Here is a 144179-nt window from a genome sequence, read left to right as displayed (position 1 = left end):
CATACCTGTGTCTCAAGCAGTTGTTCTGAAAGAGAGGACAAGGCAAAAAGAGTAGCTTCTCTAATCTGACACAATTAATATGTACAGCACTGACTGTAGACCTTTGCATTTTCCTACTACATCAACTAACTTCCTCTTTAGACCAGAAAACTTTTCAGCCCTGGATGAAAACCAAAATCAGCTACACATTTAGGTCATGTTTGAATTAACAGCTTAACTATGCACTTGTAGCATAAGCGCTTTTATATCAACAATTTTTATAAAAAAATAATAAAATAAAGTAAATTTTTTTATATAAACAATAAGCTGTTTTCATAACCTATCTTGGAGAACTAATAAAAATAAGCTAGAAATAGTTTATGGACATGTCATAAGCAGTTTCTTTAAATTGTCTCAAACAGACTTATTATATACCAGAAAGACTATTTCCAGAAAAGACTCTTATTATAAGTCAGTCTATCCAAACATACTCTTATTATATACCAGAAAGACTATTTCCTTATATCAATGAATGGTTGCAAGTAGTAACTTCAATTAACTCATCAGAAATTGACAGAGATTCGGGATCACAACAGTTGCAATGGAAATTGGAATTATCATAATATGAGCCCCGTATAACCTGCAGCACACTAAACTAAACAAAGAACAGTTCTGCTGATATAACAAAATCCAATGAGTTCAAAATTTAACAGAGAACGAGTGCCTAAAATTGGATTGTTGCAAGACATTAAAACTTGCAAAACCTAAATCATCATCATATCATAATCAAAGACATAGAGGAACAAAAACCTAAATCATCATCATATCATAATCAAAGACATGGAGGAACAAAAACCCTAAATCTGATAGAAACAAAAAAAAAACACATAAATGATGTTAAATATGTTTTTTTTGGGGGGGTCTAGTTTTGTATACTTTTATAAAGTATAGCTTGTAACAAGAAAAAGAAACTTGATGAAGTTCAGTTCCAATCTACCAAAGTAGAGACACAATGCCACTAAAACTTTATATAACTCAATACTACAACCATAGTGATTAATAACTAATGAGAAATTATTTGAAATGAAGATCTCAGAAAAAGAACTATAGAATTGACAAGTTTACTTATTATTTTTGCACCTTGACATGAAACAGGGCAAACTAGATGTACCTGTACTGAACTTTACCTACCACAAAGCCAAAATCGTCAAGTTGCTTAATCACACAGATGTTGTTGCGACTAGTAAGAATCAAGATCAATCAATTTGAATATCGGTAGCATTAGGATTAGATGGATTTGTATTGAAAGGATTTCCGGTAACATTCTGACCAGCTCCGAATGTGAAGTCCGAAGGAGCTATGTTGGACGGTGCTCGGGCAAAAATTGAAGGAGATGTATTGGAGCCGAAGGCATGAAGTTGAGGTAGTTTGTTGATTTTTGGGAAGCCAAAGCTAATTGAAGATGGTCCTGCTGCAGGTCAGAAACCAGCAGAGAGTATCGAGTTGCCGACTGATCCGAATGGTAGGCACCTTCAGATAATTCAACGGAAGTTCTGCATTCCTTTAACCACTGATAACTCTGTGCAAGTCTCCATCCTCTAGACTTCATCAGGTAGCCGCTTAGCCGCTCACAACGGCTGGGGACCTACTCTTTCCTGACATGCAATGAACCAGAACACGCTCCTTATCCTTCATCAAATTGGAAAGTTTTGTCATCTGGGAGGCAGTGATAGGTAAATGAGTTTTTTAGAGATTTTGACAAGACTGGAGGATACGTGAAATCCCTTGAGTTTTGAACGTGCAGCGTTATCATAACTTCCCAAGTAAAGAAACTCCGGTAAGATCAAAGAAGGAAAAGCCTAACTTGTACAGAAGTTTTCTCCGATCCAACCGGAACCATATGACCACAAATCGAACACACTTCACCTTATTCATGTTTGTGATAGTGCTCACATACACCACAAGGATTTTCCCACTCTCTTATCCTCATTATCAAAACCAAACAACAATTTCAATCAGAACCAGATCATGAAACAACGCGTTTCAAACAAATCAAGAATAAAAATCAGATCTTTTTAGAATTTAAGAAAAACCCAGAACAAAAAAAAAAAAAACGATTCAAGAATTGCGTAGATGAAAAGATTCAATTTTTAGAAGATTAAAGAAAAGGGTTTTGTTTTGTTGGGTTTGCGTTGTGGTCCAAAGATTCCCGGTGCACCAAACATTTTAACAAAAGATAAAGAACACAAACCCTAAATCTGATTCAAAGAAAAACAGAAAAGGGGAGAAGAAGACAGAAATTCAAAACCTTAAATCATCATAATATAAGTAACGACAAATTAAAAAGAGAACAATACAAAATATGGAAAAATCATTGCGAAGAAAAAAGTTTCAATAGAGAGAGAACAAAAAACCTCATTGCATGAGATTATCGACAAAACCACAGAATTTATCGAAAGAAGTTGCGTCTTGATTCAAGAAGTTGTTATATCAAAGCGGAGAACGTCGTGTGAATAGAAGAGTGAGGTCCATCACTTGGGAAGAATGGTTGTGGTGAAAGCGAGTTTGGGTTTGAGAGAGAAAGAGAGAGAGAGTGAAGTGTTTAATCTGTAAAAAATGTAAGTGATTAAGGGCCTGTTGTTTAAGCTTTAAAAAAAATGATTTTTTCCAAAAAAATCTAGAGATTTTTCTATTTTCCGATTGTTTACAATCATAAAAAAAATATTTTTATCTTTTTTTTTTACTTGTAGTTATTAAAAAGTTATAGTGAAGACTTATTTTGTTCTGTCACAACTTTTTTATCATAGATTCAATCCTTAACGAATAAAAGATTTAAATTAATCTCTGACATTTTTATGCTAGAATAAATTGTCTCTGACATTTTTAAGGAACAAATTAATTCATAATTTATTCTAATAAAAAGACTAATTTGTCCCGTGAACATATAACTCAGTTGGTAGGACATTGCATTATATATGCAGGGGATCGGGGTTTTGAACCCCGATCATTCTACTTATCCACCTTAAGGGTGAAATTTCTAGTCACTGGGCTATTTGACAAAAAAAAACTAATTTATCATTGATTTAAAAATGTCGGAAACTAATTTAAATATTTTATTAATTAAAGACCAAGAATACAGAAAATTGTAGAGTACTAAAATAATTAAATAAATAGTCACATGTTTTTACCAATATACAGTTTTTTTAATTAAATTAACAAATGTTTTTTTGTAACAAAAAAAAAGTTAACGAATGTTTTCTAAAAATCACCTATGGTATGGCCAACCCACCAATTTTTGAATCATAAAAAAGAATTAGAGTCTTGAATCATTAAAAAAAAAAAAAAGAGAGAGACAAGTGGACATATACTGAAATTCTTGAGAAACTTCTAGACACTGTTGAAAAATCAGAAAGATAGACTTTAATCTTTAGGTTTAAGAAAGAAGTGGACATACCTCCCAGACCCTTATATATTTTGATTGTGAAGAAGCCATTTGTTGGCACAAAGGCATATTAGCAGCAGTTGCATTAGTCACAACCGGCTGCATGCCTGATTGTACTTGTTGTACTCAGCCTGCTCGAGATAATCTGCGGCCTAAAGTGAAACATAGATTGCATCATGATTACTTCTTAACTGAAAGTTCTAAAAGAAGAAAAGTATATATCAGGATCAATCAATTAAAATCAGGGCAAATTATACTCACTTTGGTTACTGCTCACAGGACAAAGAAAAAAGTGAAATACAACTATCTGACACGATTGGGGTATATTTTAGGGCTCGATCATACAACAAAGTCAGATTTTGTCCCCAATAGAATAATAAAAAAAGGAAGGAAAGAAGTTAGTAGGTGAGAGACCAAAAGGTACAAACTGAATAATCTAAATGCATACATTAGAGAGAAATATAGATGAGAGAATGGAAGTTGGTAAAGGCGGAATGAGCACAGATGGGTTGGTAAGTTTGAAGGACTTACTTTGCCGGTAAATCCTTTTATCAATTGTGGTGAGAGAACGGAAAGAATAGAATGTGCTAGGGATTGGGTAGAAACATCAGCAACAACAGTCTTCAAAGCAATGCTAGCAGCAGTGTCCCAATGTTGACCCAATGTTGATCCTTCCCGTTTAGTATTTTGTCACACAGTTGACTGCTCATTTCGACAACCATTGGCTCATTCATCTTCCTCACTAACGGAGCAAGGCTGCAATTTATAATAATAATAATAATAAAATAAAAAGAATTAAAACAACACTTAATCTGTTATGTGGAGTGATTCGATAATATAATATTGGTTGGTAAAAAGATATCGTACCATTTGACAGCAAGTCCGGACACATCACCAGCAGCATCGTCAAGTTGTTGTATGTTGATAATTTTCAATTTGAGTTCAAGATCAGGATCGGTCATAAAAGTGGGTTTGGTCAACTCATTAAGCAAATCAGAAATGGCCATTTTTGCAGCGGCGCTGTTGTTGTATGAGTAATTTGGAATGTTGTTAGTTAGTTAGGGAATATGAGAAGCAACAAACAGACAAATAAACAAACCAATTGAATTGAAAATAAGCATTCATACAAAAGACCTTGATTGGAGATTTATAAGCAATGCGTCATCATAATCATAAACCTAAAGCGAAGATTTATCAATTAATTTGTTTTAAATTATACGTCGGAGAATGGAATGTATCAGAGAAAGAGAGATAGAATCGTACCCCTAGGGTGAGAGTGGATCAGCGGAAGTCGCACTTCAATTAACTGTGACGGTATCCGCAACTGTCTCTCAATTGCTAAATCATCAAGAAACTCGAAATCTATGCGGCTGAATGAATCAGAATGAAGAAAGAGAGTATTGAAAAACTCTCTGCTCAGCCATTTCATCATTTCATTTTTATTTTATTTTTCAAAACCACCAAACCTCAATTAAAACAGTGCATAGAGATTTCAAAGAGTATTGAAAAACATAAACGCAATAACATCTGAATAATACCAAAAACAATTTAACGGTAAGATTTCTGGAACCCAGCACGAGTACCACGACCACCAAACTTCAGGCTTACAGCGTCTAGGATCAGCAACAAGAAGAGTACGATCATAACGAACAAGAATATCAGGGCTTCAAAATTGAGGTAGATGATTTGTCCTGAAAAGAAAAATAATGACAAAATATAGATCAATAGTAGAAACAACGTAAGAGTAAAGAAAATTTTAACTCGAGAATATTGCTTACATTTAATGCTTTTTAAATTCCAGGAATGAGTGACCCAATGTGGTCTGCAAGACAGGTGGGCAAGACAACGAGTTCTTTCAAAACTTGGTCTCACCGATAAGGCCAGGCAAAATAACAGATTTCCATAAATATAAATGAAAAGCATAAGAAAGGGTGCATAGTTGTGTTAAATACTTAATACCAAAATACTGGAGGTAATTCTTGCATTATAATATTTCAAGACACGGACAAAAATTAAGTCTGTTGTTAACTGTCCAAATACTCACTAAATCACTACGTTAATCAGCTACACAATCATTAGACTAGTGCAGAAACTTTTTCTAGTCTCTAGTTTTCAGGTTTGCATATTTATAATAAGCTGAGGATGCCATATTACCTGACACAGATTATAATTTTGTTGTAGTCCCAATCTTCAACCCATCTACACATAGCACATCCTGGATAGTTGTTATAAACTTTAAATTACCAATTTAAAAAGGTGATAACCTTTTACTACTTGTCACATGTTTTACAAACAAACCAACTAAGTTTTTATTTAGTTAATAACTATAACAGACAAAAACTATGATGATAAACAAAGCACAATATAGAAGAAAAAAATTACAGTAAAACACTATGAAGGAGTTTATGCTTACAAGTCAAGGCTTGGAAAATATATTCCATCCACACCATTGCAGAGAACAATGACCTTCTTTGAAAGTACTAGCTGCCCATTGTTTTTGTTCCATCTATACAAAAACCTCCAATATAGTCAAAAATACAAACTACAAGAAGCAAAACAAAATTATGTTTACTAATTGCTAGTGGTAAATATAGCAAAAAATGCATTAGAGAACTTATATAAATCCATATAGATCCGACGTAGGTTATCCAAAGTCAGAGAAATGCAACATGAAAATATTGACCAGCACAAATAAAATGCATCAAACACATGTGCACGGAGGTTCATTAAGAGAATTTTTTCTTTGTTACCCTACACATGGTTGCTTTTTAAGGGGGTTTCAATATCTGATTTGTAGAGATTGGACAAGATTGTGAAAATTTTAGTAACCCTGGCCCATATTTGTTTCAGTTTGTACAATCTGGAGGCTACCCTAATCCTCCCACTAATTGTACTCTTCCATAACCACGTCTATTAGAAGCGTAAGCTTTTTATGTGGAGGCCTGCCTATGAAAAGTTGTATATATCGAATGCACCAGCATAATTTCATTTTCTGTTAAATCAAGATAATGAATGTGTCATATGTTTTCACTTTTCAGTCTTTCTTATTTTTATGTAATTTACATAATTATGTAGGCATTCTACCAAATGAAAAATGAGCTAATGAAGCAATTAGCTAATCTGCAGAGTATCATTCATACATTTTATATAACCATCAATGAAATTAGTATAATAATGAGTTTTGAACAAATCAATCACCCATACAGATGTTTGTCCATAAATCTTTACTTTGATATAGTGCAGGATAAACAATCCACAGTAGCAACAATAAGTAGACAAGCAATATGTGAAGCCTGGAATAGAAACATAAAACACAAGAAAAACAAGAGAAAAAACATACTGAATTCTATAAACACAAATAACCAAACTTACTTAACTATTGATGTGATAACCAAGGATAGTGCAAGTAAATACCCATCCCAACTAGCTGAACCTGAAAGATGAAACATAAATGGAACCAATATTTTATGTTTATGTGCGAATTGGCAGATACTAAGCAAGAAAAAACATTCCCCCGAAAAAAAAAGGGGTGATGGATGGGACTATTACGGCTGTTACCATGTGTTGTTTGGCATAAGAAGTTATGTATCAAAGAAAGTGATATAATGGAGAAGAATTTCAAGTAAAAGAACAAATAAAGCTAGAGATGCAATAGAGAACATAAACTATTCCTTGTTTCAAAACCTTGCTGAAGAAACTTACTGAAGATGCATTGGTTTTCAATGATGATACGTTGACCTGAGGATATGGGAAATTTTGCCGGTGCAACTAAGGTTAGGGAGCATTTAACCTACACTAGGCAGAAAACACTACTGAAGAGGAACAGATCTTCAACTTTAGTAGTGGTGAAAGTGATGTTTGGAATTCCAAACTCCTGAACTATGTTTCTGATCCATCGTAGAACTTCCTGTAACATATTAGACACGAAAAAAGCTAAGTAATAGTTTAGAGGTCAGAGACTCTGAGTAGACATTATATCAAAACATGGTTTATAAGCAGGATGATGAAATGAATAAATTTTATATCCAAGAAAAGAAAACAGGTGGAAAGGGAAAAAGAAATAAATAAAGGAAAAAGCTAAACTGCACGACAAAAGCATTCGTCACAATAGCACGACTTAAATTTAGATTATAATTTGAATTATCTTTTGATTTTTATTTGATTCCTAATTACCAGTTTAGTTTCACACGTGTTTATTTATGAGAAATCCCATCACATGAGGTGGTGATTTTCCAAATCACTCTGTGATGTGTTGCCATTATCTAAGGCTGAATGAATATTGTAGAACAAGTCTAGGATATTATCACACTTCCTTGAATATTTATTTTATCTTGGTTTATGTTTTAAGTATTTTAAAAAATTATAAGCTATCTAGCACGCATTAATCACATGAGAATGAATCTGTCGTGCATAGTCGTGTGGAGAGCTTATCGTGCCATATAGCAACTCTCATAAATAAAATAACCTGTGTTGTTGATTTTACAGGTGGTGGTCTTGTTTTTCTTGCTTTAGTCTAGTTTTTTTTCTTCTGCTACTTGATTCTCCAGATACCGTACCTGTCAAAATTATTTCAGAGTTGATGAGTATACTGTGTATGAATATGAAGGTAAACAAAACAGTCACTTATTAGGAACCCTTAAACATTCGCATTTATACCTTTTCTTGAAAGATTTTACAATGGTATTCTCTCTCAGCAAGTCTGAGTTGCAAATTTTGCAGGCTATCATGTATCTTCTTTGTTTCCTTCTCGTCGTGTTTGGCCTTTTCTGCCTTTTATTATAACAAATTTACGGGTTTTCATTACCCTATAATATGCAATAACTTTTTCCTAGATCAATTGTTTCATTCAGATAAATAAATACATGCTCAAGGAGAATACCTATTGTGTAAATAAGGTATTGAAATTATTAAAAACATTAATAAGGCTGGCAGTAAGAACCAATACATACCAACATGAACAGCTGCTAAGCTCATTGGCAAAGGTGGAGCCAAACTCTATTTCCAGTCTTGAGCGATTCCCGCACATCTTCTGTTCCATGGACATGAGCTTCAACAAGTCCTGGGACTTCTTGTGTTCCTTATGCAGCTTGCTTTATCTACAATCTTAAGTTTGAAATTTGTTTTCCTCGTCGGTGATATTTATCAAGAAACAATACATCAAAATTTGAAGCATGTATATGGGTAGATACTAGGTAGGGGGAAAAACGGAGATTACATTAATAAGTTTAACAGCTATAGGAAAATTTAGTTCAAATGAAACTATGTGAGTCATACATTCAAATGAAACTAGAGACTAAAATAGTGCACATACATATGCACATTGAAAAGCTCCATATGGTTTTATCTTCTCAAGAACAACTGTCAGTGCTGGTCTATGAATGTCATAACAATCTTTTCAGTCTAAATAAACAAGCAATTTAATTAAACTTGGTATCACATGAATGTTGAGGAAACAAGGAACGAAAAACCGGCATTAAAACAAGTCTATGTCGCCTTGCAAACATCAGAGGATTTATCCTACAAAGGAGCCGTTACAAATTTATATCCAGGTAAACTATGCACCAGAACTGATTTGATAATGAAAGACAAGTGAGGACAAGATTGAGTAGCCAGAACATACTCCCATTGCAGAAGAGGCTGGCTTCAGCAGTTGAGCAGCTTCAGCAAAACTACATAACCCAGAAAGTTGCCTAGATAACCAATCAAAAAGATCTTTACGCCCTTCTGCACCAAGTTTAGAATCCACCAAAGCAATTGCAACATAAGGAACCTACAGTCACATCATGTTTAGGACAAAAGACAATAATAATAATAATAATAATAATAATAATAATAAAAATAATAATAACAACAACAACAACAATAACAATAATAATAATAATAATAATATGGAATTTTCTTAAAAATAAAGAAAGATTAATAATAATAAAATACAAAATCATGACAGACCATATTATCAAGATGAACAGCAGCAAAGCTAAGAGTCAAGAGTATTCAGTACACATACTCTCATGTGCTTCCTGTTGTCCCCAAGACATTTCAATATATCCGACAGAATGCCCTGCAATAAACCATTCAAAAAGTTAAACTTTTAAACAAGGAAATGCAACATTAACAACTGGAAAGAAAATCCAAAAGCCGAACACAATTCACTAACATTGCTTGACTTCTCAACAGCTTGACGCATTGCAGATTAAACATTACCAATTGTTGTCAAGGTAGTCATGACTAGGTTTTTGTTTCTATCATTGAACTGTCTCCTGAGAGCGCCAAATAAATCACCTGGTAATACAAGTCATCACTCGGCACAATTTAAAAGATCGACAAACATTATAATGAACAGGATAAAACCTAAAGAGTTAATAAAAAACAAAGCATGCAAGTCCACAAAGCAGAGGAAAATACAAATGTACAAAATACAAATGTTTTTATGACGTACCAGTTCCAATTGATTGAATGCACTTATTATTATTAGCTTCTTCCAGTATTTTGTTTACAGCATCAACAGACTCCATGCGAACCTACATTAAGGGAAAAAAACAGAGCACGGAATGTGATGCAACTAAAAACAAGTTAAAAATACAAAACAAAAGGTGGTCTAAAATATTTCAACCAAACCTTCCAATCAGAGCTTTCGAAACTCTTCAAGGGAGTCGGAGTAACCTTTCCACTAATATCTTCACGATGCAAGCTATCCAGCCCACCAGCCACAACGGATGAGGATGAATCTGATACCCTGACAGTTTTCTGGGCACTGTAGATGCTCCCTGAATTAAAACAAAAATAAATAAATATTACAACATTAGGAATCATGATACAACATAGAAGTTATACCACCAGGCACAACATACCTCAAATGGGTTCTTCTCATATTCTGTGTCAAGAGCACTCAGCAGTGCAGGCTTAACATCAGTAAGAAACCCTTTTATGTCTACTAGCGAAAAAACCCTTTTAGATCTAAAGAAATAGTGAGAGATAGAAATTTGAAAGTCAACACAAAGTCACCTGGAACAACAAATTTATGCAGAACACCCAAGAGTTTAATTGATGCATTTCTAGTAGCAGCTGCACTTGACTGCAGACCAATTTCTTTAACAAAATCAATTAAATCCTGCAAAAGAGGAATTGCATTAAAATTTAGAAAAAATTTTGCATATCAAAAAAATCTATAGTAGTAGTATTTAAATTTAATACATGCAATCACCACAGACAACATAGTTTATAAAAAATAAAAAAATAAAAACACACAGACAACATAACTTAATTACCAAAAAAATTGATAACAGACCTTAAGCTTTAAATGTGATACACCAAAATCCTCAACAGCAGAAACCATCCACAAAATTCCCTCACTACGAACCTTATGATTCTTATGCTCCTTCATGAATTTCTAGACCGACAATAAAGCTAACAGTTTTCAAAAAACTAGTTGTTTAAACATAAAAATAAGTAAAAGCAACATGCAATATAGCCATCTTATTTGTTACTGCAATAAATTCTGTAACATTTCAACATAAAAGAAACAGTTTACACTACAAAAAATAATAAGTAAGCACTTCTATATATATATATCTCAGTGCAAAATATAACTCAGATATTGAAAATGGAGATATAAATTTTAAGCATGTATATCAGCCCATAAGAATTAAGAAAACTGAAATCAATATCACATACCTGTGTCTCAAATAGTTGTTATAGTACTGACTTTAGAACTTAGAAAAGGTAAGTTCCATGAAATGATTGAAGCAAAAGCAAAAACTTTTTCTAATGTTACAAATTGGGACCATTGGGTGCATACCATGACAATATTAATACAGCATACGTTTCACGCGAAGGAAGGAGGGAATAAACATGACGAGGAAGGATAAGATAAGCTTGACAATCCTAGTTGAGGCATCCAGAAATTTGTGTGAAGACTCTGGGGCACTTTGGGAAAGAACGTTGGTAGACCCTCAAATATCTGAGGATTTTTCAATCTTTTTTTCTCAATTTTCGGTGGACTCCGAAACCCTATCTTGACAAGTTTATGCTTGCGGCTTGTCTTTATCAATTAGGTTTAGCGTTTTGCTAACCTAGCGCTTCCGTTCTGCGTCAAAGACCAATTGGATAACTTGATCAGAGTTGGCTAATGAACCAACCAAAATGTTTCTAATGGATATCCATGAAGTCTAGAGAGTTAAGTTCAGTTATATTTGTGATGCATACTAAATGCAATAATGTATTCCAATTTATCTATCCATAAGGATACAGAACAATATCCATCCAATCCATCCATTTGTTAACAAAAAAGGGCGGTGATGAATAAGTTAATGTAGGTTCCACACTGATGCAATTCTAGAAAAGTCGAAAATGGTAGTACATACAAGAATTAAAGTCATTATTATTATAACAGACATAAAACATAATCATGATGAACAAAGGACATAGGAACCTTTCAACCAATTTGAAATAAACCATCACCTTTAAAAATTTAAAATGACAAATACAATATTAAGGAAAGTTAAGAGACCAGAAATGCGGCTGCTATAAGTGGCATCCTCTCCATCAGCAATGAACTGGTTGGCATCCACAGACCAGGTATGTACCTAAAAGTATCCAGAATAAAAATAGTCAAGGATATTTGTCAGAAAAGAACTTTAAAGCACCATATGCAAAAACTAACATCTTGCATTCAATCACAAAATAATGAGTTAAAAATAATCATCAGGTACAACGCATTAAAGAAATGAAACTAAAACCCAGATTTATCAAACTAAAGTATAGACCCACCGCTGCAGTAGATGCACTTGCACGTGTATTTTGCACAGAAACTGAAAGACCATTATTAACTAATCAAATTACAAATAAAAATCAAACAAATATACAATCAATTGAATTAGGAAGCTTAGATAAGATTCATACCAGAAAAATTTAAGATAATTTCTCTAATATGGTTGTCAATGTCATTAACAATGATTTAAGATAATTTCTCTAATTTACAAATGTATCAGGTCAAGTTGATGTAATTGTATTTTAAATTTGTTTCCAATTCATGGTTTTAAGTCGCCAATTGTGGACACAGTATGACAGATTATGAGGTAAATACACATGAAAACTTACAGCCAATAAGGTTAAGAATGTAAGCCCTGCTTCAACATTTTGATGTGCCTGACCTATAATTTCCATCCATTTCCGCAGGAGGAAAAATTGTAAATCACATGCATTAATTGAGGTATCACTAGTATAATTGAGGTATCATAACGAACAAGAATATCAGGGCTTCAAAATTGAGGTAGATGATTTGTCCTGAAAAGAAAAATAATGTCAAAATATAGATCAATAGTAGAAACGACGTAAGAGTAAAGAAAATTTTAACTCAAGAATATGGCTTACATTTAATGCTTTTTCAATTCCAGGAATGAGTGACCCAATGAGGTCTGCAAGACAGGTGGACAAGACAATGAGTTCTTGCAAGTCATACATTCAAATGAAACTAGAGACTAAAATAGAGCACATACATAGGCACCTTGAAAAGCTCCATATGGTTTTATCTTCTCAAGAACAAGTGCCGGTGCTGGTCCATGAATGTCTTGACAATCTTTTCAGTCTAAAAAAACAAGCAATTTTATTATACTTGGTATCGCACGAATATTGAGGAAACAAGGAACGAAAAACCGGCATTTTTGTCACACATACCATGTCATGCTCACTAACTCTAAGTATCTCATTAATATAAGTCTTTGTGGCCTTGCGAACATCAGAGGATTTATCCTACAAAGGAGCCATTATAAATTTAAATCCAAGTAAACTATGCACCAGAACAGATTTGATAATGAAGGACAAGTGAGGACAGGATTGAGTAGCCAGAAAGTACTACCATTGCAGAAGAGGCTAGCTTCAGCAGTAGCAGCTTCAGCAGTAGCAGCTTCAGCAAAACTACTTTAACCCAGAAAGTTGCCTAGATAACCAATCAAAAAGATCTTTACGCCCTTCTGCACCAAGTTTAGAATCCACCAAAGCAATTGAAACATAAAGGAACCTTCAGTAACATCATGTTTAGGACAAAATACAAAAAGACAATAATAATAATAATATAATCATAATAATAATAATAATAATAATAATAATAATAATAATCATAATAACAATAACAATATGGAATTTTCTTAAAAATAAAGAAATATTAATAATAATAAAATACAAAATCATGACAGACCATTTTATCAAGATGAACAGCAGCAAAGCAAAGAGTCAAGAGTATTCAGTACACATACTCTCATGTGCTTCCTGTTGTCCCCAAAACATTTCAATATGCCCTGCAATAAACAATTCAAAAAGTTAAACTTTTAACAAGGAAATGCAACATTAACAACTGGAAAGAAAATACAAAAGCCGAACACAATTCACTAACTTTGCTTGACTTCTCAACAGCTTGACGCATTGCAGATGCAACATTACCAATTGTTGTCAAGGTAGCCATGACTTGGTTTTTGTTGCTATCATTGAGTCGTCCCCTGGGAGCGCCAAATAAATCACTTGGTAATACAAGTCATCACTCAGCACAATTTAAAAGATCGACAAAGCATGCAAGTCCACGAAGTTCCAGTTAATTGAATGCACTTATTATTATTAGCCTCTTCCAGTATTTTGTTTACAGCATCAACAGACTCCATACGACATTAAGGGGAAAAAGCAGAGCACGAAATGTGATGCAACTAAAAACAAGTTAAAAATACAAAACAAAAGGTGATCTAAAATATTTCAACCAAACCTTCCAATCAGGGCTTTCGAAACTCTTCAAGCGAGTCGGAGTAACCTTTCCACTAATATCTTCACGATGCAAGCTATCCAGCCCACCAGCCACCACGGATGAGGACGAATCTGATGCCCTGACAGTTTTCTGGGCATTGTAGATGCTCCCTGAATTAAAATAAAAATAAATAAATATTATAGCATTAGGAATCATGATACAACATAGAAGTTATATCACCAAACACAACATACCTCAAATAGGTTCTTCTCATATTCTGTGTCAAGAGCACTCAGCAATGCAGGCTTAACATCAGTAAGAAATAATGAGAGATAGAAATTTGAAAGTCAACACAAAGTCACGTGGAACAACAAATAGGACTTGCATTATAATTTAGAAAAATTTGCATATAAAAAAAATCTATAATGTGTCAAAAAAAAATCTATAATAGTAGTATTTAAATTTAATACATGGAATCACCTACAGACAACATAGTTTATCATAATAAGTAAGCACAAGCCTGGAGACTAAAATAGTGCACATTTCTTACAGACTAATTATACAGCCAAGCAATAACCAATCGGTGTTCTCAAATTTCGTTTTTGTTAAGAACATATGAAATGACTATAATTTTGAAATTTAAAATAAAGGAACTAAAAACTACAATGCTAATTAGATTAAGAAGAATTAAAACTCACTTCTTAGTAGGCTGGGTAGAGTTTTCCACTAGAAGATCTCTTATCTGGTCATTGTAAACCTCCAACATACTAACATGTAAGTCATACTTCATTACACCCTTTCTCTCTTCGGATATCCTAAACAATTCTTCAAGTGTTCGGTAATTAACTCCCCTCTCTTCTGGTGTCCATGGTAAATGTTTTACCGGTTCCAGTTTGCCCATAAGCAAATATACAAGACATTAAAACATCATCCTATACTGATGTAGCAATAGATTTATTTTGAGAAAAAACAACCTCTGCATCATTATAAAATAACACAAATTTGATCAGCTTCGAGAATGAAAATGAAATATTTACTGCAACGATATGAAAAGTTATAACTTCTAATATACCTTACCTTGGTTATTGAATGAAAAGGCCAAATTTCTCAGCGAGCATTTGAACCAAACAGTTATTTGTATTACAAAAAAGAAAGAAAAAAAAAAAAAAGTCAATTGTGTGGGGATAGGAAGAGTAAATTAGCGATTTCCATAGAGATATTTAACATTAACATATATGTTATCAGCCAATTTATCTATATGTGTGGAAGTTTGACTAGACCAGAAACACACACACACCAGAGAAAGATATTCCTAACCTGCCTTTACTGCTTCTTGCAACATTTCAAGTAGTATATGCAAGGTTTCATCTGATGCCTGGAAACCATATTAAGGTATGCAAGGTTTCATCTGATGCCTGGAAACCATATTAAGGTAACTACATAGCAACAATAGCAAAATATATTTGAAAAAGGGATTTATATTGTACAGTACATGATTAAGAAGATCCGTGAGGGATGAAAATAAACCGAATAACTGTGGTAGGACAATTTCTTACTTTTTTACAGGTGGAGGCCTGTCAGATTAAAAGTTAGAAGAAAGCTTGATGTACAAAGAATACAAATTGACACGTGTTTGCTTACACATTCATTGTAATTGCCTTTAGTGCAGCATCAAGAGAGTGCTCTAGTACTTTTTTTTTTTTTTTTGGTAAGCGAGTGCTCTAGTACTTCATTGCTTATCTGTAAATTAAGAGAATTTAAAGTTTGACAGAGAAGGAGTAACTATCTGAGAAAAGCAAATAGGACAGAAAATAGTTACCACAGAGGAGAATTTGGCAACTGAAGTAAAGATACAAGCATATAGAAAGGGGTATTGAAGAGAATCTGTCACAAAAAAAGAGGGAAAGTGAAATAAATACACACACGCGCATATGCATGCATGTATCATAAATGAAGCAAAACAGAAGCTTAACGAAGCATTTGAGAAATGACCTATTAGAAAGTCCTCGGCAACAATCTGTTCAATCATGTTCTTCAAGTTACTTGTCCGAAACCCTGACTCCTATATGAAGAACATAAAATATATATCAAGGTATAAATATATCTCAGTGCAAAATATAACCCAATTATTGAAAATGGAGATACAAATTTTAAGCATGTATATCACCCCATAAGAATTAAGAAAACTGAAATCAATATCACATACCTGTGTCTCAAGCAGTTGTTCTGAAAGAGAGGACAAGGCAAAAAGAGTAGCTTCTCTAATCTGACACAATTAATATGTACAGCACTGACTGTAGACCTTTGCATTTTCCTACTACATCAACTAACTTCCTCTTTAGACCAGAAAACTTTTCAGCCCTGGATGAAAACCAAAATCAGCTACACATTTAGGTCATGTTTGAATTAACAGCTTAACTATGCACTTGTAGCATAAGCGCTTTTATATCAACAATTTTTATAAAAAAATAATAAAATAAAGTAAATTTTTTTATATAAACAATAAGCTGTTTTCATAACCTATCTTGGAGAACTAATAAAAATAAGCTAGAAATAGTTTATGGACATGTCATAAGCAGTTTCTTTAAATTGTCTCAAACAGACTTATTATATACCAGAAAGACTATTTCCAGAAAAGACTCTTATTATAAGTCAGTCTATCCAAACATACTCTTATTATATACCAGAAAGACTATTTCCTTATATCAATGAATGGTTGCAAGTAGTAACTTCAATTAACTCATCAGAAATTGACAGAGATTCGGGATCACAACAGTTGCAATGGAAATTGGAATTATCATAATATGAGCCCCGTATAACCTGCAGCACACTAAACTAAACAAAGAACAGTTCTGCTGATATAACAAAATCCAATGAGTTCAAAATTTAACAGAGAACGAGTGCCTAAAATTGGATTGTTGCAAGACATTAAAACTTGCAAAACCTAAATCATCATCATATCATAATCAAAGACATAGAGGAACAAAAACCTAAATCATCATCATATCATAATCAAAGACATGGAGGAACAAAAACCCTAAATCTGATAGAAACAAAAAAAAAACACATAAATGATGTTAAATATGTTTTTTTTGGGGGGGTCTAGTTTTGTATACTTTTATAAAGTATAGCTTGTAACAAGAAAAAGAAACTTGATGAAGTTCAGTTCCAATCTACCAAAGTAGAGACACAATGCCACTAAAACTTTATATAACTCAATACTACAACCATAGTGATTAATAACTAATGAGAAATTATTTGAAATGAAGATCTCAGAAAAAGAACTATAGAATTGACAAGTTTACTTATTATTTTTGCACCTTGACATGAAACAGGGCAAACTAGATGTACCTGTACTGAACTTTACCTACCACAAAGCCAAAATCGTCAAGTTGCTTAATCACACAGATGTTGTTGCGACTAGTAAGAATCAAGATCAATCAATTTGAATATCGGTAGCATTAGGATTAGATGGATTTGTATTGAAAGGATTTCCGGTAACATTCTGACCAGCTCCGAATGTGAAGTCCGAAGGAGCTATGTTGGACGGTGCTCGGGCAAAAATTGAAGGAGATGTATTGGAGCCGAAGGCATGAAGTTGAGGTAGTTTGTTGATTTTTGGGAAGCCAAAGCTAATTGAAGATGGTCCTGCTGCAGGTCAGAAACCAGCAGAGAGTATCGAGTTGCCGACTGATCCGAATGGTAGGCACCTTCAGATAATTCAACGGAAGTTCTGCATTCCTTTAACCACTGATAACTCTGTGCAAGTCTCCATCCTCTAGACTTCATCAGGTAGCCGCTTAGCCGCTCACAACGGCTGGGGACCTACTCTTTCCTGACATGCAATGAACCAGAACACGCTCCTTATCCTTCATCAAATTGGAAAGTTTTGTCATCTGGGAGGCAGTGATAGGTAAATGAGTTTTTTAGAGATTTTGACAAGACTGGAGGATACGTGAAATCCCTTGAGTTTTGAACGTGCAGCGTTATCATAACTTCCCAAGTAAAGAAACTCCGGTAAGATCAAAGAAGGAAAAGCCTAACTTGTACAGAAGTTTTCTCCGATCCAACCGGAACCATATGACCACAAATCGAACACACTCCTTATCCTTCATCAAATTGGAAAGTTTTGTCATCTGGGAGGCAGTGATAGGTAAATGAGTTTTTTAGAGATTTTGACAAGACTGGAGGATACGTGAAATCCCTTGAGTTTTGAACGTGCAGCGTTATCATAACTTCCCAAGTAAAGAAACTCCGGTAAGATCAAAGAAGGAAAAGCCTAACTTGTACAGAAGTTTTCTCCGATCCAACCGGAACCATATGACCACAAATCGAACACACTTCACCTTATTCATGTTTGTGATAGTGCTCACATACACCACAAGGATTTTCCCACTCTCTTATCCTCATTATCAAAACCAAACAACAATTTCAATCAGAACCAGATCATGAAACAACGCGTTTCAAACAAATCAAGAATAAAAATCAGATCTTTTTAGAATTTAAGAAAAACCCAGAACAAAAAAAAAAAACGATTCAAGAATTGCGTAGATGAAAAGATTCAATTTTTAGAAGATTAAAGAAAAGGGTTTTGTTTTGTTGGGTTTGCGTTGTGGTCCAAAGATTCCCGGTGCACCAAACATTTTAACAAAAGATAAAGAACACAAACCCTAAATCTGATTCAAAGAAAAACAGAAAAGGGGAGAAGAAGACAGAAATTCAAAACCTTAAATCATCATAATATAAGTAACGACAAATTAAAAAGAGAACAATACAAAATATGGAAAAATCATTGCGAAGAAAAAAGTTTCAATAGAGAGAGAACAAAAAACCTCATTGCATGAGATTATCGACAAAACCACAGAATTTATCGAAAGAAGTTGCGTCTTGATTCAAGAAGTTGTTATATCAAAGCGGAGAACGTCGTGTGAATAGAAGAGTGAGGTCCATCACTTGGGAAGAATGGTTGTGGTGAAAGCGAGTTTGGGTTTGAGAGAGAAAGAGAGAGAGAGTGAAGTGTTTAATCTGTAAAAAATGTAGGTGATTAAGGGCCTGTTGTTTAAGCTTTAAAAAAAATGATTTTTTCCAAAAAAATCTAGAGATTTTTCTATTTTCCGATTGTTTACAATCATAAAAAAAATATTTTTATCTTTTTTTTTTACTTGTAGTTATTAAAAAGTTATAGTGAAGACTTATTTTGTTCTGTCACAACTTTTTTATCATAGATTCAATCCTTAACGAATAAAAGATTTAAATTAATCTCTGACATTTTTATGCTAGAATAAATTGTCTCTGACATTTTTAAGGAACAAATTAATTCATAATTTATTCTAATAAAAAGACTAATTTGTCCCGTGAACATATAACTCAGTTGGTAGGACATTGCATTATATATGCAGGGGATCGGGGTTTCGAACCCCGATCATTCTACTTATCCACCTTAAGGGTGAAATTTCTAGTCACTGGGCTATTTGACAAAAAAAAAACTAATTTATCATTGATTTAAAAATGTCGGAAACTAATTTAAATATTTTATTAATTAAAGACCAAGAATTCAGAAAATTGTAGAGTACTAAAATAATTAAATAAATAGTCACATGTTTTTACCAATATACAGTTTTTTTAATTAAATTAACAAATGTTTTTTTGTAACAAAAAAAAAGTTAACGAATGTTTTCTAAAAATCACCTATGGTATGGCCAACCCACCAATTTTTGAATCATAAAAAAGAATTAGAGTCTTGAATCATTAAAAAAAAAAAAAAAAGAGAGAGAGACAAGTGGACATATACTGAAATTCTTGAGAAACTTCTAGACACTGTTGAAAAATCAGAAAGATAGACTTTAATCTTTAGGTTTAAGAAAGAAGTGGACATACCTCCCAGACCCTTATATATTTTGATTGTGAAGAAGCCATTTGTTGGCACAAAGGCATATTAGCAGCAGTTGCATTAGTCACAACCGGCTGCATGCCTGATTGTACTTGTTGTACTCAGCCTGCTCGAGATAATCTGCGGCCTAAAGTGAAACATAGATTGCATCATGATTACTTCTTAACTGAAAGTTCTAAAAGAAGAAAAGTATATATCAGGATCAATCAATTAAAATCAGGGCAAATTATACTCACTTTGGTTACTGCTCGCAGGACAAAGAAAAAAGTGAAATACAACTATCTGACACGATTGGGGTATAGTTTAGGGCTCGATCATACAACAAAGTCAGATTTTGTCCCCAATAGAATAATAAAAAAAGGAAGGAAAGAAGTTAGTAGGTGAGAGACCAAAAGGTACAAACTGAATAATCTAAATGCATACATTAGAGAGAAATATAGATGAGAGAATGGAAGTTGGTAAAGGCGGAATGAGCACAGATGGGTTGGTAAGTTTGAAGGACTTACTTTGCCGGTAAATCCTTTTATCAATTGTGGTGAGAGAACGGAAAGAATAGAATGTGCTAGGGATTGGGTAGAAACATCAGCAACAACAGTCTTCAAAGCAATGCTAGCAGCAGTGTCCCAATGTTGACCCAATGTTGATCCTTCCCGTTTAGTATTTTGTCACACAGTTGACTGCTCATTTCGACAACCATTGGCTCATTCATCTTCCTCACTAACGGAGCAAGGCTGCAATTTATAATAATAATAATAATAATAAAATAAAAAGAATTAAAACAACACTTAATCTGTTATGTGGAGTGATTCGATAATATAATATTGGTTGGTAAAAAGATATCGTACCATTTGACAGCAAGTCCGGACACATCACCAGCAGCATCGTCAAGTTGTTGTATGTTGATAATTTTCAATTTGAGTTCAAGATCAGGATCGGTCATAAAAGTGGGTTTGGTCAACTCATTAAGCAAATCAGAAATGGCCATTTTTGCAGCGGCGCTGTTGTTGTATGAGTAATTTGGAATGTTGTTAGTTAGTTAGGGAATATGAGAAGCAACAAACAGACAAATAAACAAACCAATTGAATTGAAAATAAGCATTCATACAAAAGACCTTGATTGGAGATTTATAAGCAATGCGTCATCATAATCATAAACCTAAAGCGAAGATTTATCAATTAATTTGTTTTAAATTATACGTCGGAGAATGGAATGTATCAGAGAAAGAGAGATAGAATCGTACCCCTAGGGTGAGAGTGGATCAGCGGAAGTCGCACTTCAATTAACTGTGACGGTATCCGCAACTGTCTCTCAATTGCTAAATCATCAAGAAACTCGAAATCTATGCGGCTGAATGAATCAGAATGAAGAAAGAGAGTATTGAAAAACTCTCTCTGCTCAGCCATTTCATCATTTCATTTTTATTTTATTTTTCAAAACCACCAAACCTCAATTAAAACAGTGCATAGAGATTTCAAAGAGTATTGAAAAACATAAACGCAATAACATCTGAATAATACCAAAAACAATTTAACGGTAAGATTTCTGGAACCCAGCACGAGTACCACGACCACCAAACTTCAGGCTTACAGCGTCTAGGATCAGCAACAAGAAGAGTACGATCATAACGAACAAGAATATCAGGGCTTCAAAATTGAGGTAGATGATTTGTCCTGAAAAGAAAAATAATGACAAAATATAGATCAATAGTAGAAACAACGTAAGAGTAAAGAAAATTTTAACTCGAGAATATTGCTTACATTTAATGCTTTTTAAATTCCAGGAATGAGTGACCCAATGTGGTCTGCAAGACAGGTGGGCAAGACAACGAGTTCTTTCAAAACTTGGTCTCACCGATAAGGCCAGGCAAAATAACAGATTTCCATAAATATAAATGAAAAGCATAAGAAAGGGTGCATAGTTGTGTTAAATACTTAATACCAAAATACTGGAGGTAATTCTTGCATTATAATATTTCAAGACACGGACAAAAATTAAGTCTGTTGTTAACTGTCCAAATACTCACTAAATCACTACGTTAATCAGCTACACAATCATTAGACTAGTGCAGAAACTTTTTCTAGTCTCTAGTTTTCAGGTTTGCATATTTATAATAAGCTGAGGATGCCATATTACCTGACACAGATTATAATTTTGTTGTAGTCCCAATCTTCAACCCATCTACACATAGCACATCCTGGATAGTTGTTATAAACTTTAAATTACCAATTTAAAAAGGTGATAACCTTTTACTACTTGTCACATGTTTTACAAACAAACCAACTAAGTTTTTATTTAGTTAATAACTATAACAGACAAAAACTATGATGATAAACAAAGCACAATATAGAAGGAAAAAATTACAGTAAAACACTATGAAGGAGTTTATGCTTACAAGTCAAGGCTTGGAAAATATATTCCATCCACACCATTGCAGAGAACAATGACCTTCTTTGAAAGTACTAGCTGCCCATTGTTTTTGTTCCATCTATACAAAAACCTCCAATATAGTCAAAAATACAAACTACAAGAAGCAAAACAAAATTATGTTTACTAATTGCTAGTGGTAAATATAGCAAAAAATGCATTAGAGAACTTATATAAATCCATATAGATCCGACGTAGGTTATCCAAAGTCAGAGAAATGCAACATGAAAATATTGACCAGCACAAATAAAATGCATCAAACACATGTGCACGGAGGTTCATTAAGAGAATTTTTTCTTTGTTACCCTACACATGGTTGCTTTTTAAGGGGGTTTCAATATCTGATTTGTAGAGATTGGACAAGATTGTGAAAATTTTAGTAACCCTGGCCCATATTTGTTTCAGTTTGTACAATCTGGAGGCTACCCTAATCCTCCCACTAATTGTACTCTTCCATAACCACGTCTATTAGAAGCGTAAGCTTTTTATGTGGAGGCCTGCCTATGAAAAGTTGTATATATCGAATGCACCAGCATAATTTCATTTTCTGTTAAATCAAGATAATGAATGTGTCATATGTTTTCACTTTTCAGTCTTTCTTATTTTTATGTAATTTACATAATTATGTAGGCATTCTACCAAATGAAAAATGAGCTAATGAAGCAATTAGCTAATCTGCAGAGTATCATTCATACATTTTATATAACCATCAATGAAATTAGTATAATAATGAGTTTTGAACAAATCAATCACCCATACAGATGTTTGTCCATAAATCTTTACTTTGATATAGTGCAGGATAAACAATCCACAGTAGCAACAATAAGTAGACAAGCAATATGTGAAGCCTGGAATAGAAACATAAAACACAAGAAAAACAAGAGAAAAAACATACTGAATTCTATAAACACAAATAACCAAACTTACTTAACTATTGATGTGATAACCAAGGATAGTGCAAGTAAATACCCATCCCAACTAGCTGAACCTGAAAGATGAAACATAAATGGAACCAATATTTTATGTTTATGTGCGAATTGGCAGATACTAAGCAAGAAAAAACATTCCCCCGAAAAAAAAAGGGGTGATGGATGGGACTATTACGGCTGTTACCATGTGTTGTTTGGCATAAGAAGTTATGTATCAAAGAAAGTGATATAATGGAGAAGAATTTCAAGTAAAAGAACAAATAAAGCTAGAGATGCAATAGAGAACATAAACTATTCCTTGTTTCAAAACCTTGCTGAAGAAACTTACTGAAGATGCATTGGTTTTCAATGATGATACGTTGACCTGAGGATATGGGAAATTTTGCCGGTGCAACTAAGGTTAGGGAGCATTTAACCTACACTAGGCAGAAAACACTACTGAAGAGGAACAGATCTTCAACTTTAGTAGTGGTGAAAGTGATGTTTGGAATTCCAAACTCCTGAACTATGTTTCTGATCCATCGTAGAACTTCCTGTAACATATTAGACACGAAAAAAGCTAAGTAATAGTTTAGAGGTCAGAGACTCTGAGTAGACATTATATCAAAACATGGTTTATAAGCAGGATGATGAAATGAATAAATTTTATATCCAAGAAAAGAAAACAGGTGGAAAGGGAAAAAGAAATAAATAAAGGAAAAAGCTAAACTGCACGACAAAAGCATTCGTCACAATAGCACGACTTAAATTTAGATTATAATTTGAATTATCTTTTGATTTTTATTTGATTCCTAATTACCAGTTTAGTTTCACACGTGTTTATTTATGAGAAATCCCATCACATGAGGTGGTGATTTTCCAAATCACTCTGTGATGTGTTGCCATTATCTAAGGCTGAATGAATATTGTAGAACAAGTCTAGGATATTATCACACTTCCTTGAATATTTATTTTATCTTGGTTTATGTTTTAAGTATTTTAAAAAATTATAAGCTATCTAGCACGCATTAATCACATGAGAATGAATCTGTCGTGCATAGTCGTGTGGAGAGCTTATCGTGCCATATAGCAACTCTCATAAATAAAATAACCTGTGTTGTTGATTTTACAGGTGGTGGTCTTGTTTTTCTTGCTTTAGTCTAGTTTTTTTTCTTCTGCTACTTGATTCTCCAGATACCGTACCTGTCAAAATTATTTCAGAGTTGATGAGTATACTGTGTATGAATATGAAGGTAAACAAAACAGTCACTTATTAGGAACCCTTAAACATTCGCATTTATACCTTTTCTTGAAAGATTTTACAATGGTATTCTCTCTCAGCAAGTCTGAGTTGCAAATTTTGCAGGCTATCATGTATCTTCTTTGTTTCCTTCTCGTCGTGTTTGGCCTTTTCTGCCTTTTATTATAACAAATTTACGGGTTTTCATTACCCTATAATATGCAATAACTTTTTCCTAGATCAATTGTTTCATTCAGATAAATAAATACATGCTCAAGGAGAATACCTATTGTGTAAATAAGGTATTGAAATTATTAAAAACATTAATAAGGCTGGCAGTAAGAACCAATACATACCAACATGAACAGCTGCTAAGCTCATTGGCAAAGGTGGAGCCAAACTCTATTTCCAGTCTTGAGCGATTCCCGCACATCTTCTGTTCCATGGACATGAGCTTCAACAAGTCCTGGGACTTCTTGTGTTCCTTATGCAGCTTGCTTTATCTACAATCTTAAGTTTGAAATTTGTTTTCCTCGTCGGTGATATTTATCAAGAAACAATACATCAAAATTTGAAGCATGTATATGGGTAGATACTAGGTAGGGGGAAAAACGGAGATTACATTAATAAGTTTAACAGCTATAGGAAAATTTAGTTCAAATGAAACTATGTGAGTCATACATTCAAATGAAACTAGAGACTAAAATAGTGCACATACATATGCACATTGAAAAGCTCCATATGGTTTTATCTTCTCAAGAACAACTGTCAGTGCTGGTCTATGAATGTCATAACAATCTTTTCAGTCTAAATAAACAAGCAATTTAATTAAACTTGGTATCACATGAATGTTGAGGAAACAAGGAACGAAAAACCGGCATTAAAACAAGTCTATGTCGCCTTGCAAACATCAGAGGATTTATCCTACAAAGGAGCCGTTACAAATTTATATCCAGGTAAACTATGCACCAGAACTGATTTGATAATGAAAGACAAGTGAGGACAAGATTGAGTAGCCAGAACATACTCCCATTGCAGAAGAGGCTGGCTTCAGCAGTTGAGCAGCTTCAGCAAAACTACATAACCCAGAAAGTTGCCTAGATAACCAATCAAAAAGATCTTTACGCCCTTCTGCACCAAGTTTAGAATCCACCAAAGCAATTGCAACATAAGGAACCTACAGTCACATCATGTTTAGGACAAAAGACAATAATAATAATAATAATAATAATAATAATAAAAATAATAATAACAACAACAACAACAATAACAATAATAATAATAATAATAATATGGAATTTTCTTAAAAATAAAGAAAGATTAATAATAATAAAATACAAAATCATGACAGACCATATTATCAAGATGAACAGCAGCAAAGCTAAGAGTCAAGAGTATTCAGTACACATACTCTCATGTGCTTCCTGTTGTCCCCAAGACATTTCAATATATCCGACAGAATGCCCTGCAATAAACCATTCAAAAAGTTAAACTTTTAAACAAGGAAATGCAACATTAACAACTGGAAAGAAAATCCAAAAGCCGAACACAATTCACTAACATTGCTTGACTTCTCAACAGCTTGACGCATTGCAGATTAAACATTACCAATTGTTGTCAAGGTAGTCATGACTAGGTTTTTGTTTCTATCATTGAACTGTCTCCTGAGAGCGCCAAATAAATCACCTGGTAATACAAGTCATCACTCGGCACAATTTAAAAGATCGACAAACATTATAATGAACAGGATAAAACCTAAAGAGTTAATAAAAAACAAAGCATGCAAGTCCACAAAGCAGAGGAAAATACAAATGTACAAAATACAAATGTTTTTATGACGTACCAGTTCCAATTGATTGAATGCACTTATTATTATTAGCTTCTTCCAGTATTTTGTTTACAGCATCAACAGACTCCATGCGAACCTACATTAAGGGAAAAAAACAGAGCACGGAATGTGATGCAACTAAAAACAAGTTAAAAATACAAAACAAAAGGTGGTCTAAAATATTTCAACCAAACCTTCCAATCAGAGCTTTCGAAACTCTTCAAGGGAGTCGGAGTAACCTTTCCACTAATATCTTCACGATGCAAGCTATCCAGCCCACCAGCCACAACGGATGAGGATGAATCTGATACCCTGACAGTTTTCTGGGCACTGTAGATGCTCCCTGAATTAAAACAAAAATAAATAAATATTACAACATTAGGAATCATGATACAACATAGAAGTTATACCACCAGGCACAACATACCTCAAATGGGTTCTTCTCATATTCTGTGTCAAGAGCACTCAGCAGTGCAGGCTTAACATCAGTAAGAAACCCTTTTATGTCTACTAGCGAAGAAACCCTTTTAGATCTAAAGAAATAGTGAGAGATAGAAATTTGAAAGTCAACACAAAGTCACCTGGAACAACAAATTTATGCAGAACACCCAAGAGTTTAATTGATGCATTTCTAGTAGCAGCTGCACTTGACTGCAGACCAATTTCTTTAACAAAATCAATTAAATCCTGCAAAAGAGGAATTGCATTAAAATTTAGAAAAAATTTTGCATATCAAAAAAATCTATAGTAGTAGTATTTAAATTTAATACATGCAATCACCAGACAACATAGTTTATAAAAAATAAAAAAATAAAAACACACAGACAACATAACTTAATTACCAAAAAAATTGATAACAGACCTTAAGCTTTAAATGTGATACACCAAAATCCTCAACAGCAGAAACCATCCACAAAATTCCCTCACTACGAACCTTATGATTCTTATGCTCCTTCATGAATTTCTAGACCGACAATAAAGCTAACAGTTTTCCAAAAACTAGTTGTTTAAACATAAAAATAAGTAAAAGCAACATGCAATATAGCCATCTTATTTGTTACTGCAATAAATTCTGTAACATTTCAACATAAAAGAAACAGTTTACACTACAAAAAATAATAAGTAAGCACTTCTATATATATATATATATATATATATATATATATATATATATATATATATATATATATATATATACACACATATATATATATGCCTTTCAATCCATTATCATAAATTTTTCATATACACAAGCATGGAGACTAAAAATAGTGCACATTTCTTACAGACTCATTATCCAGCCAACACAGATGCACGCACACACATGCACGCACACACATGCACGCACACACCAGAGAAAGATATTCCTAACCTGCCTTTACTGCTTCTTGCAACGTTTAAAGTACCATATGCAAGGTTTCATCTGATGCCTGGAAACCATATAAAGGTAAGTACACACTACAAAAAAAAAAGGTGCTAATATAATACAAGAAACTTGCGGCTATAACTACTATTTGACAACATCCGCAATTGGCAACACTGCAATTTATATAAAAACATAGTTTCATCAAGAACTAGATACAATAATTAGATACACACATATATACTAATATAATACAAGAAACAAGCTAAAAACAAGTTGATAAAAGTTTTATCAACAAACTGAAAGGCACCTGAGTAGGGTGAGTCATCCAAAAGCAATGTGCTTGACTCATTGTAATATCCATTAAATCCCTGTCCCAAATTTTCCTTAAATCCTTCAAAACAAGTGGTTTGTGCTTGTTTTCAAGAGTTTTGAAACTTGTTTCAGTATAATGTGACAGGTCCTGTCAAAAATATGTAGAATTAGATGAATCTCTAGACGAATGCTTTACAAAAGAGACCAATCATGCTAAAAAAGATGCAAGTATCAATCAATAAAGAATTAACATTCACTATCATGATAGTACAGAGAAATGGATTGAGAACGGTCGACGTTTCTTGCGGTAGTAATCTGCATAATGTGCTTTTATCAGTCTTAATGGAAAAACAACCAATTTTCATCTAATAAGACTAACATAACTTATAAACAAATGTGTCAGTTGCTATAGGACTGTATCAATAAGTAGCTTATATAATGTTATAAACAAATCCAATTCATAAAGTCATCAAAATCATATGAAACCACACAATGTTGATAAATCTCACACTACAAATCAATACCCCACTTCCAGCCGCATTTTCATATCACATACATAAATTAATAGCCCACTTTTCACCTATTATTACACTTAAAAGCAGAAGAGTAGAATAAAGTAAAATTTGCAACAACATTAAAGTAAAGTAGAATATGCACACAACTGCAGAAGAGTAGAATAAACAACAGTAGAATGTACAATGACATTAAAAAACAATAGAGGTTGCATTATAGATATTGCAAAGGAAGTACAGACCTCAACCATTAATCTCAATAGTTTGAGTAAGATCACCCAACACCTTTCACAACCAGTTCATTGCTATGTTGATCACTACAATTCAATACTTCTATTATCATTATCATATCCTCTCTCTTCCCATTAAAAAGCATGCAAGAATAGTATAACATCCCATGTCGAATATCTAGAATACGATATAGAATATACATATTGGTACTGGAATACATAAAAAATTACAATAGGATTCACCTACATACAAAGTTCTTAACACGAAAATAGTACTGATGTCTTAAGCTTACTACATAAATGTCACAAGTGTACTACAACATGCCTCAAATAAACTATTTTAAACATATATATTATATAGTTTTTCTCAACCTCTCTGCCTCCTCCTTACTTGTATCAACAAGTAGCAACCCTTTTTATTTTTTAATAGTTTTAATTTAAATACTTTTATAGTATTAATTCCAAAGTTTGACACTGCTAGGTGAATGAAAATTCAGTAGCCACCATGTTTCTTCATCTTTTTTTAACGAAATAAATATATTTATGCAGACACTTGCAATAGTGTCACCAATATATTTGATTTAAGAAAAATATTATCTAAAAAACAACTTAAAATGATAAAAAAAATTCCTCTTGAGAGGAAGATGAGGTCTTTGTGGGAATAAAAAGCAAAATTGATTATATAAAAATAAATGAATTATGCACATAAATCTTAAAATATAAAGAATTAATTTTTTTTTTCTAGAAACAAATAAACCTATTTAAATTGGACAATTTCAACTTTATATTATCATGTCATGTAACTGAAAAAATAAAATAAGCATAAAATGATGATGGATGAAATGACATTAATGTGAGTTTGAGAAACATACTCTAAGCATCTGAAAAAGAAGATCTACTCAATAGTTGTGAAAAAATTGAAACAGGTCACCTTCTTGTGTTTGTGATAGTGCCCACAAACACCACAATGATTTTCCCTCTCTCGTTTCCTCATTATCAAAACCAAACAACAATTTCAATCAGACCCAAATAGTGAAACAACACGTTTCAAACAAATCAAGAATAAAAATCAGATCTTTTTAGAATTTAACAAAAATCCAGAACAAAAAAAACGGTTTAAGAATTGGGTAGATGAAAAGATTCAATTTTTAGAAGATTAAAGAAAAGGGTTTTGTTTCGTTTTGTTGTGTTGGGTTTGCTTTGTGGTGCAAAGATTCACAGCTGGTGCACCAAACATATTTAACAAGAGATAAGAACACAAACCCAAAATCTGATTCAAAGAAAAGCAAAGCATAACAGAAAAGGGAGAAAACACAGAAATTCAAAACCCTAAATCATCATCATAATATAATTAACAACAAATTAAAAAGAGAACAACACAAAAATTGGAAAAATCATTGCAAAGAAGAAAGTTTCAATAGAGAGAGAACGAAAAACCTTATCGAAAGAGGTTGGGTCTTCTTTCAAGAAGTTGTTAACATCCAATCGTATAAGTTGAGTGAATAGAAGAGTGAATTCCATTGCTTAGAAAGAAGGGTTGTGGTGAAAAAATGGATTCCGAGACAGAAAGGTTGGAAAAGGCAACAGAAGAAAAGAGGTGAAACGGTTGAAAACAAAAATTTTCAAAGAGTTTGTTGTATTTTGTGAAAGTGTTGTGGTTTGTGATTTTTGAGAGAATTGGGGGTACGGGTGAATGGGTTTTATTGGGGGGTTTGGTGTTTTGGGAGAGAGTCTGAGAGTGAGAGTGAATTGTGTGTGAGAGTAGCGTTTGGGTTTGAACAGAAGAAAGTTTGGATTTTGTTTTGTTTTTGCCGTTTGAGTATTCAATACGGATGCTTCCAAGGACTAGTGAGGCATGTGGTCTATGATGGACAAAGATTTATAGCCATCAGATTAATAGCCATACATATATTCCCTTCGATCCTTATTACAAGAGAAGTTTTCCTTTTTAGATTCATGCTAAAACTAATGTATATGGACAATATTATAATCTAGATACATAAGTTTTATAATGAATTTAAAATGTTAAATTTCTCTTATAATGAAAGTATTCTATTAGAGCAAACTCACAACAAAATATTAGCTACTACTTTTATTTAAAATGTTAAATTTCTCTTAGAAAAAAAATATATAGTGAAAAATAGATATCATTATAAAGAATCTAGACTAGATAGAGAAACCGTAAAACTATAAAAAAGATATCAATCAATATATTATTAATATCCAAACCATCCATTTAAATTTTAAAGTTATTAATCAACGGTACTAATTGATTGATCAAATAGATCTAATTAAGATATCCATAAAACTTTGCATACAAGAAAGATCAGTGTATATATAAGTGAGGAAATATAACCTAGCTAGAAAAAAAATCATATATACAAGTCAGAGTTGTCAGTAGAAATATTATAAGTGTCAACTAACAAAAAGTCTACAATGGAATCACTACGATCAAAAGAGCTCTGAGCACCAATGATAGAGAGTTGAGGCTCTATCAAGCTACACTAAGCTAAACCTAGAAAAGCAATAAAGAAAACAAGTAAAATAAAAATAAAATCAATTCATTCATTTTCATTCATTGATTTGCTTTGTGTTCAACACACTATATTTATACTACTTCTAAATGGATAAAATCTTAGATGGGCCTAAAGGCCCAATTAACTAATAATTCAAATAAAGTCAAACTAATAATATAAATACTATTAATATCTAAATTATGAATAAACTACCATCTAATAATTATTTAATTTACTATTAATCTTCTATCAAGCTCTCTGGCGCATTCAAGGCCAAACGATTTTCCCTAATAGGAAAATGTGTTAAGAAGATAAAAGTGGTTTATTTTACTGTAATTGCCCAAAAGATTACAAAATCGGAAGAAGAAAGAGTTAGTGATCATGAAAGTACTCTATTAGAGCAAACTCACAACAAAAAATTAGCTACTACTTTTATTGAAGATCCTGAAGTGAAAAAAACTTTATCAAATTGGAAACAAATGAAAAGACAACGTGAAAGTGGAGGAGAAGTTGATCAACTCAAACAAATAAAGATACAACGTGAAAGTGAAGGAGAAATTGATCAACTCGAACAAATAAAGATACAACGTGAAAAAGATGTTGCTCGACTCAAACTTGAGCAAAGCAAACTTGAGCAAATTCGAAACACCACTCGTTTTAGTGAAAACGAAGATTCTATGTATGATTTTCATAAGCTCATCCGATGTTCTTTCACTTATTATTAGAGTTTGATAGGTTTGTATCAATTATGTTGATTGATGTTGGAATATTATCTTGTAAAACCTACTAATGTTGAATATCACAACAGCACTTTGTGAAACTAGTCTCATTATTTTCTCCATTTGATCTTCTTCCATTGATTTTTACCTCATCAAGTAGTTCCATGATGATTCCACTTGGTAATGCACGAGCCTCTCTTGACTGAACATTGACAGAGTGTAACTCGGCGACGGTTGGAGAAACATAAGTGATTTGACCAAACAGAGGTGTTGAAGAGTTTGGTGGTAGCAGTTTTTTTTTGTTCAGAAGCATCCATTTTTAAAGAGAAGGACAGGTGGCAAGTTGTAGTACATACGATTGATCAAACGTAGGACAATGGCCTAAAAGTCACCTGTCTTTAGGGGTGTGCATGGTCGGATAATTTGACAATTCAAACCATATCCAAACCAAAACCATTTAGGGGGGTGTATTGGATTGAGATTTCAAAAGACTATTTTGACAAAAAAAAAAATCTTGAAGATTTTAAAAGACTTTGTGAGATTATATTGATTTTGTGAGATTTTATAAGACTTTTTTGAAAGACTCTTTATAATCAAGATTTTAACACAAGAATCTGTGAGATTTTATGACATAGATTTTTGAGATTTCAAAATACTTTATGAATTTTTAAGATTTAAATGAGTCAATAAATTCCTTCTAAAAATATAATTAACCAATCAATAATTCCTTAAACGACCAAGGAATCAATAAAAAATAACATCAATGACTCATTAACCTTGTAAAAGAAATAAGCTTTGTAAACAATTTAACAGGTTGATGAAAAAAAAAAAAAAGGTTGCAGATTAAATCATTAGGGGGAACATATAGTAAGAACAATGAACAAGATTTCTAACTATAGTAACAATGAACGAGATTTTTGCATATATATAGAGATTTTTGCAAAGAACAATGAACAAGATTTTGGCATATACAGAGAGATTTTTGCTATGCTTGCGTGAACATATAGTAACAACAATGAACAAGATTTCAGACAGGTTATTATGCATAAATATATTCAAGCTTTGTGAAAGAACTTGATGGTACTCATGTCGGTGGAAAGAAAAGTCTTGTAAAATTATAAAAAGTCTTGGGGGTTTGGGTGAGATTCTTGGATGATTGTTTTATGTATATTTTGAACTAAAAAGTCTTCCAAAATCCATTATACAGTCAAATCTATCAAAATCCGTAGACTTTTGAATACCAATGGACATTTTATAAAGGGTGAGAAATCTCAATTGAATACTAACAGATTTTGTTGCCTTGAAAAAAAAATCTTAATTGTCTTAATTGAATACCACAAGATTTATTTAACTTTTGTAAAAGTCTTAATTGAATACCACAAGATTTTTTTATCATAAAAAAGTCTATTAAAATCCTATGAAATTCTAATCCAATACACCCCCTTTAATTGGATTTGGATTCGGATTCATAACCATAATCATATTTTATTATAAATCAGTTATAAAACTGGTTATAAATTTGGTTACGGATACATAACCAGTTTTTTTAACCAAACCAAATTTAAAAACGGTCATTTTTTAAATCCAATTTTTAAACGGTTATTTTTAAATTTAGGTAAAAAAAAACAAATCGGATCCACATACAATGACAAGCAGTGGCCCAAAAACTACACCAAGATCCGCTGCTATTCCACATAATATGATTATCTAAATTAAAACAAATTCAATCTTGTAGCTCGGCTATAAAAAAACCTCCTCTACTACTAGTCACCGGAAAAACTTGCATCCAAAACTCCTTAGCTAAAGGACAGTCCCTTAAGACATGCAATGTTGTTTCTTCTATGTCTCGACAATACGTACACATTGCACTACTTAAACCCATCACACTCTTGAGAGAATTTGTGAGCAGCTTATTATGTCCCTTAAGACTTTTTTTTTTTTTATATTGGAATTTAGTACCACTTGTACTGCCTACTTCATCCACATTTAAGCACAATTTTTTTTAAATGACATTTATGACGAGGAAGTATACTAATACAAGAAGAAAAAAGTTCTTCAAAAAATACAAGGAAGAAAAAAATCAAGACGAATGATAATAAGAATAATTTGGATTTAGTGATTTTGAAATTTTGATTATTGCTAAATAAAATTTGTTGACCACAAAAATGGTGAGACTTAACTTAGTTGAAAATTTGAAAGTATTTACTCAATATTCAATGCGAACAACTCATATGCATGTGAAGAAAAAGTCGGTTAAAATTATCTCTGTGAACTTAACTCAGTTGATAGTATATATACAGGTGTCGAAGTTTGAACTCTAGACACCCCACTTATTTACACCTAGAGGGTGAAGTTTCTAGATATTATGCTACCACATGCATATTTACTTATGTAACTTGTTCTTATTGATTATTGAAAAAATACCTTCAAATCTTCGAGGGGTAGAGTGGAGAAAACAAAAACAAAAAATTGCTAAGAAATTGAACGTTAGATAAGGATTCTCACCAAAATAACTCCTTTCACTATTTCATGTGTATAGAATTCTGGTTCCTTTTGTTGCAAGTCCAACATAACATCAATCAACGTCATATTTCTTTGATCATTGCTCCAATTTATTCGTTTCTCATCAAGTAGCTTTTGAAGGAAGCAATCCATTTTTTTCATCAAATTCACCATCTTTTTTTTCTTCCCTTGAAAATCAATCCATTTTAGTATAGAAAAAGAAATCATTCAAATTCCCATTTCCAAGAAGCTCTACATATTCATTCATTAAAATTTGAAACTCCTTTCCTTCTACTGCAACCGCGTCCTCACCATAGTATCATTTCCCCGATATCACTCTCAACATGATGTTAAAAGAAAGTTCTAATGTTTTTGTTTTGAGATCAACCTTTGACATTAATTGTCCTTTGCACCCTTCGAATATTTGCTTAACTAACAATTTCACTTCTTCCTCTCGAACATTGGTTAACATGGCAAGACAATTGGTGGAAAAAAGCTCTGTTGTTGTTAAGCGACGTAGTTTGCGCCAAAGTTCACCGTAGGAAGAATAACCTAACATCGTATTATTGTAATGGAGATATTTACCAGCAAGTGTTAGAGACGTACGATTTGCGAATGTAATGTCATTATTTGACAAACATTCTACCGCTGAAGGTGAAGAGACGACAAGGATGTTGTGTGTGCCCACGTGGAGGAAGAACACGTGGCCGTAGATTTTTGTAAGCCTGTTGAGACTACGATGTAAGGGTTGTTTGAAGAGATGAAGATGACCTATAATTGGTAAAGAAGGTGGGGAAGGAGGGAGGTTTTTGTGCTTGGCTTGTTTCTTTAGTGTGAATTTTAGAAGGATGAGAAAGTGGTGGTAGTTTATTTATGTCTTTTTTTCTAATTAACCCTCTCATAAATTTTAGAAGGATGTGAATTTTGTTTCTTCCATTTTGGTAGTCCAATATAGTGCTTGGAACTTTCTATTTAAAGTCATGAGAAAGTGGTGGTAGTTTATTTATGTCTTTTTTCTAATTAACCATCTCATAAATTGAGGGTATATATATGCTCTGTGCTGGCGTAGCATAATGTGACACTAATTAAATTCATCCACATGTATTTAAGTCAAACATAATTAATTTTTTACCATAAAGTAATTTTAACTACTTTGATTTTTAAATTAATTATATTTTAAGTATTATATCTATGAATTTACATTTTGATCCTAATTGCTTCTAATTTGTTTGCTTATTCTTCAAATTGTTTTACGGTCTCAAATAACTTTCTTCTTCGCATTAAAAAAAAAGCTTTCTTCTTATTTTCAAAAAACTTTCAATTCATCTTCGTTCTGATTTCACCTTCAGATTCGCTCTCTGATTTCACCTTCAAGCTTAAGAAGAAATCAGAGAGTGATTAAAACATACAACAGAATAAAAAATAAAATCAAGGTTACCTAGCCAATCCGATTTTGGAACAAACATAGCCGATGATGGACAAGTGATTCCGGAAGAGGTGAATGAGTGTTTGAAGGTTGGAGGAAGGGCAAGAAGAAGCGGCAATTGCAGGAGAGGAGAAACAGCGACGACGACAATTGCAGAAGAGAAGAAGCTGTCACGGTGAAGAAGAAGACCACGACGAAGAAGAAGTGTCTTGTTGAAGGAAGGATTACAAGTGAAGCGAAAAATTGGTAGCCAATGATAAGAATGGAGAAAGAAGCAGTGAAATTTTGGTGGTTGATCATAAAATTTGGTGGTTGAAGCTTGTTGTGATGAAAATTGATGGTAATTAAAGTGAAGCGTTTACACAAATAGCCTAAAATATAATTAAAGAAAAATAGTAACTTAAAATATAATTAATTGAAAATAAAAGTAGTTAAAATTACTTTGTGGTAAAATATTATTTATGTTTGACTTAGATACATGTGGATGAATTTCATTGGTGCCACATCAGCATAGGGCATATGCCCTCGATTTATGTGAGGGTAGAGAAATAGTCACCTTTATTTATATATAGATAAATAAATGAATAATTGGTTTTTTATACGAAAAAAATGGTTTTAATATGATTTTTTTTTGGACAAGATTGATGGGTTGACCTTAATACTTGATATTAATAGTTGGTTCTCTTGATTAATTTTTTTTTCTTTCACAAGCACTTTGTAAGACCCGTAATTCCACAGTACTTTTGTGTGAGGAAATAAATAATGGCTAAGAGGTTTTAGGGTTTTTGGTTAAGTATTTTAGTGAGTATCGTCGCAAAAATAGGATTTTTGCTGAAATGGAGTCTGTTTTGTGCTCGTGCGCTGGAAAGACACAGACTTTTGGGTTGTAATCCTCTTTTATGAATGAGAAGGTTTATGTAAATTCAGAATGACGAGTTTTGGATTATTCTCGCTTTTGGAAAAACGAGTGAGAATTTTACCCGCTGTTGTAAAATTTTACGGTTTCTGAATTCAGTAAAATTTTAGATGGAAGTTTTATATATCTGCGCGAGTTAGGATATGTCCTGAGAATAATTTTCAAGGGTGTGGAAGAAAATTACAGTCGCGGAAAAAGATTCGGCAATAAGTTTTGGAAATATTTTAAGACGGACTTCCGTTCCGTAAGTTTTCTGTTTTTACGAGTTTTGCTCGTCGCGGCGCGCGAGAGCTGTGGGGCGTGAGAGAAAATATCTAGATATTTGTTAAAGTGAAATGGAGGGCTAGGATTGGCCTAGAGAAGTTGCCTTTTGATCAAGTGGATATAATTGATCATGAGCTTATTACATAGGAGACTTTTGACACATTTTGTGGACTTAGAAAATATCACAAAACCTCTCCTCTTCTTTGTCTTGGCCGTGAGTGCCTTTTTCCATTCCCTAACTTCACCAAATTTTCCATTCTTCACCATTTGGTTCCATTTCAAGCTTGGAAGCTCTAAGGAAAAGTGTAGAGAATCACTTGCTTAAGGGCGCGCGAAAGTGTAGAATTGTTCGAAGTTGTTTGAAATTGGAAGCTTGCCGAGATGATGGTGTGCCACTTGAGGCCGTTGGTCGTGAGGATGGCGAGGACTTCGTGGATTATGCCGGAGAGTAGATGGTAGCTTTGGTTAGGCTACATTTTTGTTTAGGCTTAGGGCCTAGTTTCTTTTGGATGACTGTATAGTATACTCAGACATGTTTAGTGCCTTTTGGCCGTGCGATACATTCGGTTCACGAGTTCTGTTTTGTTTAGGTTTGTGAACTTGATGTATCCTTTTGGAATGTAAATTATTCAGGTGCACACTTTGCTTCTCGGAAGCCCGTGAAATACAATCTTTGATATTGTATATTGATTTCTGTTTGTATGGTTTAATGAATGAGCTTGTAAAGAGTTTCACGCGCACTCTGATAAATATTTTATTTAGCATGTTGTTTTTTTAAAAAAAATAATGCCCTCTTTTTGGTTTTAAAAATCGGGGTGTTACACAGTTTAATCTAGTTTGAGGGTCAGTTCTGACATCAAGTGATTCCAGCTCTCTCCTGATCGCAATTGCGGGGGATGGAACCGTGGTTCTCCCTACCAAGTTCAGTATCAATCACCACTGAACCAACTAACGATTGATTTTTCTTGATTGATCTTAATTGATCATTTTTATTACTCCCTCTGGTATTTTTTATAAGAAACATTTTAAAAAAATATACAAACTAAGGAAGCTAATTTTTATCATTAATAATTTTATTTAAAAATTAACCCTAGCGTAGCATGAAAAATATGTCTCTCGATCTAAGAATAATGCTAGCAACACACTCTTTAACAAACACACTCCAACACACTCTCTTTTATTGGTTGAAATTCACATGGGTCCCATAAAAAAATGTGGACCCATATAACTTTTATGGGACCCATATAAATTTTAACCAATAGAAGAGAGTGTGTTAGAGTGTGTTTGTTAAAGAGTGTGTTGCTAGCACTCCTCGTCTCTCTAATTAATGCACTAGCATTTGAATGAATTTTTTATTTTTATTTTTGGTTAAGTAGCCACTGAGCTAGAAAATCCACCTTAAAGATGAATAGAGTGTACGAGGTTCGAACTCTGCCTACTGCACATATATAGTGTGATGTCCCTGCCAACTGAACTAAACTCACAGAGACAATTATTTGATTTTATTTAATAAGGATACAAATTGAATTGTGTATTTCACAAAAAATAAATTTAAAGAGTGTTTCTTATAAAGATGGAGAAATAATTTTTTAGATTTATTTATAAAAAGAACTGCAAGAAGTAATTGATATACACAGTAGGGAAAAATCCATGTGTAGGTTTGCTATTACACCTGCCTTCTCTACTTCAGACCCCTGCCTTCTCTACCCTTAACAATCCCCATAATCTCCAGTCTGCGATTCCTACCCCTTAACTTCCCATCTTCTTCCTTACACCATGCTTCCCCTCTCCTACACCACTCTCATATCCCCCCAACTTTGGACCTAAAGATGTATTTAAAAAACAATCGTCGCAATTTTTATAGTACATTTGAAATTTGAATATATCAGCCTATTAAATCTTTTAAATTTATTATTTCAAAAAAAAATATCTTTTAAATTTATAATTAAATGAATATGTTTTGAATTCATTTTTTTCTTATTTTTTAGAAAGTTACAATAATAATAATGATTAAATATTATTTACCAAATCATTCAGCAAAATCTTTTTTTAAAAAATATGCATTACTCATAATAGTGAGAATTGATTATTTTTTATGAAAAAAAATAAAAAATCGCAATAATATTTATAAACAATTAAATTGTGTTTTTTTTTTTATGAAATAATTTTCTCTAAAATAGGGGTGTTCAAATAAAGACAGGGAACAAGTTTTTGCTTATGAAAAATTTAAATAACTAATATACATAGGGAATAAGTTGTTCTTGATGAAAAATTTAAGTAACTAATATATAAATTTTTTAATTATAAACAAAAATATTTCTTAATTGAATTTATCAATTTTACTATTTAGTAAATATTTATAATTCAAATAAACGAGCGATGAAAAGATACATGATATATATTTATCAACGATGCCTAAAATAACTACAAGTATGCACGATGTAATAGGAACCCATATTACTAATCCATCTGTTTCAAAATGATAGAAAAATAATTTTCGTTCATATTATCACAAATAATTTTACCTTACTCTATAACTATCATACACCAGATAAAAATCTTTGCAATGAAGAATAATTTTATAACAAGACTAATTTCGTACTATACAATATTCGTCCTACAATAAAAAAATATTGCAACAACGCTGCGACGCTGCGTACGCACAAATATTATACTAGTTAACTTTTAACTTCAAACACCCACATTCACAAATCACAAGTGTCTTTATGTCAACATTTCCTCTTCCTAAGGTTGACATTATATAGAAATTTAACGACAAACTTTTCATGTCCACTTTTATTTTAGTTTTTTATACATATTTTTTACTTAGTTACCCACACCACAAATTGTATAAAAAATACATAACTTACTATATATTGGACAAAGCCTTGATCATAATTTGGCGTGGCTTGCATAATGCAACCAATGGTTCAACTTTAGGCATTGTAAGCCCTATTCCATCACTCATATCAATTTTTTCATCACTTATTCTCTCCCACTCAAAAGCTTGAATCAAAGATCCTATTGCATGTCCCATAAAACGTTTTGCTAAAACAGAACCAGGACAAGATCTTCTTCCAATACCAAATGGAAGCATATTGTAAATTTCATCATTACCTAATTCACCTTCTTCAAATCTCTCTGGCACAAACCATGTTGGATTTACCCATAAGTTAGGGTCTCTATGTAGTGTCCATAGATTCACAAGAAGCATTGTCCCTTTTGGTATATTAAATCCACAAACAATACAATCATTGGAAGATTCATGTGGTATTAATAATGGAGCCACAGGGTATAAACGAAGTGTTTCCATGATTACTTTTTGCAAGTAGTTTAGTTTCATAGCATCTGATTCAGTCATAAGTTCATCTTGTTTCAAATAAGTGTCTATCTCAACCCTTACCTCATTCAATTTTTCTGGATGGTTTAGGAGAAGTGAGAGTGCCCATTCCATTGTTGTAGCTGAAGTCTCAGAGCCAGCTACAAGCATTACCTGCATATATTGTGTGAAATTTTAATTTAAATGTACCATTTTTGTTATATAAGAAATTGATGAATTTTAATGGGTCATGCTAACTAGTTGGGGACACTAGTTAAAGATACTAAAACAAGTAACTTTTGTGTTGAAAATAGTGTTCTTTACCCTTTTAAAAGGTCAATTACACAAGTTCCAAGATCATTTTACCCGAGGGAAACTAGTTAACATTTTTCAATTTTAATTTAGAAGAAGCATAATTAATTGATATTTTTACAATTATTAATTAAGGTACAAATAAAATCAACATGAGGTCATGTGATCTTAGCTCAGTTGGTAGAACATTGCGTTATATATGCAGCGGGACGGGATTCGAACCTCGGTCATCACACTTATCCACTTTATGGGTGAAATTTATAACCACTAGGCTACTTGACAAAAATAAAATAAAAATCAACATGGGTATTCCTAAATAATACTTCATTTGGTCATTTATATAAGAAGCACTTCACCTTTCTAAATTTATTCAATAATTAATGTATTTGTTATAAAATTATTCAATGAATCTGAGAAGATGAACGGTCTCTTATAAATAGTATCGGTGGAATATCTCATTTGAGAGGAGGAGCAAGGAGATGAGTGTTGTACATTGTTGGCCATGTTCTTTTACAAGTTGATCTGGCATCTTGACACTATATTGAAGGTTATTTGGTCAAAGAGATTTATCATTTTTTGACCAATATGATTAAGGTGGAACTAGTGACTTACAAAGAGATTATTTACAAAATTACAATAAATCTATTCTTTTGAAGGTCTATCTATTTTCGTAGAGATTTTATATATATTAACAGGTTGTCAATTAAGAACAATTTAGTTCGACGTGATGTTCTTAATGCAGGCTATAGTTGTGTTCAGGGGGTATGAAAAAGATGACAATTCTAGTTTGAATTTGATATTTTGGAGGAATTTGGTCTGCAATTCTTAAGTGGTTCAGTGGTTGGGAGTTTTTTGTGTCTTACCTATTAATGCTATGTCTCGTTCTCTCCAATTTTGTGGTTCTTAGTTCTTACTATTTAGAAAGAGATTTGTGAGGGTTTTCATTTGGTTTGGGCGGCACATGTGTTGAATTATGTGGAAGGAGAGAAGTAATAACATCTTTAATAACATGGTTTTGAAATTTGAATAATTAACAATTAATTCATTGAAGGAGCTAGTTTAAAAAGGAGCTAGGTTTTTTTTTTTTATTGACTAAAGGAGGTCTAGGTTTCTATCTATCTCAGCTTACTAACATTTCCCCTCCCTAAAGTTAATGTTTGGGGTGATTACTTCTCCGTAAGATCAAATTTTTTTGTCGGCGCTTCGTTTGTTGCCGTCGCTGTCGCTATTCACTTGTGATCCTTGAAGATCGCCGCGGTGACAAGTGAAGCCGCTGTGACAAGCGAAGTACCAGCGAAAAAATTTGATCTTACGAAAAAAGAAAAGATGAATCCGTAAGAAAAGATGAATAAGATTTGTGAAAAGTATTTTTTAGTAAATGATAAGAAAATGTGTAACCTAAAATATAATTAATGAAAAGTAGTAACCTAAAATATAATTATTTAAAAATTAAAGTAGTCAAAATTACTTTTTGATAAAAAAATTATTTATGTTTGACTTTGACATATATGACTGAATTTAATTGGTATCAACATATGACACCTACCTTCAATTTATGTGAGGGTTAAGATATAGCCGCATTGTAAATTTTGTGGTGGTCTAATCCTTCTTTACATGTGTTTAAATTATTCTTTTTTATTTTTTTAATGTAGTTTTTTGTTGGAATTTCTTCCTTGAGCTAGTGCTTTCTAATTTAATATATTTTGGCTTATTTTAGTTAAATATCTCAACTATATATTGAGCAAGACTCCGACACGAACACGACGACACGACACGGATACGGCGACATCGTTAATGTAAAAAATATAAGACATCGACACCGCTATATATTTATAAAACATATAAATTTAGAATCAAAATATATACATGTAAATCTAAGTTGAGCAAGTTATTTCTTAAAAAAAGTTTTAAAACAAGATATAATAATATTTTACCTTTTATTTATCCATCTACTATCGAAAGAACTAAAAATATTGATCAATAAAAGGTAAAATACATATTTTACCTTTTTCTTTACCTTTTTGACACATCTTTAACTCTTGTAGATATGTCTGTTATGTGTCTAAGGAGAGTATAAGTAAAGAAAAAACAAATTTTTGCGACACTTGTCCAACACGTGTTGTATGAGTGTCTTACAGGTGTCGGACGCCGACCGAAGGAGTGTCAAAGTAAAAGAAAAATTGACTTTTTTGGACATCGGTCTGCTATTCGGCACGTGTCGTAGGAGTGTCATACGAGTGTCGGACACCAACACGTTTCAGACATCGTGACACGCCTAATCATAAAGATGTCGGTACTTCATAAGATCATATACTTATAGCTATCATAGTAAGAAGAAGAAAAATTATAAGGAGGGGCTAAAGCTACCCCCTGAGAAAAGAGAAAAATATAACAAAACTAAGTCAAACGATTACAAAGGAGACACAGATCCGTTTAGGCTGCACCTAAACATGTATTTGTCCATTCTGGACCAAAATTTGTGACCATTAGATTAAACAAGTCAATAGACTTTATAATGCATTCACTATATTGTATCTTACTTTCATCCATCAGGTTTTTTGTTTATTTATTTTTGGCTTAATTAATAAAATGGTCCCTTAAAGATATTTTTGGTTTCAGATTGGTCCCTTAAAGAAAAAAGGTCCAAATAGGTCCTTAAAGAAAAAAAGATCCGAATAGGTCCCTTAAAGACATCTCCGTTAATCAGTTTGGTCCCTAAAAAGAGGTCTGAATAGGACCAAACTGATTAACGAATATGTCTTTAAGGAACCTATTCGGACCTTTTTTTCTCTTTAAGGAACCTATTCAGAATTTTTTTTCTTTAAGGACTAATATTAAACCAAAAATATCTTTAAGGGACCATTTTACTAATTAAGCCTTTATTTTTCTTTCTTTCTCTTTCCTGGGAGTGACAGAAAATAATAGACAACAAAATTCCTTTAGATGCAACAATGGAGTGTTTTACTTCTTTCTATTTTTTCAAAATTGAAGCTTTTTTTATTCTTTTTCTGGGTAAAAAATCTCATCTCATCAGATTTATTGTACATGAATTTGTTTTTTATTTTATTTTTTGTTGAAGCAAAGATGAAGAAGGGTCACTATAAGATCCACCTTAAATTAAAAGTTTGAATTTTACCATTAAACCTGTTAAACCAACTCATATATGCAAATTTGTCAAAGTGTGTAAATCACTAAATTGAAATCTTTTAGGTTTTCAAAATCCCCAATCTCCATCATTTTCAAAACCCATTTTAAGTGATGCTCTTATGAGTGGAAATAGTAGTAATTAGATCACATATTATGACTAGAAAGTTCATCTTAAAACTAACTCTCCAATTAGAAGTGTAGACTTCACTGAGAATGAATTTATATTCATAGGATTTGTGTTGTTGATGATGAAATTTTGTTGATTAGAGAGAAATGGGAAGAGGAGAGAATGATTGTGTGTGGATACACTACCATAAAATCTGTAAATCCTACTAAATTTATGGTTAAAAATTGATGAGTCAAAGATGAACCAATAGATGTATTGGTCCAGCCTATACCGATCCAGGAGACACAACTTATCATGTAAAAAACCATCCTAACAAAAAAAAGACAAAAAATCCCACCACATAGACTTTGCCACCGAGTGTCCATGATTCGCAAGTTAACCTATTCCACTTTCAAACTAAAATAAATTTTAAACTTTGACTATATTTGCTTTTGATAGCTACGTAGCACCAAATGTCAAAAACCACTACTTAATTTTATATAACTAGCTTAATTAAGTAACTTCAAATCCAAAATATTTTTTTTTCCATAAGCAGTATCCAACCTATTATACCGCTTAATCTGATTTTAGAGTCAGTTCTGACATTTTGTGGTTCCAGTTTTCTCTCGATCGAGTTGGATGAGATCGAACTGTGACCCTTTTTATCAAGTTCAGCGTCAATCATCGCTGGACAAACTAACAATTGGTCGAACCCAAAAAATTTCACTAAATTATTATTTAACGTGATTCTTTTTCTAATAAAATAACTGTGTGTTTTCGTAAAAGAAGAGCCCGTGTGTAATCGTGTTGCTGTCTCAGAGCTATTATTTATCATTTCAAAAGATACGATAATATCCTTTTTCCAGGTCAAATGAATGATATCATTTGCTACTAGTAATAGTCCATTTTTTTTTTGTCAACTAGTAATACTATTTTTTGTTGGCTTTCACAGAAAGTATTACTATATATTAATACTCCATTTGCTACTGTCCATCCTTTTCTATAAATAGTACTACCATTTATACTACATAGTTGCGATCAGAGAGTTCATCGATCTAACTTGATCTAAGGTTTAGAAGAGTTAAAGTGTAAAATAAATCAATGTATAAGTTCATTTTCTTATATTACTCATCTAATTTTCAGGGAAAGTGGATCATAATAATTTAGAATTAGGCGTAACATAAATAAGATTTAATAAAAAAAATTGATAGGACATCACATTATATATGCAGACCTGATGTTAGAACTTCGGAGTTCAAACACCCTACTTATTTACTTTTTAATGGTGGAATTTCTAGTCGTTAGACTATTTGACAAAAAAAAATGGTTAAAAGTTAGTTGTGAGTATATCAGATACATTTCTATTTATGTGACTTTTTTTTTTTGAAATAATCTATTTATGTGATTTGTTCTCATTATTATGAAATTGAACAGTAGATAAGGAATTAAGGATTCTCACCAAAATAACACCTTTCACTATTTCATGTGTATAGAATTCTGGCTCCTTTTGTTGCAAGTCCAACATAACATCAATCAACGTCATATTTCTTTGATCATTACTCCAATTTCTTCTTTTCTCATCAAGTAGCTTTTGAAGGAAACAATCCATTTTTCTCATCAACTTCACCATCTTCTTTTTCTTCCCTTGAAAATCAATCCATCTTAGTATAGGAAAAAAATCATTCAAATTCCCACTTCCAAGAAGCTCTACATATTCATTCATTAAAACTTGAAACTCCTTTCCTTCTAACGCAACCGCATTCTCACCATAGTATCGTTTCCCCGATATCACTCTCAACATGATGTTGAAAGAAAGTTCTAATGTTTTTGTTTTGAGATCAACCTTTGACATTAATTGTCCTTTGCACCCTTCAAATATTTGCTTAACTAACAATTTTACTTCTTCCTCTCGAACATTGGTCAACATGGCAAGACGATTGGTGGAGAAAAGCTCTGTTGTTGTTAAACGACGTAGTTTGCGCCAAAGTTCACCGTAGGAAGAAAAACCTAACGTCCTATAATTATAATTGAGATATTTACCAGCAAGTGTTAGAGACGTACGATTTGCGAATGTAATGTCATTATTTGACAAACATTCTTCTACCGCGGAAGGTGAAGAGACGACAAGGATGTTGCGTGTGCCCACGTGGAGGAATAACACGTGGCCGTAGATTTTTGTAAGCCTGCTGAGACTACGATGTAAGGGTTGTTTGATGAGATGAAGATGGCCTATAAATGGTAAAGAGGGTGGGGAAGGAGGGAGGTTTTTGAGCCTGACTTGTTTCTTTAGTGTGAATTTTAAAAGGATGAGAAACGTGAGGAGGAAAAGTGAAGTGGGTATCATCCATTTTGTTTCTTCCATTTTGGTAGTCCAGTAGTGCTTGGAACTTCCTATTTCAAGTTATGAGAAAGGTGACTACTTCTCTACCCTCACATAAATTGAGGGTATGTGCCCTATGCTGACATGACCAATCAAATTCAGCCATATATGTGTCCAAGTCAAATATAAATAATTTTTTACCAAAATATAATTTTGACTAATTTAATTTTCAAATAATTATACTTTAGGTTACTACTTTTCATTAATTATATTTTAGGTTACACATATTCTTATCATTTACTAAAAAACACTTTTAACAAATCTTATTCATCTTTTCTTACGTATTCATCTTTTCTTAAGATCAAATTTTTTCGTCGGCGCTTCGCTTGTCGCCGCCGCTTCACTTGTCGTTGTCGCTTCGATTTAATTCCTTGCAGGGATTTGTAATTGCTATTTGAATTGTTAAATTGACAAATAGTGATTAAAACATACAAGAGAATAAAAAATAAAATCAATGTTATCTAGATGAACCGATTCTGGAACAAACGTAGCCGAAACAAAATTCTGAAAAACAATTGTGAAGAGACTGATGATGGAGAAGTGATTCCGGAGCCTAAGGAAGCGGCGATCTTCAAGGATCACAAGTGAAGCAGCGATGACGACAAGTGAAGCAGCGGCGACAAGCGAAGCGCCGGCGAAAAAATTTGATCTTACGAAAAAAGAAAAGATGAATCCGTAAGAAAAGATGAATAATATTTTCGAAAAATATTTTTTTAGTAAATGATAAGAATATGTGTAAGCTAAAATATAATTAGTAAAAAGTAGTTACCTAAAATATAATTATTTGAAAATTAAAGTAGTCAAAATTATTTTTGGTAAAAAATTATTTGTGTTTGACTTGGACACATATGGCTGAATTTAATTGGTGTCATGTCAGCATAGGGCGTTTACCCTCCATTTATGTGAGGGTTAATTAGAAAAAACCTATGAGAAAATGGTGGTATAAGTTTATTTATTTATATATTGTATTGTATTTGATTGATTGATGAATTATTGATCTTAATTAATAGTTGGGTTGACCAACTTATATGGTTCTCTCATGGACACGTTTAATAACAACTAGCACGGGTAAAAAAATCTGTTCGTGCATTTATTGACTTATAAATAATATACTAGTATAACTTACCCGTGCTATCGCCCGGATAAATATTTTATGAAAAATATAGATCATTTTTTTTCACACATGAAATATATGGATTATTAAAATTTTAATATTGTGATTTTTTTAATTATTTGTAAAATTAATTTTATATTTAATGTAATAGTTTATTTAAATATGATAAAAGATCCAAATTTTGGAGATTTTAAGGAGAAATGGCATAATGGAGAGTGATACTCCACTCCCTGTTCCCAACTCACATGTTCATATATTTGTTCTTTTATTTTCATAAAAAAATGTCATTATGCAAAAACTAATCTAACGGTTAATATATTTGTTCTTAATCGTCCTCTCTCTCCTTTAGACATTTGTTTTCTTCAGGAGTATTTTATCTCATGTCCCCGTGTGAAAAAAATTCACTTTGAGAAGCAAAATGAGGCGATTTTAATTTTAATATTATTTATTTAAAAGTAATGAACAGTAGAATAGTTTATCATTTGGTTGACACAAAAAAAAATTATATAATTTTTTTAAGCATATCTCATTTGTTAATGTGCAAATTTTAAAAAATGTATCTATTTGTTTTTATTTTTATTTGTTTATTTTACAGTGATGTATGGAGAATAAAAATAAAGTAATACATGATATTATTGTTTTTAATTCTTTTTTTATATATATAAAATCATTGTTACTTTCCCTGCTTTCAATTGATATCATATTTTTTATATAATAAAATCTACAAATGTATGTCTCACCCCGTGTAAGTTATTTTTTGCTTAATACCTCCATGTAGTTTTTTTTTTTTTTTATCAATACCCCTGTATTTTAATATTTTGTTTGGTACACATCACTATGTATTTTTTTTTATTAGAAAAACACGTTAAGGTAAACCATAATTAATAGAATAATAAAATGAAATAGAAAAATAATCTATGAAGTCAATTACTTCATTCCTTTTATATTTCAGACAATGACACATTTTTCTCTACTTGATAAGTATGAAGTTTAAGAATATTTTTTTTTAAGCATATCAATTTCTCAATTCCACATTTTTCCAATTCATTCTATAGTATAGTCATTCGAGGAGTTTCTATTATTTTATCGGTGTATTTGTTAAATATCACATGAAAAATTAGACAAATAAAAAAATAATGAGTAAAAAAATAGAGTACAACATTTATTTATAAATAATAGTAAAAAAACATTTATAAGCATGATTTAGATCCAATAAAAAATAATATGAACAACAATTCTTTTTTAATAAGTAAACATATGATTAAAAAAAATTACAAAAAAATATAAATAAATACTTAAAACTCTAACATCAATTGATAATACTTAATCCTAATTTGAATAACAAACAATGTTGTTCTTCCGTATATGGACCTGCAAATAAAGAATTATAACTCAAAATTAGTACAATTTTCTGATTGTTGAATTAAACTTGAATATTTTATCCACTCCTCTGTTCCCAATCCAGATGTTATTTATCCCTCGTATTCATCTTCATCAGTCTCTGCAAGAATCCAAATAGTAAATAAAAGTTACAAAGATAGATGAATAATATTTTGGCTTCTTAAAAAGAAGTTTACAATTTCTACCAAAAAAAAAAGTTTACAAAATATTATTGACTTTAGAGAAGAAAATGATTTCTCTTTTTTATGTTGAATCCTCTTATTGTAGCCTAACACAAGTAAACAAAATACCTGCAAAGAAAAACAAATAAAAATTAGATTTCATTCCATTTGAGAGCAACAAAAATTATATTGAACAAATAAATAAGAAATAACCAACAATAGCAATAGATTTTTTACTTAAAAAAAAAAACCAACAATAGCAATAGATTTTTTATTTAAAAAAAAAAAACCAACAATAGCAATAGATAGAAAAAAAAGTAGTGATTCTGTCAAAAAAAAAAAAAGTAGTGATTCTGTCAAAAAAAAAAAAAAGAAGAGTAGTGAAGGTGAGAAGAGAAAATAGAGAAGGGGCGCTGAGACACTCAATGACCCTCACTCTTACATGTTGACCCGTATATATAGAAACTATAGTAGATTTTTGGTACTTAATTTTTGAAATTTCCATACATTTCAGCATTGATTTAATTTAATCAATATATATTCCAAAAATGAGTTGGTCAATAATCAAAAATTTCCATATGTAAAATTTCAATTGTATCAAAATATTAATATATAGACATTTGTTCATAAAACCTGATTGAGCAATTTCTATATTTATAATTGAGCACTAATGACTAAAGGAAAAAAAATAGAAGAATGACACATCAGCAAAATGAATTGAGAGATTGTCACGTGAGATTTTGATCGGTAAAAGAAATGAGAGGACGCCACCTAAGAAATTGAGCATGAGAGAGAAACTCTCAAACATATAATATATAGATAATAATAATATGTTAACATTATTTCTCTAAAAAATATATATTTGAAGTTTATATTGACGGTTGTTATTTTTTTTATTTTATTTTGTGTCTTTCAAGTGTGCTTAATAATATGAAATGAGTTTTTTTTCTAAAAAAATAAAATGAATTGGTAAAAAAAATAAATAATAAGAATTCATAATGATTGTAAAGAGAATTGGTAATGTTGTTAAAAAAAATTAAAACGTATTCGATTGTTTCATTTTGAATGATTATTTGTAAATTAGCATTAAATTTTGATTCAGAAAAACACTAAAGAAAAAATATTCCTTATATGAGTACCGCACATAAATTCTATTGAAGATGCTCTTTAAATTGCCATATAGAAAAAATGTTCTCAATTGTTGCCACATAGATTATGATGAATGAGAGGATGCCACATTGGATTAATAAAAATTAAAGTTCATAAGAAAGTGACACGTAGATTTGTTTCCTTGAGAAAAAACTCTTAAACATATAAATAATAGATTTTAATATTCCTTCAAAAAAAAATATTTTAATATATTTTACTTTAAATTGAAAAATAAAATAAAAATTAAAAAATTTGTCTAGTAGTCTAGAGGTCAGGGTTCGAACTCCGACCTCTTGAATATATAATGCAATATCCGTACCAACCAAACTAAGTTTACGCGACTGAAAAACTAAAATGTTAATTGCTAATGAAAGATAATTAATGACAACTACATAAATATTTATAATATTATATAATTTAATAATTAAAATAACACGCTGCGATAAAAACTAACTGTAAAATTAAAAATATAAGATTTATGACACTATACATAAATATTTCGTACTTTTGTTTTTATTTATTTAAGTGAATCATAGGCTAATTAAAATTTATGTATAGTGTCATAAATTTATGTTCATTTTTTTTTTTATCAAATTAAAAATATATCATATTGTTTTTTCTTTTTTTTTTAAGCAAGAGATGGGGTGCACAGGGATCACCCGCAAGAACATCCAAAAGTAGTAGTTGTTTCTATTATTCTCCACCAAAAGAATTATAAGTGTTTCGTTTATATACGACACTTTTGTTTTTGTAATCATTTATCGGTCTCTGTTCATCTTATGCAGAGACCTAATTATTAAAAAAAATAATATATTTTCCGTTCAATTTTTTTTTTTTATAAAGTTGATGGAAAATAATTTCTCTATGGGATATATCATATATGGAAGAGACTTTGAGGTTTCAAATAAAGGCTTTCAGGTGGATATGAATTACAAAAAAAGAATGTGTATCAATATATGAGTAGAAATATAAACAACAATATAAAAACAAAAAAAACAAAAAATTGATTCCCGTATTAATATTGCCTATGATACACTTAAATAAAAACAAAAGTAGTCCGTCGTAACCAGGGACGGAGGGAGGTACAAGGTTGTGTGGACACATGCCTGCACAACCTTTGGAGAAATTTTTTTTAATACTAATATTAGTATATTTTGATTGTTGATATATTAAATAATTAGTTCCAATTCACCTATTACTAATTGAAAATAGTTTCAATTTAGTCTATAACATACTCTTTAATATTTGAAAAAATCTATTTACTATCAATTTAGTCTACAACATACTCTTTAAAATGTTGGGGTTGATTGCAATGTAAGTCTCACATTGCTAATGAAAGAAGAAAAAAAAAAGGTCAAAGAAATTATATTGAAGAAGTCCCACATCGCTTAGAATGATGAAGCAATGGGGAAATCAAGGCTATATAATGGACTTAAGTTCTTTGTTTATAATTGCACCAATCACTAGCACTTTAAGCTTATGTCTGATTTTTTTTTTTGTTTTTCTCTTGTACTCTTTTATTAGAGTGTTGTGAGATGTAGTTAGGTATTTGCTTTGGAGAGTGTGGGTGTGTATTGGGGTCATGAGGTGTTTGAGAGTGAAGTCTATGTGTTGTAATAACTTTCACATAGTGATATTCTCTTGTTGTCGGTTTTGACAACGACCGTGGTTTTTTCTCCGGTTTTGGAGTTTCCACGTTATATTCTTGTGTTGTGCTTGCATTCTTTTATTTTTCTCTATGCCTGTTTTTCCCAACAACTAGTATCAGAGCTCTTGGTTTGATTCAGGAGTAGAGAGTCCGCTGTGAAGTTTAGGCTAGAGAAAACTAATGGAAGAATCACGTTTGGCTTGTGGGAAATCAAGTCAAGGATATGGTGATGCAATTTGGGTTACACAAGGTCAGCCTGGAGAGGCGGTGGTAATAATACTCATCAGTCTGGAGAGGCGGTGATAAGAATACTCTGGTTACGTCTGAAACAACAACTTATTATGATGCGGAGGTGCTAGTGGAAGTTGGGAATCAGTGGAGTGTTGAGTCATGGACTTTAGAAGCTCCTATCACATGTGTTTGAAGAAGAAATAATTTTGAATCCCTAGAGCTAGTTGAAGGTGGAGTTGTTCATGTCGGTGACAGAAAGCTTGTAAGGTTCAAGGTATGGGTGAGTTTCTTTTAACATAATGCGAGGTATTTTCATGAACTTTGATGCATAGATAGTAGGTAGATACTTGTTAGATAGTTCTACTATTATTGGTTATGCATCTGTTACTAGTGGTGATTCTCATGTTTTGGTTAAGTTGTGGATCTTCGGGTGGGTACTTGTTAGTGACATGAGTTTAGTTGGACTAGTGAAACAAGGTTTACTAGGTGATGTAACTAAACTGGAATTGTTGGAGCCTAACAATGGCCTGAGGTGGTTTCATAGATGTTTGAAGTTGTTCAAGTGACACATTGGCATCAGTTGACATGGATGCAAGGTGTGTGATGATAGCGTGCGAGCATTGGTTGACATTGATGCAAGGTACGCGGTTATCTCGATGGCTGATGAACTTCCGGAGAAAGCCAACATGCAAGTTGCACCATAAATTTTCAGCGAGGTTTCGAGATGAAAAATCTTGGGATGGTTTAGTTTCAAGTGAAGAAAATTCTTAGGATGGTTTAGTTCCAAGTGGAGTGTACTCTTTATGGTGGAGTATGATAATTTGATTTGTTGGTATAGACAATGAGAATTATGATTGTCGGTATAGACAATGAGAATTATGATTGTCGGTGAAGACAATGATTGTTGGTATAGACAATGGAGCGGAAGACAATGATTGTCGGTGTAGACAATGAAGATTGAAGACCATTACAATCAAGGTGGAGATTGTTAGGGTTGATTGCAATGTAAGTTCCACATTGCTAATGAAAGAAGAAAAAAAAAGGTCAAATAAATTATATTGAAGAAGTCCCACATCGCTTAGAATGATGAAGCAATGGGGAAATCAAGACTATATAATGGACTTAAGTTCTTTGTTTATAATTGCACCAGTCACTAGCACTTTAAGCTTATATCTGACTTTTTTTTGTTGTTTTTCTCTTGTACTATTTTATTAGAGTGTTGTGAGATGTAGTTAGGTATTTGCTTTGGAGAGTGTGGGTGTGTATTGGGGTCATGGGGTGTTTGAGAGTGAAGTCTATGTGTTGTAACAATTTTCACATAGTGATATTCTCTTGTTGTCTGTTTTGACAACGGCCGTGGTTTTTTCTCCGGTTTTGGAGTTTCCACGTTATATTATTGTGTTGTGCTTGCATTCTTTTATTTTTCTCTATGCCTGTTTTTCCCAACATAAAAGACAAATTTCAATAAAGTTTGAAAGAATGAGTAACCATTGTAGAATATTTGATAGTGAAGTCTATGTGTTGTAACAATTTTCACATAGTGATATTCTCTTGTTGTCGGTTTTGACAACGGCCGTGGTTTTTTCTCCGGTTTTGGAGTTTCCACGTTATATTTTTGTGTTGTGCTTGCATTCTTTTATTTTTCTCTATGCCTGTTTTTCCCAACATAAAAGACAAATATCAATAAAGTTTGAAAGAATGAGTAACCATTGTAGAATATTTGATAGTGTTTAATTTGGATTATTGGATATGATGCGAGATCTATATATATATATATATATATATATATATATATATATATATATATATATATATATATAGATATATAGTGCATGTGTATGATTTGAACATAGTTTTAATTTGGTAAAAAAATCTAATAATAAATAATGGATCAGATTTTTTTCTCAAAAGAAAGTAAAATTCATAAAACTCGTTACTTCTAATCCTTAAACACCTGATGAATATGAAATTATAAAATTGGATCCATCTATAAAAATATAATTTGACAGTATATATTTTATGCTACAAATTTAGGCATTTAATGCCCCCACTGTTAAAAGTTTCTGGCTCCGCCACTGACCGTAACATTAGCCTATGATTCACTTAAATAAATAAAAACAAAAGTACAAAATGAAATCAACTCAAAAGGGTACAAAAAATAACAAACATACTTATACACATCACCAACACAATCCAGCGGGCCACCGTACGAACCTAAAACTAAATTGTAAAAAAATAGTGATGCACGAACGAACACAAGCAAGAACTGGATACAAGTCCATATGAACTAAGATTTAGGAATGTAGTGAGTGTGACGACCAACATATAACAGAACCATAAGCCAACAACTCGCTATGACATTGGACAACAAGTTAACAAACTATATCTAGCCAAACAATTCAAGTCCACCGGCGTGATGAAGGCAACTAGAACCGGTGCACAACCATCCAAAACCACACCAACAATCAAAGAATTGTGAAGGGAGGAGGGAAACTGTAGGAAGAATGAATCTGAGCAGCTACAACAATATATAGCGTGGGCTAAAAAATGAAACCCAACCACTACCGTTTCATGCAGAAACTGAGCATGTTGAAATTCATAGAATTCATTTGTGTAATTCATATGTCCAAAGTGTTACTTGTTGTGTAAGTAACCAAAGTTTGTTGTAACTACTTGTTTAGGTGGCAAGCTAAGTTTGTTAGTTAGTTGAGCTAACAAACTTGAATAGTTAGTTAGAGTTAGTTTTGAGTTTGTTAGGGTTGGTTACAAGTTAGTTAGGACCTAAGTGAGTTACCAAAGTGTGGTAAACTAGTTTAAATACTATGTGTGCCTTATTAGTGTTTGTAACCATTTTTGTGCCCCTATATGGATGAATAAAAACTAACTTTTTCTCTATACTTCATCATCTTCTTCAACACACTATTATTCTCTTTTCATTCTTTTCATCCTTTTCATTCAATTGATCAAAACCTGCAAGCCAAGCAATTCTGCAATGTGCTCATAGGCAAGCCCTGTGCCATAGCAGCTGGTGTGTGTGAGTGTTCAATCTTGCAGTTCTGGTTCGTGTGTGTAGCTTCTGCTGTGCCAACAGAGCAAACACCTAGTAGAACTTTACATTACCCTTTTTTCTTCTACTTTTTACGGAAAAAAGTTAATTCAAAATATAAGTTTCTTTTAATTCAATTAAGGATCAAAATCAAATGACACTAACTACTTTGACACAAATTGTTGCACCTCTTAATAACGTTTTAACCGATATAATTAAATTTAATTATTAATTTATTTTCTTTTGAGTTACCATGATATTGATACGAAGTTAGGACACACAAGATAGGTTCTCTCCTCCCAACCGAATTTTCTCCATACGCATGAGTCAGGAATCAAATCCCTAACCACATACTTAAGGGGATCAAAATCCTTACCACTTGAACCAATTTATTATTTTTTTTTTACTAGATAAATGTATTCATTCATTCATTCAAATTATAATTATAATTATAGTATTCAATTAAATATAATTATAATTATAGTATTCAATAATTGAATGATTGACATGTACTCAATAAAATACAAGATACCATAGTGTTCACTTTTTTCTTTCACTAAACTCTGACCCGTGCGTTGCACGATTTTTGTGAAATGTCATATATATGATTAAAATTGTTATAATAAAAATTGCAAGTAAAATATAAATTTAAATATAGTGAAATTGAAAATAGTTAGTATAAATGGAACTACAAAAAATATTTAAAATCATTAGATAATTACTAAAATTATATGAAAAGATGCAAAAAAATCAGTCAACTATTTGAGATATAAACGAAGCCAGTTGATAGAGAAAACTAATCGTTCATATCATTCAAAATAAACGGTAATAATATCACACTAAAAATAAGTTATAGTGATATTCACAATGGAGAAATCCAAATTTGAGTATTTAAATGACTCTCACATGGACACATCACTAATTTATTATTTTTTAACTAGATGGACACCCGTGCGTCCGCACGGGAGTCGCGGCGTTGCCGCTCCTCACTTGGTAACATGAAATAATAATTTATTGGAAAGTAATTCAAAAGATAAAAAATAAATAAAAAATCAGAAAGGATATAATATTTAGTAAAAAAAATAGAAAAAGAACAATAGTAAAACCATCACAAAAAAATCTCAGATATCCGTATTAGTATAATATAAATTTTGTTCAAAAAAAAAATATAAATATAGATAATGGAGAAATCATGAAAAAAAATAGGATACCTTATTAATATATTAGTAAAAACATTGTCTTGTAAAAATAACCAAAAACTTATGTCTGTGTATTCAATATATGGGTATAAATATTGAAGTGGAAGAAATAGTCACAAGAAAGGGGGGTTTGAATTGTGACCCTTTTTAAAAATTAATCTTGCATTCTACAAAATTGATCTCAAGTGTATACTTGGATAAATGTTAGTGAATTATAGAACAGTTTGGTCTGAGAACGTTCTTTACTATAAAATAGATTGTTCTGAGAACGTTCTCTACTGCGTGAGGATTCAAATTAAATATAATGAAGTGCTTTGTGTGATGTGTGTTTACAGTAAATAAAAGAGGATAAGGAAGAGAAACAACACACAAACAATTATCCTGGTTCACCCCCTAATAGTATGGGCTACTCCAGTCCTCACGCTCCTGTGAGATTATCCACTATGAGATACTACCGATCTCAAATTACACTTCTTCCTTGATCTAGTCCAAGATCATAATCTTCCAAGCTTCACTCGCTTGATCTACCTAAGTCCTCCAGACTTTATAAGGTGTCACTCAATCAATAGTTACGTATTGACTTGAGCCAATCTTTTACAAATGATGATGGTTTGGGTCTTCAAGCTTTTACAAAAACTCAAACAATTGAGAAGCTTGTTACAATGGAAAAACTCTCAATTCACTCAAATGATATACTGATCCTAGTATTAAGATTATAGTGTTTGGAGTGAGAGAGATTTAAATAAAGAGACAAAGATGTAACCACTTAAAAATGGGTTATGTTGAAAAATGGTCTCTTGAGTTATTTGCTTTTAGAAACTCAAAGGTTAGTTTGAGAAGCAAATAAAAACACTCTAAACTCAGAAGTATGATGAGAATGTGGATCTTGAGTGTGAGTGATAAAAGAAGAGTTTCATGACTTGTAGACAAAAACAAGTGATTGATGATTTGTAGCTTCAACTCTTGCTCTTCAATGTTGCCAAAGCCTTCCTTTTATAGTTGAACCTTGAGTCTTCAGTTCCTTGGTCCCAAAGGAAGTTTTCCAACGGCTAGTAGCTTTAAAATGGACAGCTCATGCTGAATTGTTGAGTGGATAAGCTTAGACTGTTCTTTCTCAGAACGTTCTCTCTGCTGTTCTTCGTATTTTCAAACAAAAGAGCCATAATGACAGCTTGCAGTGAGTTGTAGATAGTTGTCCATTGCTTTTCCACCAAGTATAGCCGTTACAAATCATTTAAACACGTTTTGGCCAGCTGTAGATGAGTTTGCATCTTCAAATGTAAAGGACAGTCATTCTCAGCATCGTTCTCAGAGTGTTCTCCAGACTGGGTAATACATGACTTTGTTCTTTTGAAGCAGATTTGATGCATGACAGAAACCAGCTGTAATATGTAGAGGAAGCAGCTGTATTGTCCTTCTTGGAACTGTTCATGATGTACTTTCCATGTACATTCTTCTTGAACAAAATAAAACACATGGGAGAATGTTCATATAATATCCTTTTGAAAGTACATGACAACTAATAGTTGAAGATGTGTTGTCCCATTCTCATTGGTCTATGTAAACATTGTCTAAACACTCTTGATACACCTGATGAGATGTTGCCTTGAGAATTTATCATGTTGCACATGCTTGATCCTTAACTATGGCCAAAGGGGAAAGTCACTTTTCTCCCAAATATTCCTTGCCTTAATTGATTATAAACTGTTGTGATCTTGTGAGTTAAAACCAAGATAAAAGTGCTTCTTTGTCTTGAACAGAGTTGACTTAAAGAAATAAGTATTTTTGCTATGAAGCTTGTTCTTGGAGAGAATGAAGCATAAACTGTAGAATGTTCTCAGAGCATTCTTGAACCAGCATTCAAGTTTTCTTCAAGGAGTGAGACACGTGATCTTGATCAATTAACTTGAAATCTTGCTGCTGCAAAACTTCCCACAATTCCTCTTTGATGTTTTGCACACATGGTTGCTTGCTCATTGATGATCTTTAAGGTTCTTTAGTGGAGGCATGAGAGTACTCATCATTGAGAATGATTAAAACTTTTATTCCTTGTGCATAAGCTCCTTTGAAAAACTCATGACCATCATTCTCAAATGTTGTCATCTTGAGAAGCTTTGGTAAAATGATACTTTGAGTAGGTTATGAAGATCCTCAATGAATGCATCATTCCCATTAATATTAATTGTAGTAGTAAATCCTCAAAGCATATAACTCAAAAACTCATTGTAACCCTTGTCACATAAAATCAATATATTCTTGAGTAGCTTGTGATGCAGGTTTTTCCATCCTGATTCTTCAACTATGATCCTCAAATTCTTTCTTGATTATTCAATACTTGTTGTGATCCTTGAGTGATGAGGAAGACAATTATCCATGAAACTCACTTTCTTGCTTGATCCTTCGATGAATCTTTTTATGATTCAAAACAACAGTCTTTAAAAATCTTCATGAAGCTTGTGATACTACTGTTGTAATTATCTGATGATACTCCAATTCTTTCATTGTTTGAGTATATAAATGCACTTGTTGACGTGAGTAGCCTCTAGCTCGTCCACTTGATAATATCTATCTTTCAACAAAAACTCAAGTGCAAACATCAGTAGATCACCATTCATAAAACTTAACATTTATTCCATAAGGTTTGTTGTCATTAAAATACTAAAATGGATTTTGCCTCAACAATCTCCCCCTTTTTGATGATGACAAACCTTTTGAATAAATTTTATGTTTTATGGATGGAAATAATAATAAATGCAAGAATGTTCATAGATATACAATTAAGCTCCCCCTAAACACATGCAAGAGTTTAATTTATATCATTCTAATTAAACTCCCCCTAAATACATGCAAGAGGTTAATTCATAACATTCTTCATTAATTAGTTCCATCTAACAATTCTCTCCCATCATATATATCTCTCCCCCTTTTGTCATCTATCAAAAAGTATTGGGAAAAATATGAAATATGAAGTGCAATGATAGGAATCAAGAGAAGAAATGTATTGCATATACAAATCATGCAATTAAGAAGTTCATTCATATATCAAACATTAAAGCACAAATCATGTATGACGATCAATAATCATTCCATTCAATATAGCAATCATAACATGAATAATGATTAAATCACACTAAAACATTTGTAATCATTTGATTTTAAAAATTGATGCTAAACACTCAATTTTTAGAAAATGTGATTTTGACCTCAATGACAATGCAAGTCAAACATTCTCAAATTTAGAGAACTCCCCCTAAGTCTTATGAGATGGACATTCTTTTAAAACATGATCATTCTTAAAATAAGGAAATGATAGACAAGACTAAAATATCTTTTGAAAATCTTCCAATGATTTTTAAAACTAGAGAGAAAATTGCGCATATGAGGAAGCTGCGAAATCAGAGTTAATTGACATCTTGTCAAAAACAAATTCTCTCTTTTTTGAATATTCTCATAAAGAAGATGATTATGTTTCAAAGCAAAATATTCAAAGAATACTTCATTGTAAAAAAAATTTGATCACAATTCTATTTTGACAACTTAACACGCAAGTGTAGAAACAACACTTTTATGTTAATAAAAAGTCAAATATGAGTTCAAGAATACAATGTGCAAGAACTATTATTCTTAGACCAAATTCTAATTTTATGGAGAGTGGACACACAAATTATTCTCATGAAGACCAATCATATGTTCTCTTGTTAAAATCCTTCAAATAATAAATCCAACAAAAAATGGATATTAATTTAAAACCTTTGAAGGAGGATCTTTTACATAAGTCATAACAAAATCTCAATTTTTTTGAGAAGCCATGTTCAAAAAGTTCTACTTAATCATCAATTAAGCAAACTATAGGCTAATCAAGATGTGCAACAAAATTGGATTCATCCAAAGTTTTATATTGAGAAAAGTGCACATATAAAAGACTTATAGAAAAAATGTTTTTCATAAAAAAGTGCTATAAGTCAAGCTTATGGAAGACCAAAATATGACATATAATTGATTATCAGAATCATGAGTTTTTGTCATTTTTGTTCTAAATGTTTTGGTCTATCATGAAGAATAATTAAGAGACTAACTCCAAAAATTATTCATTGATCATCAAGGATAATTTTTCATTAAGTACATAACATAGCTTGCACATAAAAAATTGATTAGCACTGTAATCAATATACTTTTTAAAACATATGCCACAAGACCATAAAAAATTGAATTAAGACAAATGTTAATTCAATCGATTTTTGGCATGTTAAATTAAAACTTGATCATTGTGAAAATAGAAACAATATGACTTGATCAAATTAAACAACCCTTAACAATATTTTAATAGCAATATGAGTAGCATATTTGAAAAATAAATGCTTACAAGGGTGTAAAAAGATGATATTGCAAAAAAAAATGAAGTTCATGCATTTCACACTTAACATGATATTCTGAAAGAGATAATGTGTGTGCAAAAATCATGAAAAGTATATGAACAAAGAGTGCAAACCTTATTGCATTAAAGCTATTTGAAAGCACAAATATATGCAAGTCATGACAAAAAAAAATTGATGTACAATTTAAGCTTTAGAGTGATATACTTGAATTTCAGAAAGCATTCTAGATTTCAATATCATCCAATCAATCACATAATAACATTGCATAAAGATATTCAAACTTATTATAATGCAAATGTGATTAAATTTAAAATTTTGTGTACCTCTTTTAATGACTTCCTTCTCATGAGATTTTAATGATGAGAGCATCTTGAATTGTTTCATAATTCCACCATATGTTCATCATTATAGATAGAGGACACTTGATTGATGATGGAGGAGAAAAGATTTATCCTTTGATGTATTCTCCAATGTTGAGTAAATTCACCCTCTTAGATATTCTCTAAGAAAAATCATCCTGGTAGAGTAACTTTAGGTAATAGGGATGAAGAGGAAATCATGTTTAGAACAAATTACTCATAACTCAATGTTGTAATCAGAAACATTTGAATTTCATCATTTGATTTTCCTTGAGATCGTTCTTAGAACTTTATGATCCTTCAAGAATAAGATCCACATGCTTATTCATCTTTCATTTTCTTCGAAAGAAAATTTAGTTGTCATTCCATCAATGGTGATTTTAACAAATTACTTGAGAATTCAGAACTGAAAAAGGATTCTAGAGATCCTTGGGTAGAATTCATCAATGGTGAAAAGAGTGATTGATTAACCGGTTTGGTTGTGAGAGTAAAACCTTCAAATATCATTGCAGCAGTTTGAGAAGAGGTTAATCCAAGACCAATGTCAATGCTTGAACTAAAATTCAATGAGGTGACAAGATAACAAAAGTAGGACTGAGATTGGTTATCTTTAAGTAGAACTCATTTGCCTTTGGCACTTGTTGTCTTTGCAGAGAGAACCTTCTCAGATTGATCTGCGGGATGAAACACATAATTTAAGTAACTCGTCCAAGTTTTTTTCTTTTCCAAATTCCTATCTCCCTTTTTGTTCCCAACCTCAGTAGTAGAGTCCTCAAGATTAACAAACTCCTTTTTCATTTGATGAACATTTGAAGTCAAAGGTAGTGCAAAAGTTGACTGTTTTCTTCTTCTTGAAGTGAATCTTGTAGATATGAATAATCCTGGTGAAGATCATCCCATAAGGGAGAGTAACTTTCCTTGTTACAGACTCTGCTGCATTGATCGTATGTTGCAAGATGATGTGTGAGAGATTCAGCTTCAATCACTTAGTAAGGTGATACATGACAAACATGTCATTCTCCAAAACCTTTTCTTTGCTTCCTTTTCTAGGAAATACACAATGTTGACATATATTGTGAAACAACTTGAATTCCTTCTCGAGAGTTGATGAAGGAGATTCATTCATCTTAACACCAATTGCAAATTGAAAATCTCTACGATTAAATCATTTCTTCACAATTTCAAAGTGGTGTACCAATACCATTGTTCATTCTAATGGAGAATGTTATTGTTATATCAATGGAGCTTTTAAAGGTTCCATCTTGAGGATGATGGAAAGTTTACTCTCAACTCTTTGGATGTATTTTTAAAGATGATGTTCAAATAATTTCAATCTATTTGATCCATGATTTTTTTTTCGTTGTTGTTCATTAACATCAACACCACTATTATCTCTTCTCTTCATATCAAACTCATCAAAAGTAAAATGCATAAAGAGAGTATCCCAAAAATTATTTTCTATACTATGCTAAAAATAGTAATAACATCAAAAATATAAAATCATGATATGATTGAATTTTTATACTTTCAAAATGGCATGAAGTTTTTACTCAATATACAAACATGATTCAAAAACATAACATGTAATATCTATGGTTTCTTTCAAGAGTATTCAACATTTAAAAATATTCCAGCCATTAAAACAAATCTATTTTTGTTGAAATTCTTAAATCAAGAAAAATCAACTGAAATACCATTTTCTTTAAAGAAAGTTGTGAAAGAAAGTTTTTCATAATCTCCACATGATCACTACTTATAGAAAATGATTTTTGAGCTTCTAACAAATGAACCCTTTTTCAAAGAACTTTAAAAGGGTAAAAAGACACCACTTTTATGCTTTAAAAATAATGTCCAAGAGGATCATTGAATAAATCATCAAGAATAAAGAAGTCATAAGACTATTAGTTTTGACAAGAACAAATAAACCAATATGAAGTGGTTCAAGAGTTTTTTATTGGTTGAAATTGTATTTTTGAAAATAAGACAACTCTTGATACAATAAATATAAGTTTACAAATTATATCATTTTCACAACCAATTTTGAAAAATATCTTAACAGACCAAATTTGGATAAATTTGCAATAGTTGTCATATTTGATAAAACTCTTTTATGCCAAAAACATTTAAAATATGATATGGTCTAAAATTCATCTATGTATTAACATAAAGATTTTAAATGAAAAATCATGATCATGAGGATGAGTATGAAATAACTTCAGTTCCAATGTTACCAAATTAGAGAAGTTATGTGTTAAACCTTTAACATATCAATCATCCTTAATTTATGCAAAATCATTTTACTAATGATACAAATACCTTTGGTTTGATTTTTGTTAATGATTCCAAAGGTTGCAGATCACATTCATCCCTTTTTAAATATGAGGAAATATTGTCTTTCTCAAGTCATATTCCTTGAGTATCAATTTTCCAAGTCTTGAGGCTTTTTCTTGACTGCTTAAAGATGTTCCTGCAACACAAGTTAGTAATGATTTTGGTACCCATAGTGATCTGGGTCCTTGAAGGTTAGTGTCATTCCTCTTATAAGATTTCTTCTTATGATGATAAGTTGATCTCTTATAGGAAGTTTTGGAATAAGAATGCATTTTGAGAACCTTATGAGAATGTTCTTGTTTCTGATGAGAATGTTCTTTTCTTTTGAATTTTTTCTTAAAACAAAAGGATTCAATATGTCCATATTTGTAACAATATGAGCATTTGTATCTCTGTAATTTTTTATCTTTATGAGGAACAAAAAAATTCTCATAAGACTTTTGTTTTTGAAAATTTCCACAACCTAAATAAGTTTTGTCAAAAATTACTACTTGTGATTCCTTTATGTTTTGAAAAGTTTCTCTAGATTTTGTAGAACTTGTAATGTCGTTTTTCAATTCTAAAACATTTCCTTTCAAAACATCATTATCTTCATGATTCATATAGCATTCTGACATATGATTATTGATTTCTTCCTCGTTGAGAATCTTTGTTTGTTCAAACATTTCCAAATGAGAGTATTGCAATTTTTGAATCATTTTAAAATATTTATCATTTAAGATTTGCAATTTCTCATTTTCTTTCTCAATCTCAAATAGTCGATTTTCCATAATTGTATACTTTTGAGATATAATGTTTGAGCTTTTAAGAAGATTATCAAATCCAACTTCCATTACTTTACATGCAGGACAAGATTCAAAAGTTGTTACCTCTTTATCTACCATTGAACATGAGTTGGCTTTTTCTTCTATTTTTGAGCCATCAAAGTCATCTGTAGTTGCCATCGTAGATTTCATCTTTGAAGCAAGCTTTCTTTGCACTTTCTTGTTCTTAGGACATTTAGTTTTGGAATGTCCCTTCTTTTTGCATTTATGGCTCGAACTTTGATTTGCAGGTTTCGACATCACTTCCTTCCTGAATCTTTTCCTCTTACACTGTTAAGTGCTCAAACCTTAGAACCAGGCTCTGATGCCAATTGAAGTGGAAGAAATAGTCACAAGAAAGGGGGGGTTTGAATTGTGACCCTTTTTAAAAATTAATCCTGCATTCTACAAAATTGATCTCAAGTGTATACTTGGATAAATGTTAGTGAATTATAGAACAGTTTGGTCTGAGAACGTTCTTTACTATAAAATAGATTGTTCTGAGAACGTTCTCTACTGCGTGAGGATTCAAATTAAATATAATGAAGTGCTTTGTGTGATGTGTGTTTACAGTAAATAAAAGAGGATAAGGAAGAGAAACAACACACAAACAATTATCCTGGTTCACCCCCTAATAGTATGGGCTACTCCAGTCCTCACGCTCCTGTGAGATTATCCACTATGAGATACTACCGATCTCAAATTACACTTCTTCCTTGATCTAGTCCAAGATCATAATCTTCCAAGCTTCACTCGCTTGATCTACCTAAGTCCTCCAGACTTTATAAGGTGTCACTCAATCAATAGTTACGTATTGACTTGAGCCAATCTTTTACAAATGATGATGGTTTGGGTCTTCAAGCTTTTACAAAAACTCAAACAATTGAGAAGCTTGTTACAATGGAAAAACTCTCAATTCACTCAAATGATATACTGATCCTAGTATTAAGATTATAGTGTTTGGAGTGAGAGAGATTTAAATAAAGAGACAAAGATGTAACCACTTAAAAATGGGTTATGTTGAAAAATGGTCTCTTGAGTTATTTGCTTTTAGAAACTCAAAGGTTAGTTTGAGAAGCAAATAAAAACACTCTAAACTCAGAAGTATGATGAGAATGTGGATCTTGAGTGTGAGTGATAAAAGAAGAGTTTCATGACTTGTAGACAAAAACAAGTGATTGATGATTTGTAGCTTCAACTCTTGCTCTTCAATGTTGCCAAAGCCTTCCTTTTATAGTTGAACCTTGAGTCTTCAGTTCCTTGGTCCCAAAGGAAGTTTTCCAACGGCTAGTAGCTTTAAAATGGACAGCTCATGCTGAATTGTTGAGTGGATAAGCTTAGACTGTTCTTTCTCAGAACGTTCTCTCTGCTGTTCTTCGTATTTTCAAACAAAAGAGCCATAATGACAGCTTGCAGTGAGTTGTAGATAGTTGTCCATTGCTTTTCCACCAAGTATAGCCGTTACAAATCATTTAAACACGTTTTGGCCAGCTGTAGATGAGTTTGCATCTTCAAATGTAAAGGACAATCATTCTCAGCATCGTTCTCAGAGTGTTCTCCAGACTGGGTAATACATGACTTTGTTCTTTTGAAGCAGATTTGATGCATGACAGAAACCAGCTGTAATATGTAGAGGAAGCAGCTGTATTGTCCTTCTTGGAACTGTTCATGATGTACTTTCCATGTACATTCTTCTTGAACAAAATAAAACACATGGGAGAATGTTCATATAATATCCTTTTGAAAGTACATGACAACTAATAGTTGAAGATGTGTTGTCCCATTCTCATTGGTCTATGTAAACATTGTCTAAACACTCTTGATACACCTGATGAGATGTTGCCTTGAGAATTTATCATGTTGCACATGCTTGATCCTTAACTATGGCCAAAGGGGAAAGTCACTTTTCTCCCAAATATTCCTTGCCTTAATTGATCATAAACTGTTGTGATCTTGTGAGTTAAAACCAAGATAAAAGTGCTTCTTTGTCTTGAACAGAGTTGACTTAAAGAAATAAGTATTTTTGCTATGAAGCTTGTTCTTGGAGAGAATGAAGCATAAACTGTAGAATGTTCTCAGAGCATTCTTGAACCAGCATTCAAGATTTTCTTCAAGGAGTGAGACACGTGATCTTGATCAATTAACTTGAAATCTTGCTGCTGCAAAACTTCCCACAATTCCTCTTTGATGTTTTGCACACATGGTTGCTTGCTCATTGATGATCTTTAAGGTTCTTTAGTGGAGGCATGAGAGTACTCATCATTGAGAATGATTAAAACTTTTATTCCTTGTGCATAAGCTCCTTTGAAAAACTCATGACCATCATTCTCAAATGTTGTCATCTTGAGAAGCTTTGGTAAAATGATACTTTGAGTAGGTTATGAAGATCCTCAATGAATGCATCATTCCCATTAATATTAATTGTAGTAGTAAATCCTCAAAGCATATAACTCAAAAACTCATTGTAACCCTTGTCACATAAAATCAATATATTCTTGAGTAGCTTGTGATGCAGGTTTTTCCATCCTGATTCTTCAACTATGATCCTCAAATTCTTCCTTGATTATTCAATACTTGTTGTGATCCTTGAGTGATGAGGAAGACAATTATCCATGAAACTCACTTTCTTGCTTGATCCTTCGATGAATCTTTTTATGATTCAAAACAACAGTCTTTAAAAATCTTCATGAAGCTTGTGATACTACTGTTGTAATTATCTGATGATACTCCAATTCTTTCATTGTTTGAGTATATAAATGCACTTGTTGACGTGAGTAGCCTCTAGCTCGTCCACTTGATAATATCTATCTTTCAACAAAAACTCAAGTGCAAACATCAGTAGATCACCATTCATAAAACTTAACATTTATTCCATAAGGTTTGTTGTCATTAAAATACTAAAATGGATTTTGCCTCAACAAATATAGTCCCGTAAAAATTATTAGAAAATAGGCAACCTTATTAATATGTTAGTGAAAATATAGGTTTCACAAAAATCATCAAAATAATTAGGTCACCGTATTAAATATGAGTATAACCCGTAAAATTGTAAAATAAAAATAAAAATAGACAACATAAAAAATAAGTTTCCACATGTTAATATATGAGTATAAATATAGGTTCCGCATATATTATAAAAGAACGTGCAAGCTTATTAAAATGAGTAAAAAACATAGTTCCCACAAAAATTACACAAAACATTAGGTCATTGTATTAACATATGAGTATAAATATAGATCTCACAAAAAATAGTAAAAAACTGGAAACTTTATTAATAAGAGTAAAAACATATAGCCTTGCAGAAATCACACAAATGATTAGATTCTTGTGTTAATATATGAGTATAAATATATGTCATGTAGAAATTATGAAAGAATTGACAACCTTATTAATATATTAATAAAAAACATAGGTCCCGTAAAAATTAACAAAATAATTAGGTTCCTGTATTAATATATGATCTACTATAACCCGTAAAATTAAAAAAAAAAAGTTAAACAATTTTATTAAAATATGGTTAAAAATATAAATCTTGTAGAAATTAAAAACAAAAAAGGTTCTGGTATTAATATATGAGTATAAATATATGTGCTCCATAAATTATTAAAGAACAGGAAACCTTATTAATAAGAAGAAAAACATAGATCCCTCAGAATTCACACAAAAGATGATGTCCCCGTATTAATATATGAGTATAACTCGTAAAATTAATAAAAATATATACAACTTTATTAATATATGAGTAAAAATATAAGGCCCGTAGATATAACCAAAAAAATTATGTTCCCGTATTAATATGAATATAACCTGTAAATTATTAAAAAAAATAGACAACATGATATATTAGTAAAACACAAGTTCCGTGAGACTAAATATAAATTATGAATAATGTATTGGTCAATCTATTTCAAAAGAATGACCAATGTATTGATGACAAGTGGATTTTTTGTTCCGGTAAAATAAAAGGGTAATTTATTTCTCAAAAAATTAATTAGTCCTTATATCAACAACAAAATATCTTCCAAAAAAAAAAACTTCTAAATAAATGTCATTTATTTTTTAACTTTGTATTTAATTCTTTTTCTTTTAAACTAAAAGTATCATCCGCACAACCCTGCAGAGACCAATCCCCTCAAGATGACTGAGAATTCTTATTGTTTTAGTCTCAACATTTTTTCGGGAGTTTTTCAATTTTTCTCACACCATATTCTGATATTAAATTAATTAAATGTAGGACAAAACTTAGAAACAGTTCCATTTTTCTCCCACCATATTCTCATATTAAATATAGGACAAAACTTAGAAATAGTTCCATATGTACTATTGACACTGTCCACCAATTAAAATGCGACACCTGAATTAATTTATTCGTCATTAATAATTTATTAAACTCCGTCAGTTCACCATTATCTAAAAATCTAAAAGTGAAACTGGGTTTTTAATTTCCACCGTTGTTATCAACATTGATTGTATCATTGAAAGTGAAATCAACAACAACAACAGTATAAACATGGCAATAACCCCCAACCATGGAGAGACTTTGATGAAAGACCAACAAACTGAAATCGTTTGAGTCCTCCCATTGATGAATATATATATATATATATATATATATATATATATATATATATATATATATATATATATATATATATATATATATATATATATATATATCTGTGTGCGTGTGTGTGTGAAAAATAAACGGATGAATTGAAGAAAAGAGTAGTGGTGATCTCCATCGCTTTACTCTTCTCTTCCACTTGCTCGACGAAATTCGAATTGACAATGTGAATTTTATTAAAATTGAAATTAGTGATATGGAATAAATTAATCCACGTGTCATGTTTCAATTGGTCACAGTAAAAACCATTTCTTATATAGTAGATGTAATATCACATCACCAAATTGATGAATCTTTATGAGAGATTTATCAACCAACACTCCAACATCATGTTTCATGCAATGATCGTAATTAGCACGAATTTGTCCCAAATGAAACCCTTTAAAGAAACATGCAATATCTAGAAAGAGATTTTTCTGTTCTTCATCCAAACCATCAAAGCTAACTTTTAGTATATTTTGGATATCATCAGGAGGAATCCTTTTGTATTTATCTAATGTAGATTCCCATTCTGCTATAGGCGTTCCTGCCAAATTGGAACCTATGACATCTATAGCTAATGGAAGGCCAAAAGCATAACTAATTGCACGGTTCACAATATCATCATTAATTGAATCAACTTTCTTAGTTTTAAAAGCCACCTACTTAAACAATTCAAGAGATTCACCACGATTTAAGCCTTCTACTTCATATATTCTTTCAATCCCATGACATGTTAACAAATTTTTGTCTCGAGTGGTAATGATGACTCTGCTGTTACGACCAAACCAATCAAATCCTCCGGCCAAAAATTTTAGTTGCTTCAACTCGTCAACGTCATCGAGAATCAATAAGACCTTCTTTCGACGTAGCCGTTCACTTTCAATCTGATTGTTTTGTAAAGGAGTTGCTCTTGGAGATGTTCCAAACCATGTTTCGCTGAATTTTCTCTCACATTGTGCAGGAAACACAAACACTCAAATTGATGAGCAATAAAATTATAAACTGCTCGAGCAAGTGTTGATTTACCAATTCCTCCTGTTCCATGAATCCCAATCATGCAAACTTCATCATTACAAGCCTCATTCAGAAGTGAGTTCACGTTACTTACTCGAGACTTGAGTCCAACAGGGTAATCAACAACATGTAAAGGAGTTCGCTTCATCTTATTGGAAACAGCTTGAACTATATCTCCAATAAGCGTGTGTTCATATTCATTCATGTCTGATCTGAAAGGTATGAGTATATGCATCACAATCAATTCCATGTATTGGTAATAATAAAAAATATTGCAATTCCAAAATTGTTTCAAGATACATATCTTTATAGCACCAATTGTTAAACTTGGCAAATTATGTTATGCCTTTAATAAATGTGTAGAATATGCATTTAAAAATCTAAAATTATAACTTGGAATCAACCTTTGGTTAAAAAGTTTCAAATAAATGGATCTAAATATAAAATTTCATAAAAGTCTAAAATGATTTGATACTTTATAGGAATGAATGAAGAGGGGTACCCAATATTGAAATGGTAGCCAGCAATGTTAGCAGCTTGGTTAAGAGCTATCTTCCATCGACACAACCGCTCCATGTTTTTCTCGTTATTTTGGAACTTCTTTTCGTGCTCGGCAAGTGCTTTACCACAACTGCCTTTCTGATGCCGCACATCAGAAGGATCCACACTGTAGAAAGACCAACAAACTGAAATCGTTTGAGTCCTCCCATTGATGAATATATATATATATATATATATGTGTGTGTGTGTGTGCGTGCGTGCGTGTGTGTGTGTGTGTGTGTCTGTGAAAAATAAACGGATGAATTGAAGAAAAGAGTAGTGGTGATCTCCATCGCTTTACTCTTCTCTTCCACTTGCTCGACGAAATTCGAATTGACAATGTGAATTTTATTAAAATTGAAATTAGTGATATGGAATAAATTAATCCACGTGTCATGTTTCAATTGGTCACAGTAAAAACCATTTCTATGGTTGTACAAAAAAAAAAACAGTTTCTATTAAACTGTTTATAAGTTTTGTTCTTAAATATATTTAGTTGAATTAAAAATTAACTTAATTGAATATTGGCTTGAAGTCCATAAATGAAGTTGATATTAAAAAAATATATAAAAAAAATTCTAAAAAATATATGTAGACAAATATAAAATAAACGGACAAATATAACATTAATATTTTATTCTTTTTTAGGTAATTAGTATTGCTGACTTATTGATAAAAACTTTTCATACAAAACTTTTCAGAAAATAAAAAAACAGAAACATAAAATAAAAGGACAACTATTTTTGTTTTAAGTAAAAATTTTTAAAAAAATATGTGTAGACAAATATAGCATTAATATTTTATTTTTTTAGGTAATTTAAAAAATGGATTTGTAGATAAAAAGAAAAAAATGTGGGAGAAGAGGTAATTTAGATTTAATTTGGGTTACATACAAAAAATTGGATTTGTATATTGTAACACCCTAACCCATACTACCCTTAAAAACGTAATTTTAAAAAACTTTTCAACAAGTGTAAAGGCAGAGTGCCACGCGGTAATTAAAACACAAGCATACACACAGAGCATCATGAAATTTAACATGAAAAGCAACAGCGGATTCCAATCAAACCAAGCATGCATATATATACATATATATATACATAAGCCATATTCATCCCTAAGGATGTCACTTATACAAGAACTAGCATAACAAAAAGGTAACACCGATATACGATGAAATCCAAGCGTAATCCCCGACTCGATGTTACATTACCAGAGCATTCACTATTTACAAACTCTAGTCAAAAGCTAGTACTAAGAGGAGTAATCTATGCTAAGTCTCCTCACCAAAAGGTACTTCAACACCACGCTAGAACAGCAGTCTAAACGTCGGCACAATCCTCAGCCTGAATATCTGAACCCCCAAAGGTCCAGCAAATAACACAAAGCAGAGAGTTAGAAAACATAATCGCATATCATACGAGCATAAGAAAGACCTTACACTTTCGAACTACATCATACATATTCTAACTCACGCCAAAACATCGCACTAAACGATTATCATTTAATAAAGTTCAACACAATTCAACCAAATAATGTCACGTACCATTTATCAAATATATGCGCATTTACCCTAAGGTATCTAATGCCAATTAATTCACTGTCATGCCATCCCTAGACATAACTAAATGCATGTGGTACCAAGATGTCTCACCAACGGTGGACCAAGAACAGTTTTATATCATGCTGGATATGTCGGAACTTACCGAACCATCTTATCTCCCTTGGATAAGCCAAAACAGTTTTATATCCTGTTGGATAGCAGCTCTGGACTCATGGATTCATCTAATCCGATCCTCGGCTTCATTATGGACACATAATCCATTTTCGTTATTGGAACCCAAGTTTTCAATGTTCACATACTATCATGAATGCATGTATGCATACACATATCAACCATATGATATTCTCTAGCTCGAAGCTACACTTTTATGAATGCGGGAACACAATCCTAACACATTCACTTAACATTGCAAATTAATGCCAAAACATAACATTGCTCACTTTAAGCTACACTTATTGCATACACGTTTATCAATCATATAACGATTAACAATAAGCATTAACAGTATCAACATGTATCAACAATCATGTAAGGATACCCTTAAACCATGTTACAAGTGCCTAATCACACTTACAAACATCAACAAGAATTGCTGTCACAGAGGCCTTCGCTAAGCGAAGCCTTAGCGAGACATAGCGAACCACGTTCCAGGAAGTAACCTGCTCATGGCGAGCATTGGCGAGCTTCAACGAACTATTCGCTGAGCGAAGGCTTAGCGAGCCTACGCGAACCTCACCCGGAAGTCACCTGCTCATGGCGAGCATTGGCGAGCTTCAGCGAACCTGTTCGCTACAACGAACTCCTGGTCGCTTAGCGAACCACACCAGAACAGAATATCTGTTCTTGAGTTATCTAAGGCGGTTTAACCTCAAATCAACTCAAAAATTCATTCAAACATGTTATAAATTCATATAAACAGCCATTCCAAACATATATGGTATCAAGGAACATTAATCATCCCTTCCAAACATCCAAATACCTCTAACAATCAAAATCATGGCAATTACTTGAGTTTTAAGCAACTTTCATAAACTTTCCAAAAATGATCCAAACACATACATATTTTTCATGAAATCAAACTAGTGATTAACACATACAAAGTGATGATGAAGAACATCATACTCACATACAAAAGCTTAATCAAAATCTAAAAGAAATTGAGTGGGAGAGTTCGGGAACGGAGACATAGACAATCTCCCCTCTCCTTACCACTCAAGAATCATGAATTCTAATCTCTTACCTTAAGCAAAGATGATGATCCAAGCCTTCTCTTGCTCAAGCTTTCTCTTAGCCAAAACCCTAGCTCTTGCTCTATCTTGCTTCTACTCACTCAAACTCAAAGAAATGAATTTATGATACTATTCATATGTTTGACTTGCTACTTATACTACTTCTCATGTCATGAACCAAGCCCAAATGGCTTAGGCCCATGCCTCTCACGCCCCTTTAAGCCCAAAACAAGGTTCTCGCGCCTAATAACTTACGATCGGCTAAATAATTATTCGTCGCTCACTAAAATAATAAAAGCCAATTAATAAATAAAATAACATTTAATAAAATATACGAATACGAAAAATGGGTCGTTACAATCCTACCCCCCTTAAAAGAATTTCGCCCTCGAAATTACCTAGAAACAGATCGGGATAAGAATCTCTCATCTTGCTTTCCAACTCCCACGTCGCATTCTCACCAGCCGGTCCTCCCCACACGACTTTCACGGATGCAATCTCTTTGTTTCTCAACCTCTTCACTTCTCTCCCTTCGATTCTCAAAGGCACAGTCTCGATGGTCAAGTCATCCCTCACTTGAACATCGTCCGATTCAATTACGTGTGTCGGATCAGACACCTACTTGCGCAACTGTGATACATGAAAAACATCGTGCAAATTCGCCAATGATGGCGGTAATGCAATCCTATACGCAACTTTCCCAACTCGCTTCAAAATCTCAAACGGTCCAATAAACCTCGATGTCAACTTCCTTGACTTCAACGCACGTCCTACTCCAGTAGTCGATGTAACTCGTAGGAATACATGATCCCCTCCTTGGAATTCAATGTCCTTCCTCCTCTTATCATGATAACTCTTCTGTCGACTCTGAGACACTTTCATCTTCTCACGAATCATCCGAATCTTCTCTGTTGTCTCTTGTACAATCTCTGGTCCAAGAATTGCACCTTCTCCAGTTTCATACCAACACAGAGGTGTCCTACACCTTCTCCCATACAAAGCCTCAAACGGTGCCATTCCGATACTAGATTGGTAACTGTTGTTGTATGTAAACTCTACCAACGGCAAACAAGAATCCCAATTCACGTTTTGCTCCAAAACACAAGCCCTCAACAAATCCTCTAAGGATTGTATCGTCCTCTCCGACTGACCATCTGTCTGAGGATGATAAGCTGAACTCAACCTCAACTTCGTTCCTAAAGCTTCTTGCAAGCTTTCCCAAAATCTAGAAGTAAATCTCGGATCTCTATCCGAAATAATACTTGTTGGAATACCATGTAGCTTCACAATCTGCTCCACATAAATCTCGGCCAACTTAGGCACCAAAGTACCTTTCCTGATAGCAATGAAGTGAGCACACTTCGTCAAACGATCTACTACTACCCAAATCACCTCGTTACTTTTCTTGGTCTTTGGTAAACCTCCCACAAAATCCATTGCAATGCTATCCCATTTCCATTCGGGTATAAACATTGGTTGTAACAAACCAAACGGCTTCTGATGTTCAATCTTCGATTTCTGACAAGTTAAGCATGAATAAACAAATTCAGAAATTTGCCTCTTCATTCCCGGCCACCAAAACAACTTCCTCAAATCCTGATACATCTTGGTTACTCCAGGATGAATACTCAAACCACTTCTGTGACCTTCTTCCATGATCATTCTCTTCAATTCGGGTACATCCGGTACACAAACTCTTCCTTGAAATCTCATGACTCCACTTTCGTCAATCTTGATATTGGTCTCCTTGCCTTCATTGATGAGTACCATCTTCTCCATCAATTTCTTATCCGATTTCTGGCGTTCTTTAATATCTTCAAGAAAAGGATTCGTCAATCTCAACATTCCAAGCTTCACACTTGTAGAAGTAACCTCACACACAAGACTCAAGTCTCGGAATTCTTCAATCAATTCTAACTCTTTCACCATCAATGATGACATATGCAAAGTTTTCCTACTTAATGCATCGGCCACTACATTGGCTTTTCCAGGGTGATAACTCAATTCAAAATCGTAGTCCTTTAAGAATTCGAGCCATCTTCGTTGCCTCATATTCAACTCCTTCTGGTCGAATAAGTACTTCAAACTCTTGTGATCACTAAACACTTCAAACCTCGATCCATACAAGTAGTGTCTCCACACTTTCAAAGCAAACACCACTGCGGCTAACTCCAAATCATGCGTTGGATAGTTCCTCTCGTGAACCTTCAGTTGTCTTGAAGCATATGCTACCACATTACCCCCTTGCATAAGCACTCCACCAAGTCCTAACTTCGAAGCATCGCAATACACGACGAACGACTCTTTGGCATCAGGTAAAATCAACACGGGTGCAATAGTCAACCTTCTCTTGAGCTCTTGGAAACTCTTCTCACAAATACCATCCCAAACAAACGCTTGAGCTTTCCTCGTCAACTTGGTTAACGGTAAAGCCAACTTCGAAAAACCTTCGATGAATCTTCTATAATAACCGGCTAAACCAAGAAAACTTCTAATCTCTGAAACAGATTCCGGCGTTCCCCACTGTGACACAGCGTCAACCTTCGCAGGATCTACCGCGATTCCTCCACTTGAAATTATATGCCCTAGGAAACTCACCTCTTTCATCCAAAATTCACACTTCGACAACTTGGCATACAACTTCTTCTCCTTCAAGACTTGTAAAACAATCCTCAAGTGCTCCTCGTGCTCTTCCTCGGATTTTGAGTAAATCAAAATGTCGTCAATGAACACCACCACGAATCTATCCAAAAATGAATGGAAAATTCGGTTCATATACTCCATGAAAACTCCAGGTGCATTGGTCACACCAAACGGCATAACTGAATACTCGTAGTGCCCATACCTCGTCCTAAATGCAGTCTTAGGTATGTCTTCCGTCTTTACTCTAATCTGATGGTATCCAGATCTCAAATCTATCTTACTAAACACACAAGCTCCAACTAGTTGATCCATCAAGTCATCTATCCTTGGGAGTGGATATCTATTCTTGATCGTCACTTTGTTCAACTGACGATAGTCTATACATAATCTCATGCTTCCATCTTTCTTCTTCACAAGCAATACTGGCGCTCCCCATGGCGAAACACTCGGTCGAACAAACCTCTTCTCAAGCAGCTCTTCAAGTTGCTTCTTCAATTCATTCAACTCAGACGCTGACATTCGATACGGCGCCATCGATATCGGACTAGTTCCAGGTACTAGGTCGATAGAAAACTCTACCTCTCGCTTCGGAGGCACGTCAGATATATCATCCGGAAACACATCTGGGAATTCACAAATGATCGGTAACTCTTCTATCTTAACTCCTCCTTCGAGCTTCAATGATGCAAACATCATGAACATCTCGGCATGTTCTTTCAACGCTTCCGATACTTCCTTCCCGCTCATCAAATGCAAGTTCTCCTCCGGCTTCGGAAAAACAACGGCCTTCTTACGACAGTTGATATGAATTCGGTTGAAGATTAACCAATTCATACCAAAAATCACATCCATACCACTAAGTGGAATACACACTAAATCCATACCAAAGTGCCTACCAAAAATGGTTACGGGGCAGTTACGACATACTTGTCGGGTAATCACTGAACCATTAGCAGGAGTTTCTATTTCCATCCTACCCATCATATCCGTTAAAGGAATACTAAGACGCTTCGCACAATCCAAAGAAATAAAAGAATGCGTCGCTCCCGTATCTATAATCGCAATTAAAGGAGTGTCATAGATGAAACACGTACCTCTAATGAGATTGTCCTCAAGGCTAGCATCCTCTCCACTCAAAGCAAACACCTTGCCCATCACCTTCTTGGGCTTCTTACAAGTCGGACTCTTGTGGCCTTCTTCACCACAATTGAAACACACCACCCTTGTCCTACACACTTCAATCTTGTGGCCCAGCTTTCCACAATTCTTACACCTATCTCCTTTCTTAGGGCAATCATAAGACATATGACCCCTTTCTCCACAGTTGTAACAACTTCCATTCACCGGCTTCTTACCACCACTGGTATTCCCTTTACCGCGGTTGTCATAAGGTTTTCCGCGCTCTTGTCCTTTCCCTTTTCGGTCATTCGCAGCCTTGTAGTAGTTCACCTTAGCTCTACCATCTTCATCACAGATCCTACTCTTGTTCACAAGGGTCGCAAAATCCCTTATCTGTGAAAATCCAATCATATGCTTGATGTCTGGACGTAGACCACTTTCAAACTTCACACACTTGTCGTTCTCCGCTTCCATAGTGTTGTAATGCGGGCTAAACGCACACAAAGTCTCAAACTTGACGGCATAGTCAGCTACCGTCATATTTCCCTGTTTCAGTTCCATGAATTCCACCACTTTCTTGTTCTTCACATCCACAGGAAAATACTTAACCAAAAATTCTCTTTTAAACATTGCCCATGGTATAGCCATACCACCGGGTCCTAGCCTCAACTTGGCGTTCTTCCACCACACGTTCGCTTCCTCACGCAACACATATGTCCCAAGGGTTGTCTTCCCTTCCTCGGAACAATCCATTGCTTCAAAAATTATTTCAAGTTCCTCCAGCCACTTGTGAGCTCCATCCGGGTTGTAACCTCCGGTAAATGTTGGCGGTTTCTGTTTCATGAACCTTTCCAACCTCATCTCTACCTCTCTTCCAGGTTGGTGATCTCTAACCACAATGTTGGTGAGTGCGGCCAAAGCCTCCGCAATCTGAGCATTCGTTCTCGCAGCAGCCATGATTCCTGAACGAATCACAACTAGACGTTAGAAAGTACTAACAGTGTTCCCTACACATGCTCATACGGGGAAAAGAAAAGTCCTAATTGGTTCACACGAACCGACCTGCTCTGATACCACTATTGTAACACCCTAACCCATACTACCCTTAAAAACGTAATTTTAAAAAACTTTTCAACAAGTGTAAAGGCAGAGTGCCACGCGGTAATTAAAACACAAGCATACACACAGAGCATCATGAAATTTAACATGAAAAGCAACAGCGGATTCCAATCAAACCAAGCATGCATATATATACATATATATATACATAAGCCATATTCATCCCTAAGGATGTCACTTATACAAGAACTAGCATAACAAAAAGGTAACACCGATATACGATGAAATCCAAGCGTAATCCCCAACTCGATGTTACATTACCAGAGCATTCACTATTTACAAACTCTAGTCAAAAGCTAGTACTAAGAGGAGTAATCTATGCTAAGTCTCCTCACCAAAAGGTACTTCAACACCACGCTAGAACAGCAGTCTAAACGTCGGCACAATCCTCAGCCTGAATATCTGAACCCCCAAAGGTCCAGCAAATAACACAAAGCAGAGAGTTAGAAAACATAATCGCATATCATACGAGCATAAGAAAGACCTTACACTTTCGAACTACATCATACATATTCTAACTCACGCCAAAACATCGCACTAAACGATTATCATTTAATAAAGTTCAACACAATTCAACCAAATAATGTCACGTACCATTTATCAAATATATGCGCATTTACCCTAAGGTATCTAATGCCAATTAATTCACTGTCATGCCATCCCTAGACATAACTAAATGCATGTGGTACCAAGATGTCTCACCAACGGTGGACCAAGAACAGTTTTATATCATGCTGGATATGTCGGAACTTACCGAACCATCTTATCTCCCTTGGATAAGCCAAAACAGTTTTATATCCTGTTGGATAGCAGCTCTGGACTCATGGATTCATCTAATCCGATCCTCGGCTTCATTATGGACACATAATCCATTTTCGTTATTGGAACCCAAGTTTTCAATGTTCACATACTATCATGAATGCATGTATGCATACACATATCAACCATATGATATTCTCTAGCTCGAAGCTACACTTTTATGAATGCGGGAACACAATCCTAACACATTCACTTAACATTGCAAATTAATGCCAAAACATAACATTGCTCACTTTAAGCTACACTTATTGCATACACGTTTATCAATCATATAACGATTAACAATAAGCATTAACAGTATCAACATGTATCAACAATCATGTAAGGATACCCTTAAACCATGTTACAAGTGCCTAATCACACTTACAAACATCAACAAGAATTGCTGTCACAGAGGCCTTCGCTAAGCGAAGCCTTAGCGAGACATAGCGAACCACGTTCCAGGAAGTAACCTGCTCATGGCGAGCATTGGCGAGCTTCAACGAACTATTCGCTGAGCGAAGGCTTAGCGAGCCTACGCGAACCTCACCCGGAAGTCACCTGCTCATGGCGAGCATTGGCGAGCTTCAGCGAACCTGTTCGCTACAACGAACTCCTGGTCGCTTAGCGAACCACACCAGAACAGAATATCTGTTCTTGAGTTATCTAAGGCGGTTTAACCTCAAATCAACTCAAAAATTCATTCAAACATGTTATAAATTCATATAAACAGCCATTCCAAACATATATGGTATCAAGGAACATTAATCATCCCTTCCAAACATCCAAATACCTCTAACAATCAAAATCATGGCAATTACTTGAGTTTTAAGCAACTTTCATAAACTTTCCAAAAATGATCCAAACACATACATATTTTTCATGAAATCAAACTAGTGATTAACACATACAAAGTGATGATGAAGAACATCATACTCACATACAAAAGCTTAATCAAAATCTAAAAGAAATTGAGTGGGAGAGTTCGGGAACGGAGACATAGACAATCTCCCCTCTCCTTACCACTCAAGAATCATGAATTCTAATCTCTTACCTTAAGCAAAGATGATGATCCAAGCCTTCTCTTGCTCAAGCTTTCTCTTAGCCAAAACCCTAGCTCTTGCTCTATCTTGCTTCTACTCACTCAAACTCAAAGAAATGAATTTATGATACTATTCATATGTTTGACTTGCTACTTATACTACTTCTCATGTCATGAACCAAGCCCAAATGGCTTAGGCCCATGCCTCTCACGCCCCTTTAAGCCCAAAACAAGGTTCTCGCGCCTAATAACTTACGATCGGCTAAATAATTATTCGTCGCTCACTAAAATAATAAAAGCCAATTAATAAATAAAATAACATTTAATAAAATATACGAATACGAAAAATGGGTCGTTACATATATAAAAAGAAAAAAAAAAGAAATGTGTAATCTACCTATATTAAAAAAAACGTGGCAGATGGTCGATGCCCAATTAATAAATATGTATAGGATATATCGATGTCTAGTTAATAATTGATTTTTATTTAATAAATAAATTGAATTTGTATAAAGTGAGGTAATATGAATTTGGTTTACATACAAAAAATTGGATTTGTAGATAAAAAGAAAAAAAATTGTGGGAGTTTTTAGATAAAAAGAAGAAAAAAAAAAGTGGGAGATGTGACAAATAAATTCATATGTATAACAAATATAGTCGAGTTTTGTGGTTACAATTGGTCATTTAACTCATATTGATTATATGTTGGTTCCAAAAATATAACAAATTAATTCATATGACTTAGTGGTAAATTTAATAAGAAGTGTAACTAAAAGGTTAAGGGTTCGAATCTTACTGAGAAATTTTTTTAGCATTTTTCTACTAACTTTTTTTGATAAAGACAAAAAATAACCCTGAATTGATTATGTGTCAAAAAATGAAAAAGGGGCAAATTAGGAATTTCATTAGTATCTTCTTTTCTTATATAGTAGATAATAGTACTTAATAGCTACTCAACCCCTCCAACCTAGCACTTCTTAAAAAGTTTTAAAATGAGTTTCATCAATAACTACACATCATTACAATAACTTATCATTTTATTATCTATTTTATAATATAAATTGATTGAATGCTAAAATGACAAAATTAGTATCTACTATTTTTTTTATAATTCGAAAAAATAATTAAAACTCGAAATTTAATTTAAAAGAATATTGCCAAATTTTAAAAATTACATAATTAAAAAATAATTGAAAATAACATTATATAATTTTAAAAACAATTAATTTTGTTGATCATCATGCCCAAAATGTTGCGAAATATGCTCGACAAAATCATGTTGAAGTCGAAGATGAGCTCGCCTATTCAAAAATTGTGCTTTTGTGATGTACAATTTTTTTTTTTGTTTTTGTGTAAATATCCATTAATTCAAATTGAATATATATAAAATAAAGCGGGTCCCGTGAAAATAATATTTTAATGAAAAATAAAGTGGGTCCAAGATAATAGAGATGGTTTTTATTTTAGAAGTGGTACCTAATAGGTACTCAAATCGGTGGTACTCCAATGGTAGTACCTAATAAGTACCATAAATACCTAACAGGTACTACTCCATTGGAGATGATGTAATAACTTATAAGTTATAAGTTCATTTGATTAACAAAACTCAATTTGGTAACAATTTATCAAAAAGAACTTATAATTTATTTTACTAGCTTATAGCTTATTTTTCAAACGCTAATTCAAGTAGTTTATGAGATTATAGGTTATATTTTTCTTTCAATATTATCTCTATCATCTTACTTGAAAAAAATTGAATATTAATTAAATATTTTTTATGTCCTTGCATACTTATAAGCTAATTCAAGCGCTAATTAATTTTATCAAATACTACAAATTCAATCAGCTAACTTATTCGCTATAAGTTCACCCGCTATAAACTAACTTATTGGTTATCTTCTATTTTTTACCAAACAAAATTTATATCAATTTATCGTTGATAAAAAGTGATGGTTGTATTAGGAAATTTTGTTTTACAAATAAATTAATTATTGTGAAATAAATGGATAATTATTTTTTAAATCCACAATATACATGAATTAAATCCACAATATAGTAATTTCTTTTTCTTTTCTTTTCTGAAGATATTTATAGTAATTTTTTTAATTTATTTATAGTAGTAGTTATTTTTTTTTTTGTTTACAATAGTAGTAGTTATTTTGAGTGTGAACAAACCGCATTGTCCAAGATTCCGTCCAGGTTCGTGAGTCTCCTCCTCTATGAATTCACAATGTTTTCTAAAATAAATAAATAAATTATTATTTATGCTTTCCGGAAAGTCTCAAATTAAATTAGTTTGTTTTCCATCTTTATACATCAGAGTATTTTTTAAATTAATTAATTTGCAACATCAACAAACAACTCATTTAGTTTTTTCATTTTACTTAATTACTTAAAATATAAGTGAACTTGAATTTATAAATAGAGATACTTTTTACCTTATAAATTAATTTTGTCAGATTAAATTAAATCTAACTCACAATTCTATTAAGTTATCAACTATTAAATTCTATTAGGGTGTATTAAAAATCTGTTAAGTTATCAACTACTATTAAATTTTGGAAAATACTAAACTTTGGAAAATATAAACAGTGTCCCCGGAATACTTTTTAAGAAAATAAATATAGTAATATGATATTGAAGCTTGTATAGCCAATTATTCAAAAATCTAAAAAAAAATATTTTCAATTTAAAACTTTTTTTTCCTTAACCAATACTTCGGAATATCGGTTAGCATGATTCTTTAATTTTTACTAAATCACTTGAACATGCTTCTATGTCCATTTTTAAAAGCGAGAGAAGCATGTGGAAAAAATCTCACATTAAATTAAATATAACTTGAAAATCTGTTAATAAATTAAAATAATTCTCATCTTATATATTACTTTTGTAAAATTGAGTTAGTTTCGAACAAAAATTTTCTTTTTTTTATAAAAGAGGACCGGTCTCAAATAGAGATTCTAAAACATAGTGGTAAATAAAATTCCTTTTTTTTTGTTGATATATTATACTATTCCTCTTTTTTGTATAGACGAATATTTAATCTTAATAATGATATTCCTTTTTTGACTCACCAGTAACGCAAGGTAGAAAATTAATTTCAATGAACTTTATATAAAAAATCCAAAAAGCGTTTTCAAGCTTTAGCAGAAAACAAAAGGAAAGGAAGAGCGTGATGCGTGAGCGCGTACGTCAATAACCGAATATTAATATTACAGCACTCACTTTAATATGCTCCCGTGGTAGCCACGTGACTTCGCACCCACACGCACAACACAACAAACAAATCCAACTTTGCCTTCGCCCTTTCACTCAATCAATCTAACACTCCAATTTTCATTTCACTTCTATAAACTTTTTTTATATCAAAATTCACTACTATAAAGTTGCGTTGTGGTACCAATTCAATTGAATTTGATTATTATTATTAATACAGATAAAATTATTCGGTTGCAGAAAGCATCTATAGCACTCACTCACTGTGTTCGTTCATTTTCACTCTCAGACTCAGAACCAACGCAGCCAAAACCAAAACCAAAACCAAAACCCTCTTTCTCTCTACCTCATGACGACGTCGTTTTCATCAGCGGCGCTCAGAGACCCCAAACTTCAGATCCCTACCTACCACACCCTCAGCTCTTTATCCGCCGCCACTTCTCTCAATCGCAATGCTCTCTCCATCCCTTCCTCCACTCGCTCCTCCACTCTCATCATACGTGCTGTTTCCACGGTTCATATTCTCACTTTCCTTTTCGAATAGTCTATAATTACAATAATTTTATTTTTATTTTAAAAAAAATATTATTTGAATAATTAATATGTAATTACATGTTGGTAGCTAGAATTTGAATTTAGTTGAATTTATGGATTTTATTTTTGAATTATTTATTTGTAGCCTGCAAAGTCTGAAACTGCAACTGAACAAAAGAGGAGTAAAGTTGAGATATTCAAAGAACAAAGTAATTTCATAAGATATCCTTTAAATGAGGATATGTTAAATGATGCACCTAATTTAAGCGAAGCCGCGACACAATTGATTAAGTTTCATGGCAGTTATCAACAGTATAATAGAGATGAACGTGGTTCAAGGACTTATTCGTTTATGATACGAACTAAGAATCCTTGTGGTAAAGTTTCAAATCAACTTTACTTGACTATGGATGATCTTGCTGATCAATTTGGAATTGGGACACTTCGTTTGACTACTAGACAGACGTTTCAGCTTCATGGTGTTGTTAAGAAGGATCTTAAACATGTAATGGCTACTATTATTAGAAATATGGGATCGAGTCTCGGTGCTTGTGGGGATTTGAATAGAAATGTGCTTGCTCCTGCTGCTCCCATTTTCAGGAAAGATTATCTATTTGCTCAACAAACTGCGGAGAATATTGCTGCACTTTTGGCTCCTCAGTCTGGTTTTTACTATGATGTTTGGGTAGATGGGGAGAGAATTATGTCAGCGGAATCGCCTGAGGTAGTTCAGGCACGAAATGACAATTCTCACGGTACAAACTTCACTGATTCCCCTGAGCCCATTTATGGAACTCAGTTCTTGCCGAGGAAATTCAAAATTGCAGTTACAGTGCCGACTGATAACTCTGTCGATATTCTCACAAATGATATCGGTGTTGTTGTTGTTACTGATGATAATGGAGAGCCTCAAGGATTCAACTTATATGTAAGATTAGTTTAAATAACGGTTGGTTTATAGTCTTTTCTGTCATCAGTCTAACTGGGATTTTGTAATTATTTTTGCAGGTTGGTGGGGGGATGGGAAGAACGCATAGGATGGAATCCACTTTCCCCCGATTGGCTGAACCATTGGGTTACGTGCCAAAAGAGGATATTTTGTATGCAGTGAAAGCAATTGTTGTTACACAACGAGAAAATGGGAGAAGAGATGACCGCAAGTATAGTAGAATGAAATATCTGATCGACTCTTGGGGAATAGAGAAGTTCAGAAATGTAGTTGAGGAATATTATGGCAAGAAGTTTGAACCTTTCCGCAGCTTGCCGGAATGGGAATTCAAAAGTTATCTTGGATGGCATCAGCAGGTTGATTCTCTAGACAAGTGTATAATATATTAATATCAATGTATTTATGTTTTCTTGTAGGTAACTCTATTATTGTTTGTTGATGCATGCCATTCATAGTTGCCCGGACTTCCACATGTTGAGAAAGTTTTTGGATAGATAGACTTTTGACTTGTATGATGTCTTTTTCCTGAATTGTCTTTTTCCTGAATTTAATAGCCTGATATGATGAGAATGGATCTTCGTGCACGCCATCTCACCTGAAATGTGTACACTTATTTTGGTTCTGTTTTACCTGAAAAGGTATGATAGTCATAGCATAGAAACAGACAATATCTGGCTGAGTAGTTAAGTGAAGCTAATAGTTAGTTCTGATTTTTGGGTGCTTCTTAGATTTTGCTTACCCCACACTGTGTGACTATGCGAGAGAAATATAGCCATATCTCCTTTATATGCGGCTAAGTAAGGCGCTGGTATTTTATTCTTTGGTGTGATACTTTATTTGGCCAAACTATAGCTCCAGTCCTTATGTAATGTTGGCTAACTAGATTTTATCTTCCAGGGTGATGGCGGTTTGTACTGTGGGCTTCATGTGGACAATGGTCGTATTGGTGGAAAAATGAAAACAGCACTGAGGGAGGTTATTGAGAAGTATCATTTGAATGTTAGGTTAACTCCAAATCAGAACATTATATTGACTGATATTCGTGCTGCATGGAAACGCCCCATCACAACCATTCTTTCTCAGGCTGGTCTGCTGGTGAGATGTTCACAACTTAATTCTTACAGATTAATAGATTATATACCCTTGCCCTGATTGTTTATGTTAAGCTATACTATTTGTTAATAAAATGTTGAATTGAATCTACCTGTCCTTGCTCAGTTGACATTTGACATTGTTTGTTAATGTTAACTCTACAATGTGTCATTTAGAGGTCATAATTAGTAGTTTCATCCTTTCACACTATGTTGGGTTTAGAACACCTAAGAGTGTGTTTGGATGGGAGAATTTTTTGAGGTAAAGTAATGTTTTGAGGGAATTCAAATGATTTGAGATGAATTTCATTGTTTGGATGAAAATTTGAAGAATTTTCAAAATGATGGAAATTTATGAAGTATTTTGTTCAAGTTAAATTTAGAGAATTTCAAAATGACACCTAAAACCAAAGAATTTGAAATTTCTTCTTCTCTATAAACTTTTAAAAATTACTAATTGATCGTAAAATCTAAAATTAGTCGAAAAACCTAAAATCGACGATAAACGCTAAATCGGCCGAAAATTCAAAAAATCGGCAGAAATAACCTACAATCGGCCAAAAGCTTAAAAATCGAATATAAATTCTAAAATCGGCCGAAAACCCAAAAAATCGGCAGAAAAACCTAAAATCGGCCAAAATTCCAAAAATCGACTATAAGCCCTAATATCGGCTAAAAACCCAAAAAATCGGCCGAAAAACCAAAAATCGACCGAAAACCCAAAAAATTGGCCGAAAACCTAAAATCGCCGAAAATCCAAAAAATCGGCCGGCAACACGAAAAATCCGCAGAAAAACCTAAAATCGTCCAAAATTCCAAAAATCGACTATAAACCCTAAAATCGGCTGAAAACCTAAAAAATCGGCCGAAAAACCAAAAATCGACCGAAAACCCAAAAAATCGGCCGAAAACCTAAAATCGGGCGGCAACCCGAAAAATCGGCAGAAAAACCTAAAATCGGCAAAAATTCCAAAAATCGACTATAAACCCTAAAATCGGCCGAAAAACCAAAAATCGACCAAAAACCCAAAATCGGCAGAAAAACCTAAAATCGGCCAAAATAAAAAAATCGACTATAAACCCTAAAATCGGTCGGCAACCCGAAAAATCGGCAGAAAAACCTAAAATCGGCGAAAATTTTAAAAATCGACTATAAACCCTAAAATCGGCTGAAAACCCAAAAAATCGGCCGAAAAACCAAAAATCGACCGAAAACCCAAAAAATCGACCAAAAACCTAAAATCGGCCAAAATCCAAAAAATCAACTATAAACCTTAAAATCGGCCGGTAACCCGAAAAATCGGCAGAAAAACTTAAAATCGGCCAACATCCCAAAAATCAAATATAAACCCTAAAATCGGCCGAAATCCAAAAAATCGGCCGAAAAACCAAAAATCGACCGAGAACCCAAAATCGGCCAACATCCAAAAAATCGGCCGAAGAATCTAAAATCGTCCCTAAACCCAAAAAACTCGGCCGAAAACCTAAAATCGACCCAAAATCCTGAAATCGGCAATAAACCCCAAAATCGGCCGAAAAACCTAAAATTGACTATAAACCCATTTTTCGGCCGATATTAGGGTTTATAGTCGATTTTTTGGTTTTTCGGTCGATTTTTCGTTTTTTGGTCGATTTTAGGGTTTATAGTCGTTTTTTGGAATTTTGGCCGATTTTAGGTTTTTCTGCCGATTTTTCGGGTTGCCGCCCGATTTTAGGTTTTCGGCCGATTTTTTGGGTTGTCGGTCGATTTTTGGTTTTTCGGCCGATTTTTTGGGTTTTCAGCCGATTTTTGGAATTTTGGACGATTTTAAGTTTTTCTGCCGATTTTTCGGGTTGCCGGCCGATTTTAGGGTTTATAGTTGATTTTTTGGATTTTGGCTGATTTTAGGTTTTTCTGCCATTTTTTGGATTTTCGACGATTTTAGGTTTTCGGCCATTTTTTTGGGTTTTCGGTCGATTTTTGGTTTTTCCACCAATTTTTTGGATTTTCAGCCGATATTAGGGCTTATAGTCGATTTTTGGAATTTTGGCCGATTTTAGGTTTTTCTGCCGATTTGTTGGGTTTTCGGCCGATTTTAGTGTTTATAGTCGGTTTTAGGGCTTTTGGTCGATTTTAGGTTTTTCAGCCGATTTATGGTTTTTGATCGATTTTAGGTTTTTCCGCCGATTTTTTTCGGTTTTTCGGCCAATTTTTGGGTTTATGGTCGATTTTATTAAAATAAATAAAATTAAATGAAGGAAATTCAATTACATTATCCAAACAAAGAATTTTACAATTGATGGAATTTCAACACTTTATCCAAACACTGGAATTTAAAAATCAAGGGAATTCAATTGAATCAATTGAATTGCCTAGTATTTAAAATCCCTTGAATTTCTAGAATCCATCATCCAAACACACTCTAATTGTTACATGCCCACATTATATTGACTATTCCATTTTGTCAGGGATAGCCATTTGTATTTTTTAGGTGTTCATAAATCTTGTTAATTGCTGCTTTTGCGATGACCAATTTTTTATGGGGGATAATGGCGAATGTTTTCCACTCAATTTTGACTGATGCTTATTCATAAGGAATTATGGAAACCAATTTTAAGAGATAATCTAAGTTATACTATATTACTCCTAATACAATCAATATATTACGAGATGCTTTCATATATTCTAACACAAATTTACTTTATTATATTTGGTTGAACATTGGTTAATTTCTTGCCTTCATGCTAATGGTTTGTTTTATTTAGTTTTCTTTTCCCCTTCTATACTATTCCGGTTTTGCAGTGTATATTGTTTTATTTTTCATTATTAGGCCTATAATACCTTGTTTTGCTGTGAACAGCAACCAAAATATGTAGATCCCCTTAACGTAACGGCAATGGCATGCCCAGCTTTCCCATTATGTCCCCTGGCAATTACTGAAGCTGAGCGTGGGATACCAAGTATTCTTAAGCGTATTCGAGCCATGTTTGAGAAGGTATTGCTGCCTGATAAAAGTCTCGTATTGAAGTAAATGATACTATTGATATGATAGAGATCACTATTTATGAAACTTTCTAATTATCTCTTCTGATTTCAGGTTGGTCTGAAGTATAGCGAATCCATAGTTGTAAGGATAACTGGCTGCCCTAATGGTTGTGCTAGACCTTATATGGCTGAACTTGGTCTGGTTGGTGACGGCCCAAATAGCTATCAGGTTTGTTAATCACTGGTTCAACCCACTTACGCTTAGTAGAAAATTTTAAAAGTCCATCTTGACCACCTCTCTCTTTCTCCCTCCTCCCGATATAGGTTTGGCTTGGAGGCAGCAGTAACCAAACATCATTAGCTCGAACTTTCATGGACAAGGTGAAGCTTCATGACCTTGAAAAGGTTTTGGAGCCATTGTTTTATCATTGGAAGCAAAAGCGTCAATCTAAAGAATCATTTGGCAACTTCACATCCCGACTGGTAAATTGTGCCTTTTATACTTTTTGTTGCATCTTGGAGCCTTCTTTTTAACTTGCTTATTAATATTTAAAATGATTATTATGAATGTTAAAGTGAATGGTGTGTTTGTCCAAAATGACACCATTGTCTGTTTATAGGGATTTGAGAAGCTTAAAGAATTTATTGAGAAATGGGAAGGTCCAGTAGTACCACAAACAACACGCCACAACCTTAAGCTTTTTACCGATAAAGAGACATACGAAGCAATGGATGGGTTAGCTAAGCTTCAAAACAAGAATGCTCATCAGTTGGCCATCGAAGTTATCTGCAATTATGTTGCTTCCAACCAAAATGGAAAAGGTGAATCATATAATTGACTTGGCCAATGAAGATGTATTTGATGTTGCATTTTGGTTGACCGGGAATGGCGACTGAGCAAAACTCTCTCGGTGCTGTTACTGTATGGTAACTGTATGGTAACCCTGAGGATAGACTAAATTAATGTTTGGTTTTACTTGATTTTGTATAAAACAAGCTTTCAGCTAGAGTCTTTTGGTGCTTTATTTTCATTATGAGCTTTTCTGAAGACAAAAATAAGTCTCTATCTTTTGGGTTTACCACAACTTCATGTATTTCTTCAATTAGTCCTGTTTGGCAAAAATCTGTTGCTCAGTTTTGTTTTTGCTCTATAAAGTTAATCAATCAGGATTTACTAATTGTAATAATAATTAGTGATTAGCTACATATTATGGTGTATCTGGGAACCATACGATGTGTTGGGCCGGATTACAAGTATCTAATTTATCACGATCTACGTGCACTTGCTCTGTTTTTACTTTTTATGATGGTGATGATGATGATAAATTTTGCTCTTTAGGCCCCCTCAGGTTGGTCTCATATCTCCAAAAATCCAATTTTGCCCTTCACATGGGCATAGATCGGAATTTATATTTTGAACCGCGTGCTTTTATTAGGATACTATGAACTCAATCGTTACCAATATGCTCTATATTATGAACTTTTCTCTCCCGACCCCCCTCATTTCTTTTCTACCCCCCAAAAATCTAATTTTGCCCATTGCGGTTTGAAAAATTTTTGCTAACAAACTTCGGTTTTTACGAACCGAAGTTTTTAAACATGGAAAAAAAATTCGGTTTATATAAACCGAAATAACATATACCCCCCAAAAAGAAGAAAAATTTATGTGAAAATTCGTGTAGAACTACCCGTGGTAAATTTAGCATATCTCTCTGAATATAAGTCGTATGCTAATGATTTTTAATCCAGTGTAAAGAAGACAAAATTTAATACAATATTGACACCGGAATTGTTAAATTTCATTAAGTATAGTATGAGCAAATCTACCTACAAGTTTGAGAAAAGTTTCTGCAAAATGTTGTAGAGATACCTGTGGTAAATTTATCATAGATCTCTGAATATAAGTCGTATTCTAATTATTTTTAATCCAGTGTAAAGAAGACAAAATTTACTACAATATTGACACCGGAATTGTTAAATTTCATTAAGTATAGTATGATAAAATCTACTTGCAAGTTTGAGAAAAGTTTATGCCCTGTTTCTGTACCAGTACCCATTATTTGGTCAAACTGAACCAATTGGATAGTTAACCCTCAAAACAAAAATTATATTTGTATTCTTGACACCCTAAGCTTTCCAACGAGTGATCGTTTACTCAAATTGGACATCGTTTAGTATTTCAAATAAATTGTGGAAGTTGAGGGTCTCATGCATAATTTATGTAGGAAAGCTGGAAAAAAATTTGGAACACAATATTTCGGTTTATATAAACCGAAATTTTTTAGCATGACAAAAAAATTTGGTCCGTATAAACCGAAGTACCCCCAAGGGCAAAAACGAAAATTCAGGGGGTAGAAAAGAAATGAGGGGGGTCGAGAGAGAAGAGTTCCTATATCTATCTATATATTATATGTTTAGGAGTTTCTCTCTCTTGATCACTTTTCACATGTGACATCCTCTCATTTATCATAATCCATGTGGCAACTTGTGAGAACATATTTTCCTATGTGGCAACCTTTGAGAATATCTTCAATAAAAATAAAAATTATGTGTGGTACTCATATAAGAAGGAACTAGTATAACTTACCCGTGCTATCGCCCGGGTTAATGTTCTATGAAAAATATAGATCATTTTTTTTCACACATGAAAAATATGGATTATTAAAATTTTAATATTGTGATTTTTTTAATTATTTGTAAAATTAATTTTATATTTAATGTAATAGTTTATTTAAATATGATAAAGTATCCAAATTTTGGAGATTTTAAGGAGAAATGGCAGAATGGAGAGTGACACTCCACTCCGCGTTCCCAACTCACATGTTCATATATTTGTTCTTTTATTTTCATAAAAAAAGGGTCATTATGCAAAAACTAATCTAACGGTTAATATATTTGTTCTTAATTGTCATCTCTCTCCTTTAGACATTTGTTTTCTCCAGGAGTATTTTATCTCATGTCCCCGTGTGAAAAAATTTCACATTTGAGAAGCAAAATGGGGCGATTTTAATTTTAATATTATTTATTTAAAAGTAATGAACAGTAAAATTGTTTGTCATTTGCTTGACACAAAAAAAATTTATATAATTTTTTTAAGTGGACTGGGCAATGGGCTTAAGGAAATATCCAGTAAGCCCAATTAGAGTAAGAAGGATGATAGACCCAAATCAAGTAAACCCTAAATACCCAATAGGCGATAAGAAGCTAGGGCGTGACCCGCAACGACGACGCAACGCCAAGAGGGGTGGATTCTATATTATTATAAATATCTTCTCCTTCCCTGCGTCAACCGCTAGCTTAAGAAGGAAGAAATCAACTTCCCATAACTGCCATAGCTTGGAGACCAAGGTTACCATCCCTATTTTCACGCTGTATCACCGAAGAAGGTGTTGAGGACCGAATTTCTAGGAACCATAGCTTGGAGAAGAAGACTTAGCGGTCTATAAATAGCTTCACACTCTCATTTGTTAGAAGAGAACATTCTGACTTATAAAACTCCCAGGGTTGTTGGGATTGAACCAAGTGTAATCACATCATTTAATCAATAATACAACCCCCTTTGAGTTTTTACCAGAACATTTTGGCGCCCACCGTGGGGCTGCGGTAAAAACATTTGTCCCAGCCTACCACATCAAACTAGACAGAAATTAAACATCTCCACATGGCTGGAGAACACGGAAATAACGATAATTCTAGTGTCAGTACTTTGTAAGCCGCCGTCGTGGAAATACGGCGTTTGCAGATTCAGATTGCGGCCATTGAGGCCGAAAGAGCACATGAGAAAGAAAAAGCAAAGATGATTTTAGAAGAGGAGGAAGGAGAGAGCGTCATGGACGTACAGCCTTTGGCACAACACTTATGGGATACTTAAGTCTTAGAAGCAATAAAGGTTCCTCACCTTCCTACTTTTGACGGAAAAACGGACCCTCGGGAGCATTTGATGGCAATAGGAACACAAACTGCCATAATCAACGCTCCGGAACACCTAAAATGTAAATTACTAGCCGGCACCTTTAAAGACGTAGCCTTGCGCTGGTATATGAATCTTCCAAGAAATTCAATAGAAAGTTACGCTGATTTTCACAAAAAGTTCATCCACCAATTCGCTGGATCAAAACACGTGAAAGTCACGTCAACTAGTCTTTTTTCCATTCGCCAAAACCACAACGAATCGTTACGCAGCTTTCTCACCATATTCTGCGAGGCCACCATTAAGGTTTCGAATCCAAACCAAGAGATGTTCGTGGCGGCTTTCCACAACGGACTGAGAGCAGGGCATTTCAACGAATCCTTAGCCCAAAAACCAGCATCATCAATGCAGGAGGTAAACAAGAGAGCGGAGTGTTACATAAAGGGCGAAGAGAGCAACGCCGAGAAAAGGCAAAAAGATGCCAAGGAGAAAGAATATGTGAGCCGTACTACAAAAGCGCCAGATCACCAGCGACAAAAGGCTGGAGGCCATCAAGGAGACTCATGGCAAAGGCGCCATGGTAAGCCCTACCATCAACCATCAAGAAGAGAGTTCAGAAACCATCCCGCCAGTGGAGAATTTACGCCATTAAATACGTCAAAAGCTTACGTATTAGACGAAATTCTTGCGAGCGGGTTGGCAAACCTCCCCGCCAGGAGAACCACCAATATCCCCATGGGGCTCGACGACAACGCCTGGTGCTCCTATCACAGATGCAGAGGTCATTCTACGGAGAATTGTTTCCGCCTGAGAGATTTGATCGAGGAATTGATAAAAAGCGGCCACCTCCGGAAGTTCATTGAAGACGCCGCACATGGCCGAGTCGTCGTGCCCAAAATCCCTAGGAAAGAACCGCGGAATACTCCCGGGCCAGGTAAGGAACCTCCCAAAGGAAGGATCTCTGTGAATACAATAGCGGGGGGATTCTCAGGAGGAGGCGAGTCAAGCTCGGCGAGGAAGCGATATGTGCGCCGCGCAATCTCAGAGATATACCTCGTGAGACAACCGCAATCGCTCGCCATCCCAGATTTGGCATTCACAGCAAAAGATGGACTTAAGGTGGCACCTCACGATGATGACCCTTTGGTAATACAAGTCCAAATCCTGAACTGCGACGTAAAGAGAGTATTGATCGATTCAGGAAGCTCAGCAGATATTATGTACTGGGAGGCCTTTTAAGGCCATGCAATTAGCAGAGGAACAGTTGTAGCCATACGCCGGAACTTTGGTTGGATTTTCCGGGGAGCAGGTAGACGTGATGGGCTACGCCTCGTTACTCACTACCTTTGGAGAGGGGAATAACGCCAAGACTATCAAAGTACGATATCTGGTAGTCAAAACTCCATTCACCTCCTACAACATTATCATCGGAAGACCAGCTTTCAACACCTTGGGCGCGGTTATGTCCACCCTATAGCTAGCGATTAAATACCCCCTAGATAACGGAGAAGTAGGAACAGTTAGGGGCGATCAAATACTCGCCAAAAAGTGCTACGAGTCCAGTCTGAAGATAAGACATAAAAACTCCAACTCAAGTGTAGTATCTGGGGGGAGACAAGCCGCAGTTCCGGGTGGCATAAACATCATTGAGAATTCAGATATGGATCCCAGAGAAGAATTTCAAGATAGGAGAGTAAGCCCCATAGAAGACCTGAAGCAAGTGCAAATTGGCGAGCACCCACACCAGACAACCAGTTTAGGGACAACGTTATCTTACCAAGAGAGAGAGAAAATCATTAAAATCCTTAAAGATAACGCTGACCTATTTGCATGGAAGCCTTCAGACATGCCAGGAATAGATGAAGGGGTGATTACCCACAAGCTATCAATATCGCCCAACACTAAACCAATCTCTCAAAGAAAGAGAAAGGTAGGAGAAGAAAGGCGAGTTGCGATAGCAGAAGAAGTAGAGAAACTAAAAGAAGCTGGATTCATTGAGGAAATAAAATACCCTTCGTGGTTAGCAAATGTCGTCATGGTGAAAAAAGCCAACGGAAAATGGAGGATGTGCGTAGATTTTACGGATTTGAATAAGGCGTGTCCCAAGGACCCATATCCGTTACCCAACATTGATAGGTTGATAGACGGCGCCTCTGGATGCAAAATGCTAAGCTTCATGGACGCCTACTCCGGATATAATCAAATAAAGATGAATCCCGCAGACGCCCCCCACACAGCCTTCATGTCTAACACCTGTAATTACTTTTACAACGTTATGCCTTTTGGGCTGAAAAACGTGGGGGCGACATATCAAAGGCTGATGGACAGGGTATTTTCCGAACAAATAGGAAAGAACCTGGAAGTATACATTGATGACATGGTAGTGAAAACTTCCGAAGAGAACCAGCATGACGAGGATCTTTTAGACATCCTGAGATCGGTAAGAAAATACAACATGAGGTTAAACCCAGCAAAATGTTCTTTCGGAGTGCAAGCAGGAAAATTCCTAGGTTTCATGCTCACCAACAGAGGAATAGAGGCCAACCTTGAAAAATGTCTAGCCATCATAGACATGAGAAGCCCTACTTCCGTAAAAGAGGTTCAAAAGCTAACAGGTAGAATAGCGGCGTTGTCCAGGTTCCTATCATGCGCGGGCGAGAAAGGTTTTCATTTCTTCACATCTCTTAAGAAAAACGAAAGATTTTCATGGACGCCTGAATGCGAGGAGGCTTTCAAGCAACTAAAGGAATTCTTGGCATCTCCGCCCATCTTGACGCGCCCATTACCAGACAATACTCTTTACCTTTATCTTGCAGTTTCCGATAGAGGCTTAAGTTCAGCTTTAGTTCAAGAGGTAGAGGGCGAAGAGAAGCCCATATACTTTGTAAGTAGAACCCTTAGAGGAGCGGAGATAAGATATCAAAGGATTGAGAGGCTATCTTCGCGGTAGTTGTCACGGCCAGGAAGTTAAGACAATACTTTCAAAGCCACAAAGTAGTTGTTAGGACAGATTACCCTATTAAGAATGTCCTCAGAAAGCCAGACTTAGCGGGAAGGATGGTAGCATGGTCCGTCGAGTTGTCAGAATTTGACATCACCTTTTCTCACCTAGAGGGGCCATCAAGTCTCAAAGGTTGGCCAACTTTGTATTAGAAATGTCTACCCCACCAATAACTGAAAAAGCTTCGCCTTGGACCCTATCGGTTGACGGAGCCTCCAACATACGGGGAAGTGGAGCTGGAATAGTATTAGAGGGACCAGATGGCATTATGATAGAACAATCATTACGTTTCGCCTTTAAAGCTAGCAACAATCAAGCCGAATACGAAGCTTTGATAGCATGAATGAAGCTAGCGAAGGATATGGAAGTGAAGGATTTGAAAGCCATGAGTGATTCCCAACTGGTCACCAACCAAGTATCAGGAAAATTTCAAACGAAGGAGCTACAGTTAATCAAGTATGTGGAGGGGGTACAAAATCTAGCTAAATGCTTCAACTCTTTCGAATTAGTTTATGTTCCCCGCGAGCAAAACATGAGAGCAGATTTACTGTCAAAATTGGCGAGCACGAAAAAGCCAGGAAGTCATAGAACCGTTATCCAAGAAACCATCAAAACTCCCAGCATTAGCGGAGAGGATCTGATGATGGTGATAGAGGAGGAAGATTGGAGGTCACCCATAATCCGATACCTCCAAAAGGACGAACTCCCGAAAGAAAGGGAAAAGGCGTTCAAATTAAAGAAGATGGCGGCATGGTACTCCATGGTGGGGGATAAGCTATACAAAAGAGGATTCGCTTCCCCCCTCCTTCTGTGTGTTAGCAACGAAGAAGCAAAGCACATTATGTCTGAAGTACATGAGGGTTCGTGCGACAGCCATATTGGTTCAAGAGCTTTAGCAGGGAAGATATTAAGAGCAGATTTTTACTGGCCGGACATACATGATGATACCGCCATGTACGTAAGAAACTGCGATAAATGTCAGCGACATGCTAATTTACATCACGTACCAGGAGAGCCACTGAAGTCAGTGTTATCCCCATGGCCTTTTTTCATGTGGGGCGTGGACATCGTTGGTCCATTTCCAGTTGGTTACAAACAAGCGCGATGGATCATCGTCGCCGTGGATTATTTTACAAAGTGGATAGAAGCAGAGCTAGTATCCAGTATTTCGGCGGAACAGGTTAAAAAATTTTATTGGAAGAAAATCATTTGCAGATTCGGATTGCCCAAATATATTGTATCGGATAACGACACCCAGTTCGCCAGTGAAAGAGTCATAGAATTATGCCGAAGCAAGGGAATCCAAAATACCTTCATATCAGTGGAGCATCCTCAAGCTAACGGACAGGCGGAATCAGCAAATAAGGTTATACTAAGGGCATTGAAAAGGAGGCTAGCTAGCAAAGGCGAGGCCTGGGTAGCCCACATCTCGCTTATTCTTTGGTCGTATCACACTACCCCCCAATCATCAACAGGAGAAGCACCATTCACAATGGTCTATGGTTCAGACGCAATGATCCCTGTCGAGATAGATCCTCCTAGTTGGCGCAGAGAAACCATAACGCAAGAAGAAAACAATAGAGCCCTGGAAGAGAATCTAGACATGATTGAAGAGAAAAGGGAAAGAGCACATTTCAGGGAATTCACCATAAAGCAAAGAGCTGCTAGGCGTTATAATTCCAGAGTCAGACAAAGAAAGTTTCAAGAAGGCGATTTAGTTTTGAAAAGACCCATGGGAAAAGACAAAGGAGGAAAATTCGCTGCAAACTGGGAAGGTCCTTTTCGCGTGCAAGAAGCCTTTGAGGGATGAGCATATCGTTTAGAAACAATGGAAGGAAGGACTCTGCCCAGAACTTGGAATGTAGCAAACTTGAAGTTCTACTACAGTTAGCCATGGAGCGTCACACCATTGATGGAAGAGTGAAGTAAACTCTGTTTCTTTTCAGCACTATTTAAAATTCTGATGTACTAGAATCATTTCCATCAATAAATAAAAACAATGAGACACTCTTTTCTCCCGTGCAAACAAGAGTTTTTATTGAGGCTCATTGAATTTCAAAATATCAGGGGTTTTATTGTATGCATGTCTATTTTTACAATCAAAATATCTGAGCCAATAAAGGTCACACACACACACACACACCATATATATATATATATAAAAAAAAATGGTTATCTCGAAGTTGAGCTCTGAATCTTTATTAAAGATCAACTCAGATGTGAGCTCTGAACCATAAAAAGAAAAATGGTTATCTCGAAGTTGAGCTCTGAATCTTTATTAAAGATCAACTCAGATGTGAGCGCTGAACCATAAAAAGAAGAAAAATGGTTATCTCGAAGTTGAGCTCTGAATCTTTATTAAAGATCAACTCAGATGTGAGCTCTGAACCATAAAAAAGAAAAATGGTTATCTCGAAGTTGAGCTCCGAATCTTTATTAAAGATCAACTCAGATGTGAGCACTGAACCATAAAAAGAAGAAAAATGGTTATCTCGAAGTTGAGCTCTGAATCTTTATTAAAGATCAACTCAGATGTGAGCGCTGAACCATAAAAAGAAGAAAAATGGTTATCTCGAAGTTGAGCTCTGAATCTTTATTAAAGATCAACTCAGATGTGAGCGCTGAACCATAAAAAAAAAATGGTTATCTCGAAGTTGAGCTCTGAATCTTTATTAAAGATCAACTCAGATGTGAGCGCTAGACCATAAAAAGAAGAAAAATGGTTATCTCGAAGTTGAGCTCTGAATCTTTATTAAAGATCAACTCAGATGTGAGCGCTGAACCATAAAAAGAAGAAAAATGGTTATCTCGAAGTTGAGCTCTGAATCTTTATTAAAGATCAACTCAGATGTGAGCGCTGAACCATAAAAAAAAGAAAAAAAAGAAAAATGGTTATCTCGAAGTTGAGCTCTGAATCTTTATTAAAGATCAACTCAGATGTGAGCGCTGAACCATAAAAAGAAGAAAAATGGTTATCTCGAAGTTGAGCTCTGAATCTTTATTAAAGATCAACTCAGATGTGAGCGCTGAACCATAAAAAAAAAAAAAAAAAAAAAAAATGGTTATCTCGAAGTTGAGCTCTGAATCTTTATTAAAGATCAACTCATATGTGAGCGCTGAACCATAAAAAGAAGAAAAATGGTTATCTCGAAGTTGAGCTCTGAATCTTTATTAAAGATCAACTCAGATGTGAGCTCTGAACCATAAAATGTTAAAGGCGAGGAGGACACAACCAAATCGTTTGTAACGCCAGCAGAAACATTCTACATGCAGCGAAACAAGGCGACATATCATAGCGCCATATTAGTTACAATCGCCAAAAAGGCAACAGGTATAAAGTTATTCACAAATGATTCATAATTATGTTTAAAGTGTCAAAGACATCGCAGGTGCAAGAGTGAAAGTTTCAAAGGCAAGAATGATAGAAGGCGTTACCTCACAACGTAATATGAAACTCATCCGCAATATTATGAAGACAGGAAATCAAACAAGTAAAGAAATTAATAAAGACCCCATGAAGGGCAAGGTGTTCAAGCCACAAAAGGGCATACAGAAGTAATTACAAAAAGCCACAGAAGGGCATGATAAATCCATTACAACAAAAGAGGAAAAAGCACTCATTCATGGGGGACATAAGGGATGAGCTTCCCATCAACAATCCGGTTCATTGCATCAGCCTCGCCTAGGCGCCCAACATCTAAATCCGGGAAAAGCAGCTTGACCTGCTCAATAGCAAAGGAGAAACCTTCATCATACTGGTTGGCAGCGTAGAGCTGAAGCTCGGTGACATCATTCTCCAACCGGGTCTTCTCATCACCCAAGGTTCCCGCAGAAAATACCGCCTCATCCCTCTCCTTGGAAAGCTTAGAAATTTTCTCATCTTGAGCAGCAGCATTCTCCTTGAGCTTGGTCTCGGAGGCGGCATAGCTTTCCTTAACCTTAGCCAGTTTCTCCTCATATTCCTTCTTCAACATCTCCGCCTCTCTCTCCTGGCTCTCTTTCAACTTCTGAATGTCCTTCTCCAATTTGGTCTTGGTCTCAGAATATCTCTTCTCAATGTCAGCAAGGTGGTCGTCAACTGTTTTCACCTTTTGCTTCGCCTCCAGAACTTCCTGCTCCTGGCGATTTGATAGCAAGTAATTAAGAAGGGTACCCTTGACCTCATACTCCAGGGCTTTCTTTCTCAAGTCCTCCGTGGGAGTGTTGGTGAAGCGAGTCATATCGCCTACCATAGTCACCCCCCTTTCAATAAACTCAAAAGGGTCAAAAGAGCTCCAAGAGAGGGAAGCAGCTGCATTGGCGTCCTGGGAGGAAGGTTGAGAAGAACTAGAAGCCACACCTTTGTCTTTGGCAGCGCCCCCGGCAGGTTGGGGGGTATTCTTTGTTTTTTGCTTTTTGGTAGAAGGCGGGGCGACACCCTCGGTCTCCGCTACTCCAGCAGCAGGTTTCCCTGGGATGGCGACACTGATCCGCCCATCATGTTTCTTCTTACTTCGCCCCTCTTTCGTAACAGCTTCCTCCACTTGCAGCTGCTTCAAGGGGTCGTTTACAGCAACAACAGGATTGACTTTCTGCTGGCGAGCTTTAGCCAAAAATGTTAGCCTCTCCTCATTCGAGATAGTCCTCATTCTCTCTACAAAAACAAGAAAGGCAAAGAAAAACGAATTAGCAATAAGGCGAGATCAATATTAAACAAAAGAAGGAAATACAAATTCATTACTTACGTAAATACTCTTCCAAGGCGTCACTATTACCCTCATACTTAAGGATCTCAGCGGTATCCATGAGAACATAGGAATCAAGAAAGTTGACGGTATCTTGTTCGAAATCACTCAAGGTCTCAAATATGGTTCCCTTGATAAGTCTAGGGTTATCCGTCCAGTAAAAGGGAAACAGAGGATCGTCAACCTCGTCATACATCAAATCGGGGAATTTCTCATCACAACGAACCCGAAGGAAGGAGTCTTTAAAGTTCTTAAAATTAGAAGCATACAAACTGAGGAGACGACGGTTAGGTTGACTACTAATGGAAACTAAAGAGTGAGGCTTTAAGTTTTTTATCTGATAAAAGGAGAAGAAAACACCAATAGAGGGATCCAGGTTAAAACCTAAACACATCACCTCAAAGGCTTTTATGAAGGCCCAACTGTTAGGATGAAGCTGGGTAGGGGCGACATTGATAACTTTCAACATCTCCGCCTCAAAGGCAGTAAAGGGAAGCCAGATGTTAAGAGGTTGGATTACATTGGTATAAAGATAAAAATAAGCAGGCGGGGTGTCATTTCTAGTAGTTACAAACTCGTTCTCACTGACGGGTTCGGTTATAATTGATTCTTCATGAGAAGGGTCGGAAAGTTTGACGGTTTTCCTAAAGCTTCTCACCATTTCCATGCTGGTATACTTTGAGGAGACTTCCATGGTAACAGGAGTATAACCAGCAACAACCAAATCGCGGCAAGGGTTCTTCCGCTTTCCTGTGATAGAGGAAGGGGATATTATGACGCAATCACTGTCATTACTACTATCACTATCACTATCATCGTCACTATTACTACTTCCTACATCAAAACCCCACAATTCTGAGTAAAATCCTCGGCGGTTAAGTACGCCGTTAGCCCTAGTGTAATGGGCGCGAACTTGTCGCGCCCACTCAAGATAACCCGGGGAAGAAATAGGCACTTTCCCCTCATTGTCATCTAGTTCCCTCAAAATAACCATTCTATTTTCTAATCAGAGAGATTATTAGGGTTCGTACCTAGGGCAGGATCAAATTAGCGAAAAGGAGTAAGGTATAAAAGTAAAATACCTTAAGAAATTGATAAAGCTTGGAGCAAGAAACTGGAAGCGTCCTAACACGAAGCGTTGAACAAAGGCTTGCTGGAGAATTGGAGAAGGGTATGTGATAGGAAATACTGATTCGCGAGGAGAAATAAGTAAAGGGAAAAAGAAACAAAAATGCTACTTATAAAGGGGTAACCTTTTCGTCTGATTGAAGTCCAGAAGTTGAAGCAGGTAGTATCGCACGCGTCGTCGGATTATATACGTGTCAAAAGCGTGTATCTCGAGAGTAAATTTTGGAAGATTTATCGTCAAATAGTTATTGTCCTAAAGGCGAAGTTGGAGTCGCCAAACTACTACCTCGAAGTACACAACGCCTCTGAAATGACCACGCCAAAAATACGAACCTCGCCTTTTTAAGGCGTAACAAAAAGTTAAAAGGGAAACGCCCAAGAAGAAAAGATTCAAGATTAAGGGGAAAGTAAAACTCGGAAACAATAAATTCAGTCCTAGACTGAAATAGAAATCTTTATTAATTTCGAAAAGTAAAGTACAACAATGGAAAGCAAAGTTACAAAGGAAGATGAAAAGGCTAATCCTAGATCCTATCAATCGGATTCTGAATCCTTCTGTGCAGGCTCAGGAGTTGTCATCTTGGATTCCACGGTAATCCGGGATCCATCTTCTTCACCCGATGAAGAAGCACGAGAAGAAAACTCGGGAGGAACGTATGTCTCCAGAAACGAAGCATAATCCCTATCAGTGCTATCAGAATCAGAGGTATCAGAAGAAAGAATGATGACCTCCACTTCTTTGACCTCTTTAGACCTTCGGGAGCGAGTAGAGTTAGAGGTGGTTACCTCCACCCTTTTCTTCCTTCGCTGAGGTTGAGACTTCTCAGCAATGGGTGCTTTGGTATTTTTCCTTTCCATCGTAAGGATTCAGAACAAGTTGATAAGAATATGAGTTGAGCAGTTGATATTTATAGCCAATTATGCTTAACCCTAGCATCGTTATTAACGGTCGTAATTAATGCTTGGACGGCCTTAACCACTTTGGTTTGACTGCCTCGAAAAGCGTCATCTTTATTTTTCCAAGGAGTCAAAGTTTTGACCCATTTAAGCTAACGAAGATTGCATAAGAAGGGCGATACCAAGAAGAAATAAAGAGCAGCGCATAATGGAAAGGAAATGATTGAAATTCAAATTACTGCAAAGGAGTTCAAATTACAACAAAAGGGAATACAACGAAAGCAAAGATACGAACGGAAAACAATAAAAGTTTCAAAATACAGAAGCAAACTACAAACATAAGAAAGAAAGGCATAAAGGGAAAGGCGAGCAAGCAAAGACTTCATGGTATTGTAGAACTCCCCAATTCACCAGCATCGGCGACGACGATACGATGCATTTCCTCCAATGCCCGTTTCACCCTTTTCGCCTTCACCATGTTTTCTTCGATAGGCTTCAAATCTTCTCTCAGCTCGCCTTGTTTGTCCAAAAGGTCCACCAGAGAGTGACGCCTGGAAATCAGTTTAGTAACATCATCCCTAATTTCACCTTGAAGAGCCCTCTTTCTCTTCAACATCGGCTTCATTTCTTTGTTTAACATCGTCAAACGGTCATCCACTCTTCGCTCTTCATTAAAGCATATTCCCAGAATTTCCTCCTGCACGCCCATGGTTTCTTTCGTGATCTCTATCTGGCTATCAACAGCTTCAGTAACTTCGGAATGGCACTCCTTGACGTTTTCCACAACAATCACAAAGGAGGCACTATCTTTTAACTCCCTCTCCAGACGCAAAACACTATCGAGAAAGCGTTTCTCCTCCTTGGTCAACCTCCAGCAGTAGTCATTAAGTTCCTTGACGAATTCCAAAAATTCACCAAAATCCTCCATCAGGTCCTCCGTACTTATGGTCAGCATACGCCGGAGTCGCTTGATGACGGGAGAAGCGGGAGATTGACCACATTCAAAGGGAGGATTTTTGGGAGACATAATTTTGAAAAAGAAAAACTCTTAAAATCGAGCAGGTGGAAAGGATGAGTCGATCATGTCGTCGGATGCTTCATTTATAGATGAAAAATTTCATCGTGGCAGCAGTAAGTGGGGAGACGGTTGATGGATACTGCATAGGGATGTAGGAACATGCGTAAGGAAATGGAGACGTGACGAAAATTATTTCGCGCCAAAACACTGAAAGAAAAAATTCGAACCACATTCAAGCACTTCACTCCTATGGACTTCGTGCTTGGGGGGCTGTGGACTGGGCAATGAGCTTAAGGAAATATCCAGTAAGCCCAATTAGAGTAAGAAGGATGATAGGCCCAAATCAAGTAAACCCTAAATACCCAATAGGCGATAAGAAGCTAGGGCGTGACCCGCAACGACGACGCAACGCCAAGAGGGGTGGATTCTATATTATTATAAATATCTTCTCCTTCCCTGCGTCAACCGCTAGCTTAAGAAGGAAGAAATCAACTTCCCATAACTGCCATAGCTTGGAGACCAAGGTTACCATCCCTATTTTTACGCTGTATCACCGAAGAAGGTGTTGAGGACCGAATTTCTAGGAACCATAGCTTGGAGAAGAAGACTTAGCGGTCTATAAATAGCTTCACACTCTCATTTGTTAGAAGAGAACATTCTGACTTATAAAACTCCCAGGGTTGTTGGGATTGAACCAAGTGTAATCACATCATTTAATCAATAATACAACCCCCTTTGAGTTTTTACCAGAACATTAAGCATATCTCATTTGTTAATGTGCAAATTTTAAAAAATGTATCTATTTGTTTTTATTTTTATTTGTTTATTTTACAGTGATGTATGGAGAATAAAAATAAAGTAATACATGATATTATTGCTTTTAATTCAGTGTGGTACTCATATAAGAAGGAATGTTCTTTTATTTGGTGTTCTTCTCAATCAAAATTTAATGCTAATTCAAAAATAATTATTCAAAAGGAAACAATTGAATACATTTTAATTTTTTTTAACAACATTACCAATTCTCTTTAATTTATCTTTACAATCATTATGAATTATTATTATTATATATTTTTTTGACCAATCCATTTTTATAATCTATTTATTCACATTTGATTTTTTTCATAAAAATTATAATTCGAAATCTACTTTTAAATAAAAAAAAATAATGTTTATTTTTAATAATATTTAAATGATGTTGTAAATAACATAAAACGTATCCATTTCAAACAAATAAAATAAAATAAATTAATATAAGATTATCTATATCTATAACATTAATAAAGGGAAAACACTTCTTTTGGTGTAGGATTTTTTTAAAATACCATAAATACCCTTCCCTTAGTATTTTTTTTCACACCATAACTTCCAAAACCAACTTTTTATTTTTTAAACTTTTTTTAACTTCCAAAACCAACTCTTTTTAACTTCCAAACCATCCATTTATTCCATTCATTTTATTTACACATCTTCATTCTTCCTATTTTTCTTCAAGATTATTAAAAATGATATGTCTACGTGCCCACTATTCGAAGAGGTTAGGGCGATGTTGGCAAATGATGAAAGACATATATGCACATGAAAGTTAATGCAAAGAATGGTGAAATGTTTATCATATGTATATGTATATATGTATGGCAACGACAATTGTAAATTGTGTAAACTTGATTATTAAAAAAAAATTACACAAAGTATAACCACCACACCCACATTCGGCTATTCAAAAAGATAAAGGGGAAGAGGAATTGGTTATTTTGTAATGCTGTCATATCTATGAGAGAAATCTCACAATGATAGAAGAAATGTATGACTTCCAACTCTCATCATGACTAATTGCAAGGACTTTACTATTATTTTTTTTCTCACTCTCTCATTTCTTCTCTCTGTGTCTTCTTCTATCTTTGATTTCTCCATATTTGTCTCTCATTTCATTTATTTATTTTTTGTTAATTCAATTCCTTTAAATGGCTAACAAAAGAAATATTTACTTCCACAAGGGCATAGAAAATTTCATAATTGTAGACAGAAAAGATGTATGACATTATTTCTTTTTCTTTATGATATTGTTGTTCTAATTCAATCATTTTCTTCATTAGAGTAACTTTCAAATTTAAATCTTCCACCATACTATTTCTCAACTTTCATAGTTATATATGTCTATGAGTGGTGTTTATATTTATATCGGGTATACATTGAAATGGTGGGAAGAGAAATTGAAAATTATATTAAAATATAATTAGATATTTCAATTATAATGTAATCATTTCATTCATTTTTTTACTTTTAATTATAAAGAACTCATTATATTGAACTATTCATTTGTTTTTTTCAACGTTATTTTGTTTTTCTTACAATAACTTTTCTTTCTTTTGCAAAAAATAAAAATCAGTAGTGTTCTTTTTATTCAAATTCTTTTCATTGAATTTTGATTTGAATCTTGATGTAAACCGTATTTGGGATGACCTTTTTATTTACTTTAAATGTTTTGGTGTGAACAAATTTTTTTCTCCCGAATTTAAAGTTTGAGAGTTGAGTATGTGGTATCAAACTTTGAAATTTATATTAGATTACTATTGGTTAAGTTTTCATTTTTAATTTTCATGTTGAATTGATTGACATGTGTATATTTTTTTCTTTAGTCAAACTTGACAGAACGTTAATTTCTTTTGATATTATAAAAGGAAATTTCGAGACTAATGGTGCATGAAAAACAAAGGTAATTAAAGAGAAAAGTAATAATTAACTACCATAAAAGAGATGACTCAGGAGAGACAATTGAAGGATTAGAATGGAGACGACGGGTGGAGGCAACAAAAACAAAGATATAGACAAAGAGCGAGAGTGGGAGATAAAAAAGTAGTCTTCTATAATTATGTGAAAGATGTACATGTTTTTCTTTGTATTTTTCGATTGGTTTAATGAGTTTCTTATGTTGTCTTATTGTTTGTCTTTCTTTTAGTAATACTCAATTTTTAGTTACTTTTCCAAATTCAATAATTTTTTTTTTTGATTTTTTTTGTTGAGTAAATCTAATGTTCAAAAAGTATAATATTTCTTGATTTCATAAAGTTTATCATGCATAGGAGGAATTTTTTTAAGTTGTGTACGTGAAAGTTGATTACTTGATAAAATGTTAGCCCGTTTCCTTTTAAATATTTTAACAATCCACTTTGGAATAATTTATCAAATCAATACTATAGGTTGTTGTTTTCTTTAAATATAAGTTCAATAGGAAATTGCAGTCTCAAATCACTCACAATGAAGATGGTGAAGAAAATAATGGCGTGAACAAACAAATGTTATGAGTAGCCGTGAGCATATTTTAAATTAACATGTGAATTTTTTTATAGGGTCAAACAAGTGCATTTTCTTAGTAGTATATTATTTGTAATTTTTTGCCTTTATGGCGTGTTAAATCATTCCTTTATGTCATGGTTGGATGAAAAATATAAGATTATTCATCTCTTGAATTACCTCATGATTAAAGTTGTATATAAAAATATCAAGTCCTTACATTTTAGTGATGTTTTGTTAACTCTTGATTGAATTTATGTTCAACCTTCATGTTAAGCAGCATTGTCGATGACAAAAAAAAAGGAGTAAATGTGAACGTTTATTTTTGTAGGATGCAATTTTGTATCCAAAGTTTCATTCAAGTATGAATAATGTGAATGTTTGTCTTCACAAATTAATGTATGATCATGGGATCAACAAACATATATGTGGAGCAAGTGCTTTCTATTGGAGTATTTGGGAAAAAGAATAGAATTTTTGTTTTCTTTTCTCTTTCAATTTATGCTACAATGTTTATATTTTTCAAGTGGTTTAATAGCTTCTTCTTTGGTTTCTATTGCTAACATGCTTGTTTTTTAAGTTTTTTGTGTTACTTATGGTGCTGAATTTTTTTGTCTTATTTCTACTACAATGTGTGTATTTTTCAAATGATTTTTTTCCACACATAATAGTCAAATATATACACGTTAGCAGAATAAAAAATACGGATCACACAAACGGGCACGAAACATGCCCTTATAATAGTATAATATTAATTATAATATTAATAAGGCATAATCATATGGAGATAAGAAAAAACGAAAATAATTAATATGTGATTGAATGATACATTATTGTTCATTTGTGGCTTTCAATTTGTGTGATTTTGTTTCTAATTTCAAATTCAATTGTATAAATTGATGAGTATTAATCCACAATTACTTTTTTAGGTTTACAACATGCATAAAATAAGGGGGTAATTATTTTGATCTCTTGTATTTTTAGCTATAAATAGTGCTCTTGATTCTCACACATCTCACACCAATTTTGAATCACAGTTGAGTTTTTCAAAAGTTTCTTTAAATTCTATTTTTTTTCTCTCTTTGGGTCGTTGCCATTTTGTTGATAGTGCGTTTCTGAAGTTGTTGCAAAGTTATCAATATTAAGAACAGTTTCGTTATAATTTGTAATTTGCTTCATATTATTTTTAATTGTTATTGTAGTAAGTTTGTCATTTAATTTGTTGGTTTCAGAATCATGTAAAAGATTCATAATATTCCTTATTATGCTATCTATTAAGAAGTTCGCTAGATCAGTAGTAGATAAATATTCCTTATTTTTAAGCGAAAGATAATATATTGAGGAAGATCCTAATATGAACCGAACCTAAAGATAATATTCACTATTTTGAGTACATTTAAATAATATATTGAGGACACTTAGAGGCAAGAGTAATTCTCTTATTCATTAATTCTATAAAAAAAATGTCTCTAATTTATTTCAACAGAAAAAAAAAAGAATTTTGCCGTCAATTAGGGAAAAGCATGGATTTGTTCCTTAAAATTCAATCACACAGAGTATTAGAGTATTTCAATTATTTTATTCCTTAAATCCAAACCATGAATTATATCGGACTGAGTTTCACAGGGATATCTATCCATCAAATTAACAACTCATTCTAAAAAAAAAAACTATTCCAAAAAGACGTAGGTGTTCACCATTGTAGAATCTTAAAGTTTTAATAGAAATTATGCAAGAGAAACTTGAGAACTTAATTAGAAGAAATAGACTCAAAAACAACCACCGAATAAATACCTTGTGTCCTTAGATTAAATTAAAATGTAGGAATGTTTAATTTTTTTTGGAGATATCTATATATTATATATATGTTTGAGAGTTTTTTCCTGTGAAAAGTTTTCTACATGTCATTCTCTTAATTAGCCAAAATTTATTTAATCTACGTAACATCTTCTCAAACATCATTTGCTTACGTGTCGTTCTTAAGGTTCATGTTCATAATTTTGGTTGATTTTGATCTTATCCTCTTAATCTATTGTAATTATTATTTCCCAAATCAACATTTATTTCCTACATTTTAGAATCTTAAAGTAGGTGTTCACCATTGTAGAATCTTAAAGTTTTAATAGAAATTATGCAAGAGAAACTTGAGAACTTAATTAGAAGAAATAGACTCAAAAACAACCACCGAATAAATACCTTGTGTCCTTAGATTAAATTAAAATGTAGGAATGTTTAATTTTTTTTGGAGATATCTATATATTATATATATGTTTGAGAGTTTTTTCCTGTGGAAAGTTTTCTACATGTCATTCTCTTAATTAGCCAAAATTTATTTAATCTACGTAACATCTTCTCAAACATCATTTGCTTACGTGTCGTTCTTAAGGTTCATGTTCATAATTTTGGTTGATTTTGATCTTATCCTCTTAATCTATTGTAATTATTATTTCCCAAATCAACATTTATTTCCTACATTTTACTTGACCTTTCGCTAATTTGGAAATTCAATCATTTCTCATTTATTGTTTATAAATCGTATTTAACGCACCTATTAAAAATAAATTAAAAAGGAAATAACTCAAATTCAAATCACTAGTACAAATATGACATATTACACAAGTAGTTTACATCTGACGAGCATATGTCAGATGTAAAACGCTATATGGAGTAGTCTTTTCATCTGGTTTCAATATCCACAGAAGTGAAAAATATATAAACAAGACTTTTTACATCTGATTTCAATGTACCAGAAGCATAACTTAACGCGGTGACAATCTTGTAATTATGGTGAAAATTATATAAAATATATATATATATTTGGCCATATTTAGCCACAGATGTAAAAAGTCAGGTTAAATAAAAATAAAAAAAAATTTGGAACCAATAAGTGAATGAGGTAGATAGACTAAAAAAAAACGCAATCTGAATACAAAAAAATAAAACAAAACGCAATATCTCTCTCGACCCAAATCAACTCGCGATGAACAAACCCTCAGCGCCGTCCTCTACCGCCGACAACGATTGAACCCTCAGCAACCTAAAATCAACTCACCACCACCGCCTTATCTCAGTTGTCCTCTCTCTCTCTCACTCGTCAAATCGAAGCTTCTCACTTGAACCCTAACTCCAAATCGAATCTACAAGGGAAACGAATTGAAACTTCTCTCCGCTCTCACTATTGTCCTCCTTTCTCCGGCCTCTACTCTCACGAATCGAAGCTTGTCTTTCTCTTTCACTATTGTCAAACCTTCATCGATTCAGGTACTCTTCTTTCTTTTTTATTCCTTTTTAAATATTTTTTTTTCTTTCTGTATATTCATTAATTCTGGAATACTTGTAGAACTATTTCTAGTAATGTTGCTCTTTTACGGGATTCCTTCTTCTTCTTTTTTCTGCTTGTTTCTACTGTTTCTACTTGATTCCAGATTCAGTTAATTTACAAGTATGTGGAATTCAGTCCTGTCCTTCTAACTTTTGTAATTTTCTTTTTAGTTTATTAGTTTAGTAGCAATCTATATGAACTGTAATTGATGATGAGATATAGGAATGCTAGAGTGGATGAGATGGTTGCAAATTTACACCAAGAAAAACATGAGAAGATTTCACAAAAGATAAACTAAATTGCATTTTAGGTCTCTCAAATGTTCTAAGCAGTAAAATTTTCAGTTTTAGTTGAAAATTATGTCTTTGTATTTTATTGTTCAGTTTACTCACAAATGTTTATGACTTGGCAAACGGTTTATATACATAGCATGACACTTTACTGAGTTGAGATCTCAATGGACCTATAAGTGACTTTTAGTCTATTTAAAATAGCATGAAACTTTACTGAGTTGGGATCTCAATATGAAATAACACATTTAAATAAATTAAAAACATTAGTGGATCCATGAAGATTATTTTGTTAATTAGTAAAAACATGTATGTAAATTGCTGGTCACATCACTACTTTCTACAGGTAAATTGGATGCCAGAACAACATAAGGACCTAAACTTTCGATATAAATTGATCATTTTCATTACAGGATTTCATTACATGATACACTTACAATTAAGTTACTTTGTTTAATTATGTTAAGCATATGATTCACCTATGGGTAGTAGATTCTATATTCATTACAAATTGTGAATGAAAATGAACATAAATGCTCCTGGGTTCTATGTATTTGTTCCTATTTACTCTAGTCTTTAGAACATTGATAGAATAGTAGAATATCCTATTTTCTATTCTAACAGTTATTGTTTTTGGGGGGTGGGAGTCAGAAGTTCAGCCATGGAGTGGAGTTTGTTCTTTTGTTATCATTTAATGCGGGTGCCTTAGATAACCAAGTGGAACATGCATTGGTGTCTCTAGCAACGGTGATGCTGGAATCTCCTTCCTTGATTGTACAATGTACACAAGGTATGTTTTCAGTTTGACTAACACTTATTCAGATGTTGCCTTGTTAGCCATTTTGTTACTGGATCTTTTAGCATAATCAGTTGTCATATAATTCTAGTTTATATCAGAATAATCAGTTGTCATATAATTCTACCTATTCTCTTTATCTCAGTTTTCCATTTCTTGTTTTTCTTTTGTTTTGCCTGGAATGATTGTGAAAGTTACTGTGGCCTGTGGGTAATGGTTTCCCTTTGAATGTACTCTCTTGTTACTTTAATAATTGGCCAAATTATGTATATGTTGAACTAGTAAATTAAATTAGAAAACTGGTTAGTGGTAGTGGAGATTTTTGGTTCCTTTACTGCATTTCCCTTTATGCATAGTTGCAAATATTAGTATAATCGAGTTACATGTAACACATTTTGTTGGATCTGTTACTTGAAAAAGTGAGTTTCAAACGCTGTTTATATCAGTATTTCTTCCACTCATTTTATCAAATTGTTAGTTGTAGCATATCAATATTGAAATCAAATCCTGCAAACTCAAATCTTGCAAAGTTTTCATGCGGAAGTTTTATTTTGGTTGATTCTGCATCATGGTTCATTTTCATGTGATATGGTTTTTATTGTGATACAATAATCATATAACTTTGTTCTGGAAGTCATGTATCTTTGTCGTGTCTGCTTACTTTAACATGTTTCTTGTCCTTTACCATCTTTAGATATGCACAAACTACGCCTTGTCAACACCTGACCTGAAGCCAGAATGCAGGGTACTTCGCATTTTCAGACGCAAAAATAACGACTTTTGTGGATTCACTGTAATATATTTAAGTAAAAATTAACTGATTGAGCTGATGAAAATCAATTCTTGTCCTTTCACTTTCACATATCTAGTGCTATTGAGCTGATTGATTTTGGTAGTACTGCATTTGATAGTTGATTCATTTCAATAGAGTACAATAAATTTATGCAGTTATATCTATTAAATATATTTTGTTGACAATATGCAGCATAGCAAGGGATCAGAAAATATTTCAAACGGGGTTCATAACTAAGATGGCCAAGGAGCTATTTCAAGGGAGAGCATACATGCATTGGAGAAGCTTAGTCATCTAAACTAGGTTGGTTTAGTTGTGTTTCCCTATTAGTAGTTATTGGGCTTGATCTTAATAAATAAAATTCAATATATATGATCAAGAGCATGTGTTCCAATTTTCTAGTTCAATATATATGATCAAGAGTGTTGAAATTTGTGGTATTGCAATGCTTGTGTTTGTGTTTTATGTAATGCATATGTGTGTGTGTGTTTGAACAACTTTTTGTATGTTCTCTTCTATTTTTGAGCAGGTTATCGGAAGACCTAAGGTTGAGTTAATGTTTGAGGCTCAAAAGCTACCAACAGAAGAAGAAATAATAGAAGAGTTCACATATCCGTTGCTTAACTAAAAGTAATAGGTAACTTATTGCAAGAGTGATTGTTTATACTTCCAGTTACCATGACATTGTTCCTCTTTGTATATGTTCCTTAGTCGACTCTAAATAGTTTTAAATGAATTTTCATTTGGAATTTGTATGTTGCAGTCGAATTGGCTTCTAGTGGGTTTGTTTCTAATTTTGTATGCTTGTAGTAAATGTCTAAGGTTTGTAGAAGGAATAATTGTTTCTAAGTGAGTAAGATTTATACAAGATTTTATTTTTTTAGATTATTCCCTTGAAATTCTTTTATTAATGTGTTGATGGATTTATTTGGTCTTGATTGTTGGTGAACTTTAAGCTTGGTTATAGAAGGAAAACTTAATTAATGAACACATATGTTTTAAATGACTAATGTTATACAAGGATGCCTCGTATAATGGGTTCAGCTTCCAAAAAAAAAACGCAGGATTTAAAAAAAAAAATGAAGATTTCAAAAAAAAAAAAAAGGATTTTTTTTTTTAAAAAAAAGTGAAGATTTCACATCTGTGGAAAGTTTAGGAAGATGTGAAAAGATGTACATTTTACATCTGGCGTAAGTCAGATGTAAAAAGCATAAACTTACTACATCTTGTACATCTACATCTGACCGGGTTCAGATGTAAAATGGGGTTTTGGCCAGATGTAAAAAGTGTTTTCTGTACTAGTGAATATACATGGTGATTTATACCAAACAAAATATTACTACCTGGGGGTTTTTGATAAAAAAAAATAACCTACATGAAAGTATTAAGCAAAGAATATCTTTTTTTGTATATTCGAACATTTCACCGTGTTTATCTGTATATTCGTTCATTATATTTTTCGTATAGCAAAATAATTGTAAAATGTGCTAAAAGAAATTGAATTTATCAAAATAATAAATACATCTTGATTTACATAAAACATAAAATGTACAATAATATATTAAAAAAAATAAAAATAAAGTATGTTGACCTTCATCTACAAAATAATATAGAATTTAATTATTTAATTTTTTTTTATGATGTTATAACATGTGAGTTGGGAACGGGGAGTCGAGTATCACTATCACTCTCTATTCCGTCATTTCTCTCTTAAATATTCAAAATTCGTATCATTTGTCATATATCATATTTAAATAAATTATTACATTAAATATAACTTTTGGTTCAAAACATAACTTTTGAATTAAGGGCAAAATTGGATTTTTGAGGGACTAGAGAGCAACCTAGAAGGCCTAAAGAGTAAAATTCAACGATGGTTTAATTGATATAGTGAAGAAGTGGGTTTTAGGAAGTTATTTATTTATCTTTTTACGATAACATAAATTGAAACAAGAGTTTTGTTTATAAGCAAATTTTATTAATGGGAGTATAAGGGATATTCAAACTCTTATATTCAGGGATATCCATACTCAATACTATCATAGCAGAAACATCTATTCACTTTTGATGAAAGGGTTTGCAGAAGACCTATCAAATCATGTGCTTGAAAATCGAACAAAACTCAACGAAATAGACTCCTACTGATACAATTATAACAGGTACAACCAGATAATTCCATCACTAACACTCTAAACTCCTTACAAAGTAAGCAAAATGCCAAGGCACCCCGCTGTGTAATAAAGGCACATCACTGTGTAATAAAGTCACCCATTGCTACCTGCATGTCTGCGAAAATAAATACACCAGTCTACCACATCACCAATGAACTTATGAGGAAATAAATGGTAAAATGAATTTTTTTTTTTTACAATAGTAGTGGTTTTTTTTAGTAGTGATTGGGTTGGTATTTGGAAATGGCTACAATGCATCAATTTTTGGAATGAACCGGATATCCTTTCCGCCCAATTATAAAGATTAATATCTTGAATCGGGTAGAACCGTGAAACTTGACAAAATTCTTTCTCAAAAGAATTTAACTTTGCTACATTTTTCGAATTAGATTCAAATTCAAGACCTCTTATTAAATCGGAGGGGATCATTTACCCTCTTAAATAACTCAGACCTATCTTGAACAATATAAAACTTTTTTCTTTAAATTGGAAGAGAGATTTCTCTTGGTTTGTTTATTGTTTTGAAATTAAGAGAGAGATAGAGAGGAAGTTGAGAGTAGGAGAGAAATAAGAATTTTTCTCAACCCCACCGCCCGTGTTTCTTTTCTACCTCTATTTTTCCATTTTTGGCCTTGGTTAAAAATTTCGGAATGCATTTTCCAAATTATTTTTGCCTTGGAAAAAAATTTAGGAACATATTTTCTGAATTTTTTCCGAATTTGAACTAAAAAAACTTCGGAAAGCGCGTTCCGAAGTTTTCTTTTTTTTGGACTAACGTTCCGAAGTTTTTAACCAAGTGCAAAAATGGAAAAATGAGGGGTAGAAAAGAAACAAGAGGGTGAGAAGAGAAAAATTCAAGAAATAATTGAAGGATTGGATCCAAGCCCAATTAAATGACATCTTTTTTGCATTTTTTTTGTTTAGACTTGGAGCAAGTAAAAATAAAAGGGTCATGTTAACTTGTGCCCTAAGGGCACATGTTAAACTATCTAAAAATAGAAATATAGCATTTAATGATATAAAGAATTTAATGTTTAGATAATTGAATACATCACAAGTTCAATAAATGTTTTCCACATTTATCTTCTTAACATGTGCCCTTAAGGGCACAAGTTAACATTCTCCAAAATAAAATGGTTACGTGTTTCAACCTCCTCAAAGCATTGGTAAAATACAAAACTCAGTTGGGTCAGGAGGGGGGGAGCATGAGAGATCATCTATATTAAGCTAAGGTTTTATATGGTTTGAAGGAAAGAAAGTGGAAAAAAAAGAAAGTTATGAAAACCGATAGATAAATTTGGACTAGAGTTAGTCCAAGTTCATCCGTCGGTTTCCGTAATTTTCTTTCCTTCCACTTTCTTTCCACAAAACCAAACACACCCTAAGAGTTGAACATCATATCTTTACTCAAAATTTTAAGGCATTAGGTTTATAAGTTATTTCAACCAATTTTGTGTTTCAATATAATTACTACTTATTAAGTATTCAATGTCAACTTTTCTAAATAATATGCGACTTAACTCATCTCACACTTGTCACAAGTCACAACGATTCCTCCTAAAAGGAGAGAACAAAATATTGTTGATGAATGTCTCTAATAAGGCCTCTTTGTCATAGCTCAACTCTCATAGGTAATCTCCCATAAAACAATCTCTATTCAAACACATGCCCTTTTGAGGAAATAGAACTAGGACAATTTTTTTAAAGGGTTTTGCTATAATAAGTATCCTCGAGACTTTTTTTTAAGCATTTCATTTTTTCTTTAAAAAATATTCAAAATCTTAAAGAATGTCTCGTGGGCACTCGTTAGCATTTTTCATTTTCAAAATTACACTTGTTTTTTTTTACTATATAAATCACACTTGTTAATTAATTCAACATTAATTTGAGATTCGATTTGACAATTAAATTGTTGTCGTTGAGCTTTGTTCAATAACTAAATGAGCTAAACTTAACATACATATTAGTCTTTATAAATCCTTAATTCTTTATTTGAGTGACTTAAACCTTAGATAGCCCTCATTTGAGAAAGAAGAAGATATTGAATCAGACTGTCGTCTTACAAGTTTTAAAAGAAAAAGTTATTATATATACCCATAATTTTTTTACTAATAATATTTGAATTTTTAAAGAAAGATCATGTACATTTGTTTAAATATTATGATTTTTTTTATATAGGAGTATACCGTAGTTTTGTTATTGGCATTATATTGAATGATTGTGTTCATATAATAAATTGACTTGTCTTGGATATCTCAGATACTTCTATTGGGAAGATGTGTTATGCAACAAGGCAAATTTTCTGTAATAATACAATTATTCTATTTGGAAGGCTGCAATAAAAAATTCCAATTTGTGTGAAATTAAACTTCGTTTACCACAGTGGCATCTAACAACTTGTTCATCGGAAGAATACAACATTGTACAATTCGTAACGGTACAATTGTGGAACTTTTCAAAAGCCAAAAATAATTAAAATAGATTTTTTTACAATTAATTAAATAGTTAATTAGTATATAAATTAAACACATGGTCCCTTCTATCTTATTAACATATGCAGTATAATGGTTGCTGGGATTCTCTCATTTTTAAAGTAACTAATTTGTAGTAGTATTTTAAGGAGGTCAGCTTATACTATTGAGAGTTCCACCTTTGATGTGTTTGTAAAAGAGAGGTATTTTCATATTGCATCTTATTTAATCTAAGATTCTCTATGACATACTTTTCTATGGAAGCTTTAATAATATGTTATTGTGGAATAGGTTGTGTCCAAACTAATGTGATATCTCAAAGTTCTTAGGTTTAGTCTAGTGGTGAGGGATTTGAGTAGTACGTTATAGGTCCTGAGTTCGATCTCAGCTCATTGTAAAACAAAAAAAAAAGTGATATCTCAAAGTCTCATGTTCGATTCCATCTGGTGCCAATTTCGGTGAAAATACTCTGGTTTTAAATGGGCCCTTCACAAATGGGTGGTGTGATTGGTCCCCGAGGGCCGGATACCGAGTTTTAAAAATAAAAAAAATTCAATATGAACATAAATTTACGAGAGGTGATAATTTCCACATTCTAAATTGATTTTACAAGGATTGAGTTAATCTAACTCATATTGAAACAGAATTCAAAAGCATGCATATGAGAAAACAGCCAGTGGTAAAAACAAAACAACAGTGAGAAGCAGTTGAAATGGGAAGTGTAATTAAGCAAGCACCTGTGTTTTCGATACACGTTCCCATTCAGCCCCCCTTGGTGTGTAGTGTGTACTATATTTGTCCAGTTCTTACTTGCTCCAACCTCCAGCTATTTATGTCATACTTAAGCCTTGTTGGGTTTGGTTTCTTTGAAAATGTGATAACCAATCAATCACAACGGACACCACGAGTAGCCCAAGAGAATCTCCGTCCTATTGCTATTGAGATACGGAGTACATACATTGAATTGGATTGGGCACATTCAGCACCCATAACTGCACATGCAGTCAGTTAGATCAAAATTGTTCGATTAAGTGTTGATATTTAAAGTGTAAGTTGACTTCTACTGTTCTACACTATATAGAAAAGTGGATGTGGAACATTTTTTAAGTGAGAGAAGCCATGAACCTAATGTCTTAAAATTTTGAGTTAAGAGGTGGTGTCAAACTCACTTATGTAGTTGTTCATGGCTCAATGTGGCCATAATTAGGAACAAAACCCATGTATAAGTAGATGTAATCTCGATAGCTGCATATAACCTACAATGTTCCTATGAAGTATAACGCAGTTATGCATAAAAAAAAGTGAAAGGGAGTACAATATGTTCGCTTGTAGTAGTATTTTATTTCACCTTGATTTAATTACTTTAACTATAACTAGCTGGACACCCGTGCGTCCGCACGGGAGTCGCGGCGTTGCCGCTCCTCACTTGGTAACATGAAATAATAATTTATTGGAAAGTAATTCAAAAGATAAAAAATAAATAAAAAATCAGAAAGGATATAATATTTAGTAAAAAAAATAGAAAAAGAACAATAGTAAAACCATCACAAAAAAATCTCAGATATCCGTATTAGTATAATATAAATTTTGTTCAAAAAAAAAATATAAATATAGATAATGGAGAAATCATGAAAAAAAAATAGGCTACCTTATTAATATATTAGTAAAAACATTGTCTTGTAAAAATAACCAAAAACTTATGTCTGTGTATTCAATATATGAGTATAAATATAGTCCCGTAAAAATTATTAGAAAATAGGCAACCTTATTAATATGTTAGTGAAAATATAGGTTTCACAAAAATCATTAAAATAATTAGGTCACCGTATTAAATATGAGTATAACCCGTAAAATTGTAAAAAAAAAAAAAAAATAGACAACATAAAAAATAAGTTTCCATGTTAATATATGAGTATAAATATAGGTTCTGCATATATTATAAAAGAACGTGCAAGCTTATTAAAATGAGTAAAAAACATAGTTCCCACAAAAATTACACAAAACATTAGGTCATTGTATTAACATATGAGTATAAATATAGATCTCACAAAAAATAGTAAAAAACTGGAAACTTTATTAATAAGAGTAAAAACATATAGCCTTGCAGAAATCACACAAAAGATTAGATTCTTGTGTTAATATATGAGTATAAATATATGTCATGTAGAAATTATGAAAGAATTGACAACCTTATTAATATATTAATAAAAAACATAGGTCCCGTAAAAATTAACAAAATAATTAGGTTCCTGTATTAATATATGATCTACTATAACCCGTAAAATTAAAAAAAAAAAAGTTAAACAATTTTATTAAAATATGATTAAAAATATAAATCTTGTAGAAATTAAAAACAAAAAAGGTTCTGGTATTAATATATGAGTATAAATATATGTGCTCCATAAATTATTAAAGAACAGGAAACCTTATTAATAAGAAGGAAAACATAGATCCCTCAGAATTCACACAAAAGATGATGTCCCCGTATTAATATATGAGTATAACTCGTAAAATTAATAAAAATATATACAACTTTATTAATATATGAGTAAAAATATAAGGCCCGTAGATATAACCAAAAAAATTATGTTCCCGAATTAATATGAATATAACCTGTAAATTATTAAAAACAAATAGACAACATGATATATTAGTAAAACACAAGTTCCGTGAGACTAAATATAAATTATGAATAATGTATTGGTCAATCTATTTCAAAAGAATGACCAATGTATTGATGACAAGTGGATTTTTTGTTCCGGTAAAATAAAAGGGTAATTTATTTCTCAAAAAATTAATTAGTCCTTATATCAACAACAAAATATCTTCCAAAAAAAAAAACTTCTATATAAATGTCATTTATTTTTTAACTTTGTATTTAATTCTTTTTCTTTTAAACTAAAAGTATCATCCGCACAACCCTGCAGAGACCAATCCCCTCGAGATGACTGAGAATTCTTATTGTTTTAGTCTCAACATTTTTTCGGGAGTTTTTCAATTTTTCTCCCACCATATTCTGATATTAAATTAATTAAATGTAGGACAAAACTTAGAAACAGTTCCATTTTTCTCCCACCATATTCTCATATTAAATATACACTGTCCACCAATTAAAATGCGACACCTGAATTAATTTATTCGTCATTAATAATTTATTAAACTCCGTCAGTTCACCATTATATAAAAATCTAAAAGTGAAACTGGGTTTTTAATTTCCACCGTTGTTATCAACATTGATTGTATCATTGAAAGTGACCAACAAACTGAAATCGTTTGAGTCCTCCCATTGATGAATATATATATATATATATATATATATATATATATATATATATATATATATATATATATATATATATATATATATATATATATATATATATCTGTGTGTGTGTGTGTGCGTGTGTGTGCGTGCGTGCGTGCGTGTGTGTGTGTGTGTGTGTGTGTGTGAAAAATAAACAGATGAATTGAAGAAAAGAGCAGTGGTGATCTTCATCGCTTTACTCTTCTCTTCCACTTGCTCGACGAAATTCGAATTGACAATGTGAAAAGAAAAAAAAAGTGTAATCTACCTATATTAACAAAAACGTGGCAGATGGTCGATGCCCAGTTAATAAATATGTATAGGATATATCGATGCCCAGTTAATAAATATGTATAGGATATATCGATGCCCAGTTAATAATTGATTTTTATTTACTAAAAAATTGAATTTGTATAAAGTGAGGTATTTGAATTTGGGTTACATACAAAAAATTTGATTTTTAGATAAAAAGAAAAAAATTGTGGAAGAAGTAACAAATAAAGTCGAGTTTTGTGGTTACAATTGGTCATTTAACTCATATTGATTATATGTTGGTTCCAAAAATATAACAAATTAATTCATATGGCTTAGTGGTAAATTTAATAAGAAGTGTAACTAAAAGGTTAAGGGTTCGAATCGTACTGAGAAATTTTTTTAGCATTTTTCTACTAACTTTTTTTGATAAAGACAAAAAATAACCCTGAATTGATTATGTGTCAAAAAATGAAAAAGGGGCAAATTGAGAATTTCATTAGTATCTTCTTTTCTTATATAGTAGATAGTAGATGTAATATCACATCACCAAATTGATGAATCTTTATGAGAGATTTATCAACCAACACTCCAACATCATGTTTCATGCAATGATCGTAATTAGCACGAATTTGTCCCAAATGAAACCCTTTAAAGAAACATGCAATATCTAGAAAGAGATTTTTCTGTTCTTCATCCAAACCATCAAAGCTAACTTTTAGTATATTTTGGATATCATCAAGAGGAATCCTTTTGTATTTATCTAATGTAGATTCCCATTCTGCTATAGGCGTTCCTACCAAATTGGAACCTATGACATTTATAGCTAATGGAAGGCCAGAAGCATAACTAATTGCACGGTTGACAATATCATCATTAATTGAATCAACTTTCTTAGTTTTAAAAGCCACCTGCTTAAACAGTTCAAGAGATTCACCACGATTTAAGCCTTCTACTTCATATATTCTTTCAATCCCATGACATGTTAACAAACTTTTGTCTCGAGTGGTAATGATGACTCTGCTGTTACGACCAAACCAATCAAATCCTCCGGCCAAAAATTTTAGCTGCTTCAACTCATCAACGTCATCGAGAATCAATAAGACCTTCTTTCGACGTAGCCGTTCTTTAATGATTCCAATTCCTTCATTGACACCTCCTATCTTCACTTTCAATCTGATTGTTTTGTAAAGGAGTTGCTCTTGGAGATGTTCCAAACCATGTTTCGCTGAATTTTCTCTCACATTGTGCAGGAAACACAAACACTCAAATTGATCAGCAATAAAATTATAAACTGCTCGAGCAAGTGTTGATTTACCAATTCCTCCTGTTCCATGAATCCCAATCATGCAAACTTCATCATTACAAGCCTCATTCAGAAGTGAGTTCACGTTACTTACTCGAGACTTGAGTCCAACAGGGTAATCAACAACATGTAAAGGAGTTCGCTTCATCTTATTGGAAACAGCTTGAACTATATCTCCAATAAGCGTGTGTTCATATTCATTCATGTCTGATCTGAAAGGTATGAGTATATGCATCACAATCAATTCCATGTATTGGTAATAATAAAAAATATTGCAATTCCAAAATTGTTTCAAGATACATATCTTTATAGCACCAATTGTTAAACTTGGCAAATTAAGTTATGCCTTTAATAAATGTGTAGAATATGCATTTAAAAATCTAAAATTATAACTTGGAATCAACCTTTGGTTAAAAAGTTTCAAATAAATGGATCTAAATATAAAATTTCATAAAAGTCTAAAATGATTTGATACTTTATAGGAATGAATGAAGAGGGGTACCCAATATTGAAATGGTAGCAAGCAATGTTAGCAGCTTGGTTAAGAGCTATCTTCCATCGACACAACCGCTCCATGTTTTTCTCGTTATTTTGGAACTTCTTTTCGTGCTCGGCAAGTGCTTTACCACAACTGCCTTTCTGATGCCGCACATCAGAAGGATCCACACTGTAGAAAGACCAACAAACTGAAATCGTTTGAGTCCTCCCATTGATGAATATATATATATATATATATATATATATATATATATATATATATATATATATATATATATATATATATATATATATCTGTGTGTGTGTGTGCGTGCATGCGTGCGTGCGTGTGTGTGTGTGTGTGTGTGTGTGTGTGTGTGAAAAATAAACGGATGAATTGAAGAAAAGAGTAGTGGTGATCTCCATCGCTTTACTCTTCTCTTCCACTTGCTCGACGAAATTCGAATTGACAATGTGAATTTTATTAAAATTGAAATTAGTGATATGGAATAAATTAATCCACGTGTTATGTTTCAATTGGTCACAGTAAAAACCATTTCTATGGTTGTACAAAAAAAAAACAGTTTCTATTAAACTGTTTATAAGTTTTGTTCTTAAATATATTTAGTTGAATTAAAAATTAACTTAATTGAATATTGGCTTGAAGTCCATAAATGAAGTTGATATTAAAAAAATATATAAAAAAATTCTAAAAAATATCTGTAGACAAATATAAAATAAACGGACAAATATAACATTAATATTTTATTCTTTTTTAGGTAATTAGTATTGCTGACTTATTGATAAAAACTTTTCATACAAAACTTTTCAGAAAATAAAAAAACAGAAACATAAAATAAAAGGACAACTATTTTTGTTTTAAGTAAAAAATTTTAAAAAAATATGTGTAGACAAATATAGCATTAATATTTTATTTTTTTAGGTAATTTAAAAAATGGATTTGTAGATAAAAAGAAAAAAATGTGGGAGAAGAGGTAATTTAGATTTAATTTGGGTTACATACAAAAAATTGGATTTGTAGGTGAAAAGAAAAAAAAAAAGTGTAATCTACCTATATTAACAAAAACGTGGCAGATGGTCGATGCCCAGTTAATAAATATGTATAGGATATATCGATGCCCAGTTAATAATTGATTTTTATTTACTAAAAAATTGAATTTGTATAAAGTGAGGTATTTGAATTTGGGTTACGTACAAAAAATTTGATTTTTAGATAAAAAGAAAAAAATCGTGGAAGAAGTAACAAATAAAGTCGAGTTTTGTGGTTACAATTGGTCATTTAACTCATATTGATTATATGTTGGTTCCAAAAATATAACAAATTAATTCATATGGCTTAGTGGTAAATTTAATAAAAAGTGTAACTAAAAGGTTAAGGGTTCGAATCGTACTGAGAAATTTTTTTAGCATTTTTCTACTAACTTTTTTTAATAAAGACAAAAAATAACCCTGAATTGATTATGTGTCAAAAAATGAAAAAGGGGCAAATTGGGAATTTCATTAGTATCTTCTTTTCTTATATAGTAGATACTCTTCATTTTTAAAATACTTCATTCGTCCCAATTTGATTGACACAGTTGACTGTTTCACGCATGTCAGTGCATAACTTTGACGATTAATATTTAAATTGTATAATAGTAAAAATTATAAAAATTTGATATTTTGAAAATACTCATCGAGACGAATCAAATAACATCTTATATGCTAATATTTATTTTTGTTTATTAGTAGAAAAATAAAGTCAAAGCAGCATGCGTAAATATTGCACAATAGTCAACTGTGTCAATTAAATTGGGACGGAGGAAATATCAATTTGCATATATATAAACTCAACGAGGGAATGGATAAGTAGTGATTATAGGAGTTTCAAACAGAAATTAAATGTTGATGATATTAAAAGAGAAGACTATGGTGGCAGTGGCAGTGGCAGCAGTAGTAGTAATGCCAAAATAAAGAATCCAAATGCTTGGCCTTAAACGGCACGGACCATTTATATTTATCATTCTTCCACTGATTAATGAGTAACTGACAATATGCGTGAAACAGTATGACAAATATATCTTGTTATGTGTGTGTATTACTCCCCTTTAAACTTGAGTTCACAAAGTCCACTCAAATTTTTTTATGTAATTCTCTAGTTTCTAAATAAAAAAAGTTTTAAGTTGAAAAATAAATAAAATTTGACTAAAGATTGAATTTGAATTCTCAGAACGATTCATCAATTCATCATTTGGTGATTACTAACTAGTGTTATAGAATGTTATGTTGTTTAAGAAATGAAAATAAATAATTTTTGCATAGAAAAAATGTGTATGTATTACTTTCATAATGGTTTTAAGATTTTTTTTTTTAGAATATGGTTTATTCGAAAATTTGAGTGTTACATGTATCATTTTGTTTAAATTCGCATGTAGCTAGAGTTTTCTTATAGGCAAATTTAAATTTGGGGGAAGATGTCAATTTTTTTTTCACGATATAGTTAAAACAAAAATAAAATGTTAAAAAGCCACTAGTTTTTTTTTTTTTTTTTTAAAAAAAACTAAAAGGCACTAGGTTTGATCCATTTGTGAGGGGTTTGAATAATATATAGGTATGAAGTCCTATGCTTGATCATCATTGACAACATTTGTAAACTAAAAAAAAAATTAAAATAATTAAAGATTTTAGACCCCAAAGAGAGTAGTTTAAAATATATATTTCAAAGATAACAGTAGAAGTGAACAATAATATAGTACATAGTAGATAACATGTCTCTCCATCCATAAACAATTGAGTTCGACTTTTAAAGTTAACCTAACTCCATATAAAAAGTGGATATTCCACCGTCGGATTGATGATTATTATTCTTATAATGAATTATTTCAAAGCGTTAGTTAACTCATAAAAATGAATTTGGATCACCTCTTTACTTTCCTCGACATTTCTCTGTTGGTGTAAGCCCTAAAGGCCAATTATTTATAATTGCATGATACTTGTATTGGATAATTTACTTATTAAATAAAGGCTTTTCTTTATTATGTTTATGTGTTAAATAATAATAGAGTCCCTAGAATAGTAAGTTCATTGAATGGAACGTTAAGTGTGACTTAATCGTGAGAATCCATTACACATGAGAACACTATTCTTAAAACATCCGTAGTCGAGCTTTGCTGTGAATTGGGATAACATCAAAACATAGAGACTATTATGTTGGTAGACTGATGATCACATCTCACGGATCATAGATAAAGAGTTATCAAGTCTTCACATAGATATAAATATTAAGAGTAATATTTATATCAGATTGATCCACCATGAGAATACTACATAGTATGTTATGAAATGTCATAAGATATTCTCATAGTGATAAGTGGTGTATTCCACCCTTCGACCTGAAACCACTATGTTCTCTAGATGTAGGAGTGTAGTACTTTGTCGCCATTCAAAGTCATCCGTAACAGGATGACTATAAAGTTGGTTGATTGGTATTCCACGAATCATGCTAAGGGACATGAGTGACCTAGATGGAATTTACCCCTCCTACATAACAGGAGATATGTCTATGGGCCCAATATTGAACTTAACAAGGGTGACGTACTATGCCTTGTGTTCAATATAGACATAAGGGTAAAAGGGTAATTATACACATGAGTTTTATCACGAAAGGTTTGTCAGATCACGTGACATTCTTGTGACTTGGGTAGCAGTGATGTGTTGCTAGATACCGCTCACTGTTTATAATATTAAGAATAATATTATTGCCAACGTTATAAGAACCTACAGGGTCACACACATAAGGACAGTCGATATGGAAGAAATAAGTAAGACTTATTTTGAGGGTGCGATTAGTGAAAAACGGTTTTGGGCTTAAGAAGACCAAACACTGTTTGGCCCAACTGACCACACAAGAAACTCTATAAATAAGAAGCTTGTGTAGTTCAGTGAGTGCTTGCTTTTTTACAATTCGTTTTTCAGAGAAACCTTAAAGCTCTGAAACCCTAACCGCACTTCCTAAGCCTTCATCTTGTAGCAGCTAGCACTGAAAGTTGAAGACCTGTTCGTGTGGACTAGCTAGAGGTGCTGCCGTCGTGTGGTGCTTGTGATCAACGAATAGAAGCAAAGAGTTTGCTGTTTCAGTTCATCAAAAGGTATAACGTTTAACCCTGATCATGACCATTCGCAAGGATCCATTGAAGGAAAAATTTAAAATTCCGCTGCGTTTTTACACTCTGTTATAATACGATTTTCCTTCATTCTCTCCTTCCTCTTTATATCTCTCTCCCTTGAAGTGTTTATTCATAGTTATATTTTTAAATAAATGAAATGGTTATCCCAAAAAAAATGAAATGGAAAATTATTAAAAACTAACAATTTTGAACATCAATCCTAACATTCTACTTAATAATTTGATATTTATACCAATCGAACTAGAATTTATGGACGAGTCCTGCGAGCTTAGCTCAGGTGGTAGAACATTGCAGTACATATGTAGGGGGTTGGAGTTCGAACTCTGATTATCCCACTTATCTAGTACATTATGAATGAAATTTTTATCCACTAAACAACTTAAAAAAAAATTATGGATGGGTCAAATACTTTAATTACAATGAGCTAAGAGGGTAAGCAAAATTTAAACCGAGGTTGAATCAATTAAAGTGAAAATAATAAAGTGAATTGATGATTTCACAAATGATGATGTTAATGAAATTCAAAACATAATTTATGGTTAATTAATGAAATGCAAGGAAGGGAATGAAGGACATTTTGGGGAAGAAAATAAATCAAACAAAAACAGATAAGTCTTTTTCAAATTCCCATGAAAGAAAGCAGTCCCCGACGTTGGGAAATAAATAACAGGCACGCAAAAAAGCACCAAACACACACATAACATAGTAACCTTGTTACTGTTATTGTCATTAACAAAACAACAACATTTCAAAAATCTCTGTTCTTCCTCTTCACGAGGTTTTGCACGCTTATTAGCTCCTCCTCTTTACTACATACACCCCCCTCCTCTTATATATTCCCTGTTTTCAATTCATTTCATTATTACATTACAAGTGAAAATGTCCATAACAGCATCATCAAGAAAACCCAAATGGCACCACCATCCACCACCTCCACCAACACCAAGAATCCTTAACTTTCCTCGTCGTCCTCGTCGGAGACTCCCTTCCTCCTCCGTCCCCCGGAGAGACAACAACATGTTGGGGAGTTTGTTTGATAGAGAGAAACAAGCACCTCCTGAAGTTTCTATCAATGTTCCAATAAGGTTGTTGGATCGTTGTGAGGAGAGAAGGGATAGGGTTGTTAATGAGAGTAGTGGTGGTGGTGATAGGTTGGAAGAAGAGAAGTGGAAGTTTCAAGCGGAAATGTTGAGAGCAGAGTGTAATTTGTTGAGGATGGAGAAGGAGATTGCTGTTAAGAAGTTGGAAAGGACTCGTTCTAAGATGGAACGGACTCTAAGATCTGCTGTTCATACTCTTGTTTCTGTTAGTTTCACTTTCCTCTTTCTTTTGCAAATTTTTTTTTTGTTTTTTTCATTTGGCTTTTGTCTTTTAGCTTTAAAAATTGCATTTTTAGATGTGTTTCTAAATTTATCTTTTGTTTGGATAATAACTTAATTAAGTACTTATATAGAATAAACACATACTATCATATAAGTGTAATCAAATATTTCTATAATAAAACCGTTGTTTTCATATAAGCGGATTTCATAAGCTAGAGCTTATGAATATAGGCCTATTTGGATAAACAACTTATTTGCAGCTTATAGCATATGCGCTTATGAATATGGGCCTACTTACATAAGCTATTTTTATAGCAAAAGATAAAATAAAAATAAATTGTTTTTATGTATGCTATGAGTTGGTTTCGTAAGCTATAACGGAGAACTTATAAATATTAGCTGAAAAAAATTGTGAAAATTGTCATAAGTTGTTTCATAAGTTCTCCCAAATAGTCTCACAAAACTTATACAAGTAGATGAGCCAAAATAGACAATCAAAACTGGCCCAAACGTTTTATAAACCGTTTACATAAGCTCCCTCGAATGACGGTCTCACAAGTGTTTATATGAGTAGATAAACTCAAATAAACCAATCCAAACATTCTCTTACTTAGACTTTGTTTGTCTAGCCTATGATTGGTATCACGTTGAATATATCAAAATCACGGTGATTCACCCTGATTTTGAAGAAGCTACATAGTGTAGCTTTTGGAAAATCACGGTGGATCATTGTGATTCTGGCATACCCACCGTGATCTTATGGTACAATTTTTAAGGTTAGTTGTCCCAAAATTTTGAAACTAAGGTAGTTATTGTCATAGCTATTTTCAGTGATTTCAGTTGCCTTTTATTCTTGTAAGACTAAAATTATGTCATTGTCGTTTATAATATGTTTTTAACAAGATGGTTTGGTTTGCATGATTTGATCTTTAACTTAGAAAGTGGAATGCAGGGGAGAATAAAGATTTGTGAAGGAAAGAACATCGACCGGGCTTTGGATGAAGAAATTCATGACTTAACAGAGAAACTTAAGAAGTTGCAAAAGAGATCAACGGTCAAGGATTTTGAGAGAAGGAGGAGAACTAGCAGAAATTTCGACAAACAAGTTTCCGTTCTGCAGAAACGACTCGAGAAGATTGGAGGACCATCAGATGAGATATATCCGAGGGAGTTTGAAGAGATGGAAAATGTTAGCTTCTCAGTTAAAAAAAATAGCAGATTTGATGATAGTGTTGTTGCAAGTGGAAAATTGAATGTAAGCGTAAAAGTCATCATCCTGTTTCGCCTTATGTGCTTAGCTTCTCAATCCATCTTTTAAGTTTTCATTTTTTATTGAACTTTTTACAGGTAGAGATTCTGAGAAGAAAAATGGAGGGATTGTCAAAGGGAATATTATTAGAGAGAATGGAGGAAGAGTACAATTCACTTTTGTCTACTGCTAGTAGTTCTCTTGCAAGTTCTGGTTCAACTTCCAAGAGAGTTGAATTTCAAGCACCTCATCAGGTAAATTCTTTATTTCTTTGCTCTTCACTAGTTGATCGTAGTATTGTCAATAATTAGTCTTTTTTATCATATATTCTTTGTTGGCTACAGTTAAGCTACACCTAGTCCAATTTTATCGACTTTTTTCTTTACATGCAAACAGGCAACAAGTTGTGCCGCTAACCCTTTATCTGACTTTAAAAATCCCACCATTAATAAGAAAATATAGACACGAACTGATTTGACTTTGGTAGAGAACTTATTTTGGAGATTAATTTTGATGTATGTATAGTGTAAAAAATTTAGACTGTCAAGTGTCAATGTCATGACCCAATATACGATTAAAATCAAACATTTTTAATGATCTGATGATTATGATTGATTGATAGTGTAAATACCGTTAGTTCATATCATTTAAATTGTATTCTTAAACATAATAAAATTGCAGAATTCATGTGAAAACACAACCTTCTTGGTTAACTAAATTAAAAGAATGAATTGAATTCTTATCAAAATCTGTATTGACAAATCATGTAGGAAAAATTGTCAAGTGAAGGGAACTTGTGTTCAGGACATTGCAAGACAATTGTAAGAAGAATTGTGGAGCAAGTTAGAGTTGAGACAGAGCAATGGTCCCAAATGCAGAAGATGTTAGGCCAGGTGAGGGAAGAGATGGAAGAACTACAAGCTTCACGAGATTTCTGGGAAGACCGCGCCTTGCATTCCGATTCTCAAATCCAATCTCTACACAATTCTGTAAGACCGCACCGTTTCATTTCTGGTGTTTCATGTTTTCATTTTCACCTATGAAGCACAAACACTCATCAGATTAGGCGTGTCCGGTGTCCGACACCACACCAACACTTATGATTACACTGAATTATGTCATTTTTAAAAATTATTATCGATGTCGACGCGTCAGTATCCGTGTCGTGTCCGGTGTCTATGTCCGTGCTTCATAGATTTTCACTGATAAAATGTTGGAACCGTTTACTTTTGGTGTTTCCTATTTGCGTTAACATTGTGTTTTCTTTCACACAGGCACAAGAGTGGAAACAAAGAGCTCTTTCGTCCGAAAGTAAGAAAGATGAACTTGAAGCGAAACTTTCCATTGTTTATGGTGATCTCGAAAAGTTGAGGAATGAACAAAATGCAGTTAAGGGGACGAAATGTTCATCGAATGCATTGGACACGCAGAACGAGTTCGAGAAGCATATAGTAGTTTTCAGCTCAAAGGAAAATAGCAGTAATGTTGCAGACAACAGAAAATGTAGCGAGGTATTAAGGAATGGAGAAAGAAAAACACATGCTGCTAATGCCAGAGGTGGATTACTAGTTCCAAAGCGACCACCATTTCGAGATATTAGGAACAACTCATAGTTGTTGACGAGGGAAAATGGCAAAACAGTTTTTCCCTTTGCATTGCCATCTTTCTTCAAATGACGATAAAACTTATCACTTGAAAGCATGATGATCCGTTGTTCTAACATTAAAATTCCTAACATAGTTAGGCGAAGGAAGCGCGCAATGATTTCGGTGTTTCATGTTTTAAAATCGGTGGTTTGGGATCTGTCATGTAATATGTATTATGCTTAGAGAAATAAGGCCAGCATCCATTAAAAACTATAGTTTACCCAAGTGCCAGATTCATCCAAAGGAAGATGAATGTGTGATTTAGGGTGTGTTCGGAAAAATAACTTATTTACAGTTTATTGAAAAAGTCTTACTCGCTCTGATGCTTAATATACTACCCCTAGGTTAACTACCTTTAGCTTTCGATAAGACAGTTCAAGCATAAGAGAAAAAAGAATCGGAGGGAGGGAGTATCATATAGTCGATTCTTATTGGTAATTTTTTTTTTTTACACAATATTTTTTTTTCTTCTTTACAATCTAAGAATCAGAGGGAGTATCATGTAGTCGGTTCTTTTTTTTTTGTTTCTTTACAATCTAAGATCTTTGTTTATGGGTCCTCTCACATATAAACCATTCAACATTCACTGTTTCATCCGATGTGAGACTCACCTCACACTTGAAATACCAATCTCCCCCTCAAGTGTGAGTCCATCCATTACTTTATTATGGGTATGCTTCCCCTCGAACGAAAGTTTTTTCATCCACTTATACCGCCGTTGTGTGCCAACCATCGGCTCTGATACCACTATTGGGTCTTGAGGGGGTCTGAGGATCACCACATCGGGTCTTGAACAACTTCACAAGTGAGTTGGACACCACACTTTAACCCAAAATCTTAAGGCGTTAGGTTTATGGGTCTTTTCACTTATAAACTATTCAACATTCAGTGTTTCATCCGACGTGGGACTCACCTCACACTTGAAATACCAACACATATCTTATGAATAAATCGTTTATATATTTTTCTGTCCTCCGTATCTAAGATCTAATGTTGAAATAGCACAGTTCTTTGGTTTAACTTTCAGGTAGAAAATGACATTTGAACTCATGCTTTAGGACAAGTGAATACAGTAAGTGAGATAATGGTTTAAGGTTTTAAAATTCTCTGGGTAGTACGAAAGTACATCATTAATAGTGCAGACACAATCATTATTATAATTTAATTAATTGTGAGGATGGCTTTATAACATGGATCACAAAAATTATGAAAAGTACATTTAGAAGACACGATCGTATATCCAGAAGTTTTGTTTGAATATTAAAAATGATATCTAATAAAAAATGTAAAAAAAATAAAATTATTCTCTATTTGAATTGTAAATAATAAAAAAAACACAAAAAATAATTATCATTGTGTAACATCAAAAAAGAATATCAATGATTAAAATGACTAGAACTATAATCATGCAAAAAAGAAGATATTGCAAGACCTTAATTTTGTTAGATGGTTGCACTTCACGCATCTGGATTCCATGGTGGTTGTACATGACATCAGTGCTAATGGCTGCAATAATATATGAGAAGGTCATTTGTTGAGAAGATCCGGAGGCTACTAGCTTTGAATCGAGAGGTGGCGGTGTGACATTCGTATCATGAAGCAAACTAGTGCGTGGATGCATTAGCAAATCATAGGTGTAGCATGAAAGTTGGGAGTATTTTTTTTTACGATTGTCCTAGTAACATTATTCATTTGATACTAATTAGCAGATTTGTTGGGAATCACGACCCCTAGAATAAGATCATTTCTCTCCCGACCCTCCACATTTCTTTTATACCCTCAAAAATCTCATTTTGCCCCTTGCGATTTGAAAAATTTTTGCCAAAAAACTTCGGTTTATATTCACCGAAGCCAAATATTAGACCATTTCAGTAACTGCGAACCGAACATTAGTATTTTCGGTACACAGAAACCAAACGTCAGTTTGTCGGTACCTGCGAACCGAAATGTCCTAGATTTCGGTACGTTGTTATCGAAAATTTCATTAGGTCACTGTAATTAGGCCATTTTAATCAGAAGTTTACCGAAATAATTGTTTCGGTACCTGCGAACCGAAATGTCCCAAATTTTGGTAAGTGGTTACCGAAGTTTATCAGCATGTCAAATTCCTTCGGTTCGTATCAACCGCAGTACCCCCAAGGGCAAAAACGGAAATTCAGGGGGTAGAAAAGAAATGAGGGGGGTCGGGAGAGAAATCATCCTAGAATAATTGCGTAGTAAATTTTACATCTTTGGCCTAGGCCCTCTTGGTTATAAGAAGCATTGTAATTGTAATTGCAAAGCAAAGTGTGTAAGAAGCACATTTGAACTACCTTGGTTTGATATAGTATCAAACCTTATTTCACATTAATAAATAATAAATCATCATTAAGTAGAGTTTTTTAAACCAAAATGTTATTACGATTATAAACTGTTTTCTTGAATGAAATATAACAAATTAGAAAATTCATAGAATAATAATAATTAGAAGTTAGCAAACTTTTTTTCTTTGAAACTTTCAATGATCTCTCTGAGGCTCACTTCCAGGGGAATAAATTCAATTCCTAATGTCTTTGCTTTTTCTTTGGAAATCAGAAATGTTGGCATCAAAGGTTTATCGTCTGCACACCTGATATTATATAGTTCACAAAATGTAAATAGTTAGTAAAAATTTTCATAGAAGAATTTTATTTTGAAGTTATCAATTGTACTTTTATACTCTATGTAATTTCAAATATAAAACACTTAATGCCAGAACCGATCCTCGAACCAGATTAAACTGAAGGTGAAATAACTGAATAGTAAAACTTACTTGTCTGGAATTTGTAATGTTGGGTATATATTACTCAAAACCTTAGTAAGTTGAGAGAAATGCATCACTGTTTCAGCCAAACAATATCTTCCACTAGCTGAAACATCCTCATATGCATTAATATGAGCATTTGCAACATCCTTCACATTAATCCATCCAAAAGTAAAATTCGGAAATGTTTCTGAACCTACATCAAGCAAATTAGATGAAAAATTTGTGTAATTTTTTCAACTCAATAAAAAAACCTATGTTTTATTAGAAAATATAAGTTACCATTTATTAAGTTAAAAATTAAGTAGGAGCTTCCATTAAGCTCTGGTTGTAAGAGAGGCCCTATTGTCACTGCTGGATTCATAACAACATAGTCAATGTTGTTTTCTGTTAGGAATTTTGTAGCAACTTCCTCAGCTGAAGTCTTTGCATATTGATACCACATCTGGAATATAAAAATACACACTCACATCAGCATTACTATAACATCACCTCAATAAGATCTTATATTTAGGGACGGAGGTAGTTTTTATTATGTGCATTACGGGCACTCTCGATTCATAGCAAATGGGAGAGGGGGATAGCGGAGAGCTTAAACCAGTACTTGATAAATTCCATTAGGTTTCCTTTTTTTGTTTTGTTTTGTTTTTACCACAAGTATCCGGTCCATTGGACTGCTTAATCTGATTCAGGGGTCAGTTCTGGCATCAAGTGGTTCCATCCCCCTCCTGATCGCAGTTGCGAGTGATCGAACCGTAATCCTCCATACCAAGTTCAACATCAATCACCACTAAACCAACTAACGATTGGTTCTATTAGGTTTCCTTTACTTTATCAAAAAACTAAAAATTTAGTTATTTCTGCTGATCTTTCAAATTGGTCAAAACTTTCGGGTTTATAGCTGCATCTCTATGATACTAGTTGTTGCTTCGTTAAATTTGCTTAATTAATATTAGGACCATTTTTATTAAAAATAAATAAATATTAGGACCATTTAGCATTTCAAAAAAAAAATAAATTAGGACCATTAAAACTTTGCATTATTACATGTTCTAATTGCAGTATCTTAAATTTTCATTAATATGAACAAGTTTTAAGGAAAAGGGGTACCTTTTTTTCCCATAAGAATTCAGGATTTGAAAACCATGTCTCATCAACTACAACTTCTGGAGTTCGAGGTCTTCCACTAAATAAAGCTGTGGCAATTGAAGAAGTTAAAACAACTCTTTTCACAGATGGTGATTTTGCACATGACTTAACAACATTAAGACTTCCCTTCACTGCAGGATCAATTAATTGTGTCTGAAATAAGAACCAAACAACATTCAAAAGGTCAATGATATAGAAAACTACTCTGTTTTGCAATTTCCAAAGATGTAAAATGTGTGAGGGGTTGTCTTATGGGGTTGGGGTTTGAGTTGAATTAACACATTAGGTAAGAGCAACCGTATAAGTGAGGTTGAAAAATTTTCGCCCAAAATATTAAGGCATTAAATTTATAGGTCCTTTCTGTTATATATATGTTGTCAGGGTCGGCAATGCAAATGTCTAAAGCAAAAATTCTAGTGAGGCCTTAAGAAAAAACACAAGGCTATTAAAAATATTAAATTGTGCAAATGTTGAGATTGAACCTTTGGTTAAGCTTAAATTAATTTTAACAAATGCACAACCTTAATGTCATATTTTGTATATATTACTTTACTGGTACTCTAAGAAGCCTAGACTAGATGCATATAGTACGATTCAGATACGATACACCAGAAATACGTGAAATTCATAAAAATCAAAATACGACACAGCTAAAATACTTTAACCAAAATTGGTATTGGTATATATAATGATTAATGAAGGTTGACCTGAGGGTCGTCGACATCGAAAACAGCAGGTGAAGCAGTATGAAAGACACCATGACATCCTTGAATAACAGAGTCAAAGGAACCTTCTTCTAGTAAATCTGCTTTGAAGAGTTGCAATCTTTCTTTTGCACCATCAAGTTTAAGCAAGTGATCAACCTTATTAGGATTACCTATAATATAAATAAAATTAATCACTCCTCGGTAACCAAATTGAATGAAAACCAAATAAACAAAAAATTTAAACAAGTTATTAATTATGAGAAATTAAGAGAGGCAGAACTAATAACTTGGATCACGAACTGTTGCTCTGACAGTGTAACCACGTTGGAGAAGAAATTTGACAAGCCATGAAGCTATATAACCAGAAGCACCAGTTACACAAACAACCTTTCCTTCACCACTATTCATTATTCTCTCAATTTCTTTCTCTTCTTAGCAAAAGATAGATTAGAATATGGTTTATTATTCTAAACTACAAGACAAGATTTGATTTTTTATTTTTTTTTAAGGAAGACAAGATTTGATATATAGAGAAACTTTGTATAAAATAATAATAAAAGCAGGGAAGCATGGGATTTTATTATATTATTATTTTGACAATAAAATAACAAGTTCAAATGGGACTCTGTAACACCCAAACCCATTATTTTCATATTTCTACCTTTAGAAAATTCTTTTTCAAAATACGCAACGGAAAGTAATGTTTGATATTATAAAAGTTGTGGTTCGAGTATTACATTCTTCAATCAAAATAATACTAATGAAATTAATTTAGTAAAAATAGTGTTTATACAAAATAATCCTCTTTATCAAAACGTATAGTTTTACAAATAAATACAAGAATGTCATAAAGACTCTATACCCTAAGTACACCCTTTCCCGTGTCACAATCAGAGCGGAGCTTCACCGACGACTCGACATCGATAACCACAAAAACCTGTCAATCTGGGCCCCCAACGGTCCAGCACATAACACATAAAAGAGAGTTAGACAACATACTCAAAATATACAAGTGTAAGTAAATGGTACTTAAACACTTCTTCAATAATCATGCATATATCATACATTCATGCATATTCATCAACATTCTACCATCCAATTATAAGTACATAAACACATATAATCGAATACTCACACAATCAATTATCATTTATCACAATTAGCCAAGTATGTGTCACATATCACTTATCACATAAATGTACACATAACCTAATGCATTCTAATGCGTCAACTTCATGCAATGTCACCCTAGACATATCTAATGCATGTGGTACCGTTTCGTCTTTATTAGAGTATCTCACCTCTAATATTCGTCTTTATCGGATAAATATAATCCGATATCCGTCTTTATTGGAATATCCAATATACAACAACAATTCATGAATGCATGTGTATGTTTTTCATGAATTCATCAACAATTATTTAGCATAAAGCTCGTCATTTACTATGTGGAACACTATCCAACATACGTCATTATTAAGATTAACAAAACCTCAATATTTGTCATTTACAACTTCATACATGATTAACAATCGTTATAAGCGTCAACAAGCATCAACAATCATGTAAGAATACCATTAAACCATGTTACAAGTGCCTAATTACACTTACAAACATCAACAACAATTGCTGTCGCAGAGGCCCTCGCTAAGCGAAGGCTTAGCGAGACATAGCGAACAACGCCAGGAAGCCACTGACTCATGGCGAGCAATAGCGAGCTTCAGCGAACTATTCGCTGAGCGAAGGCTCAGCGAGACATGGCGAACCTCACCAGGAGGTCACCTGCTCATGGCGAGCTGCAGCGAGCTGTGGCGAGCTGTTCGCCACACGTTCGCTGAGCGAACACCTCCTGTCAGGACAGTTCAAAACTTGCGATTTTCATCTCAAATCACCCAAAAAGTCCCATTTTCATGTTATAAATCCCAAATGAGTTTGTATTCAAGCATAACAAACATAGATAAACACAAAAGGACAGTTCATTTCTCAGATCTACGTCATAACCATCGAAAAAGTAGAGATTGACACTTTTTCATCAAAACTCTCAAGAACACAAAGTTCTTGAGTTTAATCTTTCATAAAATTCGTTTTTAACCATTATTTTCGTTCATTAATCATGTTAAAAGCATGTTAAACATATTAAGAACCTTAGGAACGATTTCCATCAAGAAAATCCGTTCTAAGCTAAAACGAAAATGGGGTGGAGGAAGTTCGGGTGAGGAGAAATCGACATTCTCCCCTTCCTCGAGTCACCCACGAATATGAAATCTACTCTCTTACCTGGATTCGAAGAAAACACGACGAAGCTCCTGAATCCCTAGCTCTTCTTCTTGCCCTAGCTCCTCAAGCTCTCTCCTCCTCTCTAGCTCCTCCCAAGAACAAAAGAGAACAAATGAAATGTTTCTCTCTTTCCCCTAGGCCATATGGCGCCTCCCTCTAAGCTCACAAGGCCCATTGGGCCTCAAGCCCAATTGGCTTGGCCCAATAACACGTTAACTCTCACTACTCGCTTAATAACTAAAGTACTCGATAAATAACTCCAGCTATTAACTTAATTAAAATGCCACGTTAAATAAAATATTTTAACACATAAAAATAATAATATGAAAATTGGGTCGTTACAACTCTCCCCCACTTAGGAGATTTTCGCCCTCGAAAATTACGCGACTAAAACAACTCCGGATAACTCCTGTATCCGACCCTCCAACGAAACGCTCAAAACGCTACACATTACCAAGTTTGACAAAATTAGTTTATCCCATCCAACACAATTTTTGTCCATTTATCAACAAGAGATCAAGGACGGCCAGTTCCTCAATTTGTCGATAGATAGTCAACAATCATGATATCGGCATAAACCATTCTTATCAAACCGCTAAAACGTCAACTTCGCACGAAACATCTACAGACTCACATTCTACGGTACTCACAACTCTACCCCAAAACAGGTATAACCAAACGAACTCTTCGAAAGATACTTCCGTGGAATACTTCCACCACTCCATAATCCTCTGATTCCCTCATGAATCACTTAACCGTGTTACGTCACTTATTCATATCATATCTTATTCCAAACATATCACTAGATAATTCAACTCCAACGATCACTTGATGACCTACATTCTCAAATCTTCCTCGACACATGCTAAAAACTACCGTCTCTAACCGTCAAATTCCTTTTCTAACATATCTCCAATCATTGAGTCGAATCCCAACACGACTATTCCGTTCCCAAGTAATCTCTCAACCAACATTTGCATTCCTTAACGCAAAATTTTCCAATACCACTTCTCTTTAATCCCTTAGTAATTCGCTACTTCAAAATTAGACTACCGCCTAAAATTGGTTCTCCAAACAACCATAACGTCTATCTCGTTGACTCCAAACGTCATCTTCAATTCGCCCACACTCCATCTATCCATGTTCCCCATCATCTTGCATTGCAACAAGCATACTCTTATCTATTTATTCACTCATCGGTTTCTTATTCACCTCCGACCTCTACCAATCATCATCTCTCTATGGACAGCTATCTTTAAACTCTTCCTTAGTACATTCGATACCAAAATCAAACTCTTGAATTAAATCTACAAAGCTCCAAATATTCGCCATACGACCTAATTCTATCCATTAAATTCTAATCAACTTTTGTCTTAGTACGCTTACTAATGACTCCTTGTCTACTCCCAATATGACATCTCTAGAAAATTTCCAAAATTCTCGTCCAAAATACATTTTAAGTTATACACCAAATCACCACCGTTCCATCATCCATGATGAAACAACTTAAAATCTTTTACTTCATTGTCACCGATTATGACCATACTACATCAACATCCACGATGCATCTAACAACACTAGTCTCCACTGACCTTCCTATTCCATAAATCCAAATTTTCTGGTAAATACTTACTCACTCATATCTTGTGGGCACTACAAAATGCTCTCCGACACTTACCTTAGGCATCGCCTTTAACTCCTTACTATATGTGCTCAAACACAACATCTACTCACATGTGCGGTAATCCTTTTCGCAACTCTCACCTAACACAAGTCACTTCCAACATGACCTCCTATTACTCATTCTCTGCACGTTCTTCAACGGCTAACTTTCTTATTTCTAATCATTCTAAAATGTTACTACTCGCTTAGCTTCATCTCAACTTCCAAGACTCTACGTTCTCGTTCAACATGTGACACCAATTGTCCGGTCATTATCCAAATCCAATTACTCTTTCTTCGACAAGTCTCTCACAAAATCCTTCGAATCGTTATCCTACTTCCATCTTCGAATAAACTCGATTATTCATACAATCTTACTTTCAACGATTCAACAAGCATATCAATCCTATTATGATATCTCCTAATTCCATCCTCATCTACTTTAAAACCTACTTCCCTTCATCGATTAATTAACACCAACAGTTCACTAATCTTCACATCTCTTTCTCTAAGTTTCTCAAATCTCTTCTGAAATTCACTTCACACACTAGACTTAGAACTCCAAATTGTTCCACCAATTCAACCTACTACCATATGCACGACTCACATAAAACTTCTTACTCAAGAATCCGGTACAACATTCGATCCACTTGGATGACAACTTACTTCAAAATCATCACCTCCTCAAGAATCTTAATCACTCCCTCTTCTTCATATTTGACTCCTTTCGATCAAACAGGTACTTCAACTTTAGTCCACAAAACACGCCTCCATACTCTTAGTGCAACACACGATCTCCAATCATTCCGAATACTCTTCATCTCACTTAACCAATCTCACTAACGCCTCACGGCGAAACACTTGGTCCGACAACTCCTCTTCTAATAGTTTCTCACAACTTGTTGCGCCCATTCATTCCACTTCGAACAACGTCACCAATTCCTGAATATTCCGCTTCAAGAACATCTCTACTCATCCCATTCTTCTCACGTTCGAAACATCTCGGAGGGATATAAGCTTCTCCCCCACTTATCTCAAACTCACTCGCACTTTTCTACTAGAACTTCTGATGCTCACACCTAACGGTTCTATCGTCTCTAAACATATTCTTCCTAAGAAGAAACTAGTATCGACATCGTTTACCCGCATGTCGCATACAAGGGACAAAACCTAACCCACGATACCTAAACACTTACACAAAATCATGCAAGCATCCAAGTAACCTATACTCCCCTCACTTTTCAAAGTTAGGAAATCAAACAACACAAGAAAATGAATATTGCATAGCAACAATTCATATTCACATTTATTCTAGCCCTAGCAAACACAAGAAGACAAGAATTTCACATTCAATCAACTTAGGACAAGACATCAACAAATTAAATTTCTTGTCTGGCTCCCTCGCTTAGCAAAAGCTAGCGAGCTCCCAGCGAGACAAGTCAAAATCATTCACAGGATTTAGCAAGACTTAGCGAGACTCAGCGAGGTTCATTCTACGCCTAGCGAGCACATCCAAAAATCTGGGTGCTCTGCTACGGTTTTGAACTTACGCTCGCTAAACTCTCGTTTTCTCGACTCACTAATCCACAAAATCCAAGACATCAAGCATATAACATCATTATATACTTGAAAGTACAAATTAGAATCATGCATCACAATTACAACATAGAATCGTGAGACCTTCACGTTTTTTTTTTACTCATAAAACACATAGCAATTCAAGTTCCTAGTAATAGTCTAGTACATGTTATAAACAAAACATATATCAACAACATACTAGAATACACTAACATCCTATTCCTCTCACTATTTTGAAAATTTAATTTTCACTTACCCAAAAGAAAATAACTCTATATTTTCACCAAAATCTTCAAGAAATAATATTAGTTTTTAAAATTATTTCAAATCGTCATCACCACAAGCAGTTTTATATCATGCCGGATCGTCACATGCAGTTTTATATCATGCCGGATCATCACATGCAGTTTTATATCATGTCGGATCGTCAACAATTAGCAAATAAGCATCAATCAACCAAGTTTAAACTACACAAAGGTTAAACTCTAAGCATATACAACTATTATAAACATAGAAGTATAGCACTCACACCACTACTCAACAAAAGAATGGATCGATTAATCCAATTCACACCACTCATAGTTCCTAAATGAACAACGTAAGTGACTTCACAAAACAAACACAACAAAATTGTTAGACAAACACGACTGACACACAATACTCACTTGGTCTGACTGCACAGACCTGCTCTGATCGACACATAACCCACACAGTCCGAAGACAACGGGGCTCTGATACCAATTGTAACACCCAAACCCATTATTTTCATATTTCTACCTTTAGAAAATTCTTTTTCAAAATACGCAACGGAAAGTAATGTTTGATATTATAAAAGTTGTGGTTCGAGTATTACATTCTTCAATCAAAATAATACTAATGAAATTAATTTAGTAAAAATAGTGTTTATACAAAATAATCCTCTTTATCAAAACGTATAGTTTTACAAATAAATACAAGAATGTCATAAAGACTCTATACCCTAAGTACACCCTTTCCCGTGTCACAATCAGAGCGGAGCTTCACCGACGACTCGACATCGATAACCACAAAAACCTGTCAATCTGGGCCCCCAACGGTCCAGCACATAACACATAAAAGAGAGTTAGACAACATACTCAAAATATACAAGTGTAAGTAAATGGTACTTAAACACTTCTTCAATAATCATGCATATATCATACATTCATGCATATTCATCAACATTCTACCATCCAATTATAAGTACATAAACACATATAATCGAATACTCACACAATCAATTATCATTTATCACAATTAGCCAAGTATGTGTCACATATCACTTATCACATAAATGTACACATAACCTAATGCATTCTAATGCGTCAACTTCATGCAATGTCACCCTAGACATATCTAATGCATGTGGTACCGTTTCGTCTTTATTAGAGTATCTCACCTCTAATATTCGTCTTTATCGGATAAATATAATCCGATATCCGTCTTTATTGGAATATCCAATATACAACAACAATTCATGAATGCATGTGTATGTTTTTCATGAATTCATCAACAATTATTTAGCATAAAGCTCGTCATTTACTATGTGGAACACTATCCAACATACGTCATTATTAAGATTAACAAAACCTCAATATTCGTCATTTACAACTTCATACATGATTAACAATCGTTATAAGCGTCAACAAGCATCAACAATCATGTAAGAATACCATTAAACCATGTTACAAGTGCCTAATTACACTTACAAACATCAACAACAATTGCTGTCGCAGAGGCCCTCGCTAAGCGAAGGCTTAGCGAGACATAGCGAACAACGCCAGGAAGCCACTGACTCATGGCGAGCAATAGCGAGCTTCAGCGAACTATTCGCTGAGCGAAGGCTCAGCGAGACATGGCGAACCTCACCAGGAGGTCACCTGCTCATGGCGAGCTGCAGCGAGCTGTGGCGAGCTGTTCGCCACACGTTCGCTGAGCGAACACCTCCTGTCAGGACAGTTCAAAACTTGCGATTTTCATCTCAAATCACCCAAAAAGTCCCATTTTCATGTTATAAATCCCAAATGAGTTTGTATTCAAGCATAACAAACATAGATAAACACAAAAGGACAGTTCATTTCTCAGATCTACGTCATAACCATCGAAAAAGTAGAGATTGACACTTTTTCATCAAAACTCTCAAGAACACAAAGTTCTTGAGTTTAATCTTTCATAAAATTCGTTTTTAACCATTATTTTCGTTCATTAATCATGTTAAAAGCATGTTAAACATATTAAGAACCTTAGGAACGATTTCCATCAAGAAAATCCGTTCTAAGCTAAAACGAAAATGGGGTGGAGGAAGTTCGGGTGAGGAGAAATCGACATTCTCCCCTTCCTCGAGTCACCCACGAATATGAAATCTACTCTCTTACCTGGATTCGAAGAAAACACGACGAAGCTCCTGAATCCCTAGCTCTTCTTCTTGCCCTAGCTCCTCAAGCTCTCTCCTCCTCTCTAGCTCCTCCCAAGAACAAAAGAGAACAAATGAAATGTTTCTCTCTTTCCCCTAGGCCATATGGCGCCTCCCTCTAAGCTCACAAGGCCCATTGGGCCTCAAGCCCAATTGGCTTGGCCCAATAACACGTTAACTCTCACTACTCGCTTAATAACTAAAGTACTCGATAAATAACTCCAGCTATTAACTTAATTAAAATGCCACGTTAAATAAAATATTTTAACACATAAAAATAATAATATGAAAATTGGGTCGTTACAGACTCCATATTTTCTAAATTAATGCACGTTACCATATAAGTTTATATATATGATATAAGAAAGTAAAAAAACAAAGAAAGGGCATGATATATAATTGAAAAAGGTGGAAAATAAGACAAAAATTCTTTACAATGACACTGGCAACCGATGTAAAGGGATGTAGTGCAGCTTGGTAGCGCGTTTGTTTTGGGTACAAAATGTCACAGGTTCAAATCTTGTCATCCCTATCCCTAACTATTAGTTATCGTATCAGCAAGAGATCAATTTCGGCCGATTCCAATTGGACATACTCAATATGAATAGTTCTCCCTATTGAGTATGTATCCATGCAAGATGTATTGCCATCACATAAAATAAAATTCTTTATGAAAAGAAAGCGCTCTTAGTTCAGTTCGGTAGAACGCGGGTCTCCAAAACCCGATGTCGTAGGTTCAAGTCCTACAGAGCGTGATACTATTCTTGTCTTCTTAGATTGATCTTTACACTTAATAAACAGTCTAATCAAAAGTCTTAATTTGATCTCCTGGACGTTGTAACGACCCAAAATTTAGTATTCGTTATTTAATTATTTTATTACGCGAGGGCGTGATTTATAATTAAATTATTAAGCGGCGAATAATCATTTAGCGAGAACGTAAGTTAATGAGCGAGAAGTTATGTTGTTTGGGCCTTTGGGCGTGGAATAGGCATTGGGCCTAAGCCAAGTGGGCTTTGATCCATGAGAATAGAGAGAGAGCTATAAGTAGCCAAGTCAACCATGAATAGTCTCATAAGTTGCAATCCATGAGAAGTTGAAGAGCTTAGCTAGGGCAAGGAGCTCATGAGGGAGAGGGAGAGCTCGTGGGAGAGAAAGAGAAGAGCAAGCTTGTGGATTCGTCGAGCTAAGGTACGAGAGTTAGATTACATATTCGTGAGTGATTCGGAAGAGGGGAGGATGTCGATTCCTCCATTCCCAAACTCTTTCCACTCTATTTTCTTGTGGGTTTTGTGGGTGATTTTCTTAATGGAAAATGGA

General features: G+C 33.5%; 9 protein-coding genes, 1 long non-coding RNA gene, 1 other non-coding gene and 2 pseudogenes across 43 annotated transcripts in view; 5 read left to right on the top strand and 8 right to left on the bottom strand.

Moving 5' to 3' along the window:
• Positions 1 to 12842, bottom strand: part of LOC123917678 (protein MOR1-like) — a 16530-nt gene extending 3688 nt beyond the window's left edge. For all 9 annotated transcript variants that reach the window (XM_045969455.1, XM_045969454.1, XM_045969457.1 and 6 more), the window contains exons 1-8: positions 12794 to 12842; positions 12521 to 12706; positions 12191 to 12231; positions 11931 to 12006; positions 10710 to 11507; positions 10427 to 10532; positions 10040 to 10188; positions 9861 to 9942 (exon numbers count right to left, since the gene is read on the bottom strand). In XM_045969455.1, coding sequence (XP_045825411.1) covers positions 9861 to 9942; positions 10040 to 10188; positions 10427 to 10532; positions 10710 to 10805 — 433 coding nt within the window. In that variant the 5' untranslated portion in view covers positions 10806 to 11507; positions 11931 to 12006; positions 12191 to 12231; positions 12521 to 12706; positions 12794 to 12842. The remainder of the gene's footprint in view (positions 1 to 9860; positions 9943 to 10039; positions 10189 to 10426; positions 10533 to 10709; positions 11508 to 11930; positions 12007 to 12190; positions 12232 to 12520; positions 12707 to 12793) is intronic.
• LOC123917681 lies at positions 655 to 9615 on the bottom strand (annotated as a pseudogene).
• A 254-nt stretch (positions 12843 to 13096) lies between the features above and the next one.
• On the bottom strand, positions 13097 to 30291 carry LOC123917680 (protein MOR1-like). 23 transcript variants are annotated; one of them, XR_006812537.1, is made up of 27 exons: positions 26175 to 26211; positions 25967 to 26078; positions 25332 to 25790; positions 24970 to 25123; positions 24677 to 24825; positions 24486 to 24576; positions 23723 to 23927; positions 23393 to 23453; positions 22434 to 22526; positions 22175 to 22235; positions 21799 to 21842; positions 21559 to 21711; positions 21282 to 21432; positions 20886 to 21196; positions 20277 to 20771; positions 16835 to 20167; positions 16357 to 16511; positions 16143 to 16212; positions 15970 to 16034; positions 15792 to 15890; positions 15643 to 15724; positions 15228 to 15565; positions 14849 to 15126; positions 14405 to 14455; positions 14172 to 14320; positions 13812 to 13914; positions 13678 to 13716 (listed from the first exon to the last, which is right to left on the bottom strand). XR_006812537.1 is itself a non-coding variant. In XM_045969463.1 (11 exons), exons 5-10 carry the CDS (start codon positions 27397 to 27399, stop codon positions 13624 to 13626), a joined length of 651 nt encoding a protein of 216 aa, XP_045825419.1. In that variant the 5' UTR covers positions 27400 to 27422; positions 27814 to 27871; positions 28115 to 28267; positions 28874 to 29039; positions 29734 to 30291; the 3' UTR covers positions 13278 to 13439; positions 13617 to 13623. The 23 variants fall into 23 exon arrangements, 4 of the variants coding, with proteins under 4 accessions (XP_045825419.1, XP_045825420.1, XP_045825423.1 ...); XR_006812533.1 differs by having other exon boundaries at positions 16822 to 20167; positions 20886 to 21038; positions 21153 to 21196; ... (1 more) ...; positions 22175 to 22219; positions 24677 to 24790; XR_006812532.1 differs by having other exon boundaries at positions 16822 to 20167; positions 20886 to 21038; positions 21153 to 21196; ... (1 more) ...; positions 24677 to 24790; positions 25641 to 25790.
• Positions 30292 to 39775: 9484 nt separating this feature from the next.
• Positions 39776 to 46487, bottom strand: LOC123917677 (cytochrome P450 81Q32-like). Its single transcript, XM_045969453.1, has 2 exons — positions 45548 to 46487; positions 39776 to 40697 (listed from the first exon to the last, which is right to left on the bottom strand). The coding sequence occupies exons 1-2, from the start codon at positions 46448 to 46450 to the stop codon at positions 40074 to 40076; spliced, it is 1527 nt and encodes a 508-aa protein (XP_045825409.1). The 5' UTR covers positions 46451 to 46487; the 3' UTR covers positions 39776 to 40073.
• A 22656-nt stretch (positions 46488 to 69143) lies between these two features.
• LOC123914852 lies at positions 69144 to 82744 on the bottom strand (annotated as a pseudogene).
• Positions 82745 to 83157: 413 nt separating this feature from the next.
• On the top strand, positions 83158 to 89984 carry LOC123917676 (sulfite reductase [ferredoxin], chloroplastic). Its single transcript, XM_045969452.1, is given in 9 exon segments — positions 83158 to 83690; positions 83856 to 84638; positions 84719 to 85015; positions 85557 to 85754; positions 88591 to 88725; positions 88828 to 88944; positions 89040 to 89198; positions 89336 to 89467; positions 89469 to 89984. Coding segments are annotated over 9 exon segments (2130 nt in total). The 5' UTR covers positions 83158 to 83525; the 3' UTR covers positions 89613 to 89984.
• A 2671-nt stretch (positions 89985 to 92655) lies between these two features.
• LOC123914851 lies at positions 92656 to 93864 on the top strand. Its single transcript, XM_045966018.1, has one exon. The coding sequence runs from the start codon at positions 92656 to 92658 to the stop codon at positions 93862 to 93864; it is 1209 nt and encodes a 402-aa protein (XP_045821974.1).
• A 5243-nt stretch (positions 93865 to 99107) lies between these two features.
• LOC123917675 lies at positions 99108 to 101345 on the bottom strand. The gene is made up of 2 exons (XM_045969451.1): positions 100351 to 101345; positions 99108 to 100259 (listed from the first exon to the last, which is right to left on the bottom strand). Exons 1-2 carry the CDS (start codon positions 101342 to 101344, stop codon positions 99244 to 99246), a joined length of 2010 nt encoding a protein of 669 aa, XP_045825407.1. The 5' UTR covers position 101345; the 3' UTR covers positions 99108 to 99243.
• An 8210-nt stretch (positions 101346 to 109555) lies between these two features.
• Positions 109556 to 112947, top strand: LOC123917674. 3 transcript variants are annotated; one of them, XR_006812520.1, is made up of 5 exons: positions 109556 to 109948; positions 110951 to 111089; positions 111790 to 111840; positions 112081 to 112191; positions 112418 to 112947. It is a non-coding gene; the product is annotated as an uncharacterized LOC123917674 (long non-coding RNA). The 3 variants fall into 3 exon arrangements; XR_006812518.1 differs by lacking the exon at positions 109556 to 109948 and having other exon boundaries at positions 110752 to 111089; XR_006812519.1 differs by lacking the exons at positions 109556 to 109948; positions 111790 to 111840 and having other exon boundaries at positions 110756 to 111089.
• A 7654-nt stretch (positions 112948 to 120601) lies between these two features.
• Positions 120602 to 121885, bottom strand: LOC123914850 (disease resistance protein RPV1-like). Its single transcript, XM_045966016.1, has one exon. The coding sequence runs from the start codon at positions 121640 to 121642 to the stop codon at positions 120602 to 120604; it is 1041 nt and encodes a 346-aa protein (XP_045821972.1). The 5' UTR covers positions 121643 to 121885.
• Positions 121886 to 126697: 4812 nt separating this feature from the next.
• LOC123917673 lies at positions 126698 to 130999 on the top strand. Its single transcript, XM_045969449.1, has 5 exons — positions 126698 to 127361; positions 128331 to 128633; positions 128726 to 128881; positions 129398 to 129616; positions 129902 to 130999. Exons 1-5 carry the CDS (start codon positions 126936 to 126938, stop codon positions 130238 to 130240), a joined length of 1443 nt encoding a protein of 480 aa, XP_045825405.1. The 5' UTR covers positions 126698 to 126935; the 3' UTR covers positions 130241 to 130999.
• Positions 131000 to 132526: 1527 nt separating this feature from the next.
• Positions 132527 to 135412, bottom strand: LOC123917672 (phenylacetaldehyde reductase-like). Its single transcript, XM_045969448.1, has 6 exons — positions 135199 to 135412; positions 134912 to 135081; positions 134166 to 134357; positions 133338 to 133500; positions 133065 to 133251; positions 132527 to 132881 (listed from the first exon to the last, which is right to left on the bottom strand). Exons 1-6 carry the CDS (start codon positions 135317 to 135319, stop codon positions 132737 to 132739), a joined length of 978 nt encoding a protein of 325 aa, XP_045825404.1. The 5' UTR covers positions 135320 to 135412; the 3' UTR covers positions 132527 to 132736.
• An 8128-nt stretch (positions 135413 to 143540) lies between these two features.
• On the top strand, positions 143541 to 143614 carry TRNAW-CCA. The gene has a single exon. It is a non-coding gene; the product is annotated as a tRNA-Trp (tRNA).
• Positions 143615 to 144179: the final 565 nt, after the last annotated feature.

The sequence above is a fragment of the Trifolium pratense genome, linkage group LG3 (genome assembly GCF_020283565.1).
Source record: "Trifolium pratense cultivar HEN17-A07 linkage group LG3, ARS_RC_1.1, whole genome shotgun sequence".
Taxonomy (NCBI): domain Eukaryota; kingdom Viridiplantae; phylum Streptophyta; class Magnoliopsida; order Fabales; family Fabaceae; genus Trifolium; species Trifolium pratense.
The sequence above is the reverse complement of the archived record's forward strand: the minus strand, read 5'-3'. Positions and strand labels throughout refer to the sequence as shown.

What these genes read in the sequence shown, in the direction of transcription:
- LOC123917680 (XM_045969463.1), bottom strand. Translation starts at nt 27,399, where the DNA reads ATGAAGGAGCATAAGAATCATAAGGTTCGTAGTGAGGGAATTTTGTGG. An exon ending in TATCACATTTAAAGCTTAAG is followed by an intron (nt 27,129 to 27,303) that starts GTCTGTTATCAA and finishes CCTCTTTTGCAG; the next exon opens with GATTTAATTGATTTTGTTAA. An exon ending in CATTCAATCAATTGGAACTG is followed by an intron (nt 13,937 to 26,456) that starts GTACGTCATAAA and finishes TTGTATTACCAA; the next exon opens with GTGATTTATTTGGCGCTCCC.
- LOC123917677 (XM_045969453.1), bottom strand. Translation starts at nt 46,450, where the DNA reads ATGGAAGAAACAAAATGGATGATACCCACTTCACTTTTCCTCCTCACG. An exon ending in TAGTGAAAGGTGTTATTTTG is followed by an intron (nt 40,698 to 45,547) that starts GTGAGAATCCTT and finishes CAATATATGCAG; the next exon opens with GTAATGCTTGTAGCTGGCTC.
- LOC123914851 (XM_045966018.1), top strand. Translation starts at nt 92,656, where the DNA reads ATGGCAATAGGAACACAAACTGCCATAATCAACGCTCCGGAACACCTA.
- LOC123917675 (XM_045969451.1), bottom strand. Translation starts at nt 101,344, where the DNA reads ATGGTTATTTTGAGGGAACTAGATGACAATGAGGGGAAAGTGCCTATT. An exon ending in CGCCTTGGAAGAGTATTTAC is followed by an intron (nt 100,260 to 100,350) that starts GTAAGTAATGAA and finishes TTGTTTTTGTAG; the next exon opens with AGAGAATGAGGACTATCTCG.
- LOC123914850 (XM_045966016.1), bottom strand. Translation starts at nt 121,642, where the DNA reads ATGGAATTGATTGTGATGCATATACTCATACCTTTCAGATCAGACATG.
- LOC123917673 (XM_045969449.1), top strand. Translation starts at nt 126,936, where the DNA reads ATGTCCATAACAGCATCATCAAGAAAACCCAAATGGCACCACCATCCA. An exon ending in TTGCAAGTGGAAAATTGAAT is followed by an intron (nt 128,634 to 128,725) that starts GTAAGCGTAAAA and finishes AACTTTTTACAG; the next exon opens with GTAGAGATTCTGAGAAGAAA. An exon ending in AATTTCAAGCACCTCATCAG is followed by an intron (nt 128,882 to 129,397) that starts GTAAATTCTTTA and finishes CAAATCATGTAG; the next exon opens with GAAAAATTGTCAAGTGAAGG.
- LOC123917672 (XM_045969448.1), bottom strand. Translation starts at nt 135,319, where the DNA reads ATGAATAGTGGTGAAGGAAAGGTTGTTTGTGTAACTGGTGCTTCTGGT. An exon ending in TCGATGTCGACGACCCTCAG is followed by an intron (nt 134,358 to 134,911) that starts GTCAACCTTCAT and finishes TTCTTATTTCAG; the next exon opens with ACACAATTAATTGATCCTGC. An exon ending in AATTCTTATGGGAAAAAAAG is followed by an intron (nt 133,501 to 134,165) that starts GTACCCCTTTTC and finishes TTTATATTCCAG; the next exon opens with ATGTGGTATCAATATGCAAA.